The 144179-nt window shown below is 41.5% G+C and overlaps 2 protein-coding genes and 2 long non-coding RNA genes across 5 annotated transcripts; 3 read left to right on the top strand and 1 right to left on the bottom strand.

Moving 5' to 3' along the window:
• The first annotated feature begins 40286 nt into the window (after positions 1–40286).
• On the top strand, positions 40287–76905 carry lrp12 (low density lipoprotein receptor-related protein 12). The gene is made up of 10 exons (XM_029657935.1): positions 40287–41455; positions 52576–52632; positions 60188–60323; positions 64621–64823; positions 67956–68134; positions 71568–71798; positions 72020–72241; positions 73095–73564; positions 73908–74040; positions 74911–76905. Exons 1-10 carry the CDS (start codon positions 41374–41376, stop codon positions 75856–75858), a joined length of 2661 nt encoding a protein of 886 aa, XP_029513795.1. The 5' UTR covers positions 40287–41373; the 3' UTR covers positions 75859–76905.
• Positions 76906–90542: 13637 nt separating this feature from the next.
• Positions 90543–91760, bottom strand: LOC135571302 (uncharacterized). The gene is made up of 2 exons (XR_010463713.1): positions 91472–91760; positions 90543–91181 (listed from the first exon to the last, which is right to left on the bottom strand). It is a non-coding gene; the product is annotated as an uncharacterized LOC135571302 (long non-coding RNA).
• A 203-nt stretch (positions 91761–91963) lies between these two features.
• Positions 91964–94203, top strand: LOC135571301 (uncharacterized). The gene is made up of 2 exons (XR_010463712.1): positions 91964–92205; positions 93602–94203. It is a non-coding gene; the product is annotated as an uncharacterized LOC135571301 (long non-coding RNA).
• A 928-nt stretch (positions 94204–95131) lies between these two features.
• Positions 95132–126808, top strand: vps72a (vacuolar protein sorting 72 homolog a). 2 transcript variants are annotated; one of them, XM_029657934.2, is made up of 6 exons: positions 95132–95407; positions 108683–108835; positions 110264–110378; positions 115412–115588; positions 116181–116325; positions 126134–126808. In XM_029657934.2, the coding sequence occupies exons 1-6, from the start codon at positions 95291–95293 to the stop codon at positions 126525–126527; spliced, it is 1101 nt and encodes a 366-aa protein (XP_029513794.1). In that variant the 5' UTR covers positions 95132–95290; the 3' UTR covers positions 126528–126808. The 2 variants fall into 2 exon arrangements, with proteins under 2 accessions (XP_029513794.1, XP_029513793.1); XM_029657933.2 differs by lacking the exon at positions 95132–95407 and adding an exon at positions 98263–98499.
• The last annotated feature ends 17371 nt before the right edge of the window (positions 126809–144179 follow it).

Below are 144179 nucleotides of genomic sequence, written 5' to 3'. Positions count from 1 at the left end.
CCAGGTGGCGTGGCGAGAATCTGTCTCCTCACCACGCGCTCTCACCACTGGCGTCCCCCAGGGCTCTGTTCTAGGCCCTCTCCTATTCTCGCTATACACCAAGTCACTTGGCTCTGTCATAACCTCACATGGTCTCTCCTATCATTGCTATGCAGACGACACACAATTAATCTTCTCCTTTCCCCCTTCTGATGACCAGGTGGCGAATCGCATTTCTGCATGTCTGGCAGACATATCAGTGTGGATGACGGATCACCACCTCAAGCTGAACCTCGGCAAGACGGAGCTGCTCTTCCTCCCGGGAAGGACTGCCCGTTCCATGATCTCGCCATCACGGTTGACAACTCCATTGTGTCCTCCTCCCAGAGCGCTAAGAACCTTGGCGTGATCCTGGACAACACCCTGTCGTTCTCAACTAACATCAAGGCGGTGGCCCGTTCTTGTAGGTTCATGCTCTACAACATCCGCAGAGTACGACCCTGCCTCACACAGGAAGCGGCGCAGGTCCTAATCCAGGCACTTGTCATCTCCCGTCTGGATTACTGCAACTCGCTGTTGGCTGGGCTCCCTGCCTGTGCCATTAAACCCCTACAACTCATCCAGAACGCCGCAGCCCGTCTGGTGTTCAACCTTCCCAAGTTCTCTCACGTCACCCCGCTCCTCCGCTCTCTCCACTGGCTTCCAGTTGAAGCTCGCATCCGCTACAAGACCATGGTGCTTGCCTACGGAGCTGTGAGGGGAACGGCACCTCAGTACCTCCAGGCTCTGATCAGGCCCTACACCCAAACAAGGGCACTGCGTTCATCCACCTCTGGCCTGCTCGCCTCCCTACCACTGAGGAAGTACAGTTCCCGCGCAGCCCAGTCAAAACTGTTCGCTGCTCTGGCCCCCCAATGGTGGAACAAACTCCCTCACGACGCCAGGACAGCGGAGTCAATCACCACCTTCCGGAGACACCTGAAACCCCACCTCTTTAAGGAATACCTAGGATAGGATAAAGTAATCCCTCTCACCCCCCCCCCTTAAAAGATTTAGATGCACTATTGTAAAGTGGCTGTTCCACTGGATGTCTTAAGGTGAACGCACCAATTTGTAAGTCGCTCTGGATAAGAGCGTCTGCTAAATGACTTAAATGTAAATGTAATGTAAATGTTATACTGATCCAGTGAAACATTGCATTTCTGTTCAAAATGTTGTGCCACATTTGTTTATTAGTAACTTTTCATGTTCAAAATTGTGCACTCTCCTCAAACAATAGCATGGTTTACTTTCACTGTAATAGCTACTGTAAATTGGACAATGCAGTTAGATTAACAAGAATGTAAGCTTTCTGTCAATATCAGATATGTCTATGTCCTGGGAAATGTTCTTGTTACTTACAACCTCATGATAATCGCATTAGCCTACGTTAGCTCAACCGTCCCATGGAAGGGACACCGATCCCCAAAAAGCTGTCATTTTCTGAAATGGACCATATTGAATTATCATTGTAATTGCTCACACATTGATGTCAGACATGTACCTACCCCATTTCTCTGTTGATGATGACTGGGATGAATGCGGGAGCAGATTTCAGGAGTGGGACAAGACTCCCTCTTTTTGACTGACTGACATAATGTCATGTACTGTACGTGATAGGCCTATCTGGCTTATATAACGCTGATGATCATAACACTTCATTACAGTGTCATAAAGTGTATTTTCTTAGTCCATGTAAAGTGACACAGGATGGTCATAGTGTTTCGTAAGAAATATATTTCAAACTAAAGAAAACTTATTGGAAAGAAAAAATACATTTGAATAAATGTGGATTTTGACACTTATGTAGGTGTCATAATCAACCATAAAATAACATGTCACAACAGGTGTAAATATTTAGGTTGTGACAGGTTGTCAGCTGTTATGACATGGTGAGGTGTCAAGTAAAGTGTTACCACATTAATATTACTGCAGTGTTGTTTTTCCACAATGGTTTGTATCCCTTTTCCCATCATTGTCAGGTGTATAAAACACCATATGAAAATTACCATGTTATCTCTTTTTTTTGCATTCGCTATTACCTTACTAAGATAGATATATTGACAGGGGTATACTATACAATCAATCTAACTAACCTGATTCACACTATTTTCCCCTCATTTGAGAACAACAAGCCCCTTCTGCATTATGTTCACTTAGGGCTCATCCAAGTCAATTTTCCATCCAAATCTGAGGGCAAATTGCAATCCTTTCATGCAGAACTCTCCACTAAATCTCTGAGGTATGAATGCAGAACTCTCCACTAAATCTCTGAGGTATGAATATGACTATATGTTGACATTTTAAAATGTCAGTGGTAAGAGTGCTTTGTAAAAAGCGGGAGAAGTACCACATTTCTTATAAGCAGTCCTGTATGAGTTGACATTTAATGGGCTTATTACACAATGATTTGTGCTGAAGTATGAGAGACTGCACATGTTGGGTGTGATGTGTGTTTTAACTTCAGTGAAATTGTATCAGGACTAGCCTCGGACACCCAGGCTTCGCTCAAGGAGAGGTGAAAGCCTTTGACAGAAGCTATATCAGGCAGACATGATAAACTGTACTCTTGGAGGGAGTCTCATTCACTTGCCATGTTGCAAGTAAGGAGATTGTAGCTATCTACTTCAATCAGATTCCTCTTCTATTTGAAGATCGTAGAATGACCAACGAGTTTACCAAAGATACATGAACAGGAGACAGTAAGCTATTCTTTCACAAAACCACTGCTATGTGATGTATAGATTTCTCCATTTTGACTTGATCTTTTTCCATTCTCCTCTTAGATACAAGAGCATGTTGACATTTGAGAACCGGTGACTGTGATGGTTGTCTTGTGAAAGTCTGTTTTCAACATTATCTGGAAACTTTGAGCACTGTAAATGTCCTCGCTGATGAGAGGGAGATAAGAACAAATAGTATTCTGCCTGTCTCTGTCAGGTGACTATTGTGACTCTTGAGATCTGTCAAGGATCTACAGATATACCCTTTATAAATCTCATCTTATCTCTCAATTAATAAAGGTCTCATTTGAAGGGGGAGACTGATAGTTTGCTAATGATGGTTGAACAGAGGCAAGAAACTTGACATTTTAGTCAATGCTGCCATCTAGTGTAATGGTTTCTACATTATTGTCATTCCGTTTCTCTAGGGGTCTCTGCATGACACAATAATGCACTATTGAATGAGGAAAGTAAACCATCGAAAAGCTTCCAATTAGACTGGGAATTCTTAGATATGACATACGATATTTGTCTAAAACTGTAATTATTTGAAAGTCAAAGAGTTTACATCACTCATGGATAAAACAACTGCAGGTGAAGGTGTTGTGTATTGATATTCTAGTTTTGTCCCTTTAGGGCACCTGTAACCCCCCTTGCTTACTACGTTAAAAGTAAGTACAAAAGTAATACAGTGTGCTATACAACAAAACTGGCGACAAGGAAGAAATGTTCTCGCGTTTGTGCTCATTATATTTGGCAGAAAGTCTGAGTTAAATGTGTTTGTTTTTTTTTCGCTGTAGAAACACGCAAACAAAACGTGGAGCTAGCCAGTCCAGTGATGCTAGCTAGCTTTTGATGTCACAGCACCGAGACCCTCGAGGGATAGGAAGAGTTTCGCTGCGGGAGAAAGGGAAGTCAGCGTGCGTTAAAAGAAAAAAAAAGGGTCTGGGAGTAAGGGACCGTCTGAAAAGTGTGAGAATGAAATATAAACCGAAAATGTCTGCATTGGTTGCAAATTTCGGAACATTTGATGAATCTGGGGAACAATGGAGTTCTTCCACAGAACGTTTTGAGTACTTTGTGTTGGCAAATGGAATTAAAGCAGAAGTTGTTGTGCCAACATTTTTGACTGTTATGGGAGGAAAAACATTCAATGTACTGCTCAGCCTAGTAACGCCTGAATAACCTGGTGATAAATCATATGATGAAATTGTAGCTACCTTAAAAGGACATTATTCTCCCAAACCACTGATAATTGCAGAGAGATTCAGGTTTCATAAGAGAAATCAAGAGGAGGGGGAATCAATCTCACAGTTTGTGGCTGTATTGAAACGGTTATCTGAACACTGTGAATTTGGGCAATCAATGAGTGACACTATACATGATAGGTTAGTGTGTGGCATGCGCAGTGAGGCAATTCAGAAATGCCTTTTGACTGAGAGTAACTTAACATTGCAGAGAGCAATAGAAGTGAGTACGTCAATGGAAATGGCAAATAAAGACGCACAACAGCTAAGTGCATCGACGCAAGTGCATAAGGTGTCTATGGAGTTTTAAAAAACAGGCAGGACGTGGCAAGCCATACTATCGCTGTGGAAAGCCAGGTCACTAAGCAAAGGAGTGTTGGTGCAAAGACTTAGACTGCTGAAAAAAGGGTCACATCGAACGTGCATGTAAAAACAAAAAGAGACAATCAAACAAAGTACTGAACAAAGGAAAAAAGACTTCAGGGAGTACAAAAAGAAAGTGCATAAAATGGAGCACACAGAGGATGAACAAAGTGATACCCTGTCTGAAGGGGAAGAATCTTTGCATGTTTTGTCCATTTCAGGTAATGGATACGGGTGACACCGCTACAGGATGGAAACGCAGTACGGATGCATGTGGACACTGGAGCAGCCATATCTTTGCTGTCTGAGGCTGTATACAAGGAGAAACTACATCACCTCACCCTAAAGCCCACAAAGATGACACTGAAAACATACACCTGTGAGGTTGTTCCAGTGAGAGGAAGCGTGATCGTTACAGTGGAGCTCAACAAACAGAAGGTAAAGCTACCACTCTACATTGTGAAAGGCAACCATCCAGCATTGCTAGGACGCACATGGCTGGAAAATAACAAACGAAACTGTCAGGAAGTTCACATGGTTGCAAAAGAGGACACAAACCTACAAGGGATATTGAGGAAAGACGCGGATGTGTTCAAAGGATAACTTGGCAGTATGAAGGACATAACAGTTAAACTGACCGTGAAACCAGACAGCAAGCCAAAATGTTTCAAAGCTAGACCTGTCCCATACGCCATAAAACCAAAAGTTGAAATTGAGCTAAAGAGACTAGTGGAGAGTGGAGTATTGGATCCAGTGAATGTTAGTGAAACAGACTAGTCGGGAGAGTGGAGTATTGGATACAATGAATGTTAGTGAAGCAGACTAGTGGAGAGTGGAGTATTGGATCCAGCTAATGTTAGTGAAGCAGACTAGTGGAGAGTGGAGTATTGGATCCAGGGAATGTTAGTGAAACAGACTAGTGGAGTATTGGATCCTGTGAATGGGCTACATTCAGTCATAAAAAAAGATGGATCACTCAGACTCTGTGGTAATTTCAAAGTCACCATTAACCCAGTCTTGACTGCTGAAAAATATCCACTACCCCTCATTGACGACCTCTTTTCTGGTTTAGCTGGAGGACAAAAATTCAGTAAGATAGGCCTGATATAAGTCTATCTACAGATGCATGTGGACCAAGAGTCACAAGAAATGTTGACCATAGTGACTCACAAAGGACTGTACAGGTACCGGAGGCTTCCTTTTGGAATCACCTCAGCTCCGACCTTGTTTCAGAGAGCTATGGACCAGATACTGAGCGGGCTCACTGGGGTCCAATGTTACCTCGATGATCTACTCATCACCGGCAAAGGCGAACAGGAGCACCTGAGAAACCTGAACGCTACCGTACAGAGATTGGAGGAGTACGGTCTGAGGGTCCGGAATGACAAATGCAAGTTTTTCCCGGCCCTCTGAGTACCTGGGCCATGTCATCGACAGTTCGGGGCTCCACAAGTCGCCATCGAAAGGTGAAGCTCCATCCCCACAGAACGTGAGTCCGCTGAGATCATTCTTAGGACTACTGACATACTACGCAAAGTTTGTGCCAAACCTAGCTAACATGTTAAAGCCCCTGCATGAACTTTTTAACAAAACCAAATACTGGATGTGGATAGACAGATGTGAGGAGGCCTTCAAGAAAGTGAAAACAGCCTTAGCTCAGTCAGAGGCCCTAACCCACATCAACCCCAACTTGCCATTACAGTTGGCATGTGATGCATCGCCTTATGCCGTTGGTGTGGTTGTCTCACACATCATGCCATCAGGTAAAGAAAGGCCAATTGTTTCCGCATCACAGACCTTAAATAAAGCCGAGAGCAATTATGCACAGTGTGAAGCACTCACCATTGTGTTTGGAGTTAAGACATTTCATCAGCTTCTGTTTGGCCGACGATTCACACTGCTGACGGACCATAGACCCCTCACCTCCATCTTTAGTCCCCACACCGGCATTCCGTCGCTTGCAGCCAGCCGCATGCAGCGATGGGCGTTATTGTTGCCTGCTCACCAGTACGATAACAGGTACAGAAGGTCTGAGCAGCACTGCAATGCAGACAGTCTTTCAAGGCTTCCCTTACTTGTCACACACACGGAGCACTCCCAGGCTGAAATCTTATACTTCAAGGAAGTGACGAACGCCCCAGTTACATCTGTCCAAGTGAAAAAGTTCACCCACACTGATCCAGTGATGTCTGAGGTCGTTGATATTATCAATCGTGGAGAAGAAGGAGAGATGTCTGACAGCCTACAACCTTACCTAGTGAGGAGAAACGAGCTCACAGTTCAGTTTGGATGCTTGCTATGGGGTTTTCGAGTCATCATACCGCCGCCACTGAGAAAGCAGGTGCTTGAAGAACTCCATTCAGGGCACTGTGGCATGGTGTGAATGAAGGAGATTGCACGCAGCTACTTTTGGTGGCCAGGTCTGGACGCAGCTATTGAAGACAAGGTCAAGTCATGTTCTGCATGCCAAAAGATGAGGAACATGCCTCAGCTAGCGCCACTACACCCATGGGTCATCCCAGAGGAGCCTTGGCAGCGAGTCCACATAGACTATGCAGACCCACTGGAGGATCGTATGTTCTTAGTCGTAGTTGGCAGGAGGTCACAATGAAGAACAGCACCTCATCGGAGAGAACCATCGAAGAGCTACGGTCAATCTTCAGTCGCTTCGGCTTGCCAATGCAACTCGTTAGTGATAATGGCACCCAACTGGTGTCTGAAGAGTTCCAGTCATTCGTGGAAGCAAATGGAATTGAACACATAAAGTCAGCGCCGTATCACCCTGCAACGAACGGCCTCACTGAAAGGTTTGTCCAAACAATGAAGCAAGCTTTAAAATCATCACAAGGGAACGGCTCCCTCAATAGCACCTAAACACCTTCCTGTTAACCTACAGAAACACTCACGCTACAATGAACAATGAAGCAAGCTTTAAAATCATCACAAGGGAACGGCTCCCTCAATAGCACCTAAACACCTTCCTGTTAACCTGCAGAAACACCCACGCTACACCCAAGTGGCACCTGCGTCAGCCATGATGAAAAGACAGCTTTGCACGCGACTCGACCTCCTGAGACCACCAAAGACTAAACAAGTTGTACAGACACAACAGAGAGCACAGGTGGAGAGACGGAGCAAAGCAAGAGACAGAAGCTTCATAGCTGGAGAGAGAGTTCTTGCTCGGAACTACTGCAAAGGTCCAAAGTGGATACCAGCCACAGCGGTTGCACGAACAGGGCCTGTGTCCTACACAGTTCACACACCAGAAAACATAATCTGGAGGAGACACATGGATCAACTGTTGCCAGGAACCAACCTCAGAGAAGACTCCTGTCAAGTGACAAACCAAGATCAGCTACTGGAGACCTACCATGACTACGAGCCATCACCTGAACATCCACTGCAGCAACCTACAAATGTGGAAAGTGTTCCAGACTCACCTGAACCAGCCAGAGTGCCTACTCAGGGTACTGTTGCACCCCAGTCTGGGCATACACCATCACCACTCAGACTAAAAGACAATGTGACTGTAGATTCACCTGTACGTCATCATTACCCTGCAAGAGAAAGACGACTCCCTGACAGGTTGACTATTTAGTTCAGACTAACCTCCGACATTGGGGCAGAATACACCCCAGTTAAGTCTGGGAACTGAGGCAGTCTACCCTCTTTCCCTAGTTTAAAAAATGAATATTCTGAAAACAATAGGCAAAACAGTGAATATTTACTTTTTCCTTATGAGTCATCAAAGGTAAAGGGGAAGGAATATGTTGTGTATTGATATTCTAGTTTTGTCCCTTTAGGGCACCTGTAACCCCCCTTGCTTACTTACGTTAAAGTGCTTGGAATGTTCTTCCTGTGAAACGCATTACACAATGCCCACGTTAATTTCTACTCCCATCTCATGTCCTGTCCTTATATTAGTTGTATAAGTAATAGTGTGCTATACAACAGTAGGTATATGGAATTATGTTCTATCAGGGTGGCTTCTCAACTAAGGTGAATGTGTCCCGGTTTAAACAAAGATGGTTGCTGTTCTCTTTTGCGTTCTGTATCTGGACATGGTGTACTCAATCCCTCTCACCCCAGTACTTTCAGCGGTCTCCAAGACAACCAGCTATTTATTCCTGCTGTGGTGCTTGGTGAGACATAGACCCTTAGAATATCACACATTTGGATGCAGGCTCATGACAAAGATATACTGTTATTATTGCAACATCTGCATCTGCTTTTTCAAACCTGGAAGTTGCAGGGGCCCCAGAGAGGACTGCATTTGAGACTATATTGTATGTGACATTTATATCATATATTTATTGTAAAATGTTATTGATCTCTTAATGTGCCAAATATTCCAATATTCTTCTAAAATAGACATGTTTGTGTGTCTTCAACTAGAAATACACACAAATTACAACTTCAGAACAAAATATAGAATACAGCTTACTGATTTCTTTTTTTTTAGAGAAGATTCAAATTTCAGTTCTCAAGCTTTAAAATGCAGTAGGATCACTGAGAATCTTATTTCATGTCCATTGTAATTGATCCTACAGTTGTCCCATTCCAAAGGATTAAAAGGGAAAAACAATCAAACCCCTCCCCATATTTGTACAATAACTATTCTTCAGGAAGCATCATCTATATGTTAAATCAAACAGGCAAGTGGCATAACAAAAACTGATTAATTTTGGAAGAGTTGCTAAATCAAAAGACATCAAATCTATTAATTTCGACATAACACGACCATTAATTATTTATTCTACTACCAATGATCAAATAATGTAACTATACTGAAACAAATGCTTGATTATTTTCTTTGCTTGCATCATTTAATAGGTATTATGCAGCTTTGAAACCATTTTAGAAATTTTAGAAAACATTGCTTACATTTAACTACATTAAGCAACATTTGAGAATTTAGTATTAGTTTTAATGCTATATTGGAAAAAGAAGCAATAAAAACAAGTCAAAGAAGGATAAGGTATGTTGGTGTTGTTGAAGTTTTTATTTATTTAATTTTTTTAGACCACTGAATCTGCTTCTAATCTGTTGTATGTTCTTAAACAGTGGCTTTGATACAAGCTCCCCGCATTACATAAGGAAAACAAAGTCCCTTGCATTAGAATCATTATCTGCCACCAAATCAGATCCCAAATTAGATGGATATCCCAAAATCGAGAGAGGACGTTTGACTTTAGCATCACTGGTAAACTGAATACAATCCCTCGTGTTCGTTCCCCTCCCTGATATTCAGCACTGGATTTAGAGAGAGAATCATCCTATGCAGCGGACTTACCATTAGGCAGAAGAAGCAATAGCCTAAGGCCTCACATCCTCACCTCATGAGATTGGCATAATTCATCTTTTTTTAAATATAATTTCTCAGCACTACAAACGACCCGCTATCGTGGTCATCGCTCTCATTCTGTCTTGGTTCAGCAGCAGCAAAATCTGCAGTAAGAGTCAAAGTTTCAAAGGAAATGGGTAGGGGGGGGGGTTGCCTTTTCTCATAATAGTATAAACAGATGTCATTAACTAATAATGGACTTTCACCCTGACAGTTCCTGTGCATTGTTTCACACAATATGATCACAAACATGACTTTCATTGGAATTAAGTTCCAGTAATGACCTGCTTTCAGAACGGGGTAGAGAAAAGAAAAAGAATGGAAGAAGATTTTATTTTTTTTAAAAACAGAAAAATTACCAAAGTTATCACATTTCTTTAGGAAAAACACGGGTGCTGTTGATAATTGTGCTATCATCGAGGCACCTTCCTCCAGCCATCATCATTGGTAGCTCCATGGTGAGGCACATCTCGGTTCCTCGAGCAAAACCCTGTGCTACCCAGGGGCTATGGTGAAGGGTAAATCAGAGCTAATAAAACAGGATTTTATTGAGGTGATCAATACCCTGAAAGGCTCTGAAAAGCACCCGATTATCTTTGGTCCAGTGCCATCGCTGGGTCACGGCAGATAATGGTTCAACAGGCTCTTAGCTCTTCATATCTGGCTTAAAGATTTCTGCCACTCTGTTGGCATGACTTTTATTGACAACACTTTTTGGAAACAAAATATGCTCTATAGAGATTATGGACTCCACCTAAACTATCTAGGAGCCTGCACCCTCTCTTCACACTTCAAGGCCGCGTTAAGATATTGACTCAGAGACATAACAAGACCCGCTCAGGTAATACCTTCAATCTTTTCTAAGGATTATCTTTGTACTGTTGACTGTACTGCCAGGTGTGTTGTCAGTTTTAATCGTGTACCCATTCATTTGAACTTGACTCTTAGACCTGCTATTGTTAGCTCAAAAGAGAAGCCCACTGTGGTCTGCTCGCCCAGTTCTTTTAGTTAAAATGTGAATTACATAAACTTGAATACCCCCTTGGTTTTCAAATCACATAGAGGGCTTGGGCTGTTGCACGATAGCAACCACAGCCCATGTAAGTCAGTTTAACATTCCATCATTGGTAACGGGGCGGCAGGGTAGCCTAGTGGTTAGAGCGTTGGACTAGTAACCGGAAGGTTGCAAGTTCAAACCCCCGAGCTGACAAGGTACAAATCTGTCGTTCTGCCCCTGAACAGGCACTGTTCCCAGGCCGTCATTGAAAATAAGAATTTGTTCTTAACTGACTTGCCTGGTTAAATAAAGGTAAAATAAATAAACAAATAAATAAACTTCCCCATATTGACCGGCCCTCGGCCTCAGGTCCTATCGTGCTAATCTTGGAAAAATAATAAAAATTTCTACTCCTTCCTCTATTACTAATAGGGATAGACCAAATGGTTCAGTTCTATGCAATCTTATAGACATACCAACTATATCAATATCAATGTTATGTGCCTCCTAAGAGGAGGGAGAGTCAGGAGCAGGAGAGCAAGGAAGTCCCAGTAGCACAATCGTTTATTAGAAGTCCCAACTCAACAACAACAGGTGGAGGAACACGCCCAAACGAAGTCGACCACACACACAGGGAATAAAGGCAACACATGGAGGAGAAACCTCTACTCCTAATTACAGTCCAAAACGGTACAACGACCATGAGAAAGAAAACGCTGTGGCGCAAACATGCACCCCTAATTTAGCAACAACAGCAAATAATCCCTCACACAGAATAGCAGGCAGCGGAGGTTAATAAACTCACCGAAATTAACTAATAGGACACAGGTGTAAAGAAAAAATAGACAGACACAAATTAAAAGGAAAAATGGATCGGTGGCAGCTGGTAGGCCGGCGACGACGACCGCCGAGCCCCGCCCGAACAGGGAGAGGAGCCACCTTCGGTGGAAGTCGTGACAATCAACCATAAGACAGGGCCTGCAACTGCCTATTCAATGTAGCTTGTTTAAGTTGGAGACTACATGTAGTAAGGACTTGGGTTGATGCAGTTTACTTCCTAAATTGGATTACATCAAGATCTGGGCTATGCAGACAAATCTAGCAAGCTAGGTTGCAATGGAGCCTGCTTTGCCTGGAATAGCTAAAACACATTTCCAGCGCTGTAGAAGCTGTTTATTGTGCTCTTGTCCGGGACAATATTGACAATCTGGACTTCCAATGTAGCAATTGTTTGCTAGCAGAGGATTACAATAATGAGGTGGCTATGCTGAGCAAAGAAATCTCAATTCTGCGCGAATTTATGAGGAAAATGCAAATTGGAACTTTCTCGTTCTCAACTCCTATGGCTGGACACCACTCGGGCCTGATGGATGTTTTCCCACCTTGTCATCTGTCCCTATCCGAATTACCTGTGCTTCCTGGAACTTGCCTGCCAAGGAAGTCTCCTCCATCTGCATCTCGTCCTCCATCCTGTATTGAAGTAGACGGAGAACAGCAAGAAGAAAGTTCCAATCAGCGCTGATCCCATGTCACAAGTCGTGGAGACCGAAGGCAGCGGCATGCTGCTAAATGAATGGGAGTGACTGCGAGAGTTTCTTAGCAGATTAACATGAGGAATAGCTTCGCTGCACTGGTGCCTGATCTACCTGTGCCTTCATCACTGGGATTGAATGTATGGTATACCTAAGAATAGTAAAGCCCCCTTTACTGGCTCAAATAGCTGACCAATCAGCCTATTACCATCCCTTAGTAAACTTTAAGAACAGATTGTGTTTGACCAGATACAATGCTATTTTACAGTAAACAAATTGAACACAGACGTTCAGTACGCTTATAGGGATGGACATTCAACAAGCACAGCACTTACAGAAATTATTTTGGGGGGCTGTTAGACTAGTGCGGCGTTTGATATTATTGATCTGATGCTGGAAAAACCTGTGTTATGGCTTTACAAACCCTGCTATATTGTGGATAAATAGTTTCCTGTCTAACAGAACACAGAGGGTGATCTTTAATGGAAGCCTCTCCAACATAATCCACGTAGAATCAGGAATTCCCCAGGGCAACTGTCTAGGCCCTTTTACTAAGGACATGCCACTGGCTTTGACTAAAGCGGATGACTCAACACTATACACGTCAGATACTATAGTGACTGAAATAACTGAAACACTTAACAAAGAGCTGCAGTTAGTTTCAAAATGGGTGGCAAGGAATATGTTAGTCCTAAATATTTCAAAAACTAAAATCATTGTACTTGGGACAAATCATTCACTAAACCCTAAACCTCAACTAAATCTTGTAGTGAATAATGTGGAAATTGAGAAAGTAGTGGTGACTAAACTGCTTGAAGTAAATTGTCATGGTCAAAACATATTGATACAACTGTAGCTAAGATGGGGAGAAGTCTGTCCGTAATAAAGCGCTGCTCTTCCTTCTTAGCAAAACTATCAACATGACAGGTCCTACAGGCCCTGGTTTTGTCACACCTGGACTACTGTTCAGTCATGTGGTCAGGTGCCACAAAGGGGGACTTTGGGAAATTGCGATTAGCAAGGAGCAGGGCAACACGGCTGGCCCTTGGGAGTACACGGAGATCTATTATTAATAATATGCATGTCAATCTCTCCTGGATCAATATGGAGGAGAGATTGACTTCACTACTTGTATTTGTGAGAGTTATTGACATGTTGAATGCACCAAGCTGTCTGTTTTGAACTACTGATGCACAGCTTGGACACCCATGCATACCCCACAAGACATGCCACCAGAGGTCTCATCACAGTTCCCAAGTCCAGAACAGACTATGGGAGGCGCAGAGTACTACATAGAGCCATGACTACATGGAACTCTATTCCACATCAAGTAACTGATTCATGCAGTAATATTTGATTTAGTAAACAAATACAAATCTACCTTATGGAACAGCGGGGACTGTGAAGAGACACAAACACAGGCATAGACACATGCATACACACACATGATTAAATGTGCACTATACACAAAGGTACACATGTATTTTGTGTTGTAGATATGTGGTAATAGAGTAGTGGCCTGAGAGTACACACTTAATGTGTTGAGAAATCTGTTGTGAATGTTTTGTCATGTTTAACATTTTTTATAACTGCCTAGATTTTGCTTGGCCCCAGGAAGAGTAGCTCCTGCCTTGGCAGCAGCTAATGGGGATTGTTAGGTTCTGAACAAATAGAGTAAAACTCACGGACAACTAGCCAAAGCTCAAACCAAGTTTATTCACTCACTAGGTCAAACAGCTCCAGAAGAAAAAGACCTGTTGACACAAGCACCTATATTTATACCCTCCTTCTAGGCGGAGTCTCCTCATTGCACCTCTAAACAGCCAATACATCTCTGTTGCTAGGCAGGAACTTAAGTGATGACTGTTCCTTCTCATTTCATCTGACCTGACCTCGGCCCACATTTCTCACTCCTCCATAATCCACCGGCAATCCAACCTTATCAGTAACTGAAGCCAGACTGTTACTCTTTGCCTCTCTCCATAGGATACATGATATTTGACAATAACATGTTCTGACAGAAAGTCAACTTTCTGCACTCTCCCTTATCCACCCTCCATTGACCCCAATATATATATTAATTGTACATGTAAAGCAGTGAACATGAATAACTATATTCCAAGCTAGAATCCAACAGTCCACCCTTTTTAACAGTAACTCCATACTGGTCAAAATTACATATACTTGGAAATGACTTAGAAATTCATAACCTGATTAACATTCACAGTTGATTTGTATATTTACGTCTCCGAGACTTATGGCCTCTGATTTATAATCACACTATGCACACTCTTATTCCCCCCTCTCGTCATATAACTGATAATGACACTTCAACTGGAGCTTTTGACTTTTTCCATTTCCTCCTTCGGGTTCCTAAGAGAGTGATAGCACTTGAAAAGCAAAAGAAACACAAAACATAATTATATATGCAAAGAAAAACCAAAGTTTGAAAACATGATGATTCCCACTCTCTCTTAGCCTGACTATGCCTTCTGGATGCTGTTATGCTGAGGTCCACAGAAATGAAGGCCCTAAAAAAAAACTAAAAAACCTCCTCATGCTTTCACCCACTCTTCCCTCGTTCGGCCACAGGTTACAAAAGGTGTTCCCACGCCACATAATCACTTCAGCCCCTATCTCCTTCATCCTCCTTGGCCTCCATACACGTGCGGTGGCCTTAATCAATTTGACCTCATCTTGAGCAGCAATGCTACGAAGGTAACCCCTGCAACCACTAACACTGCCCATGATGCATACTTCAAGATACCCCTCATTTGCGCCGTAGTCCAGTTCCATGCTGTTACTATAGCATCCTTCCCCACTACTACTGCTCCTTCAGTTGCTGTCCCTACAGCGACTGCAGTGAGAATAGCTTTTGCATTGAGTCTGTCTCCTCCTCCTGACCTCCTATTGCCTTTGTGGTTCACTGATAGATCTAGGACGGAATCTTTCAGATACTCCCTACCTGTCTCCCAATTCCTACCCGATTTTCTAGCCACCAACATCTCCAATGACATCTTATGTTCTGCTACTGTCAGTATCTGTGCATAATGCTTCCCTATGCTCTAGTTAGGTACACATCTCTCATCCCAAGTCCAATCTACACCCCATCCCTTTGTGAACACGCTCGTTACAGTGTAAACTTTGGGTCCCAAAGGGTGATAAGCAGCAACCTTCTGACACTTTCCTGTTACCATCACTCGGGTCCACTGCTGGCGTAGGAATGAGGGCGAGATTAGTGGTGTTGGAGGAGTATCCAACCTTACAAAACTCTGAGTCACATGGTTCTTAATCACACTTTGCAGGAGATGTGCTGCTATTATTACATTAAACAACCCCTCACTGAACATTGACAATAGTGTCTCAAATGACAACACTATCTCTTCTACTCCCACCATGATCCAGGTATGCGTGTCGTTCAATTTATCCTCATAGTAGTCTCTATATTGTGCACGGTTAGCTGTCCTTCCTCTACTTCAAGCTATCCCCTTTATCACTATACACTGAGGAGTGATATAATTCCCCAGGGACTCTATTACCCACTTCCTTAATTTATGAACTTCACAGATCTCCGCCCCAGTCACATTCCATTCTGCTTTCCCTATTCCCTGTAAAGTTAACGTCTTAGTTTTTGGGACTGTCTCAAACATAGGCCTCCTATGTACTTTGCCTCTGGCCTCAAATAAATTTGCACATACACTACCTTTCAAAAGTTTCGTCTCACTTAGAAAGGTCCTCCTTTTTTTTGTCCATTACAATAACATCAAATTGATCAGAAATACAGTTTAGACATTGTTTATGGTTATGATATAGCTTTTTCTTTGAAACGGTCTTTGCCTCTTCACCGTTGACGTGAGACAGGGGTTTTGCGGGTACTATTTAATGAAGCTGCCAGTTGAAGCTGCCAGTGGGGCATCTGTTTCTCAAACTAGACACTAATGTACTTGTCCTCTTGCTCAGTTGTGCACCGGGGCCTCCCACTCTTTCTATTCTGGTTAGAGCCAATTTGTGCTGTTCTGTGAAGGCAGTGGTAAACAACGTTGTATGAGATCTTCCATTTCTTGCAATTTCTCACATGGAATAGCCTTAATTTCTAAGAACAAGAATAGACTGACGAGTTTCATACGAAAGTTATTTGTTTCTTTCCATTTTGAGCCTATAATCGAACCTACAAATGCTGATGCTCCAGAGACTCAACTAGTCTAAAGAAGGCCAGTTTTATTGCTTCTTTAATCAGCTCAACAGTTTTCAGCTGTGCTAACATAATGGCAAAGGGTTTTCAAATGATCAATTAGCCTTTAAAGATGATCAACTTGGATTTAGCTAACACAACGTGCCATTGGAACACAGGAGTGTTGTTTGCTGATAATGGGGCTCTGTACGCCTATGGAGATATTTCATTTTTTTAAAATCTGCCGTTTCCCGCTACGATAGTCATTTACAACATTAACAATGTCTACACTGTATTTCTGATCAATTTGATATTCTTTTAATGGACACAATTTTTTGCTTTTCTTTCAAAAACAAGGACATTTTGAAGTGACCCCAAATATTTTAACAGTAGTGTACATCGAGGACTCCCTAACTGCAGGGTGTATCTGTCCTTCTTCCTCCCCCACCGGTGCAGGGTTCCTCTTTGCGAAAACCCTGCGCCCATGCATCGACTACCGGGGCCTCAATGGCATTACGGTGAAGAACCACTACCACTCATCACCTCAGCCTTCGAGACGCTCCAGGGGCCACAATGTTCTCCAAGTTGGACCTGCCGGATACGGGAGGGGGACGAGTGGAAGACTGCCTTCAACATGGCCAGCAGTCATTACAAATATTTGGTCATGCCATTTGGCCTCACCAACACCCCAATAGTGTTCCAGGCCCTGGTCAATGACGTTCTCCACGACATGTTGAACCAGTTCGTCTTTGTCTACCTCGACGATATCCTCTTCCTCTCACTCAGCCCAAGAATACGTGCTCCACATCCGACAGGTCCTCCAGCGCCTCCTGTAGAACCCACCTTTTGTGAAAGTGGAGAAATACGAATTCCATCGCTCCACCATCCCCTGCCTTGGTTACATCATCTCTGCAGGGAATGTACAGATGGATCCTGGGAAGGTGAGAGAGGTGGTGGATTGGCCTATATTACAGGTGCACTTTTGACAGTTTCCTGGGATTTTCCAACTTTTATCTCTGCTTTATCCAGGGCTATAGCACCCTGGCTTCCCCCTGTCTGCACTCACCTCTCCCAAGGTTCTGTTCACATGGTCCACAGCTGTTGACCGGCCATTCCGGGACCTCCGGCACTGCTTCACCACAGCTCCCATATTGGTTCATCCTGACCCGTCTCGTAAGTTCATGGTGGAGGATGATGCTTCGGATGTCGGAGTGGGGGCTTTCCAGTCCCAGCGTTCTGCCCTGGACCTCAAGTTACATCCCTGCGCCTTCTTCTCCCATTGCCTCAACGTCAAGGAGAGGAATTACAATGTGGGAAATCGTGAGCTTCTTGCTGATGGCGTTGGAGGAGTGGAGACACTGGTTGGAGAGGGCGGAACATCCGTTCATTGTGTGGACTTATCACAAGAACCTGGAATATCTCCGCACCACCAAGCGTCTCAATTCCAGGCAAGCTAGGTGGGCCCTGCTTTTCACCCGGTTTAACTTCTCCCTCTCCTAACGACCGGGATCCAAGAATATCAAGCCGGATGCGCTTTCACGCCGCTATAGCCCCACGGCTACACCCTCGGACCCCGAGACCACCCTTCGCACCTCGTGCCTGCCGATGGCACTCAGCTGGGGAATATGGAAGCAGGTCCATAAGGTGCAGCCAAATAACCGGATGTTAACCGGATGTTTGTTCCTGACACTGTCCGCTCTTCAGTCCTGGAGTGGACCCACTCCTCCAGGCTTGCCTGCCACCCGGACTCCCGTCGGACCCTGGCCTTTGTGCTGAACCGCTTTTGTTTGCCTACCATGGTCCTGGACGTCTCCGCATTCATCGCCGCCTGCAAGGCCTGTGCGGAGAACACGGCTCCTCGGCAAGCTAAGGCTGATCTCCTTCAACCACTGCCTGTACCTCACTGTCCCTGGTCTCACATATACCTGGACTTTGTCACAGGTCTTCCCCTGTCTTCCCCTGACAGTAGTGGACCGGTTTTCCTGGTTCTGGAAGGCACTCTGCACGCTCATTTGGTCGTCGGCCAGCTTGTCCTCTGGGTTCCACCCTCAGTCCAATGGCCAGTCGGAGCGAGCCAATCAAAACCTGGAGACGACTCTTCGCTGCCTTGTCTCCACCAACCCCACCACCTGGAGCCAGCAACTTGTGTGGGTTGAATACACCAGCAACACACTCCCTTGCTCTGCCACTGGGCTCTCGCCTTTCGAGTGTTCTCTGGGTTATCAGCACCCACTCTTCCCGGAGCAAGAGGAAGAGGTCAGCATACCCTCAGCCCAGATGTTTGTCTGCTGCTGTCGCTGTACTTGGAAGAGAGCCCGGTCGACTCTTCTCAAGACCACCTACAGGTATCGACGACAAGCGGACTACCACCAGAACTTGGCACCCCGATATAGTCTCGGGCAGAGGGTATGGCTGTTCACTCGAGACCTGCCCCTCTAGTTGGAGTCTCGCAAACTTTCCCCCCTTTTTATAGGCCCTCGTCTTCTGTTGCCCCGTACCCTCCATATACATCCTGCTTTCCATGTGTCTAGGATTAAACCTATGTCTCACAGCCCTTTGTCTCCTGTTTCTAGGCCCACCTCTCTTCCCCGTCTCATCAATGGCCAACCGGCGTAAACTTTGAGGCGCCTCCTGAAGTTTTGACCGTTGGGCAGGGGATTCCAGTACCTGGTTGACTGGGAGGGTTATGGCCCAGAGGAGAGGTGCTGGGTCCCCGCTAGGGACATCCTGGACCCAGGCCTCATCGCTGAGTTCCAATGCCAGCACCCCAGTCAACCAGATATGCACCCAGGTAGGATGACAGGAGGGGGGGGGTACTGGCTCTCCCTGATCTGTTCCACCTGTCTTTGTGCTTGTCTCCACCATCCCCCTCATTATCCCCAGTGTTTCTATACCTGTGTTCTCTGTTTGTCTGTTGCCAGTTTGTTTTGTTTCGTCAAGCCTTCTAGCATTTTTTTCCCTTGTTCCTTTTGTCTCTAGTTCCTGTTTTCTAGCTTTCCCGTTTTTGACCATTCTGCCTGCCTTGACCCTGATCCTGCCTGCCGTTCTGTACCTTTCGGACTCTGCTCTGGACCACTGCCTGCCCTCAACCTGTCATTTGCCTGCCCCCCATTTTTGTAATAAACTTGTGTAACTTCGAAACTTTCTGCATCTTCTCATGAGCCTTGACAAGTACTGTATATATTTTTGTTATTTTTGTATATGTTTTTCTTGAATTTTTCCCCTTAATCCTACCACCCCTCCCCTAATTGGAGTAAACTAATGTACAGCAACTTCCAGCTTATATACATATTAATTACATTTTACAGACACAGTATATTTTACAATAGTTATAAAGATTGGCACTAAAAACAAACAAAATATATATACCCTCAACCCCTCCCATCTATCTCTGAAGATCATCCAGTTTTGATTTCTGTTTGCCATATATTTGTAACTGTGCTGTTTCACAAAAGTTCTGAACTTATATAAATTTTACGGACACTATATTTTACATTAGTAATCTTGTTATTTGTAGCCCAACCCTTCAACCCCTCTCATTTATCTCTGAACACATCCAGTGTTGATTTCTATTTGCCATGTATTTTCAACTGTGCTGTGATGTTTCACAAAACATTTCTATTCTGATTGTTTCTACAGATTGTAAATTACAGATAAATGTTTTTGCTAAGAGTATTATTATTTCTTGATCGATTGACTATGACTTTTCAAATCACCAAGCAGTTCTATTTGCAGAGTTAGCTCCAGGCAAATGTTGCAATTCTTCAGCAATTCCTGAACCTACGACTAAAAACAAGCTACATATAGACAACACAAAAACAAATGATCTAATGATTCTGTCTCTCCGCAGCAAAATCTGAAGAGATGTGATGGTTGTATCCCCATATATATAACATTCTATTGGTTGCAAGAGTTTTGTATAATAATTTACATTTAAAAACTCAACTTTTTTATCCGGCGTCGTTTTGTGTATCAGTTCATAAACCATTTGCCATGGAATCAGTATTTTGGGCACGCTTTTGTGTTTTTTTCCCCCTGGTTTACATTCGTTCTTTTGCAGGTTTTACTATATAATTTCTTCCATCCTAGTCACATTTCCACATCTGCTTGCATGCACCTCCCCTATATCAAGGTATTTTGGTACTTCCCTTATGCACTACACTTTTCTGTGTGCTAACTTTTACTATGTCACAGGTCAGTACGGTCTACCAGTCTAATGATCTATCCTGCCCTCTATCCACCATTCATGCTGACAATAATGGGAGGCGAATCGTTTGTCCAGATCTGCAATAGGCTAACTAGACATCATACCACACTTATTAAAAACATCCAAAGCTGCATACATTTTTAAATCAACAGGATCCAATAGGAATAGCTGATAGACAGCGGAGAGGCAAGGTGCATCATTGTGCATGAAAGCACAGTGAAGACATGAGATACACAGCTAAAAAAATATCCCCTATTGATCTTGTTTAGGGACAATACAATTATCCTACCTAGACTAGCCTAACACTACAATGCAATGAATAATAGCGTTATTGTTTTCAAGCAAGCACAACATTCTAGCCTACTCTAGGCTGCAGTGAAAATGTCATTTGAATAACGATACAAAACCCCTGTGATTTGAATGTTTCATTTGATTTGTATCAGTAGTGGGTCTACTCTCTACCGTTTATAAGGTCTAAAAAGGCACAATAGCAGGCCAGTCTGGCTGTATTTTTAGTTCTGATAATGAATGCGCTGTCTGTTGCAGATCATCATTCTCCCAAGTCCTCCTATAATAATGTGGCCCCATATGCTCCCAGCAGACCCAGTTATTCAGGAAAGTTTAACACACGCTCTGCTTCCTCTCCAGTCACAATGTTTAAATCTGATTAGGCTACTTCAAAGTCTCCTGTAGGCATGAGCACATTTATTCAAAATATAATTCCTGCATATTGGCTTGACACTAATTGGGATAGGCATCCCGTCAACAGGACAGTTGTAAATCATGCAGCACTGTGTGTCACCATCACATATTTTAGAGAAACAACAAATGTTGGTACATATAAGTGTCTTATATCAGCTGAAAACTTCTTGTTAATATAACTGCACTGTCCAATTTACAGTAGATATTACTGCGAAAAAATGCCATGCTATTGTTTGAGGAGAGCTCCTAACAACAAAACACCTTTTTCACTGTGACAGGTTTGATAAATTCACCTCTGAAGGTGAAATGTGTACTTTACGGCTTTACGGGAGTATGGACATACCGTATCTTTCGCACAATTTTACTGCTAACTTTGTGCAATGCAAGCCTTTTCCTTTTGGACAAAAATGGCAAGAATATGGAGAGTTATGAAGTTATGAAAACTGGATGTTTTGCAAATGTTGAACTTACAATATGGCTACAAATACTGGAAAAGCTCAATCAAAGTCCAAGTATATAGATTTGACAATATTCTTGCAGAAAAATGGAATGTCAAATGCATCCTTCACGATTTGCCCAAATGTACCTGGGTGAATTCACACTAAATGTTATGTAGCTTGCTCATACTTCAAGTTATGTCTGAAACTTTGCACATATGTTGCTGCCCTCTTGTGGACACCATCGGAATTACAACCAGAGTGATGGCTAAATAAGGGACCTTTCTGTTGCATTGCAAAGATGGTGGTAGAGAATTTGTTTTTTAAAACAGTTGTTTTTTTCTTTGTATTTTCCTCTATCAGATCTATTGTGTTATATTCTCCTACATTCTATTCACATTTACACAAACTTCAAAGTGTTTCCTTTCAAATGATACCAAGAATATTCATATCCTTGCTTCAGGGCCTGAGCTACAGACAGTTAGATTTGGGTATGTCATTTTAGGCAAAGATTTAAAAATATATATATCCCTAAGAAGTACCATCGTTTCCATCCAACCTTTTTACATGAGTAATGTAGCCTACATGTCTGAATAATATGACACCACATCATGGGAAAGCATTTAGTTTATTAGGTTACAGATTAAATAAATTATGATGAACTTCACAGGGTCGTGAAAGTGCATGGTGATGAGGTTGATGCTCCTTTCGATAAATATTGAGGGTCTTATACTGGTGACATGATGATCGATGCTTGAATGCCATTTGACAAATACAAATAATCTTGCCCATAATATTCTCATCATGTAGTAGGCTCTACCTGCACTGTATCTGCAAGCCAATGCGCACATTCACTATACAACCACAACATTTTTTGTGACAAAACCATCAGTGAGTCTAGAGATGAAAATGTGATTGAAACCCATTTCATTTGTATTTTTTATTCGGTACATAGGAATTTAACCTCTTATGTACATGTACACTACCACAGACTTTTATCTGCAACAAGTCAATTTGATAAAAACACAACTCTGATGGGGAAATGCTCCAGGGTTTCCCTTAACTGGTAATTGCTGTAATTTAGCCGATAAAAAATTTAAAGCAGATAAATAAAATTGTAGCTGTCCAAATTGTCCAGGAGAGGCTGTCTCTCATAGCCTGCACCCCGAATTCGCGCTTCAGCACCATTATTATAATTATTATTATTGTATATCATTGTTAAGCTTATTTATTAATTCTGTTGACATTTTCAATGGCTAAATTAAATTTGATCTGTCTTTTTAATTGTGTGCTCCGTATTTAATTTAAGATGGGTTATAAGTAGGTCTGTTGTAAAATAAATAACATGAGCCTATTTCTGTCATTTGTTGGGTATGGTAGGTATTTGCCTTTGTTGGTAATTGCTTCAATATAGCCTGTTCATTACCTTTGTTAAGGTTTAAATCAGTTCGGAAGTGTTTAGTGTCATTCTGTTGAGACGTTTTCTTTGGTCGAATTAAGTTCCAACTGTAATGCTGCGTTTCACGCAGTATAATAGCCTGATCGCATTTTCCCTATTGTCACGACTTTTGCCGAAGTCGTTGCCTCTCCCTGTTCGGGCGGTGGTCTACGTCACCGGTCTTCTAGCCATCATTGATCCATTTTTCATTTTCCATTGGTTTTGTCTGGTCTTCCCACGCACCTGTTTTCAATCCCATTCATTACCTGTTGTGTATTTAACCCTCTGTTCCCCCTCATGTCTTTGTCAGAGATTGTTTATTGTCAGTGTTGTGTTTATTGTGTAGGTGCGCGACGGGTCCTCGTACCCATGTTAGTTTATATTTTATTCTTATTAGTGTTATGGAGCATGCTACGTGGACATTCATTAAAAGACTCCATTTTACACTCCGTTTGTCTCTCCTGCGCCTGACTTCCCTGCCACCTATACACATGACTCTGCCACCTATAAACAATGGCTTGACTTACTTTTGATATTACATGAATAAAGTTTTGAAACTTTTGTGAAGGTTTGTTGTGGCTATGATTAAACTTGAGCTATTGCAAGCCTATGATATGAAGGCAGGCACTTTCCAACTAATTCTGGCAGTTGATTTTGAGGTGAGGAAGAATGTTTCAAGGCTACCAGAATTAATCCTATAATCTAACAATATAATGGTTATCTTTATTTTTTATTTATTTTTATTTTACCTTTGTTTAACTAGGTAGGCAAGTTGAGAACAAGTTCTCATTTACAACTGTGACATGGCCAAGATAAATTTTATACAAAATATTCTGATAAATTATTGAAATAGCCTCATTCTGTTCCTAATACAGTATAAACTATATGTATAGCATAAAGCAACACATGTTGGTATTGTAGCAAGCTTCTGGCATATCTCCCTGGGGCAAGGCCTGAGCTTCTCTTCCTTTTATATAGGCTTATACCGTGCATTTGGAAAGTATTCAGGCCCCTTAACTTTTTCCCAAAAAGTTTACGTTACAGCCTTATTGTAAAAAAATATATATATTGTTTTTTTTCCCCTCATCAAGCTTCAAGCTACACAAGCTACGCCCATAATGGCAAAGCAAAAACAGGTTTTTAGAAATGATGAAATTTATATAAGTATGCAGACCCTTCACTCAGTTTCTCCTATTATTCTCTGAACATCCTCTCAAGCTCTGTCAGGTTTGAGGGGGAGCATTGCTGCACAGCTATTTTCAGGTCTCTGGAGATGTTCGATCAATGTTCGATCGGGTTCTAGCTGGGCCACTCAAGGACATTCGGACTTGTCCGAAAGCCACTCCTGCATTCTCTTGGCTGTGTGCTTAGGGTCGGTGTCCAGTTGGAAGGTGAACCTTCGGCCCAGTCTGAGGTCCTGAGCAGGTTTTCATCAAGGATCTCTCTGTACTTTGCTCCGTTCATCTTTGCCTACATCCTGACAAGTCTCCCAGTATCTGCTGCTGAAACACATCCCCACCACAATGCTTTACCGTAGGGATGATGCCATGTTTCCTCCAGATGTGACGCTTGGCATTCAGGCCAAGAGTTCAATCTTGGTTTCATCAGACCAGTTTCTCATGGTCTGAGAGTCCTTTAGGCGCCCTTTGGCAAACTCCAAGGGAGCTGTCATGTGCATTTTACTGAGGAGTGGCTTCCATCTGGCCACTCTACAATAAAGGCCTGATTGGTGGTGCTGCAGAGATGGTTGTCCTTCTGGAAGGTTCTCCCATCTCTACAGAGGAACTCTGGAGCTCTTTCAGAGTGACCATCGGGTTCTTGGTCACCTCCCTGACTAAGGCCGTTCTCCCCCGATTACTCAGTTTGGCCGGGCGGCCAGCTATAGGAAGAGTCTTGGTGGTTCCAAACTTCTTCCATTCAAGAAGGATGGAGGCCACTGTGTTCTTGGGGACCTTCAAGGCTACAGACGTGTTTTGGGTCCCTTCCCCAGATCTGTGCCTCGACACAATCCTGTCTTGGAGCTCTATGGACAATTCCCTCAACCTCATGGCTTGGTCATTTCTCTGACATGCACTGTCAATTGTGGAACCTTATATAGACGGGTGTGTCCCTATCCAAATCATGCCCAATCAATTGAATTTACCACAGGTGTACTCCAATTAAGTTGTAAAAACATCTCAAGGATGATCAATTTCGAGTCTCATAGCAAAGGGACTGAATACTTATGTAAATAAGGTATTTCTGTTTTAAATTTTTAATACATATGCAAACATTTCTAAAAACCTGTTGTTTCTTTGTCATTATGGGGTATTGTGTGTAGATTGAGGGAAAACAGTTATTTTATCAATTTTAGAATAAGGCTGTAATGTAACAAAATGTGGAAAAAGGGAAGGGGTCTGAATACTTTCTGAATGCACTATATATATTTTTTATATTAATATCATTCATTCGACACCTAAGCCTATAGACCTATGCATGCAATGCACTGATGCATTTAGTGATAAAATCCCTGACATTTGATCCGTTAGGTGGACAATTACTGTTTTGGGAAAGTAGCCTAAAAAACTATTTTAAAAATGGTCTATACGGTTTTGCAAATTCTACACGATGAAACACAAGGAATAGTGTTTTTGTAATTTGTTAAAAGCTGTTTTTAATCCTTAAGAGTCTATTTACCTACCCGTGCTTCAATCTAAGTAACATAATAAAAACATCTCCATCAAAATCCTTGTTTAAGCTCGAGATTTCTGTTTTTTGCATGGGCTGTGTCTCAATCCACCACATCCATCAGGCCTTCCACATCTGCAGTGGAAGGTGGCCAAGCTACAGCAGTGTTTGTCAGATCCCACAAATCGGTCTTCTCACGAAAATGTCTGTAACATCCCAACGGTTTGGCCTACAAAAATAATATGACCACTATGGAAAGGGGAGACTTTCACAGAACTCGTCTGAAGGTAACCCATACAAATAAATGGAAGTATGGGGGTAGTTTTGTGACAACAAAAATAAGGGGTTAAATACAGTATGTCTAAATATAGACACATTTAAAAAATATTTCCTGAGCTTTCTTATATCTCCTAGATATAGGACAGACACTTCAAAACATTTACATTTACATTTATGTCATTTAGCAGACGCTCTTATCCAGAGCGACTTACAAATTGGTGCGTTCACCTTAAGACATCCAGTGGAACAGCCACTTTACAATAGTGCATCTAAATATTTTAAGGGGGTGAGAAGGATTACTTTATCCTATCCTAGGTATTCCTGAAAGAGGTGGGGTTTCAGGTGTCTCCGGAAGGTGGTGATTGACTCCGCTGTCCTGGCGTCGTGAGGAGTTTGTTCCACCATTGGGGGCCAGAGCAGCGAACAGTTTTGAACTTCCTCAGTGGTAGGGAGGCGAGCAGGCCAGAGGTGGATGAACGCAGAGCCCTTGTTTGGGTGTAGGGCCTGATCAGAGCCTGGAAACTGAGGTGCGTTCCCCTCACAGCTCCGTAGGGCAAGCACCATGGTCAAGCGGATGCGAGCTTCAACTGGAAGCCAGTGGAGAGAGCGGAGGAGCGGGGTGACGTGAGAGAACTTGGGAAGGTTGAACACCAGACGGGCTGCGGCGTTCTGGATGAGTTGTAGGGTTTAATGGCACAGGCAGGGAGCCCAGCCAACAGCGAGTTGCAGTAATCCAGACGGGAGATGACAAGTGCCTGGATTAGGACCTGCGCCGCTTCCTGTGTGAGGCAGGGTCGTACTCTGCGGATGTTGTAGAGCATGAATACAAGAACGGGCCACCGCCTTGATGTTAGTTGAGAACGACAGGGTGTTGTCCAGGATCACGCCAAGGTTCTTAGCGCTCTGGGAGGAGGACACAATGGAGTTGTCAACCGTGATGGCGAGATCATGGAACGGGCAGTCCTTCCCCGGGAGGAAGAGCAGCTCCGTCTTGCCGAGGTTCAGCTTGAGGTGGTGATCCGTCATCCACACTGATATGTCTGCCAGACATGCAGAGATGTTCGCCACCTGGTCATCAGAAGGGGGAAAGGAGAAGATTAATTGTGATCGTCTGCATAGCAATGATAGGAGAGACCATGTGAGGTTATGACAGAGCCAAGTGACTTGGTGTATAGCGAGAATAGGAGAGGGCCTAGAACAGAGCCCTGGGGGAAAGTGGTGAGAGCGTTGGTGAGGAGACAGATCGCCACGCCACCTGGTAGGAGCGACCTGTCAGGTAGGACGCAATCCAAGCGTGGGCCGCGCCGGAGATGCCCAACTCGGAGAGGGTGGAGAGGAATCTGATGGTTCACAGTATCGAAGGCAGCCGATAGGTCTAGAAGGATGAGAGCAGAGGAGAGAGAGTTAGCTTTAGCAGTGCGGAGGGCCTCCGTGATACAGAGAAGAGCAGTCTCAGTTGAATGACTAGTCTTGAAAACTGATTTGGATCAAGAAGGTCATTCTGAGAGAGATAAGCTGGCCAAGGACGGCACGTTCAAGAGTTTTGGAGAGAAAAGAAAGAAGGGATAAGTTGTTATCGGAGGGATCGAGTGTAGGTTTTTTTTTTTTTTTTTTTTCAGAAGGGGTGCAACTCTCGCTCTCTTGAAGACAGAAGGGACGTAGCCAGCGGTCAGGGATGAGTTGATGAGCGAGGTGAGGTAAGGGAGAAGGTCTCCGGAAATGGTCTGGAGAAGAGAGGAGGGAATAGGGTCAAGCGGGCAGGTTGTTGGGCGGCCGGCCGTCACAAGACCGAGATTTCATCTGGAGAGAGAGGGAGAAAGAGGTCAGAGCACAGGGTAGGGCAGTGTGAGCAGAACCAGCGGTGTCGTTTGACTTAGCAAACGAGGATCGGATGTCGTCGACCTTCTTTTCAAAAGTCATCTGCAGAGAGGGAGGAGGGGGAGGGGGAGGAGGATTCAGGAGGGAGGAGAAGGTGGCAAAGAGCTTCCTAGGGTTAGAGGCAGATGCTTGGACTTTAGAGTGGTAGAAAGTGGCTTTAGCAGCAGAGACAGAAGAGGAAAATGTAGAGAGGAGGGAGTGAAAGGAAAGTTTTCCATTTCTCGGCTGCCCGGAGCCCTGTTCTGTGAGCTCGCAATGATCGAGCCACGGAGCAGGAGGGGAGGACCGAGCCGGCCTGGAGGATAGGGGACATAGAGAATCAAGGGATGCAGAAAGGGAGGAGAGGAGGGTTGAGGAGGCAGAATCAGGAGATAGGTTGGAGAAGGTTTGAGCAGAGGGAAGAGATGATAGGATGGAAGAGGAGAGAGTAGCGGGGGAGAGAGAGCGAAGATTGGGACGGCGCGATACCATCCGAGTAGGGGCAGTGTGGGAAGTGTTGGATGAGAGCAAGAGGGAAAAGGATACAAGGTAGTGGTCGGAGACTTGGAGGGGAGTTGCAGTGAGGTTAAAACCTTATTCCTTTTTCTTCAAAACCTTATTCCTGAAAAAGGAATAAGGTTATTCCTTATTTGTGAATTGTTCTACTCAATGAGTTTCTATGGGCTATAGTAATAAAGGTCAAATTGTTATATACTTTAAGGGGTCCGAAACCTCTAAATCAAATGGCTAAATGATCCATGGTATGACCATCTTAAAGCAATTCCATATGCTAGCTTAGAACACCCCCACCCCAAACATCTAAAGAATAAGGTACAGACTATGGTTGAATATCTTCCTGGTATTTGACAAATGTTCCATCCTGAGAATAATCACTTTCCTTCCGGTTTCCTTCCCACACCCTGATCTGTTTCACCTGTCCTTCTCCACCCCCCTCCAGGTGTCGCCCATCTTCTCCACTCATCCCTAGGGTATTTATACCTGTGTTTTCTGTTTGTTCCAGTTTGTCTTGTTAGCCTAGTCAACCAGTGTTTTTCTCTAAGCTCCTGGTTTTCCCAGTCTCGCTTTTTCTCGCCCTCCTGGTTTTGACCCTTGCCTGTCCTGACTCTGAGCCCGCCTGCCTGACCACTCTGCCTGCCCCTGACCTCGAGCCTGCCTGCCACCCTGTACCGTTTTGGACTCTGCCCTGGCTATGAACGCTTGCCTGTCCCTGACCTGTCTTTTGGCTGTCCCTTGGATTATAATAAATATCAAACCATCTGCCTCCTGTGTCTGCATCTGGGTCTCACCTTGTGTCGTGATAGTAATATGTCATGTTTTGTGTGGACCACAGGAAGAGTAACTGCTGCTTTTGCATAAGCTAATGGTGATCCTAATAAAATACCAAAATACCAAAAATGTATTAAGGAACATGATAACGCCCTGATTTTAAGGGACGTTACCAGCAGCCTGGAAACATGCCTTGGTGGTGCCAATTGTGAATACAGACCCATAGCGTTGACCTATGTACTGTGTAAAGTAATGGAAGGAATGGTCACAGACTGATTAGTACATACTGGATGTTTGCGAGTAAACGTCTCTTTTCCCTGTACCAGAGCAGATTTAGGTTATGACGGTGTACCATGGACTCAGTGCTAGCACTGGACTGTGATATAAAGAAGGTGCTGGCCAACAAGGAGGGAGTGGTGGCGGTGTTTCTGGACGTTGAAAAGGCATATGCTCTGGAAAGGGGCACTGCTGCTGAACTTGTATGCTGCTGGGGTGCGGGATCGCCTGTTTAATTGCATCCAGGAATTCTTGAAGAACCGTGCGATCCAGGTCTGAGTTGGTGGAGCCTATTTTGAGTCAGTGGAGACAGAGGATGGGACATGGCAGGGAAGTGTAGTTAGTCCAATTTTGTTTAATATAATGATGAATGACATGTTCCAGGATGTCGGGCCTATTTTTGGCCTCTCCCTGTTTGCCGATGATGGGGTGCTCTGGAAAAGAGGAAGGAATATTCCGTTTGTGGTCCAGAAGGTGCAGGGAGCATTGGGAAAGCTGTTGGACTGAAAATATAGGTGGGGGTTTAGACCAGTATAAAAAAGAATGTGGAGCAAGGGCTTGAAATGTATGATACACTGCTGGAACGGGTCAAGACGTTCAAATTCCTGTGGGTTTGGTTGGAAGAGAAAATGTCCTGGAGCAGTGGTTCCCAAACATTTTATAGTCCCGTACACCTTCAAACATTCAACCTTCAGCTGTGTACCCCGTCTAGCACCAGGGTCAGCGCACTCTCAAATGTTGCTTTTTGCCATAATTGTAAGCCTGCCACACACACACTATACGATACATTTATTAAACTTAAGAATGAGTGTGAGTTTTTGTCACAACCCGGCTTGTGGGAAGTGACAAAGAGCTCTTATAGGACCAGGGCACAAATCATAAAATAATAATAATCAATAACTGTGCTCTTTATTTAGCCATCTTACATATAAAACCTTATTTGTTCATCAAAAATGGTGAATAACTCACCACAAAAATCATACAATGATGGAAAAACCTGTGTGTTGTCCTTGTTAATGCAGACAGAGAGGAGCTAATCATAGCCTCAATTTTGTCCCGCACTTTGAATATACTTGCGGAGAGTCCCTGCAATCCTAGATTCAGATCATTCAGGAGAGAAAAACAGACAAGTGTAAATTATGGTCAGTAAAGAAAACGTTGCCCTTGTCTCTCAATTTAAAAAAAAAACGTGTACTTTGCCCCTTGATAACCAGCGCACTTCTGTGTGTTGTAAAAGTGTTACATGGTTGCTGCCCATATCATTGCATAGTGCAGGAAATACATGAGAGTTCAGGGGCCTTGCTTTTAACAAAGTTAACCATTTTTCACTGTAGTGTCCAAAACGTCTTTCAAGCTGTCAGGCATTCCCTTGGCAGCAAGAGCCTCTCGGTGGATGCTGCAGTGTACCCAAGTAGCGTCAGGAGCAACTGCTTACACACGCGTTACCACTCCACTATGTCTCCCTGTCATGGTTTTTGCGCCATCAGTCCAGATATAGATACCAACACATCTTGATCACTAAAGTCCGTTTGATGTCACAAAGCTGTCCAGTATTGAAAAAGATCCTCTCATGTTATCCTGGTTTCCTGAAGAGGATGTCTTCCTTAATTGACCCCCCATAAATGTAACAGACATATACCATGAGCTGTGCCAGGCCCGCCACATCTGTTGACTCATCCAGCTGTAACGCATAAAATTCACTGGCTTGTATGTGAAGCAGTAATTGTTTCAAAATATCTCCTGCCATGTCACTGATGTGTCGTGAAACAGTGCAGGTGTAGTATTTCTGGTTGTAGCAGTACTACCAGTAGAGCTGGTATGTGTCTCTATGGACACGGACCTTACTTTTTAAAACAATTTATCAATATTCTAGCAAACGGAATGAGCAGCAGCTAGTTTTGGCTACATATGACACCATTAGTGGAATTCTTGCGAAAGAGTAACAGTTAACGTGATTGGTTGTTCACTATTTGACTAGGCTGCCTGTATTTGACATTGGGTTGTTATTTCGCAAAACACTACATGATTTAATTTTATTTTTGACAGTGAAATGAGGCTACTCAGTCGAGAGAAAAAACTTACCCAAATGTATAGCCCCGTTGGAAAATATAAATGGACTGTTTGAAAATATGAATCACATTTTTATTTGGCGTACCCCTGACGGCATTGCCCCAGTCTGGGAATAGCCGTCCTGGAGGATGATCCGCGATGATCCGCTTGGTGCTGGAATATGGGAGCATGGCATTTGCATCGGCGGCAGCTACAACACTGTGGATGTTGGATGTGGTACAGGCATGGGCGCTAAGGTTGTGTTGTGGGGCATTTCGAACTACCCCTATCCCTGTGTTGTTGGTTGTAATTGGGGAGGTTCCGTTGAGGCTGAGACGAGCTAAGTACGGGGAATGACTCAACTCCCCTCGCAAGGTGTCTGTTGGGAGAGGCATGGGAATGGGGAGGTGAAGGAAATGGAGTGAGAAGTGGTAGGCCCAGCTATGTGACCCAAGTGCAGGAATGGTGGGAGGAGTTAAGAATGGGAGGTCTGGAAGTGGGGGTCCCTGTCTGCTGGCCATAAGTTCCTCAGTGGCTGTTTGACGAAGGTTCAGTCTTCTCTGCTGAAATGCTAGCACTAGTTTCGGCGTTGGGATGGGTGGAAGAAATGGGTCCTAAAGGGTTTTGTGTTCAGACTCTGCTGCTAGACTGGTCAAAGGGAATTCAAAGGCATGACCAGACCTGATAAGGTGGGTAAGAAAGGGTGTACGGTAGTTTTCTGTGGATCCCAACTCATGTTGTGGTAGGGGAAATGAGGCAGCTCTGAAGAGGGAGGAGATAGATGTGGTGGTCCCATTAGGGGGGATGGAATTTCGGAGCATCACAGTAGAGGGGTTGACCCAGGAGTGGTAACATAAGTGAGAGAGAGAGAGGAGCGGGGAAGGCAGTTTTTCTCTATCCAGAATTCTGTGAGGAAGGTCAGTAGGAATCAGGGGCCTCTTTTATAAATGTTGCGTACGCACAAAATATGCCCCAAAACATGCATGTGCCAGTTTTCACATAAGATTGGGAAATCATAAAAAATGTATTTGACCTGAGAATGTGCTTATCCTCCTGCAAACTTTAGATCATGCATATGCACAGTGTTTGAAGTATTGCATTGCAAGAGGCAAAACTAGGCCGTCATTGTAAATAAGAATTTGTTCTTAACTGACTTGCCTAGTTAAATAAAAAATGTTTAAAAAAGTAGCCTATTTAGTAGCCTTGTGCAGGAATATTCATATAGCTTAATATAATAGCAATCATTTGCTGTTAGTGAGAAGAGTGCATTCTAAAATAATTAGAAATAGGCATCTATTTCCTATTATTTATTTAATTTCCACGATCCTTGCAGAGTAAATGCCTCACCTTTTCTAACTGTGATGGTTTCATATTTGCAAAATAGCCTATAGGCCTACTGTAATGGTTGTCGTCTGGAGATAGAGAGGAGGACCAAGGTGCAGCGTGGTAAGTGTTCATGTCTTTTTAGTAAACAAACTGAACACTGGAACAAAACAATAAACGATGTGAACAAAATGAAACAGTACCGTGTGGCCCAAACACTCACAGGGAAACAAACACCCACAAACCAAAAGTGAAACCCAGGCTACCTAAGTATGATTCTCAATCAGGGACAACAATTGACAGCTGCCTCTGATTGAGAACCATACTAGGCCGAACTCAAAAACCAACATAGAAAAACAAACAGACTGCCCACCCCAACTCACCTGACCATACTAAAACAAAAACAAAAACAAAGGAACTAAGGTCAGAACGTGACACCTACAACATCGTTGTCTCTGATTGAGAACCATACTTAGGTAGCCTTTTCCCACCTGTGTTTGTGGGTAGTTGTTTTCTGTTTTTGTGTCTGCACCAGACAGAACTGTTTCGGTTTCATTTCGTTCTCTTGTTGTTTTTGTCATTCAGTGTTCTGTTCTATTAAATAATCATGAACACTTACCACGCTGCGCTTTGGTCCTCACCTTCTTCCTCTGAATGCCGTTACACCACCGGTCCTGGGATTCATCATTACGCACACCTGGCACTCATCATTACGTGCACATGGTAATCATTATAATTCACACCTGGACTTAATTACCTTCATCATCTACTCCCTTTTATATGTAACTCTTCCATGTTCACTCACCAGTTGGTATTATTCTTGTGTATCAGTGTTCTGCCTTATGTTAGTGTCATGTTCTATTAAAATGTTTCACCTGCTTCAAACTCTCCGCCCCATCATTACAGAATACCTACTCAATATGGAAACAGCAGGACAACCGGATAACCGGACATCTGACCAGACAATCAATGAACAAGGTTAACTTCTTTGTCAACACCATGATCAGCTGGCACAACTGGGGATGGCCATGGAAGATGTTCTCTGCAGTCTACAACATCTCAACAGCGGAGGATATTCTAGAGCCAGTCTACCCAACGAATCAGCACACCAGCCCATCCAGCAACCCGCTCAGGTCAGCGATACACGTCTACCCTTCCCGGAGAAATATGATGGGGCACCATCCAAATGCCGTGGCTTCCTCGTTCAGGGCTCCCTCTATTTCGTCCATCAGATGGGAGCCCCCACCACTGACAGGTCTAAGGTTGCCACGGTTATTTCTCTGCCGACCTACATTGGAATAGACTACCACTGTCTGGGAGAGAGGAGAGGAGGAGCTTGAGTCTTATGAGGGGTTTATGGCTCTGTTTAAATGTATTTCCGATCATCCTGCGGGGGGCAGAGAGGGAGGTGAGCATCTGCATCAGCTCGAGCAGGGGAATCAGACAGCTGCTGAGTATTCTCTTACCTTCCGGACAGTAGCAGCTTCCAGTGGACGGAATGAGCCGGCGCTCAGCACGTTATTTAGAAGAGGTCTGCGTGTGGAGGTCCTCTGTGTGAGGAGGCCATGGACACACTCATTGCGATGGCAATCCATCTGGATATCCTCCTCCGGGAGAGTTGGCACCTTCACTGCTTCTCTCCCTCCTTCGGCAAGTGTTCGGGATCAGAGCCTGAACCCATGAAGGTAGGGGTCACACACCTTCCCGCGGCGGAACGATGCAGACGGATACAGCTGGGGCTCTGTCTGTACTATGGCCAGGGAGGGCACAAGCACCAGCAGTGTCCGTTACTTCAGAATCCGGGATCCACTAGAGGGATTGTGCGTGATGTTACATCCCCTGGACAAGGAGTGAGTATTCCAGCTACTGCTCTTCCTGTTAGACTCTTTGTTGTACCCATCACTCTGAATGACTGACCTTCATGCCATGTGTCTACAGCTTTAGTGGATTCCGGGGCTGCTGGGAACTTTAAGGATCAGACCCTTGCCTCCTCTCTCAATATTAATACACACCCACTCTCCTCTCCATTTCCGGTTCAAGGTCTTGGCTGTCGGCATCTAGGATCCAGAACCATCACACACATCACCCAACCACTCACCCTTACTGTGGAGCCTAATCACCAGGAAAACATCCCCTTCTTCATCACCAGTACACCAGTTCACAAAATCATCCTTGGGTCTACCTTGGCTTCAGCGCCATAACCCTACCATCTCATGATCGAGGATGAGAATCACTGACTGGTCACCTGAATGCCGGAGGACATGCTTCCCTGTCCCCTGTGGTTCCACGTCGGTTGCCCTCCAGCCCAATATCTCGGAGGAATATCAGGATCTAAGGGAGGTATTCTCCAAGACCCGTCTTACCTGTCTCCCTCCTCATCGCCCCTGGGTCTGTGCCATTTACCTGTTTTTCCGGTGCTACACCTCTGCGCAGACGCATCTACCCTCTGTCGGTGGCTGAGACCCAGGCCAACCGGCAGAGGGTAGATGGACTACATTCAAGATGCCCTCCAACAGGGTTTCACCTGCAGGTCCACGTCCCCTGCGTTGGCTGGTTTCGTCTTCATGGCCAAGAAGGAGGGAGGATTAATCCCTTGTATCGATTACCGGGGACTCAATGACATCACCACAAAGTATTGGTACCCTCTCCTGCTGGTGCCGTCAGCCATCGAGCAGGTTCTTCACCAAACTGGCCCTGCAGAGTGACCTACAATTTCCTTCACATGGGAGGGGGATCAAATCAAACTTTATTTGCCACATGTGCCGAATACAACAAATGTAGACTTTACAGTGAAATGCTTACTTACAAGGCATTAACCAACAGTGTAGTTCAAGAAGAAGAAAGAAAATATTTACAAAGTAGACTAAAATAAAAAGTCATAATAAAAAGTGACACAATAAGAATAACAATAACGAGGCTATATGCAGGGGGCACCGGTACTGAGTCAATGTGCAGGGGTACAGTCTAGTTGAGGTAATCTGTACATGTAGGTGGGGGTAAAGTGACTATGCATAGGTAACAAACAAACAGCGAGTAGCAGCAGTGTACAAGGGGGGGGGGTCAATGTAACCTGTCCGGTGGCGATTTTTATGAATTGTTCAGAATTCTCATGGTTTGGGGGTAGAAGCTGTTGAGGAGCATTTTGGTCCTAGATTTGGCGCGCCGGTACAGCTTGCCGTGCGGTAGCAGAGAAATCAATCTATAACTTGGGTGACTGGAATCTCTGACCATTTTATGGGCTTTCCTCTGACACCGCATATTATACACATTTGAAGTCGGAAGTTTACATACACTTAGGTTGGAGTCATTAAAACTTGTTCTTCAACCACTCCACAAATGTCTTGTTAACAAACTATAGTTTCAGCAAGTCGGTTAGGACATCTACTTTGTGCATGACACAAGTAATTTTTCCAACAATTGTTTACAGACAGATTATATCACTTATCATTCACTGTATCACAATTCCAGTGGGTCAGAAGTTTACATAGTTAGTTGACTGTGCCTTTAAACAGCTTGGAAAATTCCAGACAATTATGTCATGGCTTTAGAAGCGTCTGATAGGCTAATTGACATAATTTGAGTCAATTGGAGGTGTACCTGTGGATGTATTTCAAGGCCTACCTTCAAACTCAGGGCCTCTTTGCTTGACATCATGGGAAAATCTGAAGAAATCAGCCAAGACCTCAGAAAAAAATGGTAGACCTCCACAAGTCTGGTTCATCCTTGGGAGCAATTTCCAAATGCCTGAAGGTACCATGCTCATCTGTACAAGCAATAGTATGCATGTATAAACACCATGGGACCACGCAACAGTCATACCACTTAGGAAGGAGACGCGTTCTGTCTCCTAGAGCTGAACAGACTTTGGTGCGAAAAGTGCAAATCAATCCCAGAACAACAGCAAAGAACCTTGTGAAGATGCTGGAGGAAACAAGGTACAAAAGCATCTATATCCACAGTAAAATGAGTCCTATATCAACATAACCTGAAAGACCGACCAGCATGGAAGAAGCCACTGCTCCAAAACCACCAGTTTGCAACTGCACATGGGGACAAATATTGTTATTTTTGGTGAAATGTCCTCTGGTCTGATGAAACAAAAATACAATTGTTTGGCCATAATGTCCATTGTTATGTTTGGAGGAAAAAGGGGGAGCTTGCAAGCCGAAGAACACCATCCCAACCGTGAAGCACGGGGGTGGCAGAATCATGTTGTGGGAGTAATTTGCTGCAGGAGGGACTGTTGCACTTCACAAAATAGATGGCGTCGTGAGGAACGAAAAGTACGTGAAAATATTGACGCAACATCTCAAGACGTCAGTCAGGAAGTTAAAGCTTGGTCGCAAATGGGTCTTCCAAATGGACAATGACCCCAAGCATACTTCCAAAGTTGTGGCAAAATGGCTTAAGGACAACAACGTCAAGGTATTGGAGTGGCCATCACAAAGCCCTGACCTCAATCCTATAGAAAATGTGTGGGTGTAGCGTGGTTCGTTCTGCGTTGTGTGATTTAAGTAGGACACTGCCACAACTGGAGGTCTGCTGGTTGGACTGTTTTATTTGCCCTGCACACGAAGAAACAACACACAATATTTTAGCCCTTGGCGCAGTCACAGCTCTCAGGCACCTCGCTAGCCGAAGGTCAGGCAAAAGAGAGCGGCACAAAACACATTACCTCGAAGGTCACAAAGCAAAGAAAGAAAAAAAACATTTCACACCCACAGGGCGACAGAGTAACCCAGTGTAGTCCCTTAATTCTAGACCCACAATTGGTCGATCAGCTGAAAAGCTATCCCGCGAAGGATTAGGAAAGATAAGGGGTAGTGTCATGACGTGTGTGTTGGTGGCAGGGAAGTCAGACGCAGGAGAATCAAACCTGGTATAATGGAGTAGTTTTATAACTTAAAACAAAACTCCAAAACCAAAGTACATAATAAAATAAACGTGGGTACAAGAACCCGTCGCACACCAATCCATAAAACACGAACATAACAATAAACAATCTCTGACAAGGACATGAGGGGAAAAAACAGGGTTAAATACACAACAACAAATGAATGGGATTGAAACCAGGTGCGTAGGAAGACAAGACAAAACCAATGGAAAATTAAACATTGATCAATGAAGGCTGGAAGACCGGTGACGTCTACCTTCGAGCACCGCCCGAACAAGGAGAGGCATCGACTTCGGCTGAAGTTGTGACAGGTAGCTAATCCTTTATTCTGTATACGAAAAATGCCATATACATTTTATGCCGATGGACTACACATAAAGTTACATGAATTGTCAAATATATTAGACAAACCCATAAATCATTCTAGGACACGCTTACTACATATATATATATATATATATATATATATATATATAAAGAAAAGGTAGGCAATATCCTACCGTCACTGAGAAACCAAGAACTGTTTCATTTCCTGTGTAGACATAGTTTGGATTAGCCTATTCACTGGCTTAATAAATCTACCTAGTCTAGTCCGAACACCCTCATCCAAAAACCAAGCAGGAATGTCACAGACAGCACTAACCGTGCTCAGAGGTCTAATTTGAGGATGGGGAGTACTACAGATTGGCATATCCGGAGCCAGCACTTGGTGCATAATCTAGGGGAACAATGCTACAGTGCAGAACTGAAAAAAACATGTGCAAGCACGGAGGCCAACAAACCTGACTCAGTTACACCAGCTCTGTCAGGAGGAAAGGGCTAAAGTTCACCCAAAATATTGTGGGAAGGAAGCTTGTGGAAGGCTACCCAAAACATGTGACCCAAGTTAAACAATTTAAAGGCAACGCTACCAAATACTAATTAAGTGTATGTAAACTTCTGACCCACTGGGAATGTGATGAAAGAAATAAAAGCTGAAATAAGTCATTCTCTTTACTATCATCCTGACATTTCACATTCTTAAAATAAAGTGGTGATCCTAACTGACCTAAAACAGGGATTTTTTACTCGGATTAAACGTTTGTTACATAATAATTAATATAATTGTGAAAAACTGAGTTTAAATGTATTTGGCTAAGGTGTATGTCAACTTCCGACTTCCAACTGTATGTGACAAATACGATTTGATTTAGATATTTCGAGTATTTTACTGTTTGATCCGATCCAAACGCATCACTGGGGCGGACGGTTTACTTTTCCACCTAGGCCCTCCAGGACACGAGGAGACATTATTTCATATATAAACCGATGTATACAGGAAGGCCATAAAGATCATCAAATTACCAGGATTGTGCTCTTTAGATACTATAATTTCAATGTTGCTTTTTTTAAAGCGAATATCAACCACCCGAACCACTGCCTGTTAGGCTACCCCGCCTACTAAATCATCCAGAAGGCAGTGCAGCATATTGGCACGACCTTGGGTTTATAAACTCTGATATCGATTCTGCCGCACGAGCATGCTTTTGCGACACAGTCGATCGCGCGCTCGACTGGCTAGACGGTCGAGGGTTCGAGACCTGCTTCCTCCCTGTTTCATTACAATATTTATGTTCGGAAAAAGTAAAAAATAAACACAAATATAAAACATCCAACAATATGCAATTGTTTTTGTCTTTCAGATACAGCAAATGTCACTTAAAAAAAAAAAAAATCTGCCAACCGCTCCAAAGACATTTGACCAGGTTCGTGATATATTGCGATTTCCTTAGATACAATCTTGGCCTAATTCCAATACTTCCAAAGTATACCGAGTGTTATTGCCAGCATGAAAGGTGATTGATGGTCGCTTTTCAGGCGTAGAGCGCGGAGCGCACTGTTTCACGACAGGTCTGATTATAATGGAAAACATGCGTATGTATGGCGTAAACCAAATTCATAAATCTCAATATTTGTGTACATGCGCAATCGTTTCAGAAATGACGCATGCAGATATTTTGTATTACATTTACGCAACGGTTATAATTGGTAGTGAAAGGAGGGATGGGGTTCTGTCCATGAGGTTGAGGTTGGGTCATTGGGTAGTGGGGAAACACACCGATGGGAAATGTGAGGATTGTGGGGAGGTAGAGACTGTGAAGCATGTCCTGTTATATTGCAGTTGGTATGCTGAGCATAGGAAGACATTTTCTGTGAGCTGGCTGAGTCGGGTGTAACCACATTTAAGCTTGTAACAATTGTGGACTCAAAACGACATGCAGAGAAAAATGGCAAGGAAGCTGTAGTCGTTTCCCTATTCCACCGGCCTGCACCTACGGGTGACGTTTAAAAAAATATATTTAAATGTGTAATTCGCACTCCGACCTGAGAAAGGCAGCAATACAGCACAAGAAGACGAAGCAGAAGGGGACGATGATGATACTGATACCACCGATACCCCGGCTGTAACAACATTCAGCCGATTCATAGGTAGTTGTGGCTACAACGGGGTGTACTGTTACACACAGTTTAGGGCCCGGAGTTTTAGGGGGCTTGTGCTTTATAAATTTTCAATGATGGTGAAACTCTAAATAAACATTTTAGACACCACTAGAAGAAGACAGTGAAGTGACATTTCAAGGATACATCTCAGAAATATTTTCGTTCCGTTCTGCCATTGCTTTGGAAACTAGCTTACGTTAGCGTGCTAGCTTGTAGCTAGCATTTGTGAGGTTGTGGAGGCGTAAACGAGAGAAGGGGGATTGCAACGCTCTTTTGTTTTTTAGTTCACAGTTATCTTTCGGTTATATTGTATTTATTTTTCTAGTTTACATTCAGTGACATATTTATGTGCGATTTCAATGTTGGTAATGAAACGTCATTGTGCTAACCCAGCTAGCTATCTTTGTTAACGATAGCTAACGTTTGCGTTGAACACTAACATTAGCTAGCTAGCTAACACAAAGGGGAATTCTAGTAGCTAACGTAAGCTAGTTAACGGTGGAGTTGACGGTATTGCTAGCAATGCCTTTGTATTTTCCTCTGTTCTGGAACAATGCATAACACAAAGGTTAATATCATACTAGGATATGGGGTGGCACGTATATCTACACATGTAATGTGACGATGGATTAATATTGGCTAGGAATAGATAGATAGCTTACATTAGAGTAATCGTTAGCTAGCAGTTAGCTAAAAATTCAATGTCGCTATTTTGTTGTTATGCTGGCTAACTAACTAGCCAGCCAGTTACAACGCACTGTTGCGTTCAACGGTTTGATTGCAGTATTTTGTCAAGACGGCTATATTATTGTTTCTTCATTGTCATCTAGCTAGCAAGATCTGTATTGGCTGTATAATTGATTTTCAATCACTGTCGGTTGTCTGGCCAGACAGGAATTGTCAAACGTTAGTTAAAATAACTTTAAATCCGTAGCAATCTCATTGGTTGCTTTTGTTTTTGTCACTGCCTAAATGTTTTTGGGACACCAAAGAAGATAGCTTGCCTAGTTACATTTTTGGGAACATTGTAACAAGTAATAAAGTAGTAACAAATATAATTTGGCCTAGTTCATTAGCTATAATGGCCTACTACACTTTGAGCTCAAATGGGATTTCATCTTCATCATGGATCTCTCTACACATGGTCCTCCTCATATTCACTGGTAAGTATTTAATAACTAAATATTTGTTACCACTCTCATACAATCTATACCACAGCAACTCAAGCACACAGCAGGATATGGTCATTTCCATCTAAAAGGACCCATGAGCACTGACGTAGTCCTGTGTATCTCAGTTGGTAGAGATAAGCCCAGGTTGTGGGTTCAATTCCCACGGTCAACCAGAATGAAAATGTATACTCTAAGTCGCGTGTGCTAAATGACTAAAATGTAACATGACGTTTTTAGGAGCATATAACATTTGGTGTCAAATAGTCTATAATTGTGGGAGATTCTCACAATGCTATATGTATTGTGATTCAATACTGGAATTTTCTTGTGATTTGATGTTCCAATCATATTGCTCACTACAGTGCATTCGGAAAGTATTCAGACCCCTTGACTTTTTCCACAATTTTTAACTTTACAGCCTTATTCTAAAATGGATTAAATATTTTTTTCCCATCACCAATCTTCACAGAATACCACATAATGACAAAGCAAAAACAGGTTTTTAGACATTTTTGCAAATGTATTAATATTAATAACAGAAATGTCATATTTGCATAAGTATTCAGACCCTTTGCTATGAGACTCAAAATTGAGCTCAGGTGCATCATGTTTCCATTGATCATCCTTGAGATGTTTCTACAACTTGATTGGATTCCCCCTGTGGTAAATTCAATTCATTGGACATGATTTGGAAAGGCACACACCTGTCTATATACGGTCCCACAGTTGACAGTGCATGTCAGAGCAAAAACCAACCCATGGGTTCGAAGGAATTGTCCGTAGAGCTCAGAGACAGAATTGTATCAATGCACAAATCTGGGGAAGGGTACCAAAACATGTCTGCAGCATTGACAGTCCCCAAGAACACAGTGGCCTCCATCATTCTTGAATGGAAGAAGTTAGGAACCACCAAGACTCTTCCGAGAGCTGGCTGCCTGGCCAAACTGAGCAATCAGTGGAGAAGGGCCTTAGTAAGGGAGGTGACCAAGAACCAGATAGTCACTCTGACAGAGCTCCAGCGTTCCTCTGTGGAGATGGGAGAAGCTCCCAGAAGGACAACCATCTCTGCAGCACTCCACCAATCAGGCCTTTGTTGTAGAGTGGCCAGACAGAAGCCACTCCTCTGTAAAAGGCACATGACAGCCCGCTTGGAGTTTGCTGAAAGGGCACCTAAAGGATTCAGGCAGTGTTAAACAAGATTCTCTGTTCTGATGAAACCAAGATTGAACTCTTTGACATGAATGCTAATCGTCATGTCTGGAGGAAACCTGGCACCATCCCTACGGTGAAGCATGGTGGAGGCAGCATCATGCTGTGGGGATGTTTTTCAGCGGCTGGAACTGGGAGACTAGTCAGGACCGAGACAAAGATGAAGATGTTCAGAGAGATCCTTGATGAAAACCTGCTCCAGAGCGCTCAGGACCTCAGACTGGGGCAAAGGTTCACCTTCCAACAGGACAACAACCCTAAGAACACAGCCAAGACAACGCAGGTGTGACTTTGGGACAAGTCTCTGAATGTCCTTGAGTGGCTCAACCAGAGCCTGGACTTGAATCCGATCGAACATCTCTGGAGAGACCTGAAAGTAGCTGTGCACCGATTCTCCCCATCCAACCCGACAGGGCTTGAGAGAATCTGCAGAGAAGAATGGGAGAAACTCCCCAAATACAGGTGTGCCAAGATTGTAGCGTCATATCCAATAAGACTCAAGGCTGTAATCACTGCAAAAGGTGTTACAACAAGGTACTGAGTAAAGGGTCTGAATACTTATGTAAATGTGATATTTCTGTTTTTAATAGATTTGCAAACATGTCTAAACCTGTTTTTGCTTTGTCGTTATGGGGTATTGTGTGTAGATTGATGGAAAAATTAAATTTAATACATTTTAGAATAAGGCTGTAACGTAACAAAATGTGGAAAGTCAAGGGGTCTGAATAATTTCCGAATGCACTGTATATGTCTGCTGCAGAGACACAAGAAAATGAGTTTTGATCAGTCATGGAAATAAGTGCTGAAAACATGTTTGCACACTATTTAAAAAAAACTGTAGAATAAGTTATAGGATGAAAAATACCTGAATTTCGGCGCAGGTACAGCCGACTAGTGCTAGCTAACGCTACCTGGCATTTTCTTTTTTTACAAATCGATATTTGAGTCTTGGTATCGGTAAAATCTTGTCCAAATTATATCGCCGTTTGTAACTGCCGATTCCCCCCCCCATCACTTTCCAAATCCCCACATATCTTTATGACATTTTCTTATTTCTCTCCGGCATGAGGGAGAATTATGAAAGTTCACAGAAGTAATAAGTATAGGTAGACCTACCGGTTAGTTTGTGTTTTTACTGATAACAATGTTGTGTATGAATCGGTAACAGTGACTGAAAAATCTGCAACAAAATTATTGCAATTGAATTGGCCACAATGGGGAAATCATAGTAATCCCAAACCACAGTTGCAGTAGAGTATGGTACAGTAGAGCACAAATGAGTAGGATACAGTATAATGTAATATACTGTACTGAACTCTACTTTTCTGTACACTACTGTACTGAACTGTACTCTACTGTAACAGGGGTCGCATTAACACAGAATTCTGCGTATTTAAAGATAAAGATAAAACACTAAATATATTTCTGTGTTGTGTAAGCACAAATCTAAAATGCTTCTTATTGTAATATCTGCTCGACTAATGAAATGTTGTGCTTCAGTTGCACTTTTCCGCTCGGATGAGAAATCTGTGCTCTCGTTGTCAGACTAAGCAAATTCACGTATTCACGAACGGGCATTCTATCAGCAGACAGCTAATTTTCTCTGTGTACTTTTATCCGGTAAAATGCAAGATTAACTTCAAGCAAAGCATTAGGATATGTAGATGGTTACAATCATTCTATGATAAACATTATAAATGTGATGCACATGCTTCGTTTTGCAAAAAATACCTTGCTTTTTCATTGTAAGCTAATTTATTTGTGTGGCTGCTAGCCAAATAGCATTACACTTCTAACTGATGAAAATGAAGCTATTTTCTGCCAAATGTTTTGCATTAATTTATTTTGTGTGATGAAAATCCTTAGTTGCATGCCCATGATCACGGTTGACTTTTAATATAAAACACAGATTTTTTGATGGTCTGCTGTGCTAATGAGGTCGGCCCCCAAACAAGATCAAATTTGGTTGGTTCAGAACGGACTTAATATCTACCAATCTTAGACATGACTATGTTCAACAAGTTTGGACATCACAGTATAGCACAGTAGAATACAGCAGCCTATGGACATCACAATATAGCACAGTAGAATACAGCAGCCTATGGACATCACAGTATAGCACAGTAGAATACAGCAGCCTATGGACATCACAGTAGAATACAGCAGACTATGGACATCACAGTATAGCACAGTAGAATACAGCATACTATGGACATCACAGTATAGGACAGTAGAATACAGCACACTATGGACATCACAGTATAGCACAGTAGAATGCAGCAGCCTATGGACACCACAGTATAGCACAGTAGAATACAGCAGCCTATGGACATCACAGTAGAATACAGCAGACTATGGACATCACAGTATAGCACAGTAGAATACAGCAGACTATGGACATCACAGTAGAATACAGCACACTATGGACATCACAGTATAGCACAGTAGAATACAGCATACTATGGACATCACAGTATAGCACAGTAGAATACAGCAGACTATGGACATCACAGTAGAATACAGCAGACTATGGACATGACAGTATAGCACAGTAGAATACAGCAGACTATGGACATCACAGTATAGGACAGTAGAATACAGCACACTATGGACATCACAGTATATCACAGTAGAATCCAGCAATGCTATACTGTGATGTCCAAACTTGTTTAACATAGTCACGTCTAAGATTGGTAGATATTAAGTCCGTTCTGAACCAACCAAATTTGATTCTGTTTGAATAATAGCCTGTGTGTAGAATAATACCCAAACATGCAATGGAGGATATTACATTTTTCTACCTTTGTACATCACCATGAAGAGAATGACATTCATGGGTCTTTCTATAAATAATAGGGCCAATGTATCACATTGGGATCAACATTTTAAATGGGGGAAAAAAGATTTTCATGCAGTTCCACATGTGTACTTAGAAGAATAAAAGTGAATATGCAAATTGTCCCATAAGTCCACCTATATAACAACATAGGGCTAGGATTTCAATGTTATACAATGGTATAATTCATATAATTGTACATATAGGGCCTAATATAGAATCCACCTCTCCTAGCATACAAAAAGTAGCCATTACCAGAATAATGCATTTTTTAGGCCTTACGAACGCAGGGACACATAATAAAGTCATGAATAGCGGTAGCATTAATCGCACCATTGCTGTTTTTATGATGAGAAAGTTACCAAAAAACAGGTTCCTTTTTTAATGGAAGGATTTGTATTGAAATCCAAGTTGAAGTCAATAGATATTTTTGTCCTCATAATAACTGCATTTGGTTTTACCGCAACACCCTTCAATTGAAGCGTGGGAAACAAACAAAAGTGGTCACATCTCTCACAAAAACAGATCAAAAATTAAATCACAGATAATTCTATGGGAGTAGGAGAACTTAAAATTGGCACAAAAAAAATAATTACAAGGACTTTTCAAGAACTAAATTGAGGAAATGGCAGATTTTCAAGATCTGCCTATTCAGGGTAACGAATGAGACATCAAAATGATCTTGACATTCCTTGCAAATGCCTTTTTTCCAGTACTTAGTGCCTGCGATGCAACAACAGCCCATCACAACAGCTGCGTGTCACTTGTGTCATTCTGAAAATTCCTTCCTGGATCAGATGATGTGTGAAAATGTCACAGTGTAATTATTTTGCATAATTAAGAAAGAACCACCTTAATGAAAATATAGATTTAAGTTTTAAGTATCAAGGTAAGGTGACTCGGTTAGAAGCATTCAATTTTGCAATTTCATACATCATTTGGAATTTGTGTGCCCATGAGAACTTTTTCACCTGTAACAACACAAGGAGACACAAAATGTTACGTAGTTACACTGCATTTATGGGATCTCTATACAAAAAAACTGTCCACCAGCTGTATCCACGATTCTTACAGGGTTCAACTTCAATGTCAAATTTAACTGCTTAAAATGTATGACAACAATTTACACTGTCATAAATGCAAGGACAGAAAAGTAATGTTTTATGTCACACGATTTTGGACAATCCGTCAAGGCAACCATGATAAAGGGTTAAACAGGTTTTAAATCAACTCTTGAATTTGGTTGAATATAGCTATGATCCCCCTTGTATCTTCATGTAATGACGTGAAAACAAAACGGCACATTGACTTGTCAACAGCTGCAACAAGTTGTCCAGTGTAGGAAATCCTCACTGGTACCCTAGTTTATAGAAAGGCCCTCATAATTATGCATATCTGTATAGTACAGATCAAGGACCAATGATGTCATTATTTTACTGTAAATATGTTACCGGGTGTTGATCCACTTCACTAGTTCAATAGCCAAAAATGTCCTGAACAAAATATAAACGCAAAATGAAACAATTTAAAAGATTTTACTGAGTTACTGTTCATATAAGGAAATCAGTCAATTGAAATAAATACATTAGGCCCTAATTTATGTATTTCACCTAACTGGGAATACAGATATGCATCTTTTGATGCAGATATAAAAAAAAGTAAGGTCATGATTAAAAAAAAAACAGTATCTGGTGTAACCACCATTTGTCTAATGCAGCGCGACACATCTCCTTCGCATAAAGTTGATCAGGCTGTTGATTGTGGTGGAATGTTGTCCCACTCCAATGGCTCTGTGGAATTGCTGGATATTGTCGGGAACTGGAACACAACTGTCGTACACATCAATCCAGAGCATCCCAAACATGCTCAGTGGGTGACGTCTGCAGAGTATGCCGGCCATAATAGAACTGGGAAATGTTCAGCTTCCAGAAATAGTGTACATTATCATACTGAAACTAGAGTTGATGGCAGTGGATAAATGGCACGACAATGAGCCTAAGGATCTCGTGTTTGTTGTCCGTAGCTTATGCCTGCCCATACCATAACCAAACAGCCACCATGGGGCTCTCTGTTCACAACGTTGGCATCAGCAAACCGCTCACCCACACAACGCCATACACGTGGTCTGCAATTGTGAGGCCGGTTGGACGTACTGCCACATTCTCTAAAACAACATTGGATGCGGCGTACGGTAAATAAATGAACATTACATTTTCTGGGAACAGCTCTGGTGGACTTTCCTGTAGTCAGCTTGCCAATTGCGCGCTCCCTCAACTTGAGACGTCTGTGGCATTATGTTGTGTGACAAAACTGCACATTTTAGTGGCCTTTTATTGTCCCCAGCACAATGTGCACCTGTGTAAGGATCATGCGGTTTAATCAGCTTCTTGATATGCCACACCTGTCAGGTGATGGTGCTCACAAACAGGGATGTAAACAAATTTGTGCACAAAATTTGAAAGAAATAAGCATTTTGTGCATATAGAAAATTTCTGGGATCTTTTATTTCAGCTCATGAAACATGGGACCAACACTTAACATGTTTGCGTTTTATATTTGTGTTCAGTATACCGTCAGGGTAGCCTAGTGGTTAGAGCGTTGGACTAGTAACCGAAAGGTTGCGAGTTCAAATCCCCGAGCTGACAAGGTACAAATCTGTCGTTCTGCCCCTGAACAGGCAGTTAACCCACTGTTCCTAGGCCGTCATTGAAAATAAGAATTTGTTCTTAGCTGACTTGCCTAGTAAAATAAAGGTTTAAAAAAATTAAGAAAATAATCTACAATAAAATAACAAAGGCCAAGTCGTTTATTTTTTATTTACATCCCTGTTAGTGTGCATTTAATCCGTCCATCTGACAGATGTGTCATATCAAGAAGCTGATTAAACCGCATGATTTCCCTGAACAACAAAAGAAAGGGAATATGATCCATCACATCTTCCAAAAACGTTTTCAACATGCATCTGTAAAATGATAGTCTAGTAACTAAAGCTTTGGTTGTCTGTAACACCTCCCTCTGCAACTGGATCCTGGACTTCCTGACGGGCCACCCCCAGGTGGTAAGGGTAGGCAACAACACATCTGCCTCACTGATCCTCAAAACTGGGGCCCCTCAGGGGTGTGTACTTAGTCCCGTCCCATGTAGTCCCTGTTCACCCACGACTGCATGGCCAAATACGACTCCAACATCATCATTAAGTTTGCTGACAAGACAACAATGGTAGGCCTGATCACCGACAACGATGAGACAGCATATAGGGAGGAGGTCAGAGAACTGGCAGTGTGGTGCCAGGACAACAACCTCTCCCTCAATGTGAGCAAGATAAAGGAGCTGATTGTGGACTACAGGAAAAGGCGGGCTGAACAGGCCCCAATTAACATCAACGGGGCTGTAGTGGAGCCGGTCGAGAGTTTCAAGTTCCTTGGTGTCCACATCACCAACTAAATATCATGGTCCAAACACAACAAGACAGTCGTGAAGAGGGCACGACAACACCATTTCCCCTTCAGGAGACTGAAAAGATTTGGCATGGGTCCCCAGATCCTCAATATTTTACAGCTGCATCATCGAGAGCATCCTGACCGGTTGCATCACCACCTGGTATGGCAATTACTCGGCATCTGACCATAAGGCTCTACAGAGGGTAGTGCGTATGGCCCAGTACATGACTGGTGCTAAGCGTCCTGCCATCCAGGACCTATATAATAGGCTGTGTCAGAGGAAAGCCCATCAAATTGTCAGACTCCAGTCACCCAAGTCGTAGACTGTTTTCTCTGCTACCACACGGCAGGCAGCACTGGAGCACCAAGTCTAGGACCAAAAGACTCCTTAACAACTTCTACCCCCAAGCCTTAGGACTGCTGAACAATTCATCAAAACTTGCTGTTTATCTATGCATTCACTTCACCCCTATCTACATGAACAAATGACCTTAACTAACCTGTACCCCCGCACACTGACTCGGTACCGGTACCCCCTGCATATAGCCTTGTTATTGTGTCACTTTTTATTATTTTTTACTTTAGTTTATTTGGTAAATATTTTCTTACCTCTTCTTGAACTGCACTGTTGGTTAAGGGGCTTGTAAGTAAGCATTTCATGGTAAGGTCTACACTTGTATTCGGCGCATGTGACAAAGTTTTGGATTTGATTTGAAGGCACTTGATTCTATGTATCATGCAACTCTTAGGTTTATTACCAACCAAAAGCATCTGACACAACACTGTGATCTCTGTAGTTCTGTTGGCTGGTCTTCGTAGATTCTACACTTAAACATTGGTATACTATGGTCTATAACCTTTTTGGGAAAACAGATGCTTTATCCCTCTTAATAGATAAGGCCAGAAAAACAATAGCAGTTACGGTCTTACTTGGTTTTAATGGTTCCTAAAATCAGAACGGATCATGTCAAAAATGGTTTTAGTTACTCTGCTCCTTGGGCTTGCAGTTCTCTCCAGACCTGCTTGAAACTCCAGGATCTTGGTTCTTTGGAGGAGGTTAAATGTCTGGTTCACTCACGTGACTGAGGAATGTGATTGTCATTAGGATGTTTATCTATGATGCTTCTATGTTTCTGTAATTTTAATGTACTGTATATGTTTATTTATACATTTTATAGTGTGTCTGTCTTTAAGTTATGTCTGATCTTAGTCTTAAACATTGTTCCACCCTGTTGCTGTCTTGGTTGGACCAGGTCTATCTTGAAAAAATAGATTTTTATCTTAATGAGACTAACCTGGGTAACAAAAAAAAAACACTGCATCGCTTGGAAGGGCCCCTAAGCAAGCATTTCACGGTAAAGTCTGCACACGTTGTATTTGGGCGCATGTGACATAACATTTGATTTGATTGTCATTGGATGGGTTACCTTTTAAATATTAATCAGCACTCTGTGGGGGTTGTCACCTTTCTAATTCTGTTATTTCAGACCATGTGAAAGGCAGCTATTACATTTAATTCAACATTTGTTAACTGGGTCGTTCCATGTCATTTCAGCAAGCCGTAACACCTGTCATCTCAGATTGTTCTGGAATCATTTCTGTATTTAGAAACATAAGATAAACATTCCAGAAACATTATTTTGTTGAAATATCATTTGATCTTATGCTGATTGATAGCACCAAAATTGGCCATTTTAATTTATAGGATTCATATAATATTCAATAATTATAGTATCTAACATCCAATTTGGACCGAACTTTTGTTTCTAACAATGAGTTAGACATGAGGAATCCAAAGGAGTGTTGAAAAGCCATCCACGGACTCCCCCACATCCCACCCCAGCAACAAGTGTAAATGGTATCAGTTCTCTATGGCTGAAAAGTAGTATGAAGATACGGCTCGGAATATTGCTTCTTCGTCCTATGAAATGTAATGTTTCTTCCCCCCCTGTTCAGAGAAATTAGTAATTGAAGTTGTTGGTTTTCTGCCCCATTTAAAAAATCTCCCCCATTGTTAAAGGGATAGTTCACCCAAATTACATAGCATGTGCTGCTGTCATACCAGGTCAATGGACTCTTTACAGGGTAAGAAAACCAATATGTAATTTGGGTGAATTATCACTTTTGACAAAAAGGGGGTGGGTTCTTTAAAGAATCACCTAATATGAGGAACAGCACCATTATAGTGGTCAGAACCTGGTAATATCAGGATGTAGGATGGGACATAAACCCAACATCTTAATTTACTAATTTCTCTGAACTGGGGGAAAACAACATCACTAAATTTACTGAGAACACATTACATAGGATGAAGAACCGATACTCAGAGCCGCAGCTCCATACTACTTGTGAAACATAAAGAACTGATACTATATACTTGTTGTTGAGGTGGGGATTGGTGTGGAGGGTCCGTGGGTGGCTTTTGACCATTTAAATCAGATGTTAGGTACTATTATATCTGAATCCTATAAAATGGCCAAATTGGGTGCAATCAATTAGCTTAATTTCTCTGAGCCAAAATTATATTTGAACAAAATTATGTTGCAGGAATGCTAATCTTAACGGTTTCTAACAACAGAAGCGATTTCATAACAATCTGAGATGGTGGGTGTCAACCCTCTTTCTTGTGCTTTTTGAGGTGGAACTACCCAACTAACAAATGAATGCAATATGCCTACTGAGGTGTTTTTTTCCCACTACCATCCATAATGGGCATGTAGGCGTAGCGGCTAGCCTTAGTTCAAAGAGTTGATTGAGGCATGAGCGATGAAGTTTTCAGAATAATATGTCATAGGTTAGTACTTCTAAGTAGTTTGTGTAGTCAAATGATTCAGTCCTACAAAAACCTTGTCTTATTTACGTTTAGTCAGTTCCTAGGCTGCCCCAGGGAAGGAGCAGTGGTTCTGTAGTCAAACTAGTCGTTTAACAACATTGTTTCCTTTGTTAGGACATGTTGGAGGGTTTGTCTGAAGATTATTGATGCTCTGTTGTATTGCTCACTCACAGCACCACACACCCGACATTGCCTAAATGCCCTCAGCTCACAGCTTGGCTAATAACATGGCATAAGCCTAGGGCCAAGCAGCCAAGTACTTCAAGTCTTCCATTAGCCAAGTCTTCCATGTGCCTATATATTTCTATAGGCATGTAGAATTCATTCTTTCAGACATATTTTTTCTTCATTTTCTATGATACTCATAACCTGCAAGATTGTTAAGCCTAGTTAGTTTTTCACTTTCCACTATTTTCCACTCAGTTGTTGACCAATGTTTACATGTGACACTTTGGGCAAGTGTAATCGTCCTCTCTAACTGCCAGTTGTTCCCATACACATTAGCCTACACACTGTCTCAAAACTTATCAAATTCTCCTGCTGCAAGACTACAGATGTCATTTCAGTTGCCTGTTAATCGACGTGTTGTTTGTAGCCTATGTCTAAAGTCAGTCTTGGGTTTCATTGATTCAATAGGTCAATATTTGCATTTGCCCTAGAACCAGTGGACTTGCCTCAGAAGGGCCAGAGTTATGAATAAGCCCTGTTTACACAAAAGATGAGTCCAAAGCTCGTGATCACACAATCATTCATTAGAAAATAACCTTTTTTTTGTTTGTTTCATCTTTTCTAGGAATTGCAGTTTGCTCCCAGCACAACGAGAACGTTTACGTATCGGGGATTTCTAATGGTAAGTTCATTTAGCCTAGATCACATGATTTATGATTATCTCTGAGCTTGTAGGCTGTAGGCAGTAACTTACAACTCAGCCTTTGTTTTTGTCTGCGAAGAACCAAACACTACAATTGTTGCCCACAGCAGACTTTCAGCATAGCCTTTTTGCATGAACAGAACAGAACAACCAGAGTTGGACTGCAGATTGAAGGAAAAGCTGCCAACAAGTCAAGTGCTCAGCATATTTGGGAATTCCTTGGACTTAGAAAAGCATTCCTCGTGAAGCTGGTTGGGAGAATGCAAAGCTCTCAAGGCAAAGGGTGGCTACTTTGAAGAATCTAAAATATATTTTGATTTGTTTAACACCTTTTTTGGTTACTTTAGGATTCCATATGTGTTATTTCATAGTTTTGATGTCTTCACTATTATTATATAAAGTAAAAAATAGTAAAAAATAAATAAAAAGCCTTGAGTAGGTGTGTCCAAACTTTTGACTTGTACTGTATAGGCCCTCCGAAGCAAACTGCTTTTTCACTCACTATAAATAAGATGATTGTGGCCTACTTTCCTGATTCCATAGTGATATTTTGGTCTTGACAAACTCACAACGGGTATTCCAGTGATGGTAGTCTACAGTATGGCTAATCTATAATCTATTGGCTACATGACTTGCAAAGGAGTAGGTTATTTGATGCAGACATAAGTATAACATTTCCATTGTACAAAATTACATTCACCTACTGGCTCGAGGAAGTTTTGCCCTGGCTTGGAAACATCTCTTGCAAACTATTAGTAATTTAAAGTTGGGCTACAAAAAAAGTCCTAACAAAATTATATTACTCAACAAAAAATGTAACAGTGATCATAAATTGTATTTCCATAGCTGCACGCATCAATATCTATTTGGAATAGGAACATTATTTTGATGGTGTTTAAATTGTTTTGCCCTGTCAGAAGCTCTCTGGCAGTTGAAGCATCTAATGAAAAACGAGGTTAATACATTTTTTGAATAAATAATTTATTTTAGCTTATACAGTGCCTTTCGAAAGTATTCACACCCCTTTTTACACATTTTGTTGTTCCAGCCTGAATTTAAAATGTATTAGATTGAGATTTTGTGTCACACAACACCCCATAATGTCAAAGTCTAATTTTGTTTCTAGAAATTAATTTAAAAAATAAAAAGCTGAAATGTCTTGAGTCCATAAGTATTCAACCTCTTTTGTTATGGCAAGCCTAAGTAAGTTCAGGATTAAAACTGTGCTTAATAAATCACTGAAGTTGCTAACTCATTCTGTGTTCAATAATATGTGGTTAATATGATTTTTGAATTACACACTAGAGGTCGACCGATTATGATTTTTCAATGCCGATACCGATTATTGGAGGACCAAAAAAGCCGATACCGATTAATCTGCCAATTTTTATTTATTTGTAATAATGACAATTACAACAATACTGAATGAACACTTATTTTAACTTAATATAATACATCAATAAAATCAATTTGGCCTCAAATAAATAATGAAACATGTTCAATTTGGTTTAAATAATGCAAAAACAAAGTGTTGGAGAAGAAAGTAAAAGTGAAATATGTGCCATGTAAAAAAGCTAACGTTTAAGTTCCTTGCTCAGAACATGAGAACATATGAAAGTTGGTGGTTCCTTTTAACATGAGACTTCAATATAAAGGTAAGAGGTTTTAGGTTGTAGTTAATATAGTATTTTTATGACTATTTCTCCAGACCATTTGTATTTCATATACCTTTGACTATTGGATGTTCTAATAGGCACTTTAGTATTGCCAGTGTAACAGTATAGCTTCCGTCCCTCTCCTCGCCCCTACCTGGGCTCGAACCAGGAACACATCGACAACAGCCACACTCGAAGCAGCGTTACCCATCGCTCCACAAAAGCCGCAGCCCTTGCAGCGCAAGGGGAATAACTACTCCAAATCTAAAAGCGAGTGACGTTTGATGGCCTCTCGCCCATCCTTAAAGGGTTTTCCGAATCCTGTGAAGCGTTGGAGTGGGAGAATTTCCTCGTCCTTCTCGCCAGCCATGATTTTGGCAGCTCCATAAGAAATATGACTGTTCCTGGTGCAAAAAAATGTCCTATCCCGGAGCTCGAGTGAACGACATTACTAAGCTGCTCCCGAATGTACTACGTCAGGACATGGACATCGATTCTACTGTAGTCCATGTGGGTTTTAATGACATTATGAAGTCCGCTCTGAACAGTTGAAACTGGATGTCAAAGAGCTGATGGATTCTCTGCTAGACACTAATAAAATACCCATCATATCTGGCCCTGTGTCCTCTTTGAATCGTGTCATTGAATGCTTTAGCCGGATTCTTTCTCTTCACAACCGGCTACGTGATTGTTGCAGCTCATTATTGCAGCTTTTTTTTTTTTGTAAACAAAACACGTTTTATAAGGAAGATGGATAATAGATCATACCTTTTGATACAGTGGTAGCAATACATACATTTGACATTTTAGTCATTTAGCAGATGCTCTTATCCAGAGCCACTTACAGTAGTGAGTTCATGCATTTTCTGGTACTGGTCCCCCGTGGGAGTCATGCGCCAAGCTCTACCAACTGAGCCACATGGTTATAACATCAACAGAAAAGACAGAAATCCCAATGTATGTATTGCTATCACTGTTGCTGCTTATATTCAGAACTACATTCCTGTAAAGCTCAGAGGATCTCATGTTAAATTATGTTGGAAGTAATATGGCTACAAGTTTATCTGCCTACCCTGAAGCCCTTTCTTGTGGGAAGCTGCTATAGACCAAGTGCTAGCAGTCAGTATCTGGATAACGTGTGAAGTGCTTGATAAATGTATGTAATATCAACAGAGAGGTATATTTTCTGTGTGATTGTAACATTGACTGGCTTGCATCAAGCTGCCCACTTAAGAAGAAGCTTCAAACTGTAACCAGTGCCTGAAACCTGGTTCAGGTTATCAGTCAACCTACAGTACAGTGGTAGTAACAAACAGCACAGGAATGATATCATCAACATGCATACAGTTGAAGTCGTACGTTTACATACACTTAGGTTATCAGTCAACCTACCAGGGTATTAACAAACAGCACAGGAATGAAATCATCAACATTGATCACATCTTTACAAATGCTGCAGAAATGTGCTTGACAGCAGTATCCAAATCCATCGGATGTAGTGATCACAATGTAGTAATAATATCTAGGAAAACCAAAGTCACACAAGGTCATACAATAAGTTTTGTAGTGATTCCTATGTTGATATAAACAATATTTGTATGCCTGTGGTGTGTAATGAGGAGCTACCACACGCTGCACTTGACACATTTGTGAAATTGCTTAATCCAGTTACTAATAAGCATGCACCTGTTTAAGAAAATGACGGCAAAGACTGTTAAATCCCAGTGGATTGACGAAGAATATAAAAATTGTATGGTTGAGAGAGCTGAGGCAAATAAGTCTGGCTGCACAACTGATTGGCAAAAGTACTGCAAATTGAGAAATCGTGACTAAACTAAATAAGAAGAAGTTATACTATTAGAAATTATACTATGAAAAAAAGCTGGCTTTTTACAATTGGCTCAGAACACGGCAGCACAGCTTGGCCTTGAATTTACACAGAGAGCTAAAAATGTATAATATGCATGTCAATCTCTCGTGGCTCAAAGTGGAGGAGAAATTGACATTACTACTTGTTTTTTGTAAGAAGTGTTGACATGCTGAATGTACAGAGCTGTCCGTTTAAACTACTAGCACACAGCTCAGACACCCAAATCCACATCGGGTAACAGATGCAAGCATTTGAATCAGATTTCTTCTCTTTTTTTACGATAAAAATACACCCTATGGAACAGCATGGACTGTGAAGAGAACATCTGTCATTTTAGTCCCATTCAAATCTGCCATGTCAGTCATTTTTACTTGGCAGGAAGGTTATTATCCCAGCCCTAAAAACCTACTGTTTTTCAGCAAACTTCCAGCTCTTCAGATAATAATTATCCTGTGCAAATCATCACGCCTCTGTTTTTAGGGATATTACAGAGTTGAACAGGTGCTGCACCCAGTTTGGGTAAGAACATCTGGACAATTTGATGCTTAAAACAAAGTACTATGCATATAGCCTTCAGATTAGAGGTCGACCGATTAATCGGAATGGTCGATTTAATTATGGCCGATTTCAAGTTTTCATAACAATCAGAAATCTGTATTTTTGGAGACCATTTTGGCTGATTTTTTAATATATTTTTTTTACACCTTTATTTATCCTTTATTTAACTAGGCATGTCATTTAAGAACACGTTCTTATTTTCAATGACAGCCTAGGAACGGTGGGTTAACTGCCTTGTTCAGGGGAAGAATGGAAGATTTTTACCTTGTCAGCTCGGGGATTCAATCTTGCAACCTTACAGTTAACTAGTCCAACGCTCTAACCACCTGATTACATTGCACTCCACGAGGAGACTGCCTGTTAAGAAGCCACGGTAAGTTGCTAGCTAGCATTAAACTTATCTTATAAAAAACAATCAATCAATCATAATCACTAGTTAACTACACATGGTTGATGATGCGTATTCGCGAAAAAGGACTGTCTCCAATGTGTACTGGCTCGTTGTGAACTCTGAAGGCTATTTCTTCCTAACAAAGACAGCCAACTTCGCCAAACGGGGGATGATTTAACAAAAGCGCATTTGCGAAAAAAGCACAATCGTTGCACGACTGTACCTAACCATAAACATCAATGCCTTTCTTAAAATCAATACACAGAAGTATATATTTTTAAACCTGCATATTTTGCTCAAAGAAATCCAGGTTAGCAGGCAATATTAACCAGGTGAAATTGTGTCACTTCTCTTGCATTCATTGCATGCAGAGTCAGTGTATGTGCAACAGTTTGGGCTGCCTAATTTACCAGAATTTTACGTAATTATGACATAACATTGAAGGTTGTGCAATGTAACAGGAATATTTAGACTTATGGATGCCACCCGTTAGATGAAATACGGAACGGTTCCGTATTTCACTGTAAGAATAAACGTCTTGTTTTCGAGATGATAGTTTCCGGATTCGACCATATTAATGACCTAAGGCTCGTATTTCTGTGTGTTATTATGTTATAATTAAGTATGATTTGATAGAGCAGTTTGACTGAGCGATGGTAGGCACCAGCAGGCTCGTAAGCATTCATTCAAACAGCATATTTGTGCGTTTTGCCAGCAGCTCGTCGCTGTGCTTCAAGCATTGAGCTGTTTAAGACTTCAAGCATATCAACTCCCGAGATTAGGCTGGTGTAACCGATGTGAAATGGCTAGCTAGTTAGCAGGGTGCTCGTTAATAGCGTTTCAAACGTCACTCGCTCTGAGACTTGGAGTGGTTGTTCCCCTTGCCCTGCAAGGGCCACGGTTTTTGGAGCGATGGGTAGCGCTGCTTCGAGGGTGGCTGTTGTCGATGTGTTCCTGGTTCGAGCCCAGGTAGGGGCGAGAAGAGGGACGGAAGCTAATCTGTTACACTGACAATACTGAAGTGCCTATAAGAACATCCAATAGTTAAAGGTATATGAAATACAAATCGTATAGAGATAAATTGTCCTATAATACCTATTTTAACTTCAACCTAAAACTTCTTACCTGGGAATATTGAACACTCCTGTTAAAAGGAACCACCAGCTTTCATATGTTCTCATGTTCTGAGCAAGGAACTTAAACTTTAGCTTTTTACATGGCACATATTGCACTTTTACTTTCTTCTCCAACACTTTGTTTTTGCATTATTTAAACCAAATTGAACATTTCATTTTATTTGAGGCTAAATTGATTTCATTGATGTATTATATTAAGTTAAAATAAGTGTTCATTCAGTATTGTTGTTATTGTCATTATTACAAATACATTTTCTTTCTTAAATCTGCCAATTAATCGGTATCGATTTTGGTCCGTTCGGATTAATTGTTTTGTCATATATCAACTTTCTTACTGCCATACTTCTCTTTTAAAAGATGAAGTGGACGATATTGTGCCAATGAATTGCTAAATTTCCGTACACCAAAAATAACAATATTTGTCCCCATGTGCAGTTGCAAACTGGTGGTTTTGGAGCAGTGGCTTCTTCCATGCTGGTCGGTCTTTCAGGTTATGTCGATATAGGACTGGTTTTACTTTGGATATAGATACTTTTGTATCTGTTTCCTCCAGCATCTTCACAAGGTCCTTTGCTGTTGTTCTGGGATTGATTTGCACTTTTCGCACCAAGTACGTTCATCTCTAGGAGACAGAACGCGTCTCTTTCCTGGGCAGTATGACGGCTGCATGGTCCCATGGTGTTTATACTTGCATACTATTGTTTGTACAGATTAATGTGGTACCTTCAGGCGTTTGGAAATTGCTCCCAGGGATGAACCAGACTTGTGGAGGTCTAAAAATAATATTCTGGGGTCTTGGCCGATTTATTTTTATTTTCCCATGATGTTAAGCAAAGAGGCACTGAGTTTGAAGGTAGGCCTTGAAATACATCTACAGATACACCTCCAATTGACTCAAATGATGTCTCACTGGTCACTGGTCACCCCCAAAGCCAATTCCTCATTTGGTCGTCTTTCCTTCCAGTTCTCTGCTGCCAATGACTGAAACAAACTGCAAAAATCTCTGAAGCTGGAGACTCATATCTCCCTCGCTAGCTTTAAGCACCAGCTGTCAGAGCAGCTCACAGATCACTGCACCTGTACATAGCCCATCTGTAAACAGCCCATCTACCTACCTCATCCCCATACTGTATTTATTTATTTGTCTTGCTCCTTTGCACCCCAGTATATCTACTTGCACATTCATCTTCTGCACATCTACCATTCCAGTGTTTAATTGCTATATTGTAATTACTTCGCCACCATGGCCTGTTTATTGACTTAACTTACCTTATTTGCACTCACTATATATATACTTTTTGTTTTCTTTTGTTCTATTGTATTATTGACTGTTTTGTTTATTCAATGTGTAACTTTGTGTTGTTGTATGCGTCGAATTGCTATGCCTTATCTTGGCCAGGTCGCAGTTGCAAATGAGAACTTGTTCTCAACTAGCCTACCTGGTTAAATAAAGGTGAAATAAAATAAATAAATGAGCCTATCAGAAGCTTCTAAAACCATGACATCATTTTCAAGCTGTTTAAAGGCACAGTCAACTTAGTGTATGTAAACTTCTGACCCACTGGAATTGTGATACAGTGAATTATAAGTGAAATAATCTGTCGGTAAACAATTGTTGGAAAGATTACTTGTGTCATGCAAAAAGTAGATATCCTAACTGACTAGCCAAAACTATAGTTTGTTAACAAGAAATGTGTGGAGTGGTTGAAGAATGAGTTTTATTGACTCCAACCTAAGTGTATGTAAACCTCCGACTTCAACTGTATGTAAGATGGAACACAATCTTTGGTGAACCGTTTTGGCTTGAGAGCACTACTTTAAAAACTACCGGCCTTAAATTATCACTTTAAATGCTCATTTGTGTGTCTACGTGGGTGTGCATGTGTGTGCGCACGCCTGTCTGTGTTTGTGTGTGTGTGTCCAGCCTGTGGAGATGTTGCAGAGCAGATCAGGGCGTCCAGTGGAGTGATCACCAGCCCTGGCTGGCCCTTCCAGTACCCCTCCAGGATCAACTGCAGCTGGAACATCAGGGCTAACCCTGGGGAAATCATCACCATCAGGTAGAGCTCTACACCATCTCCTCTCCACAATCTATACCGCTTCTCTCCCTCTGCACTTTGAAACATCTCTCCCTCTCCTCCCTCAGTAGCTCCCTGCCTCAGTCTGTACCCTCCTCAGCCTAGCTGGATGCATACATTGCCCACGCGATAAGAGGGCCTGATTAATGCAGGGGCTGATTCCTCCTGGCCCAAGCTCGTAGGGGGCACTTGAGGTGGGGAAAATGCAGAGATGTTTTTTTCTGCAACCGCCAACTACAGAAACCTGCACTCAATCAGAAGATGGGGAAGAGAGGAGGTAGGGGGCCCATATGGGGGTTGGGTAACTGGGGGCCCTAAGCAAGGTACAGAACACTTTAGTCGACCCTCTCAACCCGTTCCTAACATCCGTTCTATTAGCCAACGTGCAATCACTCGATAATAAACTGGATGAGCTCATTTCAAGACTGTCCTACCAACGGGACATTAAAACTGTAGTTTCTTATGTTTCACCGAGTCGTGGCTAATCGACGACAGATAATATACAGTTGGCTGGGTTTTCCATGCATCGGCAGGGCAGAACAGCTACGTCCGGTAAGACATGGGGAAGGGGGTGTGTGTCTTTGTCAATAACAGCTGGTGTGCAATTTCTAATATTAAGGTAATCTTGAGGTATTGCTCGCCTGAGGTAGAGTACCTCATGATAAGCTGTAGACCACAATATCTACCAAGAGAGTTATCATCTATATTTTTCATAGCCATCTATCTACCACAAAAAAACGATGCTAGCAATAAGACCACACTCAACAAGCTGTATAAGGCCATAAGCAAACAAGAAAATGCTCATCCAGAAGCGCCGTAACTAGAGGTTAGGGACATTTATGCAGGCCAACTTAAATCAAATCAGTTTTACCAAATTTCTACCAGCATGTAACATGTGCAACCAGAGGGGAAAACCTCAAGACAACCTTTACTTCACACACACAAAGATGTGTACAAAGCTGTTCCTCGCCCTCCATTTGGAAAATCTGACCATAATTCTATCCTCCTGTTTCCTGCTTACAAGCAAAAACTAAAGCAGGAAGTACCAGTGACTCGCTCAATATGGAAGTGGTTGGATGCTACGCTACAGGACTGTTTTGCTAGCAATTGAAATCTAATTATTTCTAACTACTTCTAGAAGGTGCCAATAATATTGTCAGGGCCGTTTTAGGATTTCTTTGTGGAAGTATCTAAGATTTAGTAAATTATTCCGATTTTTTTGGTTTTGTTCAACTGCACACCAAAGACATGCAAATGTGATACCAAAATATGTTTTAATTTCAACCGTTTTCTGGAAGAAATGGTGCAATATTTGAAAAAATATTTTTATTCTCATTTTGTCTGTCATAGTTGAAGTGTACCTATGATGAAAATTACAGGCCTCTCATATTTTTAAGTGGGAGAACTTGCACAATTGGTGGCTGACTAAATACTTTTTTGCCCCACTGTATATCCTAACCAGAAGCCATGGATTACAGCCAACATCCGCACCTAGCTAAAGGCTAAAGCTGCCGATTTCAAGGAGCGGGACACTAATCCGGACGCTTATAAGAAATCCTGCTATACCCTCAGACGAACCATCAAACAGGCAAAGCATCAATACAGGACTAAGATTGAATCCTACTACACCGGCTGTCGCTCATCGCATGTCGCAGGGCTTGCAAACTATTATGGACTACAAAGGGAAACCCAGCCGCGAGTTGCCCAGTGACGTGAGCCTACCCAACTGGCTAAATCAATTTTATGCTCGCTTCGAGGCAAGCAATGCTTTTTCAGTTCTGCCCACAAACGTTCTATAGGATTGAAGTCAGGGCTTTGTGATGGCCACTCCAATATCTTGACTTTGTTGTCCTTAAGCCATTTTGCCACAACTTTGGAAGTATGCTTGGGGTCATTGTCCATTTAGAGCACCCATTTCCGACAAAGCTTTAACTTCCCGACTGATGTCTTGAGATGTTGCTTCCACATATCCACATAATTTCCCTTTTCATGATGCCATCTATTTTGTGAAGTGCACCAGTCCCTCTTGCAGCAAAGCACCCCCACAACATGATACTGCCACCCCCGTGCTTCACGGTTGGGATGTGTTCTTCGGCTTGCAAGCCTCCTCCTTTTTCCTCCAAACATAACGATGGTCATAATGGCCGAACAGTTCTATTTTTGTTTCATCAGACCAAAGGCCATTTCTCCAAAAAGTATGTTCTTTAACCCCATGTGCAGTTGCAAACCGTAGTCTGTTATTTTATGGCGGTTTTGGAACAGTGGCTTCTTCCTTGCTGAGCGGCCTTTCAGATTATGTCGATATTGGACTCGTTTTACTTTTGCACCTGTTTCAAGCATCTTCACAAGGTCCTTTGCTGCTGTTCTAGGATTGATTTGCACTTTTCGCAAAGTCTTTCATCTCTAGGAGACGACGTGTCTCCTTCCTGAGTGGTATGATGGCTGCGTGGTTCCATGGTGTTTATACTTGCGTACTATTGTTTGTACAGATGAACGTGGTAGCTTCAGGCGTTTGGAAATTGCTCCCAAGGATAATTCCGACTTGTGGAGGTCTACCAATTTTTCTTCTGAGGTCTTGGCTGATTTCATTTGATTTTCCCATGATGTCAAGTAAAGAGTTTGAAGGTAGGCCTTGAAATATATCCACAGGTGCACCTCCAATTGACTCAAATTATGTCAATTAGCCAATTGACTCCGATGATGTCAATCAGAAGCTTCTAAAGCCATGACATAATTTTCCAGAATTTTCCAAGCTGTTTAAAGGCACAGTCGACTTAGTGTATGTAAACTTCTGACCCACTGGAATTGCGATACAGGGAATGATAAGTGAAATAATCTGTCTGTACACAATTGTTGGAAAAATGTTTTGTGTCATGCACAAAGTAGATGTCCTAACCGACTAGCCAAAACTATTGTTTGTTAACAAGATTTTTGTGGAGTGGTTGAAAAACTATTTTTATTGACTCCAACTTAAGTGTATGTAAACTTCCGACTTCAACTGTACGTACTGTCGGGACAACGTCATCGATGCACTTATTGATGAAGCCAGTGACGGTTGTGGTGTACTCCTCAATGCTATCGGAAGAGTCCTGGAACATATTCCAGTCTCTCCTAGCAAAACAGTCCTGTAGTAAAACAGTCCTGTAGCTTAGTATCCGCATCATCTGACCACTTCCGTATTGAGCGAGTCACTGGTACATCCTGCTTCAGGACGATAGCGTTATGGTCAGATTTGCCAAATGGAGGGCGAGGGACAGCTTTGTACACATCTTTGTGTGTGTGAAGTAAAGGTTGTCTAGAGGTTTTTTCCCTCTGGTTGCACATGTTGCACATGCTGGTAGAAATGAGGTAAAACGTATTTAAGTTTCCCTGTAAAGTCCCTGGCCACTAGGAACGCCACCTCTGGATGAGCACCGATCAGAGTGCTGACAGTAACTTGCCTTTCTTTGTGGCAGTGCTGTGTCCATGGTTACATGCACAGCAATAGACCCTGTTTAGTGGTTAAGAACAAACAGAAAATGCAATCTATCAATCACCATTAATGGGCAACAGGGCTTGCATGCAAAAAAACACTTGATAAATCACCTAAATTAACTAATGTGTTAATAGGTTAGTAGTGTTTATACTTAAGTCATGGTTCTACACATTAGTAATATAAGTGGTTTTACTCTCTTTATTATTTTTTTAATGAAAGCAGTTCAGTTATTCGTTATGTCTCATCCATTGTAATTCTAACCCTGGAGGAAAGTCAACTAGTCATATCAGGGAAATACATTGATCATCTTTATTGTTGGGAAACTTCTTTCAACTGTTTGCTTTTTTTCCAGCATGTACCCTATGAAAGTCGCTCATATCGGTGACATCCAATTTACAGACTTCGACAAGATGTGTGGTTTTCTTACCTACTTCAGTTGAATGCACTTATTGTAATTCCCTCTGGATAAGAGTGTCTCTAAAGCTAGAGTCCTTAATTAGTGGACCTGCCACGTCCTTTTGGGATATTTCAACGAGTTACGGCAAACAACGAACACTCGATCATCAATACATGCGCAATAGAACAGCCGAATATGTACTGCGCATTTTATTTTACCACGCTGCTTGACACCCCTCTCCATTGTTTCATCAACAAAACAATAACAAAGACGCTGGGGCGAACAATGGTGCTGTTTCCCAAAATGCGGATTCGATCTTTAACTTACTAAATTGTGAAATGTACAGTACATGAATGGTTTTTACTGTCGGGAAACCTCTTTTAACCCTTTGCCATTTTTCCCCGCAGTTTCCAGGACTTTGAGATCCAGAGCTCCCACCGTTGTGGCCTGGACTGGATCTCCATTAGCACCTACAAGAACCTGGACGGCTACCGGGCATGTGGCTCATCCATCCCAGCCCCTTACATTTCCTCCCAGGACCACGTGTGGATTAAGTTCCACTCAGACGATATCATGACTGGCAAGGGCTTCAGGCTGTCTTATATAACAGGTAGCACCACTCGCAGAGTCATGCTATTTATATCTGTATCAAGGGCTACTGTACGGTCAGATCAGAGATGACATGTGGACAGATGTCTACTGGTGGTGAGGATGTTCCTACCCCCAAGAGAAAAGAGAGAAAGCAGCTTTTAGTTTTTTGTCCTCTTTCTATGCTTTTCTCTCTTGTCTCCAAGCATTGGATTTTCAAATGTGTAAAAAGACAGAGGATCAGAGGCTCACGAACTGTGCACGTCTATAAATGAACGTATGAAGAAATTGATTCTGCTGATATAATGTTGATGGTGCACAGCTTGATCAATAAACACTATCATTGTACGTAATTTAACTAAATGATACCACAATCGCTTGATTGTCACTAATGGTAAAACATTTTTAAATGGTCACACACTGCATTAAATGGTGGTATTTCCCCTAGGGCTGTTGCGGTGACCAGATTTCTGCTACAGCAGCGGTCGCGAGTCATGAAGGCAGTCAAATTCAATGTGACCATTTAGTCACGGTAATTAGGCTTCTCCAAGCTCTGATGCGGCTGCTGGTCATATAGTAGCCTACCAAACTTGCTACCTACCTGCTAGTCAGCACTATATTGTTCCTCTAATCACTCTGACATCAATGCAAATGTTTCAGAAAATTGAACCAAACACTTCATGAGAGCCCATGAGCTCATGTTGCGTAACATTTATTGTGTGAGAAAACAGAGTGATGGCCTCTACTAAAGAGGAGGATCCCATCAGCTTTCTAAAGGCTAGGCCTACTATATTTATTTCTCAACTTTCCTAATATTAAGCACATTGTTTATCTTTACAACAGGAGTATAGCCTACCTGGCTGGCATGAAAATAAACCACGGGGAAAAGCGTTCTCCATTCACTATTTAAGTGCATAGATGACATGTATTTTTTCCCGCTGCCCCTGTTTCGATACAGGTGCATGAGAATGGTCCATTCTAAATCCAAAACAAATTTTACACATATATTATTTAGTATATGTAAAGACATGATTAAATCAAGAATAGTCTGATGGGTGACAATATTAGCCTATCACTTGTGAATTATATAATATCACTTGTGAATGATGTCCAGCATAAGAAACTGCATTTTTTTGCAACTTTTTCAAATCATAATTGCACACCTCATGTAGCCTAGCCCAAAGCCCTATATGTTTTAATAAGGTTAGTATCACACCTCATGTAGCCTAGCCCATAGTCCTATAAGGTTAGTATCACACCTCATGTAGCCTAGCCCATAGTCCTATATGTTTTAATAAGGTTAGTATCACACCTCATGTAGCCCTAGTCCCATAGTCCTATGTTTTACATAAGGTTAGTATCACACTCTCATGTAGTCCCTAAGGTTAGCCCATAGTTTAGTATAAGGTTAGTATCACACCTCATGTAGTCTAGCCCAAAGCCCTATATGTTTTAATAAGGTTAGTATCACACCTCATGTAGCCTAGCCCATAGTCCTATATGTTTTAATAAGGTTAGTATCACACCTCATGTAGCCTAGCCCATAGTCCTATATGTTTTAATAAGGTTAGTATCACACCTCATGTAGTCTAGCCCATAGTCCTATATGTTTTAATAAGGTTAGTATCACACCTCATGTAGCCTAGCCCATAGTCCTATATGTTTTAATAAGGTTAGTATCACACCTCATGTAGCCTAGCCCATAGTCCTATATGTTTTAATAAGGTTAGTATCACACCTCATGTAGCCTAGCCCATAGTCCTATAAGGTTAGTATCACACCTCATGTAGTCTAGCCCAAAGCCCTATACATTTTAATAAGGTTAGTATCACACCTCATGTAGCCTAGCCCATAGTCCTATATGTTTTAATAAGGTTAGTATCACACCTCATGTAGCCTAGCCCATAGTCCTATATGTTTTAATAAGGTTAGTATCACACCTCATGTAGCCTAGCCCATAGTCCTATATGTTTTAATAAGGTTAGTATCACACCTCATGTAGCCTAGCCCATAGTCCTATATGTTTTAATAAGGTTAGTATCACACCTCATGTAGCCTAGCCCATAGTCCTATATATTTTGATACGGTTTGGATGGCCAAATAACTTCTTAAAATTAAGCCACTCTACAAGGGGTGTAGAGCCTAACTGGCAGACCCAAGCAAGCAGTGTGTGAGTTTCAAGTTTTTTTTAACCTTTATTTAACTAGGCAAGTCCGTTAAGAACAAATACTTATTTTAAATGACGGCCTAGGAACAGTGGGTTAACTGCCTGTTCAGGGGCAGAACGACAGATTTGTACCTTGTCAGCTCGGGGATTTGAACATGAAACATTTCGGTTACTAGTCCAACGCTCTAACCACTAGGCTACCCTGCCATTCTAACCACTGGGCTACCCTTCGCATCCCACAACTGTACCAGACTGTTTGGAATATTTATTGCCGACGTGAAATTATCAGCATTATCAAGTGCTTGTCAAATTGTAAATGAGAGACTGATGTAATGTGTATGCAGCCTGCTCAAGAAACAAAGAAGAGCTCATGCCTTTCAAGCTACTTTTTTCAAATCATCATTAGAGTCGCATCATGCAGCCTTACAATGTATTAAAAGTCAAAACATATATCCCAACATTTGTAGAATTGAAGTTACACTAATAACTCTAAATGAAGCATATAGGAATAGGTATTTCTTTGTTTAACCCCTCAACACAGAATAGCTGCGCACGTGTGCACTCCCTCAAATTGTTTGGAGAAAATGTCCTTTCTATTTTATTCAGCTTTGTTCAATTGTATTCTTCATACACTATAAAATAATGCCACGGAATTCTAAGCAAATCTTGTCTGCTAAATGAACTAGTGTAGCCCACAGCCATTTGGCATAGCCAGATCAGGACCTAAATAAGGACATTTTCTTCATATCATGCTTCTTTAGACCCATTTTAAAATAAATCATGTATTTATTAGACTTTTTAAAATGTACATGTTCCAAAGGTCTGCGTCAGTGGCAGGGATATGTGGAAGCCAGGAGATGCAAAATGTGTTCATGTTAATTAACGGTCAATTACTGTGAGACCGACAGATATTTGCTTGACAATCACCGGCTGACGAACTTTCATGACCGCCACAGTCCTAGTATTTCCTAATATTCCTAATTTCAGGAAAATTGGAGATGATCAGCTGCGACTTGGACCAGTTCCACTGCTCCAACGGAAAGTGCATCCCGGAGTCGTGGAAGTGCAACACCATGGACGAGTGTGGTGACAACTCTGACGAGGAGCTGTGCGTCCAGCCCAACCCCTCGGCAGCATTCTCCTTCCAGCCCTGTGCCTTCAACCAGGTACCTCATTTACATACAGTACCAGTCAAAAGTTTGGACACCTACTCATTCAAGGGTTTTTCTTTATATTTATTATTTGCTACATTGTAGAATAATAGTGAAGACATCAACTGTGAAATAACACATATGGAATCATTTAGTAACCAAATAAGTGTTAAACAAATCCAAATATATTTTAGATTTTAGATTCTACAAAGTAGCCACCTTTTGCCTTGATGAAAGCTTTGCACACTCTTTGCATTCTCTCAAACAGCTTCACGAGGAATACTTTTCCAACAGTCTTGAAGGAGTTCCCACATATGCTGAACACTTGTTGGCTGCTTTTCCTTCACTCTGCGGTCCAACTCATCCCAAACCATCTCAATTGGGTTGAGGTCGGGGGATTGTGGAGGCCAGGTCATCTGAAGCAGCACTCCATCGCTCTCCTTGGTCAAATAGCCATTACACAGCCTGGAGGTGTGTTTTTGGTCATTGTCCTGTTGAAATTATAGTCCCAAACCAGATGGGCTGGCGTATCGCTGCAGAATGCTGTGGTTGCCATGCTTTTCAAGTGTGCCTTGAATTCTAAAGAAATCACAGACAGTGTCACCAGCAAGCACCATCACACCTCCTCCTCCAAGCTTCACGGTGGGAACCACACATGCGGAGATCATTCGTTCACCTACTTTGTGTCTCAGAAAGACACTACGGTTAGAACCAAAACTCTCAAATTTGAACTCATCAGTCCAAAGGACAGATTTCCACCGGTTTAATGTCCGTTGCTCATGTTTCTTGGCTCAAGCAAGTCTCTTCTTCTTATTGGTGTTCTGTAGTAGTGGTTTCTTTGTAGCAATTTGACAATGATTCACACAGTGTCTGAACAGTTGATGTTGAGATGTGTCTGTTACTTGAACTCTGAAACATATATTTGAGCTGCAATTTCTGAGGCTGGTAACTCGAATGAACTTATCCTCTGCAGCAGAGGTAAATCTGGGTCTTCCTTTCCTGTGGCGTTCCACATGAGAGCCAGTTTAATCATAACACTTGATGGTTTTTGCGACTGCACTTGAAGAAACTCTGGATTGACTGACCTTCATGTCTTAAAGTAATGATAGGCTGTCATTTCTCTTTGCTTATTTGAGTTGTTCTTGCCATAATATGGACTTGGTCATTTACCAAACTTTTAACAAGCCACACCTGTTAATTGAAATGCAATCCAGGTGACTACCTCTTGAAGGGAATGCCAAGAGTGTGCAAAGCTGTCATCAAGGGTAAGGGTGGCTACTTTGAAGAATCTCTAATCTAAAATATATTTTGATTTAGCACTTTTTTTGGTTACTACATGATTCCATACGTGTTGTTTTATAGTTTTGATGTCTTCACTATTATTCGACAATGTGGAAAATAGTCAAAAGAAAGAATAACCCTGGAATGAGTAGGAGTGTCCAAACATTTGACTGGTACTGTAAGTATTCACACCCCTAACTCAATACATGTTAGAATAATCTTTGGCAGCGATTACATCTGCGGCTCTTTCTGGGTAAGTCTCTAAGAGCTTTGTACACCTGGATTGTATAATTTTAGCATATTATGATTTTTTCAAATTCTTCAAGCTCTGTCAAATTGGTTATTGGTCATTGCTAGACAGCCATTTTACAGTCTTTAATGATTTATTTATTGCCCTTTTACTTCCCAATTTTTGTGATATCTAATTGGCAGTATTGTCCCATCGTTGCAACTCTCGTATGGAATCGGGAGAGGCGAAGGTCGAGAGCCGTGCATCCTCTGAAACACGACCCCGCCAAGCCGCACTGCTTCTTGACAAAATGCTCGCTTAACACCGGAAGCCAGCCGCATCAATGTGTCGGGGTAAACTGGTGACCGTGTCAGCATGCATTCTGCCCAGCCCGCCACAGGAGTTGATAGAGCGCAATGAGACAAGGACAACCCAGCCGGCCAAACCATCCCCTAATCCGGATGATGCTGGGCCAATTGTGCGCAGCCTCATGGGTCTCCCGGTCGCGGCCGGCTGCAACACAGCCTGGGATCGAACCAGGATCTGTAGTGATGCAGCTAGCACTTCGATGCAGTGCCTTAGACCGCTGAGCCATGCGGGAGGCCCTCAATGTTTTACTCTTGACATAGATTTTCAAGCCGATTTTAAATGTAATTTTGGTAAGCAACTCCTGTATATTTGGCCTACTGAAAGGTGAATCTGTCTCCCAGTGTTTGTTGGAAAGCAGACTGAACCAGGTTTTCCTATAGGATTTTGCCTGTGCGAGTTGCTCTATTCCATTTATTTTTATCCCCCCAAAAACTCCCTAGTCCTTGCCGATGACAAGCATACCCATAACATGATGCAGCCACCACCATCCTTAAAAATATGAAGAGTTATACTCAGTGATGTGTTGTACTGGATTTGCCCCAAACATAACACTTTGTATTCAGGACAAAAATTTAATTTCTTTCACACATTTTTTGCATTTTTATTTTAATGCCTTATTGCAAACAGGATGCCATGTCATGGAATATTTTTTATTTGGTACAGGCTTCCTTCCTTTCACTCAGCCATTTAGGTTAGTATTGTGGAGTAACTAAATTTGACATTTTTAACATTTAGCAGACACTCTTCTCGAGATCGACTTACAGGAGTGAGTGCATACATTTTTCATACTATTTTGTACTGGTCCCTTGTGGGAATCGAACCCATAACACTGGCATTGCAAGCGCCATGCTCTACAAACTGAGACACATGGGACTTCTCCTATCACTGCCATTGAGCTCTGTAACCATGGCCTCATGGTGAAATCCCTGAGTTTCTGAAGAGGTAGGAAACCTCAGTTAGGAAGGACGCCTGTATCTTTGTAGTGACTGGGTGTATTTAAAGGGTAATTAATAACTTTACCATGCTCAAAATGATATTCAATGTCAGTATTTTTACTCATCTACCAATAGGTCATCTCCATGCAACTTATGTAATTTGTTAGGTACGTTTGTACTCCTGAACTTATTTAGGCTTGCTATAACAGAAGAGTTTAATACTAATTGACTCAAGCATTTTCAGCTTTTCATTTTAAATTAGTGCGTAGAAAATGTTTTTCCACATAATTCCACTTGACACAAAATCTAAATTTAGGCGATTTTAAATTAAGGCTGTAACACAACAAAATGTGGAAAAAGACCAGGGGTGTGAATACTTTCTGTATGTATTATCCAATTTAATTGAATATAAAGTGAGTATGGGGTGTCTAGTGTACAGCCAATCTTGCTCAAGCTGTCCATTATTTTGCCCACTTGATAAAAGCAAGGACCACAATTAAAAATACGTTTATAGACTTTGTTTTCAATCCTCTACAATTTTTGTTGTACTCCCATGGCCGAGACAACTATATATATTTTACATTTGTCAAATAAAATAATATTAGTATTATTAATTAATACAATTATCATTCAGTTTCCCTGCCTTTCCCGCTACACCCGCGTCTACACCTGCCTGCACGAGTCGCTCAAATGCGATGGCAGCATCGACTGCCAGGACCTTGGTGACGAGATCGACTGTGACGTGCCTACCTGCGGCGAGTGGCTGCGGAACTTCTACGGCACCTTCAGCTCACCCAACTACCCTGACTTCTACCCACCAGGCAGCAACTGCACCTGGCTTATCGACACAGGCGACCACCGCAAGGTTGGATGTAGCTAGGACTGTTGATTTTTTATTTCTTTTATCCTCAATGATTTTTTTGCATGTGTGTATTATTGTACGGTATTCACATGGCTGAGACAACTATGGGTTTGTCTGAAATGACACGCTATCCTTATATGGTAAACAATTTTTGACAAAGGCTCACCAGACGCAGACTATGTATTTAAAAATCATTAATTAATTATTTAATGGACTGATTCCAGGTGATCCTGCGTTTCATGGACTTCAAGCTGGACGGGACGGGCTATGGGGACTACGTCAAGGTGTACGACGGCTTGGAAGAGAACCCTCGCCGTCTACTCCGCGTCCTCACAGCCTTCGACTCCCGTGCCCCCATGGCCGTGGTCTCGTCCTCGGGCCAGCTGCGCGTTCACTTCTATGCTGACAAGATCAATGCGGCAAGGGGCTTCAATGTCACCTACCAGGTAGGCGCATGAGTTCAACCCAAGTTTCTCCAAATCGATTAGTTGCTATTGGTTTGGTTGCTAGGGCCGATTGATTCAATGAATAGTTTTCCATGCAAAATATAGTAAGAGGTACCCACATCGTTGCATACTAGCTTCTTATTTATTGCGCGGGAGAAAGGCTTTAAAAAAAAAAAAATCTAAACAAACAATCTTGTTTATTTAAAGTGACATTTAGCCTTATCTCTGCCACTCTATATAGCATATTAACAATGTTACGTTTTTCATAAACATAAAAAATCTCCTCGCCACAAGCTCATTTTCATTTCACTGGTAGAATTAGGAAGATTCGACTTCCTGTCTATTCCTCTGCTCATAGTGTACCACAAGATCCAGCATTCATACCGAATGCACGACGGGACCAGAGCAGGAAGCACTGGCCCACACAGAGCTGTAGTATTTCTGATGTGTCATCGTGTGTATATATCGGAATGAATCCGCTGAAAGACATCCAATGGCTCTATCGAAGAAGTACAACAATATCTACACGCACACAAATATATAGTGCGATTGGTATATCAGAGGCTTTGCGAAATGCCACAAAGCAGGACTTACTTTCATTTTCTGATCTTGTCCGTATTGTTGTCAATGGGTGTATTGTGTATAGTTCGGCGCACGTGTATCGTTAAACGCACGAAACCCAGCGCACTTTCTTCGAGGCCAAATATGTGTAAAACGCATCTCACTGACCTAGAAGTGCTTCTGATATTTCCCTTTAAACTCTCCCTTGAAAAGTCTCGATTTCATTATTTTGGAATCATTACGGATGCCCTCGAATCAACTAATTAATGAAATCTACCTCATCTCCTGCCAGGTGGACGGTTTCTGTCTGCCCTGGGAGATCCCGTGTGGGGGCAACTGGGGCTGCTACACGGAGCAGCAGCGCTGCGACGGTTACTGGCACTGCCCCAATGGTCGCGACGAAGTCAACTGCAGCACCTGCCAGGAGGATGAGTTCCCCTGCTCCAGGAACGGCGCCTGCTACCCGCGCTCGGACCGCTGCAACTACCAGAACCGCTGCCCCAACGGCTCGGACGAGAAGAACTGCTTCTTCTGCCAGCCTGGCAACTTCCACTGCAAGAACAACCGCTGTGTGTTCGAGAGCTGGGTGTGCGACGCGCAGGACGACTGCGGCGACGGGAGCGACGAGGAGAGTTGTCCGGTCATCGTGCCCACACGGGTCATCACGGCGGCGGTTATAGGAAGTCTCATCTGTGGCCTGCTGCTGGTCATCGCTCTGGGCTGCACCTGCAAACTCTACTCCCTCCGGATGTTTGAGCGCAGGTAATAAACTCAGACCCCATGCTATTTATTACTCTTGTTATTGCACAGTTGTTAAACAGTTATACAGTGCCCACATAAGTCATAAGACTTTGTTACTGTCTGTGTGGTTTGCTATGACAGCTTTAGTATGTTGTACACCTACTACGATAGATGATTTGTAATCCAGACTAGTTTTGAGGCTTTTGTAAATGCTTTCTTTGGATTCATATAGCTAGTTAGTTCTCTGATTTGTGTCTTTGATCTTCATCAAAGGACACTGAATGAACTTTTTTTTTGTACGTCTAACTGATCTGGTTGTGTTTGTTGCCTCCATTCCTTTGAATCCCTCTAACTGTTTCCCCAGGTCATTTGAGACCCAGCTGTCCAGAGTTGAGGCTGAGCTCCTGAGGAGGGAGGCTCCTCCGTCGTATGGCCAGCTGATCGCCCAGGGCCTTATACCCCCGGTGGAGGACTTCCCTGTCTGCTCCGGCAACCAGGTAAGTCTACATCTAGATCACACTGCCCTCTCTTGTTCTCCTCAGAAGATGTGATCCTCTTGTCCGTACACGACTTAAGCTTACGTCTGTGTTAAGAGTGCACATTTCAAGTCCGGGCGTGAATGCCTATCTTTGTCATAGGATTGGAGACACCAAGAATCAACTGTGTAATGTCTAGCAACCTGACTTCAGTAACCAAAGTTGAAGCGGTTTAACTGTGATTCATTAAGTGGAAGTTGACTGGGATTGTTTAGTTAAACAGTAACTGCTGTATGGAGAACATTATGGCTGTTTACAGTATATGGCCGTTTATATATAGTAAGGTTTATTTGAGCATGTACACATTCACAGCTGAAAGCTGAATTACAGTGTACGGACAAAAAAGGGGGGAAAAAGATATTATTCGGGTGAAATTAAATAATTGATTTAAAGCCGTTTGTCTCTGAGTGGAGGGAAGATCGCGGTAGCAGCCAGGAGGGTCACAGTTAGTCAGCCAAACACGGACAGGTCCGGAGCCACGAATCAAGCTGTCCTGCCTGCTTCTCTGTATGGCCACTCCTCCAACAAGTTTGTTCAGTCCCAACTTTTCTCTCCTCATAAAGCCTTTGTCATGGAAATCCAAACAAACAGTCCCGTTTGCCGCCAGCTTACAACTATGTGGGATAAACTGTCGTCTTTCCTGGTTTCTGTTGGGAGACACATTTCCCAATGACCTTCAGATTCACATCTCAGGAGTTTGATGTTTATTGTCATCTATAATAGATTGGGTTACTTACTGTAAAGGACTGTGAAAACTGTTGATTTAAAAAGGGCTTTATTATTTGATTGATGATACTAACAGTCTTGCTGTTCTCCCTGTGTGTTGTCCAGGCGTCTGTGTTGGAGAACCTGAGGTTGGCTGTTCGCTCCCAGTTGGGTTTCACCTCCATCCACCTGCCCACCTCCGGTCGCCACAGCAACATCTGGCAACGCCTCTTCAACTTCACACGCTCACGGCGCTCCGGCTCACTGGCCCTGGTGTCTGCTGACGGCGAGGACAACAGCACCAGCAGCGGTAACGGTGGCTGCTCGGCCCACGAACCCGACAGGGCTGGACCCCACCGTGGGTTGCTGCCCCTCGACTCGGACGACACAGATACAGAGAGCGAGCGCCGGGATGTCCCTGGGGCTGTGGGGGGGCTTGTAGCCCCCCTCCCCGTAAAGACCCCTCCGGCAACTGCAGTGGAGGCCATCGTCTCGGTGTCGACAAACTCCACCACTCCCGCCCCTCTGCCCAGCCGTAGGGACAGCCACCGGGCTAGGGCCAGCCCAGCAGTGGTGGAGGCACACACCATGGAGACCCCAGGGGGAGAGGCATCAGAGCCTCAGTGTACTGCGACCGGGAGGAGCCAGCTGAGCAGTGCCCTGAGCCGGGTCACCCGCAGCCTGCACTGGGTACGTTTCTCCCTGGGCCGCTCCGGAGGCTCCTCGGGTGGGGGAACCCAGAACCACAGCCCTCTGAGGCACCTAGAGCATGGAGCAGGGACCAGGGAGGACGAAGACGACGTGGAGCTGCTTATCCCTGTATCGGATGCTGCCTCGGACACTGACTCCACCAGCGAGACCTCCAGGCTCCTCAGCTTGGAGGTAGGTCTAGATCAGGCTGCCCCCCGCCTATCATCCCCAGCCTCTCTCAGGTCAGGCCGGGTGTCCCTGGGCCGGAACGGGCCCTGTGAACACTGTAGCATGGTTCACACCGCACAGATCCCAGACGCCTGTCTGGAGGCCACAGGCAAGACGGAGACCAATAGTGATGACGAGTTACTTCTGCTCTGCTAATAGCTCTAACCTAAATGACGTTACAGTTTGACTCAACTGACTGTCAAAATGGACCATCCCTGTAAAACTTTGCCATTTATTTTCTCTGGAAGAGGGCGGGGGTAAATGTCATTTTTATGCCCTGTTTTTGAAACGTCTGTAGTTCGTACTGTATTGCAGTCTTCTTGGTGTATTCATCAGATGGTACAATCTCTGCCCAACCTCCCCCTCTTCCCCTCCAAGTTCCACCTTTCCCTCGGGAGTTCCAACTCAGCCTGGGAACTGGGGAGTAGAACTACTGAACCTCGACTTTGTCTAGCCGAGCAGAAGTTGAATTGCCTCCATAGCAACAAGACACGTGCACCTGTGAGTGTGAGTTAGGCTTAGCTCAAGGCAAGCAGAGTGGGACTGAGGTGTATAACAACGCAGGCACAGCACCTCTTCTTCTCACACTCATTTGGGATGAAGCAGAATAAATCAGCTATCTTTTTATGTTCAAGAATAATGGTACGAGAGAGACCAAGTATAGAGTACGGACAATTAACAAACTAGAGCCTGTGAAAAGCTAGACGAGATTTAAAAATAGCTGTCAGCTTTATTTGATGTCAGTTGTTTCTTCTTCTTCGGTACAGGGAATGTGAGGGTGAGGGCTCTGAGTATCTGTGGCTTACCGTGTGATGGTATGTTTGTTTCAGTTCAATGGGAGGCTGTGTAACTCCTTTTCTATTGAAAGGTACTGATGTGTTCTCATGCGTGATCTTAGCAAGAGCAGTTTATTTATGAAAAGTAAATTGCAGAGAACCTCTTTCTGAAGACGAAATGTTGTATAACATCCACAGATGTTTGTTGTATTTATTGTTTTGTTACTGTTTTGGTAACCTCTGTGTTTTGGTACTGAGAATACTTGTGCCACTGTGTATTTATTTCATTTTCAGTAGTTATTACTTGAGATGCATGTCAAATTGTCTTGTGCTATTGTTTTGTTAAAGTGATACATTGAAAAACAAGTATATAAGCATAACTGTTTTCTGCATGTAGAAAATCAGAATAAAGCATTCATCCTGCTAACTTGTTTGTTTCTTTGTTGGGATATGAGGTGAAATTTGTAATACTCAAAGTCAATAGTAAATTCAGGACTAATGTTTGTACCTGTATTGCTGTCAATATTTGTTTTCTTTACTGAATCACCTGATGGTCAACAATATCACTTGACAACTAGCCTGCAGCTAGACACAAATGCGTCAGGTAGCCTAGTGGTTAGAGCGGTGGGCCAGTAACCGAAAAGTTGCTAGATCGAATCCCCGATCTGACAAGGTACAAATCTCATTCTGCCCCTGAACAGGGCAGTTAACCCACTGTTCCTAGGTTGTCATTGTAAGAATTTGTTCTTAATTGGCTGGCCAAGTTAAATACAGGTTTAATAAAGAATGCGCATCCAAGTATACTGAACAAAAATATTTAAACAAAATCAGTCAATTCAAAGAAATTCATTCGGCCCTAATTTATGGATTTCACATTACTGGGAATACAGATATGCATCTGTTGGCCACAGACACCTTACAAAAAAAGGTAGGGGCGTGGATCAGAAAACCAGTCAGTATCTGGTGTGACCACCATTTGCCTTGTGCAGTGCGACTCATCTACTTTGCATAAAGTTGGGTAGGGTGTCTCTGGCAAAAGCTCTGGTGGACATTCCTGCAGTCAGCATGCCAATTGCACGCTACTGTGCCTCAACTTGAGACATCTGTGGCAGTGTTGTGTGACAAAACTGCACATTTTAGAGTGTTCTTTTATGGTCCCCAGGACAAGGTGCACCTGCGTAATGATCATGCTGTTTAATCAGCTTCTTGATATGCCACACCTGTCAGGTGGATGGATTATCTTGGCAAAGGAGAAATGCTCACTAACAGGGATGTAAACTACTTTGTGCACAACATTTTAGAGAAATAAGCTTTTTGTGCGTTTGGAACATTTTTGGGACCCTTTACATGTTGCGTTTATATTTTTGTTCAGTGTACAGTATATGTTAATGACAGCAGGCCTATAGTTAACTATTTTGGTTAGAGGCATTCGATTTTGAATTAGCATATGCCTACAATATGTTGGATTTGTGTGAGATCTGTTTTCACGGTGAAACATAATGAAATGTTACGTAGGTATAGTTACACTTATGGTACATTTTCTGAGATCTCCAAGATCCATGATTCGTACAGGGTTTAAGTTCAATGTTCTAATTTAATTGTTAAATGCTACATAACACTAATGTAAGGAAAGAAATGTAGTGCTTTATATCACATGATCTGTGAAGACTCCAAAGCATTAACTCGTGAATTATGGACAATTTATGAACTAGGGTGCAAAACATATTATATTACATGTAGTCTATTCTGTGTATGTTCAAGTGTTTAACATTGCCTTGGCTGAGAGGGTAGACTACCGGCAGTGGTGTAGGCCAAGTGGAGGGTAAAAGTTGAAGTTATTTCTTGGACAATCAGATGAAGATATCCTGACTGGTTGAGTTCATGCCACATTAAAATGTACAGTTTATTATTAGGCCCTTAAGAAAAATCATGCACAATATTGAGACCTTCCCAAATGTCATGGCGTCATTCACATTCTGGTACAACCCTTATATTGTACGACAACGGGCTTGGGCAGTTTCCATGGTAATACCTGGCACTGGAGTATTCTGTAAATTAGCATTTTGATGGTCATGATGCATGCAAACTGTGAGAAGATATCTCTCTAGTGGCAGGACTTTCCATTCCATGTCCACTTTCATAAGCAATATAAACAACAAAGTACATCACTGGAGAACAAGTTTATTTGGGCCTGTTCAATGTGAATTGTTCAATAGCAGAACTAGTTTGATGTGTCTTTTATTGGAAACATGCTGTTGTGGTGATGTTAGGCCTATCTATCTTAAAGCCAATTTATGCTTGATCTGAAAATGTGGTCGGAGGCGCCGTGTTGGATGGTGTTACGCAATTGCAGAGCCTATGTTGGCATGCAGAAGCTCCGTACGGGAGGTCCAGTATAAGCACAAACTCGCTTCCTTGACAACTTCCTTCACAACAGCTCTGCTCAGCGAAGTGCAAGAAGTACAGTTGAAGTCAGAAGTTTACATACACCTTAGCCAAATATATTTAAACTCAGTTTTTCACAATTCCTGACATTTAATCATAGTAAAAACTCAGTTTTAGGTCAGTTAGGATCACCACTTTATTTTAAGATTGTGAAATGTCAGAATAATAGTAGAGAGAATGATTTATTTCAGCTTTTATTTCTTTCATCACATTCCCAGTGGGTCAGAAGTTTACATACACTCAATTAGCATTACCTTGGTAGCATTACCTTTAAATTGTTTAACTTGGGTCAAACATTTCGGGTAGCTTTCCTCAAGCTTCCTACAACAAGTTGGGTGAATTTTGGCCCATTCCTCCTGACAGAGCTGGTTTAACCGAGTCAGGTTTGTAGGCCTCCTTGCTCGCACACACTTTTTCAGTTCTGAACCCCTCAACAACATCCACTGAAAAGGAAGAGCGTGAAATTCAAAAATATTTTTTGAAAATATTTAACTTTCATACATTCACAAGTGCAATACACCAAATTAAATCTTAACTTGTTGATCTACCCATCACAGTGTCCGATTTCAAAATGGCTTTACAGCGAAAGCACACCATATGATTATGTTTGGTCAGAGCCTAGTCACAAAAAACATAGAGCCATTTTCCAGGCAAAGAGAAGGAGTCACAAAATGCAGAAATAGAGATGAAATTAATCACTAACCTTTGATGATCTTCATCAGATGGCACTCATAGGACTTTGTCTTACACAATACATGTATGTTTTGTTCAATAAAATTCATATTTATATCCAAAAATCTCATATTACATTGGTGTGTTTTGTTCAGTAATGTTGTGCCTTGAAAACATCTGGCAAATTTGCAGAGAGCTACATCAATTAACAGAAATACTCATCATAAACTTTGATAAAAGATACAAGTGTTATGCACAGAATTAAAGATATACTTCTCTTTAATGCAACTGCTGTGTCAGATTTCAAAAAAGCTTTACGGAAAAAGCACACCATGCAATAATCTGAGTACAGCACTCATACACAAAACAAGCCATACAGATACAGTGCCTTGCGAAAGTATTCGGCCCCCTTGAACTTTGCGACCTTTTGCCACATTTCAGGCTTCAAACATAAAGATATAAAACTGTAGTTTTTGGTGAAGAATCAACAACAAGTGGGACACAATCATGAAGTGGAACGACATTTATTGGATTTTTCAAACTTTTTTAACAAATCAAAAACTGAAAAATTGGGCGTGCAAAATTATTCAGCCCCTTTACTTTCAGTGCAGCAAACTCTCTCCAGAAGTTCAGTGAGGATCTCTGAATGATCCAATGTTGACCTAAATGACTAATGATGATAAATACAATCCACCTGTGTGTAATCAAGTCTCCGTATAAATGCACCTGCACTGTGATAGTCTCAGAGGTCCGTTAAAAGCGCAGAGAGCATCATGAAGAACAAGGAACACACCAGGCAGGTCCGAGATACTGTTGTGAAGAAGTTTAAAGCCGGATTTGGATACAAAAAGATTTCCCAAGCTTGAAACATCCCAAGGAGCACTGTGCAAGCGATAATATTGAAATGGAAGGAGTATCAGACCACTGCAAATCTACCAAGACCTGGCCGTCCCTCTAAACTTTCAGCTCATACAAGGAGAATACTGATCAGAGATGCAGCCAAGAGGCCCATGATCACTCTGGATGAACTGCAGAGATCTACAGCTGAGGTGGGACACTCTGTCCATAGGACAACAATCAGTCGTATATTGCACAAATCTGGCCTTTATGGAAGAGTGGCAAGAAGAAAGCCATTTCTTAAAGATATCCATAAAAAGTGTCGTTTAAAGTTTGCCACAAGCCACCTGGGAGACACACCAAACATGTGGAAGAAGGTGCTCTGGTCAGATGAAACCAAAATTGAACTTTTTGGCAACAATGCAAAACGTTATGTTTGGCGTAAAAGCAACACAGCTCATCACCCTGAACACACCATCCCCACTGTCAAACATGGTGGTGGCAGCATCATGGTTTGGGCCTGCTTTTCGTCAGCAGGGACAGGGAAGATGGTTAAAATTGATGGGAAGATGGATGGAGCCAAATACAGGACCATTCTGGAAGAAAACCTGATGGAGTCTCCAAAAGACCTGAGACTGGGACGGAGATTTGTCTTCCAACAAGACAATGATCCAAAACATAAAGCAAAATCTACAATGGAATGGTTCAAAAATAAACATATCCAGGTGTTAGAATGGCCAAGTCAAAGTCCAGACCTGAATCCAATCGAGAATCTGTGGAAAGAACTGAAAACTGCTGTTCACAAATGCTCTCCATCCAACCTCACTGAGTTCGAGCTGTTTTGCAAGGAGGAATGGGAAAAAATTTCAGTCTCTCGATGTGCAAAACTGATAGAGACATACCCCAAGCGACTTACAGCTGTAATCACAGCAAAAGGTGGCGCTACAAAGTATTAACTTAAGGGGGCTGAATAATTTTGCACGCCCAATTTTTCAGTTTTTGATTTGTTAAAAAAGTTTGAAATATCCAATAAATGTCGTTCCACTTCATGATTGTGTCCCACTTGTTGTTGATTCTTCACAAAAAAATACAGTTTTATATCTTTATGTTTGAAGCCTGAAATGTGGCAAAAGGTCGCAAAGTTCAAGGGGGCCGAATACTTTCGCAAGGCACTGTATTGTTGAGATCTCTCGGGTCTAGACATATCCTGAGCTCACCGTTCTTTTTCACCACAATAACCAGTGAGCTTACCCAATCTGTCAGTTCATCCATTTTTGTGATGAAGTTCATCTTTTCCATGAGTCCGAGTTCCTCCTTGAGCTTTTTCCTCAGTGCAAATTGTACTTTTCTGCTTGCACAACTGGAGTAATTTTGTCATCAGTACATATTTTGCGTTCTTCAGGTAAACATCTGAGACCCTCAAACACGTCCTCATACTCAGCCAGTAGTGATTCTTGGTCATTTTCAGTCTGTCACTACATACCCTCTTCACAAAATTTGCACACAATACAAATAGTCCGGGTAACCATTTGGTTACCTGTTCAGAAGTCTTATGGCTTGGGTGTAAAAACTGTTGAGAAGCCTTTTTGTCCTAGACTTGGCACTCCGGTACCGCTTGCCATGCCGTAGTAGAAAAAACAGTCTGTGGCTGGGGTCTTTGACAATTTTTAGGGCAATTTTTTTCGACACCTTCACTGCTTTATCCTAAGTTAAATCTTGCTCATGCAGCAGTACATTTATCAAGTATGCCACAGACTATCCTGTCTTTCACGAGTGAGTCTTTCAGATTTTCAAATTCACATGTTTTGCTCAGTGTGTTCAGCTCAGTGAAGTACTGGTCAAAACTGATCACGAAAGAAAAACTTGTATCTCTTAAACGTGATGTTCTGGCTTGGTACAAACTCCTCCTCAAATTTAGCCATGAGCACAGTCAATGTCCAATGCATCCTCTTCAATAACATACAGAAAAAATGGAAGCTTTCAATTTGTCATATCTCTGCTCCACTGGCTGCTTAGCCTCTTGCTCCTACCTGACACGCAGGCGTCCCATCTAGACATCTGGAAATGCAAATGCGCTACGCTAAATGCTAATAGCACTCGTTAAAACTCAAACGTTCATTAAAATACACATGCAGGGTATTGAATTAAAGCTACACTCATTGTGAATCCAGGCAACAAGTCAGATTTTTAAAATGCTTTTCGGCGAAAGCATGAGAAGCTATTATCTGATAGCATGTAACACCCCAAAAGACCCGCAGGGGACGTAAACAAAATAATTAGCATAGTCGGCGCTACACAAAACGCACAAATAAAATATAAAACATTCATTACCTTTGACCATCTTCTTTGTTGGCACTCCTAGATGTCCCATAAACATCACTATTGGGTCTTTTTTTCCGATTAAATCGGTCCATATATAGCCTAGATATCGATCTATGAAGACTGTGATCAACGAAAAAAATAGCGTTTTATAACGTAACGTCATTTTTTTTAATTAAAAAAGTTGACAATAAACTTTCCCAAAACACTTCGAAATACTTTTGTAATGCAACTTTAGGTATTAGTAAACGTTAATAAGCGATCAAATTGATCACGAGGCGATGTATATTCTATAGCTGTACGTCTGGAAATAATGTCCGGGTAAATCTCAACCAAAATATCCGGTCGGAGACCGGAAGAACTGCGCTGCCTTGTGTCTGTTTGACCAAGAAACAAATAGTAGGCAAATGACAAGACTGTTGACATCGTGTGGAAGCTGTAGGTATTGCAACCTCGGCCCCATTTAATGTGGTTCACCTTTATCAATGGGTTGAAGTGGCGCATGGATATATTTTTCCATTTTCAGTGATCAGATTTTCCTGCACTTTTCGATGAAACGCACGTTCTGTTATAGTCACAGCCGTGATTTAACCAGTTTTATAAACGTCTGAGTGTTTTCTATCCACACATACTAATCATATGCATATACTATATTCCTGGCATGAGTAGCAGGGCGCTGAAATGTTGCGCGATTTTTAACAGAATGTTCGAAAAAGTAGGGGTTAGGATAAGAGCGTCTGCTAAATGACTTAAATGTAAATGTAATGAGTAAAAGGTTAATAGATATTGAATCTCTACTTGAAATGTTTCCAATTGTTGGCTAAATTGCCTGTTAACTGCATAGGAGTAGAATAACTAAGCCTATCCATGACGGGAAACACTCGGGAACAGGTACAGTTTCAATTTCTCTTACTTTGGTAAGTTGGTCATCAACTTTCTCGTAAACAGATTCCAATGCAGCCTCGTTCTCACTGCTGTCACTCTCGCTGCTGCTCAGTGCCATCACTCTTGCTAGCTAGTATCTTCGACTACTCACGTCACTTGACTTTGCCATAGAATGTTACATTTTTGTAGCGGAAATTTGCGGAGATCATCTTTTTCTCTGTCTCTTCATAGCGACTATCAATCTGACACCATGTTATGTTTGTTCCTTGTTAAATGACAAACCGGACATAGGTTTAACTACTTTTTAATAAACAGATACTTCAGCTAGCAATATCCTTGTAGCCATGCAAGGCATACTTCAACTACCCCACCATTGCATAGCATGCTGGGTAATGTAGTCGTAATGTTAACACAGTGTACATTTTAAAAAATCCAAGTGAGCCTATAATTAAATCTTAAATATTAGTGCATTAAAGTCTCGTGAAACTACTTTATTTAATAGAGAGAATTATTTTCTTCAAAAATATACCTTTTCTTTTTTTCGTCGATTATTGCCTAATTTCAGGGCTTTGTCTAGCTAAAATTCTTCAATCCTTGGTAAATGTACAACTCTGCTCTTTTTTTCTGAGAAATGTATTTTGAATGTAAACCAATCAGGGTTTAGGCCTGGGCATAGCACTATTAAAGGAACCTTTTAGTTTATTAAGTTGACCATTTAAAAAAAAACAAGCACACAACTTAAAGCCATTCATGCACATTAATAAAATCATCGAGGATGACAAAGTCTAAGACTTATTTCCATTGTGGTCCTGTTGAGACAAGATCTAACACAGTATGACAGTGATCACTTTAGTTATTAATGATGTTGTTAATGCTTTAGACACAAAATTAAATGTGTTGATATGTTTGGACCTGTCAAAAGCTTTTGACTGTTGATCATGCTATTTTGTTGAATAAGATGTCCTCAATTGGCCTGAGATCTGACGCCTTTTCATGGTTTCATGATTATCTTCGTGACAATTTCTTGAAGTACATAAAGATGTTCACAGGGTGAATTCTTTGGTGTCTAGAGAGTTGGGTAGATCAGCCTTTGGTTTCCTTGCGCCTTTGTTGTGGAATGATCTACAATGCAGTTTAAAATTGGAGGAATTGGTGCCTCTAGGGCAGGTATTCCCAAACTGGGGTGCGCGTCATGGCACAGCTGCTAGATTTGGATAGACAGTGAGAATTCCCTGCATAATTGTTTTTCTTATCAGAAATATGCTGTCCCGAAAACCATGGTAATAGAGGTGCTGATATGGCCATTATGCGTATAATGGGTATATAAAGGGTAGAATGTTTTAAATAGTATATTTCCGAGGTTCTCAAGGCTCCAATGTCAATATAAAACCGTTTATATATATATATATATATATATATATATATATATATACATACATACACTTGTTTTCTGCCATGAAGCTCTATACACCCCTATAAAACCATTTATTTTATCAAGCCATGTCTGGTCATGGAATAACCAACATTTTATTTTCAGTTTCTGGTAGCTCAGACGTGTTATTCTGCAATTACTGCATCCAAAATACCAGTCGACTGCAGTTACAAAACTGCAATTTTTTCTTGTACGGGAGGTATCAACGTTACAGAACGGTCACTCAATGGCAACAATCAAACTATAACAACACTTCAGAATTGACCAGAAACATACCGATTTTAAGTGTGACTTTTATTGCCAGCTAATGAATGTATGGCTTATACATATTGTAGCCACAGGAGGTTGGTGGCACCTTAATGCAATACTCCTTAGCCGGCCCACAAGAATGGAATGGTCTACCACAGGTATTCTCCCAGGGGTACGTGCAATGTCGGGGGTACGCCAAATAAAAATGTGATTCACATTGACATATATACTGTATATATGTCAAATACAGGTAGCCTAGTCAAATAATTAACATCCAATCACATTAACTGTTACTCTCTCGCAGGAATTCCAATATCGGTCCATATGTAGCCAAATGCAGCTTCTGCTCATGTTGGTATCTATACTAATGGGGCAAAAACCATGACAGGTGTGTAAGCAGTTGCTCCTGACGCCACTTGGGTACACTGCAGCATCCACCGAGAGGCACTTGCTGCCAAGGGAATGCCTGACAGCTTGAAAGACGTTTTGGACACGACAGTGAAAATGGTTAACTTTGTTAAGCAAAGCCCCTGAACTCTCGTGTTTTCTGCACTATGCAATGATATGGGCAGTGACCATGTAACACTTTTACAACATACAGAAGTGCGCTGGTTATCAAAGGGAAAAGTATTGACACGTTTTTTTTAAAATTGAGAGACGAGCTTAGTTTCCTTTACTGACCATAATTTTCACTTGTCTGACCGCTTCCATGATGAGTTGCTCACACGACTGTTCTATCTGGGTGATGTTTTTCTCGCCTGATTGATCTGAATCTACGATTACAGGGACTCTCTGCAACTATATTCAATGTGTGGGGCAAAATTGAGGCTATGATTAAGAAGTTGGAGCTCTTCTGTCTGCATTAACAAGGACAACACACAGGTTTTTCCATTGTATGATTTTATTTTTGTTGTGTGTGCAAATGGACTCAAGCTGACAGACAATGTCAGATATGATATAGCGAAGCACCTGGGTGAGTTGGGTGCGTAATTATGCAGGTACTTTCTGAAACAGATGACACAAGCAACTGGATTCATTATCCCTTTTATGCCTTGCCTCCAGTCCACCTACCGATAGCTGAACAAGAGAGCCTCATCGAAATTGCAACAAGCGGTTCTTTGAAAGTTGAATTTAGCGTCGGTCCTTAAAACATCGTACATTTTTGTAAAGGAATTCACTTCCTTTCTCTTTCCCTCTCCCATGCAATATGGGCCAAGGAACAAGTCATGGTCTCTTTCGCTCTCTGATCATGCTTAGAATAATGCTTTGTTAATGTCAGTATTGCCTTGTAACTTATTATGCTTTATGCCTTGTAGAATCCATTCATTTTACAAAGTAATTAAATACACTTAAAATTCCATTCTCTGACACTTCTTGATTTCCTTTCACTGTAACTCAACTAGTGTTCTTGTGTATTGCTATTTATCTTATGGAGTCAGATAATGAATTTAATTGGCTAATTGCTTAGTCTTATTACGAGTCGTATGTGAGGTAAATATAATTATTACCTCTACACATTAGGAAAGGAGTTGGCGCTTAAAAACCCGAAAAAGGCACAGCGCCTCAAAGTACAAAGAAGTACTTTGCTTTATGTTTTTGTATGTTCTCTGTTAGTGTTTGCTCAGCCTACTTACTATGTATTCATACTATGACTCTCCCATTTCCATGGAATATCCACCACCCTCCTATGACATGTCTGCTAAAATGTTTTATTTGGTTCTGAAATGATAGACGGAACAGACAAGGTTAACTTTGAATCTATACAAGTAAAAGCCAACAAAATCCAACTTATTGCATGGAATGTACCCGGGCTCCACGATTGCAAGAAAAAGCACAAGGTTCTTGAACATTTAATGTTATATGAATGTTATATTTAATGATGTGGTCTTCCTGCAAGATGTACATTTAAAAAAAGGAGAAATGTTATATTTAAAGAGGAGCTGGGTTGGAGAGGCCTATGCTGCACCTACTGCAGACACATCAGAGATGTAGGCATCCTGCTTAACAATAATACACCACTTTCCCTTATATCCCAGCACATGGAACAAGAAGGCTGTTTTCCCATTTTGAATTATATATTATATAGTGAAAAATACATTAATCTCACTGTACATCCCAGCAGGGACAAATCAGATTTTTTAAAATAGAATTGAAGCTATATTTGATCAAATCCATACAGGAACTATTATCGTTGGCAACTTAGAAAGACAAAACAATAAAAAGGGCAAATTCAAGGAAACAGGACACCTAGAGATTATTCCAAATTAATATAGGCAAATCCTTTTTTTCTCAAAGAAAAGCTATTCAAGAATTGACTACATTTATATTCACAAAAATGAACAACAATTTATTGGTTTAAAAAATCCATGAATGTGATATCGGATCATTCTCCTGTATCATGCTTAATTACACAAAAAGAAAATACACTCAGTGACAGAATATGGAGAATGAACAGAGCACATCTTCAAGACCTGAGGTGTATTAAATACGTAAATAAAAAATTATAATCTTAACTTTTACAAATGCAGACATAAAGGACAGAGAAAAGCAGACCCATGACATAATTTGGGATGCTTTTAACCTCTAGGGTACGCTAGCGTCCCACCTCGTCAACAGCCAGTGAAACTGCAGGGCGCCAAATACAAAACAACAGATATCCCATTCCTCAAACATGCATGTATTTTACACCATTTTTAAATATACACTTGTTGTTAATCCCACCACCAGTGTCCGATTTCAAAAAGGCTTTACGACAAAAGCACACCAAACGATTGTTAGGTCAGAGCCAAGTCACAGAAAAACACAGCCATTTTTCCAGCCAAAGAGAGGAGTCACAAAAAGCAGAAATAGAGGAATGAATCACTAACCTTTGATGATCTTCATCAGATGACACTCATAGGACTTCATGTTACACAATACATGTATGGTTTGTTCTGTAAAGTTCATATTTATATCCAAAACTCTGAGTTTACATTGGCGCGTTACGTTCAGTAGTTCAAAAACATCCGGTGATTTTGCAGAGAGCCACATCAATTGACAGAAATACTCATAATAAACATTACTAAAAGATACAACTGTTATGCATGGAATTTTAGATCCACTTCTCCTTAATGCAACCGCTGTGTCAGATTTTTTTTAAACTTTAAGGAAAAAGCAAACCATGCAATAACCTGAGTACGGCGCTCAGACAACAAATCAAGCCAAACAGATATCCTCCATGTTGGAGTCAACAGAAGTCAGAAAGAGCATTATAAATATTCACTTACCTTTTGATATTTATCAGAATGCACTCCCAGGAATCCCAGTTCTACAATAAATGTTTGTTTTGTTCGATAATGTTAATTTTATGTCCAAATACCTCCTTGTTGTTCGCATTTAGCCCAGTATTCCAAATTCATGACGTGTGATCACTAGGAGTAGACAAAGTAAAAAAGTTCCATGAGATCCTTTCTAATCTTTACAGGAATGTGGTTCTGAATAAAAACAGCAACACCACCACTGGAATTTCTGTCTTTCCTGTAAATGTAATAACCTTGTATCATCAAAATGTATTGTCTACATGAGTTTCAGAGATGGTCAGAATATGAATGTCTTCTGTTACTTGCAAGTTATTCATTTCATGAATCTTGTTTCTTAAAGCTACATATGTTAATATGGGCTATTTAAAGCACTTTTCTGGGATGCTTGCTTGTTTTCACTGCTTTACTAAGAAGCTTAGCAGAAGTATATATGCTCATGTTATTTGTGTTAGTGCAGGGTGAGCTGCACACAGTGGACTTCCTACTAGGGCACACCGCCTCAGTGCTAACACATACATCTGGTTCATAGGCACATGATTGCTAAATACAACAGTTGTAGGATCGGCAGAGGCATTCAGAGGGACATAAATTAGGGAAAAGGGGATACCTAGTCAGCTGTACAACTGAATGCATTCAACTGAAAGGTGTCTTCTGCATCTGAATCAGAGAGGTGCTGGGGGCTGCCTTAATCGACATCATCTGCGCCCGGGAACAGTGGGTTAACTTCCTTGCTCAGTGGCAGAAAGACATATATATTTTTACTTTGTCAGCTCGGGGATACAATTCAGCAACTTTTCGGTTACTGGCCCAATGCTCCTACCTGACTGTGTCTACCAATGCCCCTGGAATAATGTACATTTACTAAAGCATTATGATGACTCAGTGAACACAATGGTAGGGATTAACTGAACTGGCCTTGGGTCATTGATAAGTTATTGTCTCAACGCAGCCTTATAATCCAGTGAAAGGATCCAGAAACTCAAATGATTTGGGTGGATCCCATCCTCCTTATGAAACGTGTTGTTTGCAAAAGCTATCGAAATTGTCAACAAAAGTTACACCCATTGAGCTGCAATAATCATGTAGCCAGTTGTGAATCCTCCTAAAGCAAGAAGGACGAGGAAATCCGCCTACTCCCACGCTTCACAGGATGGTTGCAGGCCTCCGACAGATGGAGAAGCCCCACTCGATCCAGAGCAGGGATGGAAGGTTGCCGAAGTCGAAATCATAGGGGTAGGAGTAGGCACAGCGGCCGAAAGACACAGGTACCCCCAGCGACGAAGGTGCAGGAAGGTCAGGCTCTAGGGCGGCTAAACTATTAGTTGTTTGGATCTGCTCTGAACTCTGGGCAACACCGGCCAGTCAGATAACGAGAAACGACAAGACAGATATGCATCCAACATGCGTGAACGCCGTCCAGCAACCTGCGTAGAAAAGGTAAACACTCCACTCTGCGTTTTCCCCAGTTTTTTTTTTTAAATAGGCTGATCAAGGAAACCACCTCAAGCCTAAAATTCTCGGCAAGCAAACAATTGCCACATTGGAACTTTGGGTGATCCAGTTTGTCCTCCGAAAACAAAGCGTAGTAGATACAGCTCCTACAGTCCTGGAACCGTTAATTTACTTCTCCAGACAGAGGGCTCCATTGGAAAACTCATCTAGGACTAACTTCGTTAGCGTGATGGCTAGCAGCTTAGCGGCTCTTTCAAGCAGACTTTAACCTGTTATGGCTGCATCCCTTTGTTCTCAATTTCCGCCTGAAGACATACCCTAATCTAACTGCCTGTAGCTCAGCCCCAGAGGCAAGGATATGCATATTCTTGGCATCATTTGAATGGAAACATTCTGAAGTTTGTGGAAATGTTAATTGAATGTAGGAGAATATAACACAGTAGATCTGGTGGAAGAAAAGAGAAAGAAAGAGCATACGTTTTCTGTTTTTTATTGTTGTAGTATCATCTTTCACATGTACTAGAATAGCCACACAGTCAGATAGGATGCTGGAGATAATTTTGATGGATAACACAAGAGGGCAACTGTAGGTGTGCAAGGTTTCAGACTGATAACTTCAGGAATGGGTGAGCTACATGACATTTAGCATGAAGTCACCCAGGTGTCCCACACAAGTTGCCCAAATGTACCCAAGTCGCCGAATTGGTGAAATGACCTATAACTATATACAGCTGTGCAAATAACTATATACAACATATCAAAAAGCAATTCTAACACACACACAAAAAAAATGTTTACAAAAATATTAGAAAATAAATATTTTTAAAAAAAACAGTACATCCCTTGGAAGTCCTCGTCACAATATTTTGCTGCCTGTGCCATGTCCCATAGCAGTCTCTTTCTGATGTAAAGCAGAGGCAAACTGAACAAGTGGTGCATTTAATGCACACAGAACACAACGACGCCTCCATGCTGTGCCCTTTTGGCCCTGAGGCACAGTCATGCCTGCAGTAATGAACTGTGGCATATGAACACCACTGGAGGCAGGAGTAGAGGGGGCAGAGGTAGAGCGGGCAGCTTGGCACCGGGTGCTCCCAGTCGGAGTCGCTATCACTGTGAAAGAAAACATTTAAAAAATATTTGTATTGTATGAGCCTTTTATCATCACATAAAATAAACAGATATGTATTGTATAGAGCAGAGGGAACAGGTGAAGTGTTGTTCCATTCAACTCCGGCCATTGTTGTATATATACACACACACACACACCCAAACAAACCAACACACACACACACAACAAAACCACACATTTCATTGCAAAAAAATTGTTTATTTATATTTTTTATATATAATATATATATATATATATGTTTTATATTTCATAAAACTGCATTAGCACTTACCCGTCCAGAAGTACGTCCTGTCCTTGCAGAAACCGCTCCTCAGTTTGTTTGAATCATAACACTCCAAGATTCCTCAAACAAAAATTCTGTCTCACTTTCACTTTCACTTTCGACTTTGACTTCGCTTTACCTGATTTATTCGCCATGATATCTTCAATGAAATCGTTGAAACTACAACTTTCCGAAATACAGCTACGCGTAAAAAGCCTTACAGCAACTCCTCTGATAGTCAAGGAGAGAATGGAGTTCCCTGCGCTTGCGATTACAAACAGGGAATTGTGGTCCAACTCCAAACCATTACATACTGGCGTTTACCTCAGCTCATTGGCTATCTACCCAGCTAGATTTCAATAAGATCAGTGGTCATTGGGCAGAAATATAGTCAATCAATGAAGCTTCGCTAAAATGATTGGTGCGTAAGGTAGTCATTGTTCTTGTCTTCAAATCAGTTCACTTCGGTCAATACTCCCCGCAAAAAAAACAATGGTTTTTGGCTGTGTTGCAAACATCCAGAGGAATGCACTGAAACCAACCATGACTATATAAACAATTGTTTTACGGGGGTAATCACATCGAATGCTCCGTAAAAAAATTGATAGAGATAGAATTCACGGCACAAACGGTTTACAAAATGTTTCGATTTAGGCTATAAAAATTGACTTTATCAAAGAAAACGGCACTTCATTTGATCACTGGGACCCTCAGGAAGAGAAATAAGAGCAAGATATCAGAATGTAAGTTATAATTTTACCTTAAATGGTAAATAAGAATTTGTTCTGAACTGACTTGCCTAGTTAAATAAAGCTGAAAATAAAATATCGTATTAAACCTAGGAACAGCTTGTGGATTTGATCTAGCAACATTCTGTTACTGGCCCAATGCTCTAACCACTAGGCTACCTGTAAAGTAATGAGACACATAGTCTATGGTTGCATGCTATTTTATGTCAGTCATACTGCTGCTATAGCCTATACATGATGCTTTGTGATCTTATGCTGCCATCTATTGATTATATTTAGCAATAAAAGTTCATTCACATAAAGACATTGGTGAAGCAGCTGAGAAATAAAGAGTATTTTTCTTATTCATTCCTGAGATCAGTCTCAAACCTGCCCCACCTATCCAAGCAAATTGCTGGACTTTTTTACATTTACATTTAGTCATTTAAGTCATTTACAAATTGGTGCGTTCACCTTAAGACATCCAGTGGAACAGCCACTTTACAATAGTGCATCTAAATCTTTTAAGGGGGGGGTGAGAAGGATTACTTTATCCTATCCTAGGTATTCCTGAAAGAGGTGGGGTTTCAGGTGTCTCCGGAAGGTGGTGATTGACTCCGCTGTCCTGGCATCGTGAGGGAGTTTGTTCCACCATTGGGGGGCCAGAGCAGCGAACAGTTTTGACTGGGCTGCGCGGGAACTGTACTTCCTCAGTGGTAGGGAGGCGAGCAGGCCAGAGGTGGATGAACGCAGTGCCCTTGTTTGGGTGTAGGGCCTGATCAGAGCCTGGAGGTACTGAGGTGCCGTTCCCCTCACAGCTCCGTAGGCAAGCACCATGGTCTTGTAGCGGATGCGAGCTTCAACTGGAAGCCAGTGGATTTAGTGGTTTTACATATAGGTTACTAAGTCACACCCAGTTCAAACCACATTTGAAAAATAAAATGTGGTTTGTTTAACAAGTGTTCTGCCTTGCAATAACAACAACAAAAAATGTGAAATGCTCGCATAGGTTTTGATTAAAAAACATCAATGCTATTTAGTACTATAATGGTATTTACTAACAAAATTATTTTAAGAGCCGGCAAGGTGAAAAATGCCCTATAATAAGGACTGATTTTTTGTGATTACTTCAAAACTACAGCAAGCAGTTGGAACAGATGGTAATATTATGAAACTGGGCTCCACAGCGGATGCAATGAACTCATTTTAATCCGAAAAAAGCGCTGTTTAAAATGTCATGTGTCCAGCCTCGATTTATTACGCTACAGTAACGCTAGCTAACGTTAGCGGAGAAATATATAATAGTGTGAAATTATAACATGAAAAGTAACGGGTTAGTCATTATAATCTCAATCAATGTTACATTCCCCAGTTTCTGTATTGTGGTTTTGTTGGTATGTGTGTGTTTCAGGATGGCTTCCTGAAATTCCCCCAAGCAGCTGATTGGTTGGCCATTGCTAATTGGAGCTGACCCCGCCCTCTCGTCAGAGGATACAGCTGTATATAAGCCAGTGTTCCTTTATTAGGAAAGAGCTGAGGGTAATAGCCTGTTTTGGTTGGTTCTTAGAAAGAGCTCAGGGTTATCATATGTTGGTGGTTTTTCAGATGGTACATGCCAGATCTCTATGTTAGTTGTTGCTGAGAGAGACCTGATGGTTATGTTCTGTGTTAATTTGTTGCTCAGTCAGAGCTTATTTAATGTCTTTTGTTTTTGAGGTTTTTTTGTGTGAAATTGTAATATTCTGTTTCATTTGTTCCCAGGGGGGAAGGCACCTAGGTATTGCTTAGGCAAGAGGTCTGGGCGCACACATAACCCGTAGTATTTACTGTCTATACACACTATGTAAGACCTGGGTGGACCACCCCCTGTATTTTGGTTAGTACACCGCGTGGTGGTTAGGCAGGTAAGGTAGGAGAGGGGGCTTTGACATTTATGTTCTTTGCTTTGGTTCCGTTCAGCCCCCTTTCCCCAAATTTACCGTGTGAAGGAATAAATTCCCTGTAAACGGTAAATTCTCTGTCTCTGTCATCCTTACTTGCACCTACAATCCCATACCTCTTTCACACCACGGGGAGTTGAGTTGACACAGAGTGATGTGTTCCCTCTTCCTAGAGGTGTACGTAACACCCAACTTTTTTTTCACCCACTGTGAAATGGATCAGCCTAAAGGCAAGTGCTGTGTATTGATATTCTAGTTTTGTCCCTTTTAGGGCACCTGTAACCCCCCCCCCTTGCTTACCTACATTGAAATGCTTGGAATGTTCTTCATGTGAAACCCAAGTTAATTTCTACTCCCGTCTCATGTCTTGTCCTTATATTAGCTGTATAAGTAATAGTGTGCTATACAACAGCAATTTTTTTCCCATAAACATCACTCCTACTGTCATCTTTTTCCTGATCCTTGGTGCATTCCGCAGTCTCCAATAACTTCACCACACCTACCACCTAACTTTAATTTCTCCTGACTTCTCACTTTAATTTTTCTCCTGACTGCTTACATTTTCTTCCATTCTTTAACAAACAATTTCCCTTTTTTCTGCCATTTTTATCTGACTCAAGATCAACCTCTTCTTCCCTCTCTCTCTCTTAGACCGCCACTGTCTTTTCTCCTCCATTCCCCCGTTCTCCAAGTATTCATCGCCTTATGATAATACTGCACTACTCCTTCCGAACATCTTGTTCTTGCTTTCTCTAAGGACTCCATTTCCGCCGAGGTGTCCCTTATCGTCCTTGCCTAGGAACAAGCACAGCCTAGCTACGAGAGGTCATTCTCTGTTTTTTCAAATTACCGTCTGGATCTCATTTTGAATTTAGTTTGAATATGATGACGATGTATTTCATGGACGTCACTAATCCATCTGACTGACATCTGATTGACCAATAAACGCGACTTTGAAAAACCCATTTTGACACTTGGTCCCACCTACTAGGCTCACTTGCCTCCCATTGGAAACGACAGGATGTGCTATATTTTAGTAGAACATCTTTGATATCGACGTCATTAGCTGCTGCATGGTCTTTTGTGGTAGCTAACAACAAACAAGTTATATTTTCAGCTAGCTAGCCCGTTCCCTATTAATCTAGCTGAGCTAGATCAACATGAGTTTAGCATTTAGCAAAGAGCCCCGTAAAACGGCGGGGAACCGCATGTCTAAGTTGTTAGATGCTGAAGAAGAAGATGAATTCTACAAGACCACATACGGCGGATTCAACGACGTAAGTAGCTAATTTAGCTAGCTGTCTTGGTAGATAGCTAGCTATTGAGTCGCAGTAGTGTTTGGGAAACGAAGTTTCAAGTAATAATGTAGCTAGCGAACATTACACAGTACCCAGATCACAGGATTTTGAAGAGGTGGCCAGCGCTCTAAATTCAGGGGGTTTCTACTTCAGCTGCAGTGTTTTAATATCAAGGGACAGAGAATAGAGTAGGGACGTCAAACGTTCAGCCTGCGCCTGGATAAGACCCCCAGGTTAAATTATGCGTACATTTTTTTTACATCTCTTAAGTGAGGAATATGTGATTTTTTAATGATTTTTTTATTTAAAAAAATCGGTATTTTCTTAATTTACTATCATTTCATTTTCTGATTTTAAACTATTTAAGGACAGCTTCATAAGATTGTTTTGTCCCCCCCCATTTTGCCATCAGAACAGCCTCAATTCGTTGGAGCATAGACAACAATGTGTCGAAAGCGTTACACAGCGATTGTGGCCCGATATTGACTCCAGTGCTTTCTTTCCACAGTAGTGTCAACCATTTCTTGATCCACATGGGAAACTATTGAGCAGTTGCAGTTCTTGACACAAACCAGTGCACCTGGCACCTCTACATACCCCGTTAAAACAAATGCACTTTTTTATTTTAGGGACCCTTATTTTACCAGGTAAATTGACTGACAACACATTCTCATTTACAGCAACGACCTGGGAAATAGTTACAGGGGAGAGGAATGAGACAATTGGAAGTTGGTGATAATTAGGTGGCCATGATGGTATGAGGGCCGGATTGAGAAATTAGAATTTGTTTTTAAAACAAGAAATGTATTAGTAAGAAATAATGTGGTGTATTGCTCAATTTCATAAAAATGTGTGACCAGAGCATTTTAATCAAGATATTCAGAGACAAAATGTTCAGCAGCTCCTTTAAGGGTGGAAGTTTACCGTGGTAACAGGGCCACTGGAGTCCTGTGATATGTATCAACTTTTATTTGTCACATGTGCTGAATACAGCAGGTGTAGCCTTTACAGTGAAGTGTGTGTGTGAGAGATTTGGGATCTGACTAGGATGTCTAATTTGAGTGTGCTGCTTCAACTTATAAAGTTAAAACAAAACAATGTAAATAGCCAAGAAACACAAGGACAGTCTCACTTTGTAGACTTTCGAGTAAATTACACCAAATTTTAGGCCTATGCCAGGCGCCTCCAAAAATGAATCTGTCAAGCACTTGGCTCATTGCACACAGCTCCCATGCCAGGCAGTGTTGCTGCGCTAAGTGGGATATGTATTTCTTTGAAATTAGCGGCTATGAAACAAAACAGGAGAAATAGTTTGAAAACAGCTACTGCGGCATTTTTCTAACCAAAACCTCCACGTGTGCTCATATTGACTTATGACTATTTTTATTCTCACATGTAATGCTCTCACTGTAGAGACCTGCAAACGGATCACCCGCCAACGTGGTGACCTTGGGTCGGTTAAATATTGCAGAAAAATGGGAGATGGTTTGTTAAGAATAATGGTAGAAAGTATAAGCAGAGTGAGCTGAAGACAGGAGGAGAAATGGAAGTGATTGAAGGCGACGTATTGGAGGTGGTAGGTATGGTGAAGTTCTCGGAGCCTGAAGCTTGCACCATAAAGATGAGTCTGACAGTAGGAGTGAAGTTTTTGGAAAAAGTGGACCCTTGCCTTTTGGCTGATCTATTTGTGCTTTCAGGTTGGGTGAAAACAGAATCGGGTACTGTGGAATCGGTGAGGGTAACCAGAAGTGGTCTTGTGTTAACTGTTTGTGTTTCAGCTGGTCAGAGGGAGAAGGCGCTCTGCGTTAAACGAATGGGGGCAAGAAATCTGAATTGTTTCACTCAAAAAAAAAAAAGGGGGTTGCCGTTGAAAGGAGTGATTACTGGGGTAGCAGTAAATGTTAAAGTTGACCAACTGAAGGGGAAGATTCCCAGTGTTTGTGATGCTTGTTGTTTGGTGCAACGCAGACAGGGTGGCGTGAGTGGTGAAACAGAAGTCATTGCCTGTTCTTTTGAGTTTTGATGTTGAGTCTTCTTCGCCCGGCAAAGTGACGTACAGGATAACTTATATATCCCAACAAGATTTTGTACTTAATACATTACGTTGTTACAGGTGTCAAGCTTTATGGGCATGTGGCAGCAGTGTGCAGAAGGGCATGAGACAAAGGAATATGAAGCATACGGGGAAGTAGGGGTGCCCATGAGGTTGGGGATCAGAAATGTCCCGTGCGAGAGAGGCAGGTTGAGGTTTCCAGGGTTAGAGTAGTGCAGAAGTTGTAATTTTCTGAGGCAGTGAATAAAGTAGAGGAAGATGGGTCAAGGGGGAGGTATCCTGAGAGGAGTGGTGTGAGTAGTAGAGTTGTACCAGTACAGAGGGATAGGCCAACAAGTGATATGTTTCAGTAAGATTGGAATTTTGGCATTTATAGCAATGGTTATCAGCTGTACTGCAGGGATGGAACGTAAATCGCAGAAAATTGAGGTTAGTGGTGGGAGCTGCAGAGGGGCATTTGGGTGTGCGAGACTTGACATCAGAAGAGGGTACAGGGTGTTAAGTGATGTCCCATCCTTTCAGGTTGTTGGCATGAGGTAGGACTAAATAGATTTAAAAAGTGGAGTAGGGTGGTATTTTTATTTTATTTGTAGGGTAGTGTTAGACGGAATGGAATTTGTTTATTTATACATTTCTTTTTCAAGCAAAGTATAACGGAGTTGTACTCCAGTCTAGTAGGTGGCGGTAACGCAACATATTGGATGCCAACCGCCATTAAATCTTATCGAAGAAGGTTCTGTAGTGCCGTCAAACCTGAAGAAGAAAAAGCATGTCGCACCATATCCACGTCATTAGCTGCCTGCATAGTATTTTGTGGTAGCTAAGGTGAACTAGAACTTGATTGTTGTTAGCTTTCAACAAGCTAGCACGTTCCCTATTAATCTAGCTGAGCTAGATCAACATGAGTTTAGCATTTAGCAAAGAGCCCCGTAAAACGGCGGGGAGCCGCATGTCTAAGTTGTTAGATGCTGAAGAGGAAGATGAATTCTACAAGACCACATACGGCGGATTCAACGACGTAAGTAGCTAATTTAGCGTCGCAGTAGTGATTGAGAAACGAAGTGTACCGTAATAATGTAGTTAGCGAACAGTACCCAGATCTCTTCCAAGTCCTGTGATGGTCAGCTCTCTAAATTCAGGGGGTTTCTACTTTAGCTGCAGTGTTTTAATATCAAGGGACAGAGAATAGAGTAGGGACGTCAAACGTTCAGCCTGCTGCTGCTGCACTGACCACATGGTTAAATTGTGCATAGGATAATTGTTTTACATCTAAGTGATTCAATTTAGTGAGGAATATGTGATTATTAAAATCATCTGAGTTCTTTTTCATTTACTATAATCTTAAATTAAGATTAAATTATTTTTCAATTTATGATTGTACAAAATTTAAGGACACCTTCCTTAAGATTGAGTTGCACCCCCCATTTTGCTGTCAGAACAGCCTCAATTCATTGGAGTATAAATTACAAGGTGTTGAAAGTGTTCCACAGGGATGCTGGCCCATGTTTATTCCAGTGCTTTCCTCAGTAGTGTGAAGTTGGCTGGTGGACCGTTCTTGATCCACATGGGAAACTGTTGTGCAGTTGCAGCTCATGACACAAACCGGTGCACCTGGCACCTACTACATACTCTGTTCAAACAAAGGCACTTAAAATAACGGTAAACAATTTATTTCTATCAGATAAGTTGACTGACAACACTTTCTCAGTTACAGCAACGACCTGGGAAATAGAGGAGAGGAATGAGACAATTGGAAGCTGGGGATGATTAGGTGGCCATAATGGTATGAGTGCTGGATTGGGAATTTGACTTCCAATTGGAGTGGTGTGTGTGTGAGAGATTTGGCATCTGACTAGGATGTCTATGTTGAAGACTCAAACTGAAGTTGAAACAACAATGTAAATACGGTAGCCAAGAAGCACGAGGACAGTCTCACTTTGTAGACTTTCGAGTAAATTAGACCAACTTTTAGGCCTGTGCCAAGTGCCTGTAAATGAATATCAGCACTTTACTCATTGCACACAGCTCCCATGCCAGGCAGTGTTGCTGCGCTAAGTGGGATATGAATTTCTTTGTGCAATTAGCGGCTATGAAACAAAACAGCAAAAAAAAAAAAATGTAAATAGTTTCTGCAGCATTTCGCTAACCAAAACTCACACATGTGCTCATACTTGACTTATCACTATTTGCAAATGTAATGCTCACACTGTAGAGCCTTGCAAGTTGACCACATGCCAACGTGGCTGGTGAAATAGACATTCTTACCCACCAGTACCTAAATTGACCTGCATTTGGTGGGTGGCTGGTGTTAATTTTTTGCCCTGTTTAGTGAACACAGAGAGTCAGGACACCTGTGTAACATTCCATCTGAAAGACTGCACCCTACACAGGGAAATGTACCCAATCACTGCCCCGGGGCATTGGGATATATATTTTTTTAGACCAGAGGAAAGAGTGCTTCCTACTGGCCTGCCATCACCACTTACAGCAGCATCTGGTCTCCCATCTAGGGACTGACCAAGACCAACCCTGCTTAGCTTCAGAGGCAAGCCAGCAGTGGGATCCAGGGTGCTATGCTGCACTGAATGGCACATACACAATCCTTGTCTTAAGGCTTAAATTCGGTCTCCGTCCCTTCATCTACACGATTTGAAGTGGATTTACCAAGTGATATCAATAATGGATCATAGCTTTCACTTGGATTCATCTGGTCATATCTAAAGTGTCATCTAAAATAACCCTAATTTATAAGACGGTTCGTATTTGATTAATGGTGGTCGGACCCATCTATGTGAAGCTAGTGGACACAATAGTGGACTTTGCGGTTAGCCTTCAGAATTAAAGTTGACTTTTGGAATGTTATATAAAATCAGCAAAAGACCATTTGTTAATTTGACAAAAATCTGTTGAAATCACACTGGATGGATTATACTTTTGAATTGCATTGGGTGCGTACTTATTTCACTGTGCAGCCCTACCCCATGTCATTGATCCACAATCCATAGGTATCAGTCTACTCGGTGACACCCAGACAACATTGGCGTCATAGCTCTTATTGCTGGACTCTGAAACAACTGTGAATTGAGCCACATTTATTGTCAACCTATGTGTATTGAACATTATTCCAGCGTAAAAACAATGCTGTGTGGATGTTTTGGAGTCTAACTCTAAGGGCTTTGGGAAAAAATATATTTGGTATTGAGCAGACAGATACCCCATTTCATTGATCCACAATCCTTAGGTAAAGCTGTACAGTGTAATATGAATGTCAATAGGCTGACTGGGGAGGTGATTTCACACTGTCACAGTCCCGCGATACGAGCTACAACACTAATATTTGCGTAAACTCTAAACAACTGTGGTCTGTGGGTGTCACCGAGTAGACTGATACCCCATTTCATTGCTTCACATTCCAACCTTGTTTAACATTATCTAGTCTAAATATGGCATGATTCTACCAATTGTAACCTTCTGCATCACTTTCAAAGAGGTACTTTGCCTTCAAAATAAAACTTCAAATTCCGCTATTGTGCCTAATCCTTATTGTGGCTAACTTCACAGCACATAACCCGGTCTGGTCGAGCATCACTAGACAGATGAAGCTAGCTGGCTGCTTATAACGTTATCTCTGAAGTTCAATTTCAATAAGCGAACAACAAGTGGCTACCTAACTAAATCTTACTCCCAAGGATACTTACTCACAAGGATTGCTAAGAATAGTGAAAATGACTGCAGTTTCTACTGGTCATTGTTTTCAGGCTGGTTGTATTGGTGCTAGCTAGGTACCAAGCTAAAGCTAACTAGCTACCCCTGAAGTTGCGGTCGAACAAATAATGCTTCGCTACCAGTATTGTATACACGTCTTTAGTGGCAGGTGGTTGCTTGTTTGCAGACTTTTTTGTACAGCTTTGACAGTGCTACTGATAGTAGTGGTGGTGCTTGGCTTGCACGTGCAAACTCAGAACACACATCATTCTATAATGGAACTGTGTTTGATGTGTCAAATTAAAAGATAATGCATCAAATAGTGTTATTTGACATGTGTTTTTTGACACGCAAAGACCCAAACGGTGTTCCATAGTATGTCGTGAAGCTAATAGCAGTGACGCTAGTACTGTGTAACTCCGGTAGTTACACAGAAAAATAGCGTACTTGGTAACGTTAGTCGACCAGTCGCGAAAGACAACATCACCCACGTCAGAAACGGTTGATTGTCAAGGGAAATTAATGATATTATCTTGCAATTAATGGATTTCGCCTTTGAGTTGTATCGCAGAAGAAAAAAAAGTACTCTTTGAAATGACTGCTGGACTTGTTGACTGCTCGATCCACACAGCAGACATTGTGGGCTAGGTTAGGAATGCTGTGTTGCACGTGTAGCGCTACATTTTACGTGGCGTCATTACGTCATGTACCTACGTTATATAGGTATGCATGTCCGCTTTGACATATGTTTTGCACATCGGCGTTAAACTAGACATCGGGCCGATACCAATTTTGGCATTTTTACTAATATCTTCCGATATGTTCACCGATATATCGTGCATCCCTACTCGATAGTATTAATTTAAATACTTGTTTCCAAAGTGGTCCTTGATGGTAAAAACATTAACACATATAATGATTTAAAAGGCAAGACAAAATTACTAACAACCATAAATACATTAATTTAGATTAACATCCTAAAAAGTGGGACTATTCACTGCACTTCTCCATAACCTTAATAATCAACCATATTCATTTCACATTAAAACAATCTATTAATTCGTTTTACTGGGGGAGGTCAGGTAATGTAATTATGTGCACGAGCACAAAACGCCACATCTATAATGTTTGTCCTTTCCGAATCTACCATGTCAGTAGACTAAGATACAGTAGAATAGTACAGCATATACATATGAGATGGGTAATGCAAGATATGTAAACATTATTAAAGTGACTAGTGTTCCATGTATTGGGGCGGCAGGGTAGCCTAGTGGTTAGTGTTGGACTAGTAAGGTTGCAAGTTTAAATCCCTGAGCTGACAAGGTACAAATCTGTCGTTCTGCCCCTGAACAGGCAGTTAACCCACTGTTCCTAGGCCGTCATTGAAAATAAGAATTTGTTCTTAACTGACTTGCCTAGTTAAATAAAGGTAAAATAAAATATTAAATTGGCCAGTGATTTCAAAGTCTATTGGCAGCAGCCTCTATGTGCAAGTGATGGCTATTTAACAGTCTGACAGCCTTGAGATAGAATCTGTTTTTCTATCGCCCGTTCCCGGCTTTGATGCATCTGTACTGACCTCGCCTTCTGGATGATAGCAGGGTGAACAGGCAGTGCCTCGGGTGGTTGTTGTCCTTGACAATCTTTTTGGCCTTCCTGTGACATTGGGTGCTGTAGGTGTCCTGGAGGGCAGGTAGTTTGCTCCCGGTGATGCGTTGGGCAGACCGCACCACCCTCTAGAGTGCCCTGCGGTTGCGGATGGTGCAGTTGCCGTACCAAGCGTTGATACAGCCCGAGTGGATGCTCTCAATTGTGCATCTGTAAAAGTTTGAGTTTTAGGTGCTAAGCCACATTTCTTCCGGCTCCTGAGGTTGAAGAGGCACTGTTGCGCCTTCTTCACCACACTGTCTGTGTGGGTGGACCATTTCAGTTTGTCTGATGTGTACGCTGAGGAACTTGAAGCTTTCCACCTTCTCCACTACTGTCCCGTGGATGGGGAGTGCTTCCTCTGCTGTTTTTTAAAGTCCATGAGCATCTCCTTTTGTTGACGTTGAGAGGTTATTTTCCTGGCACCACACTCCCAGAGCCCTCAGCTCCTCCCTGTAGGCTGTCTCGTCATTGTTGGTAATCAAGTCTACTACTGTTGTGTCGTCTGCAAACTTGATGATTGAGTTGGTGACGTGCTTGGCCACACAGTCATGGGTGAACAGGGAGTACAGGAGGGGGCTGAGCACGCACCCTTGTGGGGCCCCAGTGTTGAGGATCAGTGAAGTGGAGGTGTTGCTTCCTACCTTCACCACATGAGGGTGGCCCGTCAGGAAGTCCAGGACCCAGTTGCACAGGGCAAGGTTCAGACCCAGGGCCTCGAGCTTAATGATGAGCTTAGAGGGTACTATGGTGTTGAATACTGAGCTGTAGTCAATGAACAATATTATATAGGTATTCCTCTTGTCCAAATGGGATAGGGCGATTGCATCTTCTGTGGATCTATTGGGGCGGTAAGCAAATTGAAATGTGTCTAGGGTGACAGGTAAGGTAGAGGTGATATGATCCTTGACTAGTCTCTCAAAGCACTTCAGAGTGACAAAAGTAAGTGCTACTTATAGTCATTTAGTTCAGTTACCTTTGCTTTCTTGGGTACAGGAACAATGGTGGCCATCTTGAAGCATGTGAGGACAGCAGACTGGCATATGAATATGGCTGTAAGTAAACACCAGCCAGCTGGTCTTCGCATGCTCTGAGGATGCTGCTAGGGATGCCATCTGGCCCGGCAGCCTTGCGAGGGTTAACACGTTTACATGTCTTACGTCGGCCACAGAGAATAAGAGCCCGCAGTCCCACTGTTCTCCTGAAAGCAGGCGAAGGTGTTTTGCTTGTCCAGAAAGCAAGATATCGGTTTCCACGACGTGGCTGGTTTTCCTTTTGTAATTCCGGGATTGTCTGTAGGCCCTGCCACACATGTCTTGTGAAGAACAGCATAGCAAACTCTGAGTTGTCCTGATCTGGCGGTGCCATATGGCTGTGGGCTACACTCATTTAGCAGACAAGATATGCTTAGAATTGCGTGCCATTATTTAATAGTATGAAGAATACAATTGAACAAAGCTGATTAAAATAGAAAGGATATTTTCTCCAAATAATTTTTGTTGAGTGCTTAATAAACATGTACTCTTATGCTTAATTTGAGTTATTTATGTAACTTTAGTTGTGATGCGGACATTGGGCTATATGTTTTGATTTTTAATACATTCTACGGCTGCATGATGTGACTAATGATGATTTGAGAAAAGTTGCATGAAGTGTACACACTTCATCAGTTTCTCATTCACAATTTGACAAGCACTTGATAATGCCTTGAATTTCACGGCGGCATAATGTGTGGCCGTAATGCCCCCTAAAAAATCCATGCCTTTTGCGGACAGTGGCAGTTGTGCCCTTTGGCTGAAAATAATAATTTTAATTCCCTTCTCCCTGCATGCTCAGAAGCACCTCTCACTCACATGGCTCTCTGTCACGTGATTGGGTCTTTCTCACTGGCTACAAGTGAAGACAACTGTGGGACGCAATTCCGAGGTGCATATTGGAAGAACTGTCCACATTTATTTTTAGTCAGCCAACAAGATGAGTAGACTTAACTAACAGTAAAAGCACACGCCTATGTCAATCTACTATCCACCATAGTACAAAAGTTGACCTATTCTGTGCGAGAAAGAAATATTCCAAACGTAGTCTGGGACATTTGTGGGATGCGATAGATTGCAAATTAATACAACCACTAGCATCAAAAAAAAAAGTTTTTACACAATGAGGCTGTGGATCAAGCAGTCAACAAGTCGAGACAACTCAAAGGCAAAATCCATTAAAACCAAGATATTGGAAATCATTGCCCTTAACAATCAACTGCTCTTTGTCATGGGTTATGTTGGCTTTCGCCGACTGGTTGAGGACCGGTACACACTACCAAGTGTGTTATTTTTTAGATGTTGCCCTACCGGAGTTACACAGTAATAGCTTCACGACATGAATACTATGGAACGCAAACACCGGCCACGTACGATGTGTTTACAATACCGTGTTGGTGATAAAGCATCATTTGTTCAACTGCAACTTCTGGGTTAGCTAGCTTTAGCTTGGTACCTAGCCAGCACCAATACAACCAGCCTAAAAACAATGACCAGTAGAAACTGCAGTCATTTTCATTATTCTTAGCAATGATTTAGTAATCCTTGTGAGTAAGTATTAGTTAGGTTTCCCCTTGTTGTTTGCCTATTGTAATTGAACTTCAGTTCATGAAAATAAATAGCTAGCCAGCTACTTTATAAGCAGCCAGCTAGCTGTCATGTTGTCAAGCTAGCCACAATAAAGGTTAGGCACAATAGTGGAATTTGCGGTGTGCCTTCAAAATAAAACTATGTCATTTGTATTTATTATGGGTCCCCATTAGCTACTTCCAAAGTAACAGCTACTCTTCTTGGGGTCCAGCAAAAATGAAGGCAGTTTATACAATTTTAAAAAACATCACAATACATTCACAGATGTGTTCCCTCAGCCCGCTACTCGACCACTACCACATAACGTGTGTGCATGCATGAGTCTGTGCCCATGTTAGCGTTGCTTCACATACCCCGCTGTGTTTTTTTTTTTTTTTTTATCTAATTTTACCGCTTGTGTAAGTTAATTGATTTGGAATAGAGCTCCATGTATTCATGGCTTTATGTAGTACTGTGCGCCTCCCATAGTCTGTTCTGGACTTGGGGACTGTGACGACACCTCTTGTGGCATGTCTTGTGGGGTATGCGTGTGTGTCCCAGCTGTGTGCCAGTAGTTTAGACAGACCGCTCGGTGCATTCAACATGTCAATACCTCTCATAAATACAAGTAGTGATGAAGTCCATCTCTCCTCCACTTTCATCCAGGAGAGAGTGACATGAATATTATACATTTTTGCTCTGTGTCCATCTAAGGGCTAGCCCTGTTCTGAGCTAATTGCAATTTTCCTAAGTCCCTCTTTGTGTCACCTGACCACACGACTGAACAGTAGTCAAGGTGTCACAACTAGAGCCTGTAGTACCTGCCTTGTTGATAGGGTTAGAATGCAGAGCATCACTTTTATTATAGACTTCTCCCCATCTTAACTAATATTGCATCAATATGTTTTGACCATGACAGTTTACAATCTAGGGTTACTCCAAGCAATTTAGTCATCTCAACTTGCTCAATTTCCACATTATTTATTACAAGATTTAGTTGAGTTTTAGTGAGTGTTTTGTTCCAAATACAATGCTTATAGTTTAAAAAATAATTAGTGCTAACCTATTCCTTGCCACCTACTCTGAAACTAACTGTAGCTCTTTGTTGATTTGTTGCAGTCATTTCAGTCTCTGTAGTAGCTGACGTGTTGAGCCATCCGCATACATAGACACTCTGGCTGTACTCAAAGTCAGTGGTATGTGATTAGTAAAAATGGAATAAAGCAAGGGACCTAAACAGGTACTCTGGGGGATTCCTGATTCTAACCTGATTAAATGCGAGAGGCTTCCATTAAAGAACACTCTGTGTAATAAATTAAATCCAAAAATACAGATTTCCGATTGGTATGAGAACTTGAAATCGGCCCTAATTAATCGGCCATTCCGATTCATCGGTCTACTTCAACTGAATGCCTCGACGCCTGCTGTATATAGCAAGCCACGCCCATGTGACTCACTGTCTGTAGGAGCTATCTATTTTCATGAACGGGGTAGTGTACCTTTATAAACTGCCGTGTGTGATTATTTGTAATTATTTTTGTCGAACGAACAGCTGACTGAATGACCACAATGCAGCAGCACAGAGGCCAGGAACCTATAACCCTGGCAATTTGTCTGGTAAACTCATGGTTACGCACTCAGTGTCTGACTGGTATTGTGATGCAGTCATTTCCATGGTAATATAGAATGTTCAATCAAATGATAACTGATTTAGCTCATATTTTTTGTAATGTGAATCAAGAAATCACAGCACATATATTAGCACATTTTACTTCCTGTTTTGCTGCTATGGACACTCTCGCAAATGGCAAATTCTACACAGGGACACTCAAAGTCTATCTTAAATGAATAATTCTTTATTATCAGCGCCCTGGAGAGGTTCCAACCAACTCAATGCACCAAGTACACATGTCGATCAGGAGCTCTCCCAGGCCAGTCCTGTTCTCTTATATACTGCAGACAAGTTATATTTGCATGATTTAGCTTATTCGTCGTTCATAATTAATTTATCATTAACGTTTGCTTCATGCATGTGACAGACCAATACCTCGCGAGGCTTCTTCTCTCTAAGCTGAGACGTTGAAACTGAGATCATTCATTCTCAAATCAAGGGTCTGGGTGTATTGCCAAATTGCAGATACTGATAGTGAGGATTCGTTCAATCAGTCACTTGCATGAACACAGAAATTGGTTATTAGAAAAGCACAAACATTTTCCATCACACCATCATTGACGTGAATGGGGAAGCCCGTTCTAGCCATTCTATTTCTATGACCGCAGATGCCGTCAGGAGAGGAGAACATTTCAAATAAATAAAAAATGCTATTCGAAAGGTTTTTACAGTGACCGTGGTCATTTTGCTGGCCAATTACATCATCCAAAATGCCATGACCGTCACAGCCCTACCTATTAAGACACTTTGTTGGTGTGTCCTTTATTTCAACAATTTTTTTTCTGGTTGTTTATCAACGTTAGCCAACTAACTCGTCCCCCCCCCCCCCCCCAATTGAGTCCTGCACGGCTTGTGTGCTTCATTATGCTTGTGTTCCTTGGAGTTTTAGCTTTTAAGAATAGCTAATAGCTCCAAACGTTCAAAAGTTAGACCCAAATTTGTAGGAACAAAACAGAAACTGCTCTTTGTCCCCACCGCGAATAGCAGATATCAAAGCTTACTCAAGAAAATGTGGTTCTATAACTAAGCTATGACCCCATTTTCAAATCGGGAAACTTTGTTTGTGAACCCTAATTTGGGAAACGCTGAAGTAGAGAAAATAAAGAGATTGGCGGATTTTTGTGTGTCCCCCTGTATCTTTGACTCTTCACTGTGTAGTCTTATGAGTAGGTACATCGCTGGCTCACATTTTCACACCACACTAAAAGTATTATTCGAACAGACATCCCCATTCAAGTCCATGTTCTGTGGGGGAAGGTGTTGTAGGGGCTACTAGCATTGAGTGAGTGATATATTTCTCTCTTGAGCTTATTTCTACTAGCTGGCATGCATAAAGATGGCGGCTTCATTGCAGTTACTTGTTTGCTAACTTTGCCGTATTGTAGCTTGTCCTTTGGTTCTCTGTTTTTGAATTAGCAAAGTATGCATGGTCCCAATTCTAACTCCTGGACACCAGCCATTTTTATAAAGTAGACTGTGTTGCTTTATGGGTTTATTTGGTCCTTGTAAATAAAACATGTATTTGGCTATCGACCATTATTAATATGTATGTTTGATTTGGACTCTCCCTCAAGGAATCAGGAGATGATGAGTACAGAGGGGAGCACTCGGACACAGAGGACGAGGTCGACAGTGACTTTGACATAGATGAGGGTGACGAGCCTGATAGTGACCAGGAGGATGATGCTCCTCGCAGGAAGAGTCGAGTTGTCACCAAAGCTTATAAGGTACCTTAATGAACTTGCATCCTCACTACTTCTACCAACAACCACAATGTGCACCCCTGGGGGACCGCGAACATAGGCGATCAACCACTAGACTACAACTCGTGTTAATACTGGGTCATTCCATATTGAATTAATCACCCTTTTTGATTTGAACAAAAATTACCATGCACATTTACCCATGATAACTGTTTTTATCAGGGCCACATGTATGCCTAACAGATTTTGGCAAACCCATTGATAGAACATCATCTTGGCACAACTCGCGTATGACCATCCATACAAGAGCAGAAGGTGCTCAAAGTTAACCCATATTGGACCCCCTACCATGCGACATTGATATCCTCATTAATATGCATAATTCGATTTTGGTATCGTTTTTAGAGCCGACCCCATTTAGTCGACTGGTTGATTGTTTGGTCGATAGGCTATTGGTCGACCGAGATTTATTTTAGGTGAGCAGTAGCAACACAAAAAAAATGAAATATCATGGTGTACAAGACACCGGTCTGATGCTCGCCTTACTGTGTGGACTGATCCATCGTGGAGGCTGTGGGGATGGCACATATTCAGACCTCTTCTCTTTTTACACATTTTGTTATGTTAGACTTATTCTAAAATTGTTTACATGTTTTCCTCATCAATCTACACACAATAATGACAAGGTGAAAACATTTTTTTTTTTAAACAAATGTGTTAATAAAAAATGTTTAAAAAAACAAAACATTTACAGAAGTATTCAGACCCTTTACTCAGTAATTTGTTGAAGCAGCTTTGGCAGCGATTACAGCCTCGAGTCTTCTTGGGTATGATGCTATTTGCAGATCCTCTCAAGCTCTGTCAGGTTGTCGCTGCACAACTATTTTCAGGTCTCTCCAGAGATGTTTGATCGGGTTCAAGTCCGGGCTCTGACTGTGCCACTCAAGGACATTCAGAGACTTGTCCCGAAGCCATACCTTTGTTGTCTTGGCTGTTTGCGTAGGGTCATTGTCCTGTTGGAAGGTAAAACCTTCGCCCCAGTCTGAGGTCCTGAGCGCTAGTTTAGAAAGAATTCTAAAAACCTGTTTTCTCGTTGCCATTATAGGGTATTGTATTTAGATTGATGAGGAAAATGTTTTATGTAATCAATTTTAGAACAAGGCTGTAACGTATCAAAATGTTGAAAAAGTGAAAGGGTCTGAATATTTTCCGAATGCACTGTATATGGAAAAATACAGGTTTTACTATTTGGTTAAAAGAACAGACTCTTGGTCGACAAAGTTTTTTTCTGTCCGGGATAGCCCTAATTGTTTTAGATACTGCCATTTATGAAAAGGGACATTTATCAAAGTATGAACTCCCAAGGTGTATGAATAAATCATGTGCGTTTTGCATGTGTTTTTCATACTGTATGCACATTTTTCACGCACATGTTGATTGTTTTATTCCAAGGAACCTTTGAAGGTGACCAAGCCTAAACCAAAGAGGCCTTCAGAGGAGCTGAAGAAGACGGAGAAAGCCAAAATGGAGAGGAGGGCGCCGCAGGAGTTTCAGGACTTTGGAGAGAGTAAGAGGCCTCTTATCTATACGGGCTCTATTTTCAACAAAGTAACTTATTGCCCAAACCCAAGTGGGTTTACAGCATTGGCTGTGGTATTTTCCTACCGTAACGTAAGGATTGGCAATTTAACATTAGCAAGCTTACGCTGAGGTGGGAGTGGCGGCAATATCTGAGATGTGTCCTTTCAAATGCCCATATGCCCAGGGAAAATTGCACATTTCATTGAATATCATGTTTAAATGGAATTCTCTGTAAACAAACATGGGCGTTGCAGATATGCATGGTGGAAAGAGTCGATTAAAATAACTACGTCTAGGCTATCTCAGTGGAAAGCCTGTTTCTGATGACAGCATGGTAGGAATGGAATTTTGAGACCAAATTATGAATCATTTTGGGCAAACATTTTGAGACACAGTAGCGATTAGTAATTTCGCAAATATCAGCAACAATCGTAATTGAGTTTTTACTGTCAGAAGTTGCTTATTAAGCTAAAGTAGTCGTTAACTCCTAGTGCTGATACACACACGCTCAGCCTTCCTCATAATAACTGGATTCAAATTCGGGTGTCACCACCTGCACCATAGCTGGATCTACACAACCGATGTCTCAGAGATATTTATATATGGTATCATTTTTTATATATTTGTGTGTGTGTGTATGTATATATAGTTGAAGTTGGAAGTTACATACACTTAGGTTGGAGTCATTAAAACTAATTTTTCAGCCACTCCACAAGTTTCTTGTTAACAAACTATAGTGTTGGCAAGTGGGTTAGGACATCTACTTTTGTGCATGACACAAGTAATATTTCCAATCATTTTTTACAGACCTAACTTATAACTTACAGTGAAATATAAGTTTAAGTCTATCACAATTCCAGTGGGTCAGAAGTTTATATACACTAATTTGACTGTGCCGTTAAACAGCTTAAAAAATTCCATAATTGTCATTCCTTTAGAAGCTTCTGATAGGCTAATTGACACAATTTGAGTCAATTGGAGGTTTACCTGTGGATGTATTTCAAGGCCTACCTTCAAACTCAGTGCCTCTTTGTTTGACATCATGGGAAAATCAAAAGAAATCAGCCAAGACCTCAGCAAAAAAAATGTAGACCTCCACAAGTCTGCTTCATCCTTGGGAGCAATTGCCAAACGCCTGAAGGTAACATGTTCATCTGTACAAACAATAGTACGCAAGTATAAACACCATGGAACCACCCAGCTGTCCAACCACTCAGGAAGAAGACATGTTGTCTCCTAGAGATGAACGACTTTGCGAAAAGTGCAAATCAATCCTAGAACAACAGCAAAGGACCTTGTGAAGATGCTGGAAGAAACGGGTACAAAAGTATCTATATCCACAGTAAAACGAGTCCTATATCGACATAACCTGAAAAGCCGCTCAGCAAGGAAGAAGCCACTGTTCCAAAACCGTCATAAAAAAGCCAGACTATGGTTTGCAACTGCACATGGGGACAAAGATCATACTTTTTGGAGAAATGTCCTCTGGTCTGAATAGAACTTTGGTCATAATGACCATCGTTATGTTTGGAGGAAAAATGAGGAGGCTTGCAAGCCAAAGAACACATCCCAACCGTGAAGCACGTGTTGGATCATGTTGTGGGGGTGCTTTGCTGCAGGAGGGACTGGTGCACTTCACGAAATAGATGGCATGATGACGAAGGAAAATTATGTGGCTATATTGAAGCAAAATCTCAAGACTTCCGTCAGGAAGTTAAAGCTTGGTTACAAATGGGTCTTCCAAATGGGCAATGACCCCAAGCGTACTTGAAAAGTTGTGGCAAAATGGCCACAACCAAGTAAAGGTATTGGAGTGATCATCACAAAGCCCTGCCTTCAATCCTATATAAAATTTGTGGGCAGAACTGAGAAAGTGTGTGCGAGCATGGAGGCCTACAAACCTGACTCAGTTACACCAGCTGTCAGGAGGAATGGGCCACAATTCACCCAACGTATTGTAGGAAGCTTGTGGAAGGCTACCTGAAGCGTTTGAACCAAGTTAAACCATTTAAAGGCAGTTCTACCAAATACTAATTGAGTGTATGTAAACTTCTGACCAACTGGAATGGGATGAAAGAAATAAAAGCTGAAATCAATCTCTCTACTATTATTCTGACATTTCACATTCTTAAAATAAAGTGGTGATCCTAATTTACCTAAGACAGAGAAATTTTACTCGGATTAAATGTCAGGAACTGTGAAACTGAGTTTAAATATATTTGGCTAAATTGTACTTAAACTTCTTACTTCAACTGTGTGTGTGTGTGTGTGTGTATATGAGTCGAGTTGTCACCAAAGCTTATAAGGTAACTTAATGAACTTGCATCCTCACTACTTCTACCCAACAACCACAATGTGCACCCCTGGGGGACCGCGAACATAGGCGATCAACCACTAGACTACAACTAAAAGTTGGGGGGGGGCTCCCTCTCCTTTCTATTTTGGTTAGAGTCAGTTTCCGCTGTTCTGTGAAGGGAGTAGTACACAGCATTGTACGAGATCTTCAGTTTCTTGGCAATTTCTCACATTGAATAGCTTTAATTTCTCAGAACAAAAATAGACTTACGAGTTTCAGAAGAAAGTACTTTGTTTCGGGCCATTTTGAGCCTGTAATCAAAACCACAAATGCTGATGCTTCTGATACTCAACCAGTCCATAGGCCAGTTTTATTGCTTCTTTAATCAGAACAGTTTTCAGCTGTGCTAACATAATTGCAAAAAGGTTTTCTATTGATCAATTATTAGCTTTTTAAAATGATAAACTTGGATTAGCTAACACAGCGTGCTAATTGGAACACAGGAGTGATGGTTGCTGATAATGGGCATCTATAGGCCTATGTAGATATTCCATAAAAAAAATCAGCTGTTTCCAGCTACAATAGTCATTTACAACATTAACAATGTCTACACTGTATTTCTGATCCATTTTATGTTAATTTAATGGACCAAAAAAATTGCTTTTCTTTCAAAAACAAGGACATTTCTAAGTGACCAACTTTTGAGCGGTTGTGTATGTATGTATATTTTATATATATTTCTCTCTCAGTGCATTCGGAAAGTATTCCAACCCCTTGACTTTTTCCACATTCTATTACGTTAACGCCTTATTATAAAATTGATTTAAATATTTTCCTCGTCAATCTACACACAATACACCATAATCATGAAGCAAAATCAGTTTTTTCCCCCCCTAATTTTTGCAAATGTATTAAAATAAAAATTCGGCCCCTTTGCTATGAGACTCGAAATTGAGCTCCGGTGCATCCTGTTTCCATTGATCATCCTTGAGATGTTTCTACAACTTGATTGGACATGATTTGGAAAGGCACACACCTGTCTATATAAGGTCCCACAGTTGACAGTGCATGTCAAAGCAAAAACCAAGCCATGAGGTCAAAGGAATTGTCCGTAGAGCTCTGAGACAGAATTGTGTCACGGCACAGATCTGGAGAAGGGTACCAAAACATTTCTTCAGCATTGAAGGTCCCAAAGAACACAGTGGCCTCCATCATTCTTAAATGAAAGAAGTTTGGAACCGCCAACACTCTTCCTAGAGCTGGCCGCCCGTCCAAACTGAGCAATCATTGGAGAACGGCCTTGGTCAGGGAGGTGAACAAGAACCCGATGGTCACTGACAGTTCTCCAGAGTTCCTCTGTGGAAATGGGGGAACCTTCCAGAAGGACAACCATCTCTGCAGCACTCTACCAATCAGGCCTTTATGGTAGAGTGGCCAGACGGATGCCACTCCTCAGTAAAAGGCACATTACAGCCCGCTTGGAGTTTGCCAAAAGGCACATAAAGGATTCTGACCATGAGAACCAATATTCTCTGGTCTGATGAAACCACAATTCAACTTGTTGACCTGAATGCCAAGCGTCACGTCTGGAGGAAACCTGGCACCATCTCTATGGTGAAGCATGGTAGTGTTAGCATCATGCTGTGGGGAGGTTTTTCAGCGGCAGGGACTGAGACTAATCAGGATCGTGGGAAAAGACGAACGGAGCGAAGTACTGAAAGATTCTTAATGAATGCCTGCTCCAGACCGCTCAGGACCTGACTGGGGCGACGGTTCACCTTCCAACAGAACAACAACCCTAAGCACACAGTCAAGACAATGCAGGAGTGGCTTCGGGACAGGCGACAATGTCCTTGAGTGGCCCAGCCAGAGCCCGGACTTGAACCTGACCAAATATCTCTGGAGAGACCTGAAAATAGCTCTGCAGCGATGCTCCCAATCCAACCTGACAGAGCTTGAGAGGGTCTGCAGAGAAGAATGGCAGGAACTCCCCAAATACAGATGTGCCAAACTTGTAGCGTCATACCCAAGAAGACTCAAGGCTGTAATCGCTGCCAAAGGTGTTTCAACAAAGTACTAAGTAAACGGTCTGAATACTTATGTAAATGTTATATTTCTGTATTTTTTTTATTTTTATATACATTAGCAAAGATTTCTATAAAAAAAAAAAAACATTTTTAATTGTATTACCATATGGCCCAACGCCTTACAAACAGTCCAGTCCAACTTGTATTACAAAAGTATCCCTTTCTGAAAAATGTGCCAACATTACATTTGTGAAAATAGTTTATGTAAGAACACATAGTATGCAAAGGTACAGGGCACACTCTGTTCAAATGACTCATAGAATGCAACATAACTTGGTGGAACTTGCAACTGGGTTATGGGGATCACATAATTCCATCCAGGAGGGAACTACCAGTTAATTATACGCCTGAGCAACAGTCCAGGAAATCATTAACTTTAGCTTAATGCCCATTGAAACCCCATTTGACAACGTTAAAAGGGAGATACCCACAAGGTTACACATGCTGTCACAGAAGGGATTAATGGCAAAGATGGGAGGTGTGTCCTCTACTTTTTTTTTTTTTTACTCTGATTTAGCCAATAGTGTAAAATCTAATGCAGACACATATTGGGGAATTGACTAGTTTAGTAATGTTAAATTGTATTTTGAGTGGACCATCCCTGTAAGCCTTGTCACTAACTGGCAACTTCCCCAGCTCGGAAGTCTGTGCGCCAGTCGACCAGCGAGCATACGCGGAAGACCAACCTGCGACTGCAAGAAAGACAGGATGCCCCCCGACGGCGGAGGGGAGCCCACCACGACCGACCCCTGACCCAGGAAGAGTTGCTGGCTGAGGCCAAAATAACTGCTGAGGTCAACCTCCGATCCCTAGGTAAGACGAAAGGGGGAATCTAAATGGTCACGAGTTGACCTGTTAATTCCCAACAACGACGACATGGTTCAAGTTCAATTAAGTTTACTGATTCATAACATTACCGTCCACATAGGCACAGTGAAACGGTAACAAGAAACTTAAAAAATACGAGGGAGTGCACACCGTAATTGCAGGTGTTTAAACTACCTGAATCGTAATTACAGACACATAGTGGCACTTGAATATACAAGTTAACAGCTCATGTTACCTGAATGGATTGCAATGGGTTCCTATTAATCCCTATTACATGGGTTGATATTAATGAAGTTGGTGGGAAATAAACTGTCTAAACTCTATTTAGAATGGAGGTTTAAGGACAAAAACAGGGAAGGAAAAATGGATGTCGCTCAGAATGAGACGGGGCGGAGATTTGTCCATGCACAAAGCCGTTTTATGGGTCTCTTGCCCATCCAGAATAATTGACAGAAAAAATACCTAGCGCTAAAAGATATGACACATGGCAGTGCATACTGAACAATGTGAGAAAATATGTCCAGAACTTGGCCAGGGTCGTGTTAATTGACCATTTCTGTATGTTCTTATTTTAAAGAGAACTACGAACGTCTTGAGGCTGACAAGAAAAAACAGGTCCATAAGAAGCGGCGATTTGAGGGCCCCACCATCCGCTACCACTCTGTCCTCATGCCCCTGGTGCCTCACTCCATCTTAAAAGAAGAAAATGTAGATGTGGAAGGGTAAGGAGACGCATATTTAGGTGGAAGAGTTTTGTTTTGCTGAAAAAAATTGCTACATCTGCATTGAGTTTCAGAATTTTTTACAAGAATGTAGCAATGCTATTGGAAACAGTTTGTTAAAAGCCTTCTAGTATCTGGATAAATGCAGGGCCGGCAGCAAAATGAATCAGTTGGACAGGCATTTGATATCCATAGATGGCACGTTTTTTTCAAGGCACGGTTTTTTCAAGGGTGTTGTCCAAAAGACAGGCAGTCATTGTCATGTGGTTAATCATAAAAATCAGAATAGAAAATTATAAGACTAAGGCGAGAGCACCAGCCTCTGCCATATGGACACATTGATAGCCTACACTGTGATCCATTGGCGGCTAAAGAAATGAGCACATGGAACTCAGAGAAAGCCAATGCAGCAGTCTTCAACTAAATAAAATACATATGCCTAAAGCCGACAAATAAAAACACAACCTGATGAAAATGTTCCAATACCAACATGTTTCAAGCAGACCACCATAGTCCCTGTGCCCAAGAATGCTAAGGTAACCTTCCAAATGACTACCGGCCCGTGCACGTCTGTAGCCATGAAGTGCTTTGAAAGGCTGGTCATGGCTCACATCAACACCATCATCCCAGAAGGAACACCTACGTGAGAAAGTTGTTCATTGACTACAGCTCAGGTTTCAACACCATAGTGCCCTCAAAGCTCATCACTAAGCTAATAACCCTGGGACTAAACACTTCCCTTTGCAAATGGATCCTGGACTTCCTGACAGGCCTCCCCCAGGTGGTAAGGGTAGGTAACAACTCGCTGATCCTCAACACGGGGGCATGTGCTCAGTCCCCTCCTGTACGCTCTGTTCACCCATGACTGCATGGCCAAGCACGATTCCAACACCATCATTAAGTTTGTCGACGATCACCGACAACAATGAGACAGCCTATAGTGAAGAGGTCAGAGACCTGGCCGTGTGGTGCCAGGTAAAATAGATGGTGTCATGAGGAAGGAAAATTATGTGGATTGTGAGCGTACCAAGTAATTAGGCGTCACTCTAAAGCGGGAAGGTGGAATAAACGAGTCAGGAAAAAGGTTTTTCTGATTGAACACGGTTCTCTATTGAGAGTATTTTGTCAACAAAAACATTCAAACATAATCAATGAAAAATCTTCCAAGGAAAAACACACATCTTCTTCTCCAGATGAAACAAGAACACAATAGGATAATCTTTAAACTACAACAAACATAAATCACGGTTTTGTCACCGTCTTAGTGGTTCTTTCAGCACAGCTTCTCTCTCTCGGTGGCCATCTTCCAGAGATAGTTTCCCCTCTCTCTTCTGGTTCCATTCTCTCTTTTATAGGGGAAGGAGAGTATCTCATTAGTACCGTCAGCTGTGCTTAATTGACTCTGGTTACCTTGTCTCCCAGGCTCTGTTGGGCAACTATCCATGAGCCCAGCCTGCCCTCTAGTGGTCCGTCCACAGGATATATTGAAGCAATAATGTTCATAATATAAAACACACAGAAATACAAGCCTTAGGTCATTAATATGGTTAAATCCGGAAACTATCATTTCGAATACAAAACGTTTATTCTTTCAGTGAAATACGGAATCGTTCCGTATTTTATCGAACGGGTGGCAACCTTAAGTCTAGTGCTGTTAGATGTCAGAATTATGTCAAATTCTGGCAAATTAATTACGGTCTTTGTTAGGAAGAAATGGTCTTCACACAGTTCGCAACGAGCCAGGCGGCCCCAACTGCTGCATATACCCTGACTCTGCTTGCACTGAACGCAAGAGAAGCGACACAATTTCCCTAGTTAATATTGCCTGCAAACACTATCTTAACTAAATATGCAGGTTTAAAAAATATACTTGTGTATTGATTTTAAGAAAAGCATTGATGTTCATGGTTAAGTTCATTGGTGCAACGATTGTGCTTTTTTCGCGAATGCACTTTGTTAAATCATCACCAGTTGGCGAAGTAGGCTGTGATTCGATGATAAATTAACAGGCACCGCATTTATTATATGCAACGCAGGAGCTAGGTATACTAGTAATATCAACCATGTGTAGTTAACTAGTGATTATGTTAAGATTGTTGTTTTTTTATATGATAAGTTTAATGCTAGCTAGCACCTTAACTTTGGCTCCTTGCTGCACTCTGGTAACAGCTGGTCAGCCTGCCACGCAGTCTCTTCATAGATTGTAACGTAATCGGCATCCAAAAATGACCGATTTAAAACATGAAATCGTCCCTAATTAATCAGCCATGCCGATTAATCGGTCGACCTCCTTGTTTCCACTGGATATATGGGATCATCAGATCTTTATACATTTCTCTTTTACATCGAGGCCGGGGGAGAGTTGTAACATTTTTCAAGTACTGCGACTAACCATTATTATTCTCAAAGGATGTAAAAACAAAAAACCAGACTGGCTCAGTTTATTAGTGGTGGACTTTGAGTTAAGTCAGAGATCAGGCATCCCAAATGGGCACTTTTCTACATATGCACACAGCAGGCCAGGTAGACCTACTTCTATGCGTACACAGGCACATGCGCTCCCTCTATGATTCTAGAGAACAGGATTAACGGTACATTTACTAGGCCTACTTGTGACATGATAAATATACAAACAGCAAACAATTCACACAATGAATGAGCAGGAATTGGCGGCAGACAGCTGAGCGCTTTCTGGAGAGCTGAGTGCACGTATTCTGGAGAAAGACGTGCCATATCTTCGCCACACACCCCTCCCCTTGTTGCAACATTTTAAATTATACTCAAGACACATTATCTTCACACACATTTTAGATGCTTTTCACTGACAGCTGCAACTCAATCAGCTAGGACTATTGCCACACGCTGCCCAAATTGAGGGCTTCCCAAATAGGCATAGACCTAAGCACTTGTGATTTTAAACAATCCACTGCTATCTTTTTTTCTTCAAAACAATGATCCTCTTTGGCTAAGTCATGCTCCCTGGTGAAGTATTTTGAAGTATTTTATTTACATGGGTAATTATATAGTTTTGGCAAAACATCAATTTACTTTAGTGGAAGCCAGCATCTGAACTGTGCAATCGATTTCTTTCCAATTCGTAAGAAAAAAACCCCACACATCTGAATATAATGACGAGATGCTCATGTGTCCGTCCAAACAAGGAGAGTCATTGTCCCAAAGGCGGGAAGGTAGGCTTCAAGTTTAGGTCTGCATAATATGTCAATATAACCACTTTGGGCTTATTCTATACAGATTTTGGCGAGAGTGAGCACTCTCGCTTCGCCTCTTCCTCTCTGCTGAAACTATCACCTGAGAGAGCATCCGAGCGAGCCAATCAGCGCCCCTCTGTCTTACTATATGTAGCCCATGTAAATGATCCTGTCTGGCCAGAAATGGTATGACATGCCATACTCTTATTGTCCAGACAGCATCAGATACATGGTTTACACGTACTGAGACAGAGGGGTGCATGCGGTACCTGTAAAACAAATCAACTCAATTATTTGGTTGACATTACTTAATGGTGATTTCGCATAAACATTATTTTTTACCCCTTTTTCTCCCCAATTTGGTGGTATCCAATTGTTTTTAGTAAGCTACTATATTGTCTCATCGCTACAACTCCCGTACGGGCTCCGGAGAGACTAAGGTTGAAAGTCATGCGTCCTCTGATACACAACCCAACCAAGCCGCACTACTTCTTAACACAGCGCACATCCAACCCGGAAGCCAGCCGCACCAATGTGTCGGAGGAAACACCGTTCACCTGGCAACCTTGGTTAGCGTGCACTGCGCCCAGCCCGCCACAGGAGTCGCTGGTGTGCGATGAGACAAGGATATCCCTACCGGCCAAACCCTCCCTAACCCGGATGACTCTAGGCCAATTGTGTGTCGCCCCACGGACCTCCCGGTCATGGCCGGTTACGACAGAGCCTGGGCACGAACCCAGGGTCTCTGGTGGCACTGCAGTACAGCGCCCTTAACCACTGCGCCACCCAGGAGGCCTTGGCAAAAACATTTAACCAGGCATTTGATAGGGCTGGTTGCGGTGACCGTATTGCCGCCACACATGAGTCATGACTGCAGTGAAATTCTACGTGACCGCTGAGTCACGGTAATCTCTTATACACTCTAGACGTGTTAGTAGTACCCAACTCACTATTGATCATCAGGTCACTAATGGCCTGGCACTCAGGGCTCTATTGTCCTTCTAACCACTCTGACATCAGTGCAAATGCAATCAAAAATCGCCTCGAACACTTATCAAAATAGTATGTGCTTTTGAAACTCACCTCATTGTGATTAATCAATTTGAAGAAAGAAGTTCAACATCAGGTTGTGGAAAACATGGTCGTTGTGGATGTTTCAAAACCTAACCCAACGACATGGACAGTGCTTTCTAAGGTGATGATTAATTGTGCACAATCTATGCACACGCATAGATATATATATATATATATATATATATATATATGTGCGTGTGCATAGATTGTAGATGTATGACATATATATATATATATATATAGACATAGACCTATATAAAAAAATATTTAAAAATTGTGCCATTAGACAATACAGATCTAAGATATCTTTGGTACATAATTGGTCTAGTCTAAATTAAACAAATTCAAAGTTAGCCTACAATTATATGAATTTGGTTTTGAATAGCTTGTAATTGGGCTTTTTTAATATTTTCATAATAGGCTGACACATTACCTTTAGCTAAAGGTAATATCACCACTGTGCATTTCAATCTCTCCTTTTCATTCCTTTCTCCAGTGCGCAGAGAGAGGGGCTGTTTGGGCTGAGATCCCGCTGAGATCCCGCTAACGGGATCAATATGACAACAGCCAGGGAAAGTGCATGGCGCCAAATTCAAAACAACAGAAATCCCATAATTAAAAGTCCTCAAACATACAAGTATTTTACACCATTTTAAAGATGCACTTCTTCTTAATCCCACCACAGTGTCCGATTTCAAAAAGGCTTTACAGCGAAAGCAAACCAAACGATTGTTTGGTCAGAGCCAAGTCACATTTTTTTTCCAGCCAAAGAGAGGAGTCACAAAAAGCAGAAATATAGATCAAATTAATCATTAACCTTTGATCTTCATCAGATGACACTCATAGGACTTCATGTTACACAATACATGTATGTTTTGTTCGATAACGTTCATATTTATATAAAAAAATCTGTTTACATTGGCGCATTACGTTCAGTAGTTCCAAAACAGCCACATCAGTTTACAGAAATACTCATAATAAACATTGATAAAAAAAACAACTATTATGCACGGAATTATAGATACACTTCTCCTTAACTTGTTATGGCTGCAATCCCAATATCGGGATAAGTGTCATCAACAACCGCTGAATAGCATAGCGCTACATACAATAAATATTTATATTCACGAAATCACAAGTGCAATATAGGAAAACACAGCTCAGCCTTTTGTTAATCCACCTGTCGTGTCAGATTTTGAAATTATGCTTTACAGCGAAAGCAATCCAAGCGTTTGTAAGTTTATCAATCGCACAATAAAACGATAAGTACACTTAGCATCAGGTAGCTTGGTCACAAATCAGAAAAGCAATCAAGTAAATCGTTTACCTCTGATCTTTGGATGTTTTCACTCACGAGACTCAGGTTGTTTTTAAAATATATAATCGATAATATATGAACCGCAAATGTCTTTCACAGTAGGAGAGGGGAAAACAATGGCTGTCCAAATTCTGTTGCGTGAGCAAAACTCGTGACCACTTGACGCAACGTTATCGTTCTGGCTAATTTTTCAAAATAAAAGCCTGAAACTATGTCTGAAGACTGTTGGCACCTTGAGGAAGCGATAGGAAAATGAATCTGGTTCATATCCCTTTAAATGGAGCAAAGGGAGGCTATGGAACATGGAGTTTTCAAAATAGAAATCACTTCCTGTTTTGATTTTCCTCAGGGTTTCGCCTGCAATATCAGTTCTGTTATACTCACAGACAATATTTTGACAGTTTTGGAAACTTTAGAGTTTTCTATCCAATACTAATAATAATATGCGTATATTAGCAACTGAGACTGAGGAGCTGGCCGTTTACAATGGGCACCTTTTCATCCAAGCTACTCAATACTGCCCCTGCAGCCTTAAAAACTTAATACAACCGCTGTGTCAGATTTTTTTTTTTTTACTTTGCGGAAAAAGCACCTTGCTATAATTTGAGTACGGCGCTCAGAGACCAAAACAACCCAAACAGATATCCGCCATGTTGTGTAGTCAACAGAAGTCAGAAATAGCATTATAAATATTCACTTACCTTTGATGATCTTGATCAGAATGCACTCCCAGGAATCCCAGTCCCACAATAAATGTTTGTTTTGTTCGATAATGTCCATTTATGTCCAAATACCTCCTTTTTGTTTGCGCGTTCAGCCCAGTAATCCAAATTCATGACGCGTGATCACTAGGAGCAGACAAAGTCCGTAGAAACATGTGAAACGATGTATAGACTCAATCTTTAGGATGTTTTAACATAAATCTACAATAATGTTCCAACCGGAGAATTCCTTTGTCTTCAGAAATACAATGGAACTCAAGCTAACTCTCATGTGAACGTGCGTCACCAGCTCGTGGCTCTCTGGCAGACCTGACTCATTCCCCTCTCATTCACCCCCACTTCACAGTAGAAGCATCAAACAAGGTTCTGAAGACCGTTGACATCTAGTGGAAGCCTTAGGAAATGGAGACACTAGACACTGTGTATTCGATAGGCCAAGAGTTGAAAAACTACAGAACTCAGATTTCCCACTTCCTGGTTGGATTTTTTTCTCAGGTTTTTGCCTGCCATATGAGTTCTATTATACTCACAGACATCATTCAAACATTTTATAAACTTCAGATAGTTTTCTATCCAAATCTACTAATATGCATATATTAGCAACTGGTCCAGAGTTGCAGACAGTTTACTCTGGGCACCTTATTCATCCAAGCTACTCAATACTGCCCCCAGCCCAAAGAAGTTAATGGAATATGTTTCCTTGTGAAAACATCTTACTATCGATGTTCCCGAACAGCTTTCACTTGGTTTCCCAAATCAAGCACATGGTAGTGTTAGGAACAGGGTTGGAGAGCCCATGGCATACAGAGTCTGGGCGGAATATCACCTGTTTCACCGAGAAATAACCAAAGTAGCTTACCCAACATGAGTGAAACGAACCAGCAGGAGAGTGGCCTCCATTCGCTATTTGAGTGCATACAGATTACATGCATGTTTTTCTCTTTCCCCTCTTCCTGCCCATTTGATAATGGGCCATTCTAAATCGAAACTAATTGTATTTATTAGTAAAGACTAGATGAAATTGAGTCTGGTCTGATGGGTGAAAATATGATCACTTGATGAAAGAACAGCTTGCAGCCTGAGGGAAGGAACAGAACGCAAGCTTTTTTTTGCAACTTTCTCAAACGATCAATAGCCTATAGTCGCTATTTGAGTGCATACAGATTACATGCATGTTTTTCTCTTTCCCCTCTTCCTGCCCATTTGATAATGGGCCATTCTAAATCGAAACTAATTGTATTTATTAGTAAAGACTAGATGAAATTGAGTCTGGTCTGATGGGTGAAAATATGATCACTTGATGAAAGAACAGCTTGCAGCCTGAGGGAAGGAACAGAACGCAAGCTTTTTTTTGCAACTTTCTCAAACGATCAATAGCCTATAGTCGCATCAACCAGCCCATATCTTTTGATTTCTAAGGCATCTATGATTTGTTTCATTCTCAACTAAAGTTGCCAAATAACTATAAATCTAGCATATAGGACCTGTTTCAAATTATCACCTTTACGCTCAACATAGCCACTTCAAATGGGCCTTCTCGAGCCAGAATGGGAAAAATATCCCATTTTATTCAGCAAAATTTAATTATATTCTTCTTATTGTAAAATCATATAATATTAAATAATTGCACAGGACTTATTATCTTGTCAGCTTGAAGAACAAGCCTACAGCCTATGGCATGGCAGATAACATATGGTAGGCCAACTATTCTGTTCTTCTGAAATGCATATCACGTTTCTTTAGACCTTCCTGAAATTAATACTGAATTTATTTGTGATGGTGTATTTTCAATTGATTTATGACTTGTATACGGCTTCTATGCATAGATGTGTTTATGTTCATTAACGGTCAATTACCGTGAGACCGGCAGTCTTTTACATGACAATAACCGTAATTTTATTACTGCCACAGCCCTAACTGCATACCTTATTTCCATTTGATTTTGGAACACCATATTTAGTATGAAAATCAACGTTGCTATCTTAAATCAAACAAACACTGGGGCGGCAGGAGGGGTAGCCTAGTGCATTGGACTTGTATCCGAAAGGTTGCAAGATCGAATCCCAGAGCAGACAAGGTAAAAATCTGTCATTCTGCCCCTGAACAAGGCAGTTAACCCACTGTTCCTAGGCCGTCATTGAAAATAAGAATTGGTTCTTAACTGACTAGTTAACTTCTCTAGGGTAGGGGGCAGCATTTGGAATTTTGCATGAAAAGAGTGCCTAAATTAAACTGCCTTCTCCTCAGGCCCAGAAGATAGGATATGCATATAACTGGTAGATTTGGATAGAAAACACTCAAGTTTCCAAAGCTGTTAAAATAGTGTGAGTATAACAGAACTGATTTGGCAGGTGAAAACCTGAGAAATCCATTCAGGAAGTATGATTTTATTTTGTTGTAGTTTTCTATTCAATGCCATTACAGTATCCATTGACTTAGGACTCAAATTGCAGTTCCTATGCCTTCCACTAGATGTCAACAATCTTTAGAAATTGTTTCAGGCTTGTATTCTGAAAAATTAGGGAGTAAGAGCAGTCTGAATGAGTGGACCCTGCTGTGTCACAGAGCTTTTTCATGCACGCGACCGAGAGTGCCTTTCTGGTTTATCTTTTATATTGACGACGTTATTGTCCGGTTGAAATATTATCGATTATTTAGGCTAAAAACAACCTGAGGATTGTTTATGAAGATCGTTTGAAATGTTTCTACGAACTTTACGGATACTATTTCGATTTATTTTGTCTGCCTGTTGTGACTGCGTTTGAGCCTGTGGATTACTGAAGAAAATGTGCGAACAAAGCGGAGGTTTTTGGATATAAAGATACTTTATCGAATAAAAGGAACATTTATTGAATACATCTCTTGAGTGCAACCATATGAGATCATCAAAGGTAAGTGATTAGTTTTATCTCTATTTCTTGACTTGTGTAACTCTTCTACTTGGCTGGTTACTGTTTGTAATGATTTGTCTGCTGGGCTATGTTCTCAAATAATTGTAAGGTATGCTTTCGCCGTGAAGCATTTTTTAAATCTGACCGTGGTTGGATTCACAAGAAGTTTATCTTTAAACCTATGTAAAATAGTTGCATCTTTTCTGAATTATTATGAGTATTTCTGTATTTGAATTTGGTGCTCTGCAATCTCACTGGATGTTGGCCCTAGAGTTTTTTTTTTTTTTTTAAACACGCAGACAGGATGCAGCAGCCGTCTTGCTGAAATCAAGTACTATTTGAATGTGAAATTAATATTGGATGCATTTTCTTTATAGTTTTTGTCTTTGTTATTTAAGCCCAAGTAGCTACTGTAGCCTAGGCTACTTGGCAATGGCCACAGTGTGGACCTGGAGTAGAGTACAGCATTGTTTACAATAAAGCTATTATTGCCCTTTGTCGGTAGTCTGTTTTATTACATATTTAACCTTTATTTAGCCAAGGAGTTTATGTACCACTAACTAAAGTGTTTGTTTGTATTTGTTTTTTTTAAAGGTTAGACCAGGACACACCGCTGCCTGTTGCTCCTGTGGCACCAAGTCCAATGCCTTCCCAGCAACCCTTGGGAGGTCTTTGCTCCCGCACTTACATCACCTTTAGCGACAAGGAGGCCTTTGAGGCTGCCTTCCCCCAGGCTGTGCGGACCGGCTCCCAGCCCCCCACCCAGGAAGTCTGTCCTGTCACCCACAAGGCTGCATTATACAGAGACCCAGTTACAGACATCCCCTATGCCAACACACGAGCCTTTCGCATTATTCGCGAAGCCTACCGCAAATATGTGGCAGCTCATGGATTCCCCAACTCTGCTGGGGGTTTCTCTGTGGTTGATGCCTCAGGTTCCAGGAGTACACGCCAGAAAATTGTCAAGCAGAGCACAGTTGCAAGGTAGAGGCTTATATTCTCTCATAAGTCTGTCTGTCCTTTTATTTAGAGCCCCTCATCTGTTCAAAGATTTAAATCTACAGTCTGGGATTCATCTTTCAGCGAAATGGCAACCCCAGTACTTGTTTTGGTGTACAGCTGAAGCATAGGGATATGGAAATTCTTGTTTGTAAACATTGGAGTAATAGAATTTACATTTAGGATAGAACGGGGCTTTCCAACCTTGTTCCTGGAGAGCTACTGTCCTGTAGGTATGTGAATAAAATTTTCAATAAATTTCCTTTAACATCCTGGGCCCTTTTTTGCCTGGAACTAAGTCGGTGCAAGTGTCAAATTTAAGTTGGTTTGCAATTTCGTCATGGAAAACAGGCGCACTGGCATTTTACAGACCTAACACCAGGTTTGGCAATTTACCTGTGGGACCAGTGGCAATATTTAAGACTCACAAAAAGCAGGTGTTAACGGTAACGCAGTTGATAATGGATGGATTGTGAGAAGCACAGCCGATCCAGTCATGACGCACAGTGCTCATGGAAGGAGAGCTGTGCCTTTTGTGCCGGTAAATCTCATATTTAGAAACGTAAATGAACACTCGGTTTCTTCTCCCCCCACCCCCATTTCATTTAACTTGATTAAAAACTAAGCACAACCTACCCTCTCCTTAATAGCAAATCTCATCAGTGTGTATTTTTATGCTGGCCATTAGCCAAGTAGCCTATGAATAAAGGAGTTTTAAATGGTCTACTGAAACTGCTTGGAAATATTTGAGGTTTTTGCCCTCATGCCTTTTCATTATTCAAAATTCACATAGCTGCATTTCACTTGCTCAAGTAGGCTATCATCCTCATTTTCAAAAAGTGCCGCTCATCTGATTACCAAAGACATGCTCCTTCAAACTATTCAGTCCTCCATATCAACTGCTGATTTCTTTTGAGCATCTACAATTTACAGTTGTCTTAGCCCCTATATCAGTGTGAATGCTATAGCCTATGTTTAACAATGCATTTCCATATTGAACAATGCTGTTAGAACTATGTGGACTGCAAACATGTTCAACATATTTAGCAAATATGGGGCAGACTAACATTCAAATTGGTCTTGATGACAACGCAATACATAAGACTGTAAATACACAACTTGAAGCAAACACATAGAGCGCCTTCTGAATGTATTCCCAACCCTTTACTTTTCAACATTTTGTTGTTACCGCCTGGATTTGAAATGGATTAGAGATTTTGTCACTGATCGACACACTACACCGTAATGTCAGTGGAATTGTGTTTGTAGAACATTTTACAAAATGAAAATCTGACATGTCTTTAGTCAATAAGTATTCAACCTCTTTGTTATGGGAAGCCTAAATAAGTTGAGGGGTAACAATGTGCTTAACAAGTCACATGAGTTGCATGGAGTAGTGAATTTCAAGCACAGATTCAACCACAAAGACCAGGGAGCTTTTTCAATTCCTCGGTAGATGTGTTTAAAAACAATTATATTAAAAGCAGACGGTGAATATCCCTTTGAGCATGGTGATGTTATTAATTAGGCTTTGGATGGTGTATCAATGCACCCAGTCACTACAAAGATACCGGTGTCCTTCCTAACTCAGTTGCCGGAGAGTTAAGAAGAGGGACCTCGGAAAACTACAATTGTCACAGAACAGCATAGTCAGCATGGCTGGCCCTTAAATGTACACGGAGAGCTAGCATTCATTCTATCCATGTAAATCTCTCGTGGCTCAAAGTGGAGGAGAGATTGTCATCACTACTTGTTTTTTGTAAGAAGTGTTGACATGCTGAATGTACAGAGCTGTCTGTTTAAACTACTAGCACACAGCTCAGACACCCATCCATACCCCACAAGACATGCCACCAGAGGTCTCTGAATAACAATCCCCAAGTCCAGAACAGACTATGGGAGGTGCACATGGAACTCTATTCCACATCAGGTAACTGATGCAAGCAGTAGAATCAAATTTAATAAAACACAAAATTATACCTTATAGAACAGCGAAGAGGCCCATGATAAGGGAAAGTGGGATACCTAGTCAGTTATACAACTGAATGCCTTCAACTGAAATGTGTCTTCTGCATTTAACCCAACCCCTCTGTATCGGAGAGGTGTTGGGGCTGCCATAATCGACATCCACGTCTTCAGCCCCCAGGGAACAGTGGGTTAACTCCCTTGCTCGGGGGCAGAACGACGGATTTGTACCTTGTCAGCTCGGTGATTCAATCCAGCAACCTTTCGGTTACTGGCCAACACCCTAACCACTAGGCTACCTGCTGCCCCACGCACTCTTTACACACACCTGGATTTTGTATTGTAGATATGTGGTGGTGGTCTAAGGGAACACACTGAATGTGTTGGGTATGATGTTATGAAATGGAATGCCATGTATTTTTAACTATATGTAACCGTCTTATGTTGCTGGACCCCAGGAAGAGTGCTAATGGGGATCCATAATAAATACAAGCCTGAGACCGGGTTTGGTCATTTGTAAGTCTAAATTCAATTAATGATGATCATAGGAAGTTTCTGCATGAGTGCTTTGTAGATCAACCCAAGAAAATGCTGCTTGCATTGCGTTTTTGCTACAAAACAATGGTGAGTTCTATAACCAGCACCAGTAATAAACCTAAGGGCACAATGGACAACAGCATCTAGTGGTTTAAGTGTTGATGCTGCTGCATGCATTTAGAAAATATCCTCATAATCTAACGTAGGCAAGTGACCTGGGGAATTTCCTTCCTTTTAACAAAAGTCAGACATGCTTTGTACCTGTAAAAGAAACCAACCTTGAACTTCTTCAGCTTTAGTGACATGTTTTTTTAAATGAGTGTCATCAAGCCAGATACAAAGATTTTTGTAGGATGGGACTCACTCAATTTGTGTGCTAGCCGAACTAGTCATTACTATTTAATTTAAATCTGTGTTACGGGACTTAGAAAACAGCATGCGTTCTCTTTGCATTTACCACTAACTTTAGATCCAATAGTGACCTCTGGAGTGCTTGAAAGTCAGACTTCGAATGTGAAAAGGCTTGTCCAATCAATGGAGCAATGGAATGCAACACTGTATCATCTGCATACAATTTACGAATTTTATTTTTACGTTATTACCTATGTCATTTATATAGATTGTAAACAGTAGTGGGCTGAGTATCGAACCTTGGGGCACCTTGTTATGTAACTCAAGGAACTCCTATTCGACCCCAACTACCTTGATGGCCTGAGTTATGTCATTTGAGTTAATTATGAAACCATCAGCAAACATCACTACCCAACCCTACAAAGAACCGAATGACATGGTTTACAGCAGTGTCACTCACTATTTTTTGTAAGGGGGTCACTTTGGGTTGAGACAATCATTCAGAGGGCCGCACAGAATTTTAATTTGTAATACTTTTTCTTCCAATATTATTAGTCGAGTGCAATAGAGCACATCACAAATATATACATCACAAATATATACATGCACACATTAAATAGGCTACATCATATGTATAAGACCCATATTAAGGGTTGCCTCAGTAGTTGGGTGGGTGAAAATGTCCCTTCTGCTCCTTGACTGAATTCATTCTAAATGTCTTGTTACTATCCTTGTGAGGCAGTCCAGGTGTGCATTGGTCAGTCTGTTTCTCTGTTTTTGTTTCACAATGTTCATTGTTGAAAATGTTGCTTCACAGGAATAAGTGCTGACAAAAAAAAATCACATTTTGCACACACTGCTTCAGAAGTGGATACTCTGTGTCTGACACAAGGCTTCAGAAATGGGTAACACCTGATCTTAGTTCACCTTGCAATGTGTCATTTGCCTGCAGCTCCACGCGCACGACTTGCTGCATCACGTTCTGTAAGTCACAGTCTTTGAGTTTAGTCACAAGTGCATCATGATGAATGATACAATGAAACGTAACTAATTCTGGAATATCCTCTTTCTCATCAGGCTTATGAGTCCCTTCTCCTTCCCTCGCGTGTTTGAGGCACTGTCAGTGCACACAGATGTCAGATGAGACCAGTCAATATTATTATCAGCAACAAATGTAACAAGGGCTTTCAGAATATCCTATCCTTGTGTTTGTCCCTGAAGGGGCATAAAACACACAAGTTCCTCTGAATGATTCATTTTGAGGGAACATCAGCGCCTTCGTCAAGCGAAATACTAAAACACGGCGCCACGGATATGTCAGTAATCAGTTGCTTACCGATGTCCTCGCCAATGTCTTCTATGCGTCTTGTTATGGTCGAGTCAGCGTTTTAGTCCCGTAACTTGATTTAAAATAGCTTTCTTGTTTGTGAAATCATATATTTCATCTGAGGCCAAAAAACATTTTGACAATATCCGCGTCTGAAGGCGTTCTTTCTCATGAGTATCCAAGCAATGTCATATGTCGTGTCTCTGACTTATCATTAAATGTGAAGACTGTTATTTTATCAAATCAATTCTCTGTAATTATTATTACATGATTAAACTAATCATGTAAATTAACTAGGAAGTCAGCATACAACGGACAATGTTGGTTTACAGAGTCATAATTTTCCGAATATAACTAAAGATATTTTAATATCTGATCAATTAGTCTTCTATTAATTATTATTATTACCGTCAATCTCATCTGAACCTCGTAAAATTATTGGTTATCTGCACAAACCCAGCCTTTACTTACTGGCTCAATTATTTAATTACTAACTAATTAAACAATGACAGAATATACAATACATAACATTTCTACAGTAAATACTGTCCCTAGTGGACTAAACAAAAACAGTTTGGTTATAACACGATAGATTCAAAGAGAAGAAAAGTGGGTTTTGGAAGGAAGACTAAAGGAACATGGGTCTCTATCGGACCTGGGAAGCTATTCTCACATAAATACATATGCACCTAATGATCGCTCATTCGAAAAAGCAATGCATTGTATTTACGTGAAGCTGGCTTCGATAGTTAAGCTGGTGATGTGAGGCTCTGGTTTGCCCAGTCGAGGTCACCATTGTCCTTTGTAGATTCTGCCGGGTCGTTGTGGAGTGAGATTCACGTGGTCTGAGAGGTTCATCTCACTCTGGAGATGCTTCCTCATCGGTCAGTGTTCTCTTACTAGATGTGTGCATATGTTCATCTGCAGTCTGATATATGCTAGTTTAGTATGCACTTCTTCAGGTGATCAAACCATTTTACGTATGGAGCAAGAGCTCACGTTTCCTGGTCTGTAGAGTTGTAATTAGAATTAGCCCTTTTAAATGTGAGGACAAGTCCTCATGGTATTTGGAACTGAGTTGACTTTTCGTCACAGAGTCTTTTATTCAAGAGTGGAAAAGGGGTTTGTTCAAAATTTCCAACCAATGTCTATTCACTTGGGCGTGGCTACTGACTTAGTCAAACTTTACGATGAAGGCCAATTCTCTCATTTTAAAGGTTAACATCACATTACATCATTTTGCAAATATTTTCATCTTTACTCACTCATTTTATATAAGACTTAGATGCAAGCCTCATAACTGAGGAACCTATATAAACAGAGTTAGGATAATGTGCCTGTATTGTCTTTCATGAGGTCACAAACATGAAACAAAACGGACCGGGTCTTAGCTGGCTTCTCCACTGACCGTTTACACATTCTCCAAAATTAGGAATATTGTTCAATTCTCAAATTCTGGGATGTAGTAGAATTTGGCGTGATAGTTATTTTGTTCTACTGTAACCCTCTCTGTCCCATACGTCATGGTCAGGGAGACAAGAGTCTCTGCAGGAAATTTACTACATGGTTGTAAAGTCATAAACCCCCCCCCCCCCCCCCCCCTCCTATTAGGGGCTAAACCTTCCTAGGGACCCCAACCCCTAGGTCTACCGGTAGTATATACAGTTGGCCTCCTGAATAAACTCTGGCTTTCCATATCTTTTCATTTGTCTTCAGCCTATAACTCTCATCTCCCTAAGAAGTCAGAATGAGTATTAACAAGTGTAGGAACTGTGCCTACCTTGTTTTTAGGTGCCGGCTGATTCCACTGATTCAGACTCACCAGTTCAACTATAAATCGTGGTGAATCCTGCCGACAACGCCGACTGTTTTTCTATAGCAAGGCCATCCGACTGTTAAATAGCCATCAGTAGCACAGAGATGCTGCTGTCTACATACAGACTTGAAATCATTGCCACTTTAATAAATGGAACACTAGTCACTTTTAATAATGCCACTTTAATAATGTTTACATGTCTTGCATTACTAATCTCACATGTATATACTGTATTCTACTGTATCTTAGTCTAAGCCGCTCTGACTTTGGTCATCCATACATTTATATCTTCTTAATTCCTTTACTTAGATTTGTGTATTAGGTAATTGTTAGATATTACCCTGTCTTTCAAAGATAATTCGTAAAAATCCAAATAACTACACAGTTATTTCCGTAAAGGGTTTTAACACTGTTCACCATGCTTGTTCAATGAACCATTAATGAACATGCACCTGTGGAGTGGTTGATAAGACACAGCTTACAGACGGTAGGCAATTAAGGTCACAGTTATGAAAACTTAGGACACTAAAGAGGCCTTTCTACTGACTCTAAAAAACACCAAAAGAAATATGCCCAGGGTCCCTGCTTATCTGCGTGAACGTGCCTTAGGCATGCTAAAAGGAGGCATGAGGACTGCAGATGTGGCCAGGGCAATAAATTGCAATGCCCATAATGTGAGACGCCTAAGACGGCGCTACAGGGAGACAGGATGGACATTTGATCGTCCTCGCAGTGGCAGACCGCATGTAGCAACACCTGCACAGGATCAGTACATCCGAACATCACGCCTGCGGGACAGGTACAGGATGGCAACAACAACAGCCCGAGTTACACCAGGAACGCACAATCCCTTCATCTGTGCTCAGACTGTCCACAATAGGCTGAGAGAGGCTGGACTGAGGGCTTGTAGGCCTGTTGTAAGGCAGGTCCTCACCAGACATCACCGGCCTCAACGTCGACTATGGGCACAAACCCACCGTCGCTGGACCATAGAGGACTGGCAAAAAGTGCTCTTCACTGACGAGTCGCAGTTTTGTCTCACCAGGGGTGATGGTCGGATTCGGGTTTATCATTGAAGGAATGAGCGTTAAACCGAGGCCTGTACCCTGGAGCGGGATCGATTTGTAGGTGGAGGGTCCATTATGGTCTGGGGCGGTGTGTCGCAGCAGGCAATCTCAACGCTGTGCATTACAGGGAAGACATCCTCCTCCCTTATGTGGTAGCCTTCCTGCAGGCTCATCCTGACATGACCCTCCAGCATGACAATGCCACCAGCCGCACTGCTCGTTCTGTGTGCGATTTTCCTGCAAGACAGGAATGTCAGTGTTCTGCCATGACCAGCGAAGAGCCCGGATCTCAATCACATTGAGCACGTCTGGGACCTGTTTACATTATTCCATTTCTGTTAGTCACTTGTCTGTGGAACTTCTTCAGTTTATGTCTGTTGTTGAATCTTGTTATGTTCATACAAATATTTACACATGTTAAGTTTGCTGAAAATAAACGCAATTCACTGTGAAAGGACGTTTATTTTTTATGTTAAGTTTACTATAATGATTTTTTTCATTGGCAAGATTAGCAAACTTAGGCATGACATGCAATCAACAAACGCTGACACTACACATCCAAGTATATCTGACCAAATTGTGAAAGGCAACCATTTTAATTTAGAATTTTGTAAAGTGACTGTGGAAGAGGTGAAAAACGTCTTGTCTATCAACAACGACAAGCCACTGGGGTCTGACAACTTGGACTTGCCACATTTTAGCCTACTAGAAAGTGTGCCCTCAGGCTTGGAGGGAAGCAAAAGTAATTTCCGCTACCTAAGAATAGTAAAGCCCCCTTTTATTGTCTCAAAGAGCTGACCAATCACCCTGTTACCAACCCTTAGTAAACTATTGGAAAAAATAGCTTTTGGCCAAATACAATGCTATTTTACAGTAAACGAATTAACGACAAACTTTCAGTATGCTTATTGGAAAGGACATTCAACAAGCACATCACTGACACAAATGACTGATTGGCTGAGAGAAACTGATGATGATAAATATATTTGGGTGGCTGGTTTGTTAGACTTCAGTGCAGCTTTTGACATTATTGATCATAGTTTGCAGGTAGAAAAACCTGTGTTATGGTTTAACACCCCCTGCTTTATTGTGGTTAAAGAGTTAAACATCTAACAGAACACAGAGGGTGTTCTTGAATGGAAGAATCAGGAATTCCCCAGGGCAGGTGTCTTGGCCCCTTACTTTTTAAAATCTTCACTAATGACATGCCATTATCTTTTAATTAAGCCTATTCAGTCATGTGGTCAGGTGCTCAAAGGGACAGCACAGCGGACCTTTTTGGATGTACACTACTGGTCAAAGGTATTAGAACACCTACTCATTAAAGGGTTTTTCTTTATTTTTACTATTTTCTACATTGCAGAACAATAGTGAAGACACAAACTATGAAATAACACACCATTTCAATTTGATTGAGGTTGGGGGGTTGTGGAGGCCAGGTCATCTGATGCAGCACTCCATCCATCACTCTCCTTCTTGGTAAAATAGCCCTTACACAGCCTGGAGATGTGTTGGGTCATTGTCCTGTTGAAAAACAAATGATAGTGGGACTAAGCCCAAACTAGATGGGATGGCGTATCACTGCAGAATGCTGTGGTAGCCATGCTGGTTAACTTCTTGACGCTACCAATCCCTGTAGCGGGACAATTTCCGTCTGCAACTACTGAATAGCATAGCGCAACAGTCAAATAGTATTACTAGAAAATATTAATATTCATGAAATCACAAGTACAATATTTTGAAACACAGCTTAGCCTTTTATTAATCACCCTGTCGTCTCAGATTTTGAAATTATGCTTTACAGCGAAAGCAATCCAGGCGTTTTGTGTAAATTTATCGATAGCCTAGCATAGCATTATGTACACTTAGCATCAGGAAGCTTGGTCACGAAAATCAGAAAAGCAATCAAATTAACCGATCTTCGGATGTTTTCACTCACGAGACTCCCAGTTGCACAACAAATGTTCCTTTTGTTCCATAAAGATTATTCTTATATCGTAGCGGTGACCCACATCCCGTCATTTCATGCAGACCACCTTTTCACAGGTGTCTGCTAGGTGGCCATGTTCAAACATGGCCCCTGTTCTCTACGAGGACGATGGTGGAAGGGATGGCTTTCAAGCCCCTGGGGTCCTCCCTCTGCTGGACAGTGACCCTCCAGGCCCCTGTCCAGAACCCATAATACATATATAACAACCATATGAACATACCTTTGTCTTATTTTATTGAGGCTTCTGAACCCAAAAGTCAGTGAACCATGTCCAAATGGCATTTATACTGACCAATGATATATATATATATCACTATGTTAACCTCTCTAGGGTATGTGGGACGTCCCATCTGGCCAACATCCAGTGAGATTGCAGAGCGCCAAATACAGAAATGCTCATTATAAAAATTCAGAAAACAAAACATATTTGTTCATCCAACCACGGTGTCAGATTTATAAAATGCTTTTCGGCGAAAGCATACCTAGCCCAGAACATCGCCCAGTTGACAAATTATTACAAACAGTAACCAGCCAAGCAGAAGCGTTACAAAACTCAGAAATAGAGATAAAATTAATCCCTTTGATGATCTTCATATGGTGGCAATCAGAAGACATTCATTTACTCAATAAATGTTCCTTTTGTTCGATAAAAAGTCTCTTTATATCCAAAAACCTCAGTTTTGTTCGCGTTTTCTTCAGTAATCCACAAGCTCAAACGCAGTCAAAACAGGCAGACAAAAAAATCCCAATTGTATCCGTAAAGTTCATAGAAACATGTCAAACGATGTTTATATTCAATCCTCAGGTTGTTTTTAGCCTAAATGATCTATAATATTTCAACCGGACAATAACGTTGTCAATATGAAAGGTAAACAAGAAATGCACTCTCTCTGGATTGCGCATGAAAAAGCTCTGTGACACGGTAGGGTCCACTCATTCAGACTGGCCTCATTTATAAGAATACAAGCCTGAAACAATTTCTAAAGACTGTTGACATCTAGTGGAAGCATAGGAACTGCAAATTGAGTCCTAAGTCAATGGATACTGTAATTAAAAATGTGCTCCTGGTAACCGGTTCAGGTAACCAGCTGCACGGGTGTCCATTTGCAATGTCTTTCAATGGGCATTTACCATCATGAATTTGACATGCTCTAATATACTGCAGACATGCCCAATTGACTGGCCCGTTGAACTCGGGATGGCCGGGCAGTGATAGTGGTTCCTCTCCATCGCTCGTTGGTGTTGATTTCTGCATGTCAATTTGGTGATGGTTTATCACTGTTTAAACTTTTTGATACAGTTTGATATGGCATTTATAACCCACAGAGGCTTCAGATTGAAGTTAGGGAGCAGGCAATGTATTCACCCTGTTTTCACTGTTAAGGGTTAATGCCACACGGTCAAGGTTAGGCTTGCACAGATCGGGAGGACCTTAGGAATGTTCCTGTGGTTATATTGTCCATCTAACCCTAACGGTTCTGCCGCTGTCACCCAAAAGCACCTGAAATTTAGATCAGGCTTCATTTTGGCCTACTTTGTTGCACGCTCACTGCGGTCAGACAGAGCAAGTTTCGGTCAAGTGGGGCATCTCCTTGAACCCGGCACGGCCTAGAGACTATAGTGATGCCATTTTCCAACACTTTTAATGTTGATTTCAGTCTGTCATTTTGGTGATGATTCATCACTGTTTAAACTTATTGCAAATGGAGAAAAGTCAGCCAGCAAGTCAGAGTCCATCAGTAAATAAGATATCATTCTGACACCAAACTGACACCAAACCCACTTTGTCCAATTCGTTTAGAAGCCAACTATCACATATTTTGGAGCAGGCCCAAAATTTTGACTGGATCTGTAACTTAAAAAAAAAAAAGAAATCATCACCAATTGTACATTGTACGATTTCTCGTAAATTACAATAGATACATGGCTGGTACTTTTTTTCCTGACACCGTAGGTTCATGTACTTTGACTTGAAGCGGTCAAAATACCACTCTATTTTTGTTTTTGACTTCTTACGGCTGAGATCCCGTTAACGGGATTGATATGACAACAGCCAGTGAAAGTGCAGGGCGCCAAATTCAAACAACAGAAATCTCATAATAAAAATTCCTCAAACTTACAAGTATTTTACACCATTTTAAAGAAAAACTTGTTGTTAATCCCACCACAGTGTCCGATTTCAAAAAGGCTTTACGATAAAAGTACACCATCTGATTATGTTCGGTCAGTACCTAGTCACAGAAAAAAACAGCCATTTTTCCAGCCAAAGAGAGGAGTCACAAAAAGCAGAAATATAGATCAAATTAATCACTAACCTTTGATGATCTTCATCAGATGACACTCATAGGACTTCATGTTACACAATACATGTATGTTTTGTTCGATAAAGTTCATATTTATATTAAAAAATATGTTACATTGTCGCGAATTACAAATTCATACTCATGTCATAATGTTTTGTCAGCCATCTTTGCTGAAGAAAGTCACCAGGGACAGGTGGCTTGTGTCAAATTCGTCATTGGAACCACTTGAAATGATTGGTCATATAAAAACCTTGGGACCCAAATGCATAATGAGTGCTCTAACTCCCCCTTGCGTTGGTCTGGAGAAATCAAACTTGATGGACATCAGAAATAGAGGAAGGCCAGGACTAAAAACAAACAAAATATAACTATTGTAAAATAGATTGTCTGTAAAATGTGTATAGTATGTATAAGCTGGAAGTAGAAGCCTAAGTGTTGTTATTGTGGTAGGGTTTGCGGTGAATAATAAAGGAAGGTATATTCTAAAAACAAGTGTGTATGTATGTATATAGGTATGAATGTTTACACCACTGTTCAAAAGTTTGGGTCATTTAGAAATGTCCTTGTTTTGAAAGAAAAGCACTTTTTTTGTCAATTAAAATAACAAAATGTATCAGAAATACAGTGTAGACATTGTTAATGTTGTAAATGAGTAGTAGCTGGAAACGGCGGATCTGTACTTCAAAGCACAGATGGTGTGCATTATAAAGAAAGAGGAGGTGGGGAGAGAGGGGTTGAAGACAGAAAAGGAAAGAGGTAAAACAGGAGCAGGGAAGACAGCATATGACTAATGAATTACAGTGCTACCCTAATATTCTCTCCGTTCATCACAATTACATATGGTCTCTAGCGGTGCCTCTTAACCTTCGGGCCGACTGGGAGCCCAAGGCTGGTTATCTTAAGAGCGGGTGAGGTGGCGATGACGGGACTGGCTTCCTTTCTCACATCAAAACATACCTGCAGATGAGAGACAGATGGATAGAGAGAGCATGATTAAGCTTTTTTTTCCTTTTTCTAACACGGTCAGTCATAATCATCAGGAGGTGAAATGCAAAACTGAACTTGGATCCTTAACTCTGGGACTACTACATCTATCTGTATTTCAATGTATAGCATCTCTTTAATAATACTTCCTGTATAATATAAGTATAATATCCCTTATAACAAATCATGATAACATTGGATGGATGGATAGATAGATAGAAACATGTGCAGCGTGTGACAATAACAGGATCATATCAAGGATAGCATCACAAATGAATACATAAATACCACTTGAAGCTTGATGATGAGTTGAGCATTTGAATCAGCAGTGCAGTGCTAAGGCAAAAACTCAAATGTGCACCCCTTTGAGCCCCCAGAACCAGGACTGAGAACCGCTGCTCTTTATTGGGACCTCTTAATCTGCAGACAGGCTTTAACAGCTCTCTACATCTGAGGACAGAAAACCTCACAAGAAATAGACTACTGCTCTATCCAGAATAGCCTACTCTCTCTTTGACAGCTGGGCCTGCTATCTTTTCACCTTCCTCCAAAAAAAATACAAATTGTTGCCATTATCAAGAGTGGAACTGGGGCTAAAACAATATCCTACATACAGTGTGGCAGGACTGCACCTAAAAAGGCTGAAGACGCATAAATAATCGAAGAGCATGCATGTATATGTCCTCACCAAAGGATGAGGAGTCAGTGGTAGTGTTCACTTGATGTTGCAGCACAGCAATATTCTCAGTAGACATGGGATGTCAGGAACAATGACCCCACTGTCAGAATGTACAGATTATCCTCCCGATAAAGCATGTCCTCCACCTGTTGTAGTACTGACATATCACAGCACTCCAAACATCTCTCCATAAGCTTTCCACTCTAACAGAGAGAAAGAAAAGGTTGTGTGGTCCTGCTCTGAGGTGGGTCAGAGGTTATAGAAATGCAAGTTGCGTGTGCCTCTGTGAGTGGTTACTGACTGTATGTGACGCAGACACCTATCTGAGTGTACCTAAAACATTTAAATATAGAGGGCTATGTGTCTCACCACTTGGTTATTGCAAGGCTAACCCCCAAGGAAATCATGACTTGGCAGAAACGGGCTTGACAGTCCAGTGAAAATGGCTGAGTGTTTATGTGGTGTACATTTTTTAATCAGCAGCTGACATCTTAAGTTTTTTTAAATTGATGCATGTTTGACATGTTCCATGTACAACAAGACAGGCAGAGAGGAAGATAGACAGAGAGCAGTTTAATTACCTCTGGTTATGGACACTTTTGCCAGCAATAAAGCTTCCTCTGCCTGGTCCTCACACCAGACTGGTATTGTGCTTGTTCATTAGGTGATGGGAAATGGGAAATATGCCATATGCATACAAAATAACATACTTACCTTCCTTGAAAATCCATCTATACCGCCAAAGATGACAATGTTGTGTCTTGAAAAAAAAGCATTGGAATTAAAAGTGAAATGTTAAACCTATTAACCTGCTTCATTATTTATGTATTACCAGTTGATGAAGAACAACATCAATTTCATACATAATTGAACATTTGTCTTCGAATAAGTAATAATAAAAAAGTTTAAATAACTTCTTAGATTTGATGGAGACATTATACAATTTAGTACCTTATCAATTTATGATTTGTATCAATGTGGACGAGAGACAGCGGAGCAGGAACAGAGCATCTTTGCCGAGCAATGCAACGAAGCTGGATCACTATGGCAATGATACCTGTACCATCTACACCAGGGCTGCCCAACCCTCTTCCTGGAGAACTACCGTTCTGTTGGTTTTCAGTCCAACCCTAATTTAACACCTGATTCTACTAATTAGCTGCTCAATAAGACCTTAACTAGCTGAATCAGAATTGCTAAATTAGGGTTGGACTGAAAACCTACAGGACAGTAGATCTCCAGGAAGAGGGTTGGGCAGCCCTGATCTACACGCTGCAAAGACTCCCTAACTCTTCGCCATTGTACACGATGGTCTATTGCTTGGAGACTTCCTTTGATCATTCTAAAGCCCACATGGGGCATCCTTGCCTTAATGGCCCTGACTTTCTGGTCTAACTCTTCAGCTGACATATTAGAATTGCATTCCCTGACAGACATATTGTGTTCTTTCATCTTTCTGTAAAACAAATCTAACCTTTATTACACTGTCATGAAACAAATAGGACATGGCCTGCTTATTAGTTGCCATGAAAGAAAGTTTGATGAATTGAACCGAAACTGGCGAGAACAGGTGTTCATAGCTAAATGTTTTTGGGTTAGCTTGAGAATAATAATTTCATGGTTTATCATTCTACAGTATGTATGTAATATAGTAGAATGTTATGAACCGACACTGAATTGTAGGAGCTAACTACTAGATATGTAAAGGTTGGACGGAAGAACGCCCAGTGCTGCTTACCTGAGATGACATCATCACACAGTCCTTCGTAGGTGTCCGCTATGACTTCCTTTGTGTCGGAAAGAAAGACATAACAGAATTTTAGTTGTAGACATACTGACACTCAAAAATTATTTTTCAAATACATTTTTTTGTTCTCTAAATATTTTGGGGGAATAAAATGCATAGTTTGCCCTCTATTACAAAATATTTTATATAAAAAAATATGTTACTTTGAAGCCTCGTTTTTGCTTTCAGAATAATTATTTTTGATTGAAAAAAAAAGTTGCTTTTGCAAAATTATTTTTGATTGAAAATATAACAGTTTTGCTCTCGACAAAAAGACTCAAATGTACCTCCATTGCATATCCTCAAACTTTTTGCCCGAACTCCAGCGCACTGTACACCAAAAGCATGCTCTAGCCACAGAGTCGAAAGAGCGTGTCCTCACGGTAGCTTGCTACTCAATGTAATAAAGTAATGACTTTTCAAAAAAGTTACCTTACGCGTTATGTTGGCTGACAATTTGTTAGCTACGCTGTCCTTACGAACCACATAGCATATCATTACAGCAGTATGTTAGCTAGCTACCTAACGTTAGTAGTTATATCCAACAACCTTGACAGTTTATTAACTATAGGCTATCTAACAACCCAATGTTTATTGACTTGATTATTCCCATCATTGTTATCTTAGCTAAATGGTATAGTCGTTGTGCGTTCTCAATGGACATTCAGGTGCTTTTGTAAATTCACTTTGGCTATGTACCCCGATTTCAGAGCACTCTCGTCTGAGTGTACCAGTGCGCAGAATACTGAATTTACGATCGCTCATCACCCGTGGAATATGGCCGGTGTCAGTAAACGTCAGCAAAAAAGCGTAATTAAATGGTTTCCAGCAGCACAATTACAGTCACAATTACAGCCTAATTAACAAATGCAGGTGGCTGATATCTTCAAAATGCTTTAAATTCTTTATTATCCAAATGTAAAAGCATATACTGTACAGTAGTGTATTTCTTCATTAGCGTCTTTATGCTTTCGTTAATAAAATAATGATAAAAATACTCTTTCAAAATGCAATGTTGATTTAGTTATGGATCCATAACGAATTACTATGGGAATAAATATCACTGATTTCCAGAAATATTGGAACAAAGTTGTCCAATGAAGGCAAACCATTTAGAATCCTCTTATGCTGTAGCCTACTCCTGACCGTCACGTTGTAAAGCGCCATAGTTTCCATTCCATCCTAATGGACACCCTGAGGGTTTCATTATTCTAGGAATAGAAACACCATAATATTAATCAAGTTAATTGAGCCAAATTTCTTCAAATCAATCCCATATACTTTGTTATTACAAAGAAATGGTTTAAATTATCTGGTAATGCCAATATGGAAGACTATCAAATGCTTCTCAAAGATGCCCTCTGTTGGTCAAACTAGCAGTGACTTGCATTAACAGAAAAAATGGCTGACAATTAGATAACGTGCCAAAGGATGCTGCAGCAGCAAGGTGTTCTGCAGTATGATGCAACTTTATTACTGACTCCATGCTGTATGTTTTACATTTGCTATCTAGTTTTTAGTCCCACCCTTCAGCTCCATTCCACCTCTTAACACAATCCATTTTGGATTTCTATTTGCCATATATTTTTCAATTGTGCTGTGATGCTTCACAAAAGTACGGAACCTTTCTAGTCTCATAGTTTCTACAGATTGTAAATTAAAGATATACAGTGCCTTGCGAAAGTATTCGGCCCCCTTGAACTTTGCGACCTTTTGCCACATTTCAGGCTTCAAACATAAAGATATAAAACTGTATTTTTTTGTGAAGAATCAACAACAAGTGGGACACAATCATGAAGTGGAACGACATTTATTGGATATTTCAAACTTTTTTAACAAATCAAAAACTGAAAAATTGGGCGTGCAAAATTATTCAGCCCCTTTACTTTCAGTGCAGCAAACTCTCTCCAGAAGTTCAGTGAGGATCTCTGAATGATCCAATGTTGACCTAAATGACTAATGATGATAAATACAATCCACCTGTGTGTAATCAAGTCTCCGTATAAATGCACCTGCACTGTGATAGTCTCAGAGGTCCGTTAAAAGCGCAGAGAGCATCATGAAGAACAAGGAGCACGCCAGGCAGGTCCGAGATACTGTTGTGAAGAAGTTTAAAGCCGGATTTGGATACAAAAAGATTTCCCAAGCTTTAAACATCCCAAGGAGCACTGTGCAAGCGATAATATTGAAATGGAAGGAGTATCAGACCACTGCAAATCTACCAAGACCTGGCCGTCCCTCTAAACTTTCAGCTCATACAAGGAGAAGACTGATCAGAGATGCAGCCAAGAGGCCCATGATCACTCTGGATGAACTGCAGAGATCTACAGCTGAGGTGGGAGACTCTGTCCATAGGACAACAATCAGTCGTATATTGCACAAATCTGGCCTTTATGGAAGAGTGGCAAGAAGAAAGCCATTTCTTAAAGATATCCATAAAAAGTGTTGTTTAAAGTTTGCCACAAGCCACCTGGGAGACACACCAAACATGTGGAAGAAGGTGCTCTGGTCAGATGAAACCAAAATTGAACTTTTTGGCAACAATGCAAAACGTTATGTTTGGCGTAAAAGCAACACAGCTCATCACCCTGAACACCATCCCCACTGTCAAACATGGTGGTGGCAGCATCATGGTTTGGGCCTGCTTTTCTTCAGCAGGGACAGGGAAGATGGTTAAAATTGATGGGAAGATGGATGGAGCCAAATACAGGACCATTCCGGAAGAAAACCTGATGGAGTCTGCAAAAGACCTGAGACTGGGACGGAGATTTGTCTTCCAACAAGACAATGATCCAAAACATAAAGCAAAATCTACAATGGAATGGTTCAAAACTAA

This window comes from Oncorhynchus nerka, linkage group LG4 (assembly GCF_034236695.1).
Source record: "Oncorhynchus nerka isolate Pitt River linkage group LG4, Oner_Uvic_2.0, whole genome shotgun sequence".
NCBI lineage: Eukaryota > Metazoa > Chordata > Actinopteri > Salmoniformes > Salmonidae > Oncorhynchus > Oncorhynchus nerka.
Note: the sequence above shows the minus strand (reverse complement) of the source record. Positions and strands in the feature narration are given on the sequence as shown.

What these genes read in the sequence shown, in the direction of transcription:
- vps72a (XM_029657934.2), top strand. Translation starts at nt 95,291, where the DNA reads ATGAGTTTAGCATTTAGCAAAGAGCCCCGTAAAACGGCGGGGAACCGC. An exon ending in CATACGGCGGATTCAACGAC is followed by an intron (nt 95,408 to 108,682) that starts GTAAGTAGCTAA and finishes CTCTCCCTCAAG; the next exon opens with GAATCAGGAGATGATGAGTA. An exon ending in GGTCAACCTCCGATCCCTAG is followed by an intron (nt 115,589 to 116,180) that starts GTAAGACGAAAG and finishes CTTATTTTAAAG; the next exon opens with AGAACTACGAACGTCTTGAG.
- lrp12 (XM_029657935.1), top strand. Translation starts at nt 41,374, where the DNA reads ATGGCCTACTACACTTTGAGCTCAAATGGGATTTCATCTTCATCATGG. An exon ending in CGTATCGGGGATTTCTAATG is followed by an intron (nt 52,633 to 60,187) that starts GTAAGTTCATTT and finishes GTGTGTGTCCAG; the next exon opens with CCTGTGGAGATGTTGCAGAG. An exon ending in CAGGCTGTCTTATATAACAG is followed by an intron (nt 64,824 to 67,955) that starts GTAGCACCACTC and finishes TCCTAATTTCAG; the next exon opens with GAAAATTGGAGATGATCAGC.